The following is a 128,322-nucleotide window of genomic DNA, read 5'->3' on the forward strand; positions in this document are numbered from 1 at the left end:
GCCCCAGAGCCTTTGCACAAGCTGTGCCCTCTGCCTTGGATACCCTTCCTCCAAGTGGTGCATTGCTTACTCCTTCCATTGCCCAACATTTTCTCTGTCTATCTGATCTGAAATCATTCAGCCACCAGTACTTCCTTCCTCGGGCTTCCCTTTTCCCTCCACAATAATTGTACCCATTTAGATGTAATTTATTCCTAATATGCTGTATATTTACTGATAAATCACATGGCTTTTTCCAGGCACTAGGCTCTGTGCTAAGTTTTTGACATGTACAAACTCATTCAATCCACACAACAACCCCCTAGGGTGGTTACAAATAAACAAACAAGATACTTTTAGACTGTGACAAATGCTATGAAGGAAACACAGCTAGATGAGGGGAGGGAAGGCTTTAGGAGGCCAATTCAAGGAAGGCTGATAACAGAGTGACCTTTGAGCTGAGATAAAACTGGGTCAGCAAGTGCAAAGGCCCTGAGGCAGAAAGCATCCTGAACTGTAGCAGGGAGAGTGCCCTACTGAGTCACTGCAGTACAGTCTACCAATTCTGAATTTAATTTTTAATTTATTTTCTTCATTTTAAAACAAAGACAGGATCAGTGACGATGATCCTTGCTGAGCCAAGGGTGGAAAACTCAGTAATACTGATTTATTTAAAATGTTGAGGCCCTGGCCGGTTGGCTCAGCGGTAGAGCGTCGGCCTAGCGTGCGGAGGACCCGGGTTCGATTCCCGGCCAGGGCACACAGGAGAAGCGCCCATTTGCTTCTCCACCCCTCCGCCGCGCTTTCCTCTCTGTCTCTCTCTTCCCCTCCCGCAGCTAAGGTTCCATTGGAGCAAAGATGGCCCGGGCGCTGGGGATGGCTCCTTGGCCTCTGCCCCAGGCGCTAGAGTGGCTCTGGTCACAACATGGCGACGCCCAGGATGGGCAGAGCATCGCCCCCTGGTGGGCAGAGCCTCGCCCCTGGTGGGCGTGCCGGGTGGATCCCGGTCGGGCGCATGCAGGAGTCTGTCTGACTGTCTCTCCCTGTTTCCAGCTTCAGAAAAATGCAAAAAAAGAATAATAATAAATTTAAAAAAATTTAAAAAAATAAAATGTTGACATTTTACTCCTCATGAATTTTTTAGGTATTAACTTTTAAAAAATATTGTGTTAAAATATTCTTTATCTTGATGATAAAGTTTTTTGGTGCCCTCTTAAACTTTGCTCCCTGGGTGAACTCACCCTCATCCCTGCCCATTCCTCATAGCCACTGTTAAAAGGTGAGTACTGTTTTATACATATATTACAGAAAGGCAAACTGAGAACCAAGTCACTTTTGCAAGGTCACACAGTGAGACTGTCAGGACTGGAGCCCAGCCAGCCCAACTCCAGAGCCCACACACTTTACACAATCCCACGCTGTCTTTCCTACACTTTAGGCAGCCAAGCCTTGGTTTCCTTATTTGCCAAGTGAACTAAAGAGTGAATAGGATGAAGCCTTTGGCAGGGATTTGGTGAACTGATAGGTGAGGCTTAGAATAGCGCCCGGGACATCCTTAGTGCTCAATAAATGATCACTATCATGACTGTTATAGGCCACCTACCCACCCCCAGACAGGAGCAGGGTGTCAGGGTTAGGTAAGGAGCAGAGCCACCCCTCATCCCTGGTTTTCAGCTTGCAGCCCCAGGCTAGGCTGGTAGAGCTGGGCTGGGGATGGCTCTGTCTCCATGGAGACCCAATCAGGATGCTGATGCCCTGTGAGCCTCTGATGTGCTGGATAGTTGTAAAAAGAATAAAAATTAAAACCCACCAGCTCTACTGTGAGTCAAAGGTTAATTTTCTCAGACTCTTACTTAACATCCAAAATAAATTGGGGGGAAGGGCAAAGAGGATCCCAGTCTAGCTCCAGTGTGATCTCCAGGAATGAAAATCCAGCATTCTACCTCCTGAATGATACTCATCTCTGGAGTTTATTTTCTAGCTTCAACTCAGCAGAAAACTTTCAGGGTTGTGTGCCTGAAAGTATTTGGAGCCCAGAAGGCCGATTTTCTGACTTCTTATTAGGCAGAGGAACCCTGATCATATGGGCATCATTGCAGGAAACTCATAGTTTGGGCTGCTGTTACTGAAAAAGCAGTGAGGGTGGGAGCAGAGCCTGTGGTGAGAGCCAAGGGCTGGGAGGCTCTGAAAGTCATTGGTTCTCTGAACCCATTTCCTCGTTAACCTGCCCCAGAGCCTTTGCACTTGTCTAGTGTTCATCTCCCAGGATAGGCTTTCTCAAAACACTTAAACTTGAATAAACTTATCTTAAAGCAAAACTGTGGACATTTGGGAGTCATATTGTTCTTTGTGGGGGCCCCCTGGGTGAACTTAACACTTGGGGGTGTTAAGAAGCATCCCTGGCTCCACCCACTTGGGGATAGAAGCTCCCCCAGTCGGTCGTGACAACCTCAGATATCCACAGACATGTCCCAGTGTTCTTTTTTTTCTTTTTTTTTTCTTTTTTCTGAAGCTGGAAACAGGGAGAGACAGTCAGACAGACTCCCGCATGCGCCCGACCGGGATCCACCCGGCACGCCCACCAGGGGCGACGCTCTGCCCACCAGGGGGCGATGCTCTGCCCCTCCGGGGCGTCGCTCTGCCGAGACCAGAGCCACTCTAGCGCCTGAGGCAGAGGCCACAGAGCCATCCCCAGCGCCCGGGCCATCTTTGCTTCAATGGAACCTTAGCTGCGGGAGGGGAAGAGAGAGACAGAGAGGAAAGCGCGGCGGAGGGGTGGAGAAGCAAATGGGCGCTTCTCCTGTGTGCCCTGGCCGGGAATCGAACCCGGGTCCTCCGCACGCTAGGCCGACGCTCTACCGCTGAACCAACCGGCCAGGGCTCCAGTGTTCTTGTGGGGAAGAACCTTTCCAGGTGAGAACTGCTGATGTGGAGAGGTAAGGCACTTCCCTCAGCAGACGGGTTGCGGTGAGTCGGTTGCCGTGGGTCCTCACCGCAGTGCTCAGATGTGCATGTATCCTCCTTGGCATTCTGCTAAGAGTGCAGAGCCTGATCTGGCAGGTCCAAAGTGGGGCCGGGGACTACATTTTCTAACAAGTCTTCAGGTGACAGGCAGCAAATATCTGGGGAGATGTCTACCATGTTCTCATTCTGACTGTCCACAGCATGATCCTTATTTCATAGGTTGTGGGTGTGAAAAGGGCTAAGCCCTGCGGGAAGAAACAAGAAATAACTTCTGGTCTTTCTGGGTCCCCCTAACCTCTGCATCCCTCTGCCAACATCCTAGCTTTCTGCTTGGTGGGATAGGTGGCAGAGTCAGCAGGGGGGGTCAGGATCATCAGTGGGACAGGGTCAGCAGGTGGGGCCCAGTGTGGAGCTGCCCTGTGTTGGGGCTTCTGCTCTTTGGTGACCTCTGCATAGCCAGCCTGAGTGTCTTCCTGAGTGATGGTCAGCCTCACTGTGACCCCTCAACCCTGGTGCCCTTTGGCCCTGCCCTCTCTGTGCATCCAAGTTCCTTGTTGCCCAGGCTGCCCACAGCTCTTTTAGCACATTCCCAGGTGTTGAAATACTCCCACCCTACCAAGGTCTAGAGACTCAAGATGTGACCCTTGGGAAAACTATCCCACAGTTCCCACCTGCCCCAGATGTCTTGTGCCTTCACACATCTACAGACACAAAGCAGACAGAGATCTTTCGTTGCCAAACCATCAACTCCACCACTTTCCCTCCACTGGGCAGGAACTGCCCATTCATCCTCCTGCCAGAAGCCAAATTTTTACCAGGATCCTCAAGGTCCTTGGCCCTACCCTTTGGCTTTAAGAATGGGAAGGGACTCCTCATTGGGCCAACTCTTTATTGCTTCCTCTTGCAACAACGCCACTCCCTGGATAGGGTGGGGTTGTGTGGGGTCAGTTGGCCATCCTTAAGCCAGACTGGGGGGACGGGGGAGGAAGAGAGGGAGGGAGAAGGAAAGGGTCCAAGCCCCCCTGGTCAAGGCACATATGAGAAAGCAATAAATGAACAACTAAAGGTGCCATAACAAAGAATTTATGCTTCTCATCTCTCTCCCTTCCTGTCTGTTTGTCCCTATCTGTTTCTCTATCTCTATCTCTGTCACACAAACTAAACAAACAAACAAACAAAACTGCATGGGTTCATGTATTGTAGGACTCCATTTATGTGAAATGTGCAGAACAGGCACATCTACGGACACGAAGTGGGTCAGTGGTTGTTGGGGGTTGGAGGAGTGACTGACTACTGATGGGAATGAGGCTTCTTTTTGAAGTAATGGAATTTTCTGGAACTAGATAGAGGTGATGGTTGTGCAACTCTATGAATGTACTAAAAACCACTGAGTGATATACCTAAAAGGGTTAATTTTATGGCATGTGAATATATCCCAATAAAGCTGGGTTTTTTTAAAAGCAAGAACTGTTTGAATGTCAGCTATGTCTCCTTTTTGCCACAAGACCTCAATACAAGATAGTTCACCTGTCTGAATGTCCCTTTCATCCTCTGTAAGTTGGAAATAAAAGCAGACGTATAATTCCAACATGGGACAGAATGAGGAAAATCCCTGCATGGCAACCACCAGTGTGATCACAGTTTTGCAGGAATCACCAGTGGCTCTGAAAACTACAGGGTGACGTTTAAGGAATGACAGGGTATTTGCAACACCTGAAAGTATCTTCCTCCCAAGTTGCTTATTGGGAGAAGATAGTGACTCCAGTGGAGAAAGCCAGCAGACAAGGTTGCAAGACATGAAGATGGAAAACTATTCCAGGGTAATGATGGCTAGAAAGACAAGACCTCAGGATGCAGCATGTAATCTAGAATATTTTCTGTGTGCTGTTGGGGACAAGGGTCAACATGTGAGCAAGTCTGTAATGTGTTAACACTGTTGTATCGGTGTCAATTTTCTGATCTGGATAATTGTTTTGTAAGGAGAGAGAAGAACACTTTGGATTTTAGGAAATAGACTTTGGCACATTTGGAAGTGAAGGGCTGAAGAAACAGACAGAGAGACACAAAGGGAGAGGAGACAGAGACAAACAGAAGAGAGAGAAAAGGGCCCTGGCCGGTTGGCTCAGAGGTAGAGTGTCAGCCTGGCGTGCAGGAGTCCCAGGTTCGATTCCCGGCCAGGGCACACAGGAAAAGCGCCCATCTGCTTCTCCACCACTCCCCCTCTCCTTCCTCTCTGTCTCTCTCTTCCCCTCCCGCAGTGGAGGCTCCATTGGAGCAAAGATGGCCCGGGCGCTGGGGATGGCTCTGTGGCCTCTGCCTCAGGCACTAGAATGGCTCTGGGTGCAACAGAGCACACCCCAGAGGGGCAGAACATCGCCCCCTGGTGGGCATGGCTGGTGGATCCCAGTCGGGCGCATGCGGGAGTCTGTCTGACTGCCTCCCCGTTTCCAGCTTCGGAAAAATAAATAAATAAATAAATAAAGAAGAGAGAGAAAAGAACAAAACAAAGGTGGTAAAATGGTAATATTTGTAGGTTACATGAAAGGCTTAGGAAGTTTTTGTACTATTTCTGTAAATCTGGAATTATGTCAAAACAAAACGTTAGAACACGGAAATAAAATGAAGTTTGTGGAGTGTTGGGCAACATACCCAATTTCTCTGCTTTTAAAGCCATCAGGTAAGCTGGCCTGTGGCCCAGTTGCCCTGCTGCCCTGCTACGGGCTGGCATCTGTCTCGGATCCAGCTGCAAGCATCACCATCACTTTCCTCTTCCCTGAGCCTGGAACTCTCTGGTTCCTGGCAGGTGTCAGGCATGGATTAAGGATGCCCTTGCAATTTGGGCCAGTAGTGGAGAATCGTGTGCAGCCCCACAGAACCACATTTCTTTTAGGCCCCTGTTCAATTTGCTCTGGACCTTTTGTAGGTCAGGAGGATGGTTAAAAATCATTAGTAACTCAGAACTGAAACTAAACCCTGGCTGGTTTGTTCAGTGGTAGAACGTCAGCACAGCGTGTGGATGCCCTGGGTTCAATTCCCAGTCAGGGCACACAGGAGAAGTGGCCATCTGCTTCTCCCCCCTCCCCCTCCCCTTCTCTCTCTCTCTCTCTCTCTCTCTCTCTCTCTCTCTCTTCCTCTCTCCCAGCTATGGCTCAATTTGTTCAAGCACATTGGCCCTGGGAGCTGAGAATAGCTCCATAGAGCCTCTGCCTCAGGCACTAAGAATAGCTGGGTTGCAATCATGGCCCTATATGGGCAGAACATTGGCCCCAGACAGATGTAGCCAGGTGGATCCCATCAGGGTGCATGCAGGAGTCTGTCTCTCTCCTCTCCTATTTGAAACAAACAAACAAATAAAAACAGAACAAACAAACAAAGAACTGAAACAAATGTCAAAAGAAGCCAAGAATATTTGTTCATTGCAAAATGGATTTATTTTGCTGTCTGGTAGTGGCCAAAAGCTTATCCACTATGAAAGAGAAGGAAAACCAGAGGAGAATTTTACTGTAAAGAGCTAAACAGTAAGCATTTTGCCCCCCACCCTCGTCTCTGCTACAAGTATTAAGCTCTGCCCTTGCAGTGTGAAAGTGGACATAGAAGATACACAACCAAGTAGGCATGGGCATGTGCCAATAAAACTTTATTTACAACAGGCAGAGGGCCAGACTAGGCCATGTGTGGCAGTTTGCTGACCTCTGGTTAAACACACTCCTTCCTGGTGTGCTAAGAGGTACCTATAAAGTTTATAGTGGTGGAAAGTTGGGTACAAGCAGTATGTCCATCAGCAGGGTACCGGGTGGATAACTCAAGGTACCTTCTGAGGGCAGAATACTATACAGCAGTGAGAAGGAGTGTGTATGTGTAAGTGCAACATATGAAAACAAGAGTTGGGATCCCCCAGAGGACATGCTGTGTGGACTGGGGTGGTGGAGCCCACACTGCCAGGTAGAAGTCTGGCATGCTGCACACATGCCAGAGGGTCTCCTCCTCTCAGGTTGGCTCTCTTCCTAGCCATAAAAATGTATTGGAAGACTCAATATTGCTGTGCTAATCAAGATTCTCCTAGGAAACAGAACCAATAGGGTGTGTATTTATAGAGAGCAGTTGTGGGGACTGGAAAGTCTGAAATCCACAGGGCAAGCCCCCAGACTGGAAATTCCAGGACGAGTCAATGTTGTAGTCAGAATGCAATCTGAGGCAGAAGTCCTTCCTCCTGGTGGAACCTCAGTCTTTTCTCTTCAACTGATTGAATGAGACCCACCCATGTTACCAAGAGTGATGTTTATTCAAAGTCAACTGTTTTAAATTTAATCACATATAAAAATGCCTTCATAGCAATATCCAGACTGATGTTTGACCAAACTACTGGGTACCGCAGCTTAGTCAAGTTGACACAGAAAATTAATCATTACAATTGGTAACTTGCCAGTTCTTTTCAAACTGACTTACAGAGTCACTGTAATCCCAATTAAAATCCAAGGCTTTAAAATAAAACAATTGACAGGCTGATTCCAAAATTCATATGGAAGTATGCAGAAACTAGAATAATCAAAACAACTTTGAAAAAGATTAAAGTTGAAGGATTCACACTACCTGATTTCAAGACTTAAAAGGAAGCCCTGGCTGGTTGGCTCAACAGTAGAGCATCAGCCTGGAATGTGGAAGTCCCGGGTTTGATTCCCAGTCAGGGCACATAGGAGAGACGATCATCTGCTTCTCCACCTCTCTTTCCCCCTCTTTCTCTCTTTTCCCCTCCTGTAGGCATGGCTCAAATGGCTCGAGCAAAGTGGCCTGCAACATATATTTTTAAATACCACAAAATGGATCATAGGTCTAAATGTATATCTAAAACTATATCCCTTTTAGAAGAATACAGAAAGTTTTTGTAACCCTGGGTTAGGAAAACAGTTCTTAGGTATGATGCTGGAAGCATAATTCATATAAGAACAAATTGATACATTATACTTGATAAAAATTAAGAACATTTGCTCTTTAAAAGATATGTAACTGAATGAAAGATAAGCCACAGATTGGGAGAAAATATTTACATAGATATAGCTGGAAAGGGGCTTGTGTCCATCATATATAAAGAACTCTCAAAACTCAATAAAAGGAAACCCACAAAAAAATAGGCAAAAGCTTTCAGCAGGCATGTCACGAAAGATGTGAATGACAAATACAAACATGAAAACATTAGTCAATAGGAAGATGCAAAGTAAAGCTACAATGAGATATCACTACACACCTGTAAGAATGACTAAAATTTTTTTTTTTTTTACAGAGACAGAGAGAGGGATAGACAGACAGGAACAGAGAGATCGGGAGCATCAATCATTAGTTTTTTGTTGCGCATTGCAACACCTTAATTGTTCATTGATTGCTTTCTCATATGTGCCTTGACCATGGGCCTTCAGCAGACTGAGTAACCCCTTGCTGGAGCCAGCGACCTTGGGCTCAAGCTGGTGAGCTTTTGCTCAAACCAGATGAGCCTGTGCTCAAGCTGGTGACCTCAGGGTCTCGAACCTGGGACTTCCGCATCCCAGTCCGACGCTCTATCCACTGCGCCACCGCCTGGTCAGGCAGAATGACTAAAATTTAAAATACCGACCACACCAAGCATTGGCAAGGATGTACAGAAACTGGTGGTGGGAACATAAAATGATTCAATCATCTTCAAAAAAAAAAAAGTTAGACACCATGATGTGACCCAACCATTCCACTCCTAGGTATTTACCCAAGAGAAATGAAAGCATGTGTCCATACATTTACTTGTATATGAATGTTTATAGCAGCTGATTGATAATAGCCAAAACTTGGAAATAAGCTAAATGTCTCTCAACAGGTGAATTGATAACAAATTGTAGTACAGTTAAATCCTTACTTAATGTTGTAAGTTCTGTGACTTTAAGAGTAACGAAACCAGTTTACCAGAGGCTGATTGATATAAACAAGGGTTAAGTCCCTATGTCATCTCAATGTCACAAGAAAATGTTGAACAAAATGACATCACTCGAGTATCTGCCATATGTCCACACACTAGAATACTACTCAGAATAAAAAGGAATGAACTACTGATACATGCAACAACATGAATAAATCTCAGAATAATTACACTGAGTGAAAGGAGCCAGAGAGAAAGGACAGATACAAGCATGATCCCATTTATATAAAAATCTAGGAAATGCCAACTGATGTGTAGTGACCACAGCCCAGTGGTTGCCTAGGAAGGGATAGAGGGACCATGACAGGAAAATCTGAGTGTGAGAAATCTGTTCATCACTTTGATTGTATCCGATTAGAGGTCAATAAAGCTGTTTTAGAGGTTTAAAAAAGAGACAATGCAAGATAAGGACAGTATGATGTTTCATATATAAAATGTTTAAGCCATTAAAAAAATGCTGAGTATTATCTGTGTATTCATAAATATGTATGTAAAAATTGTTTTAAAGAATGAAAAGGACATGACAGTGGATTATGCCTTTGGGGAGAAGGGGAAAAGGCTATGATAGTTATGGGCTTGTGTTTTATTGCCTTAAAACAAAGACTCTCCCTAGAAGAGGTCAAAGTCACCGGTTAAGACCCCTTTAGTGTCCTGGTGGAGGCTGCAGTACCCTCCTTGGAAAATGCCTTTGCTCAAACTGTTTGCTGCCAACCAGCGTTGATGGATGGGGGACCTAAGGTGATGTTCATGGGCACCAAGAGAGCCCAAGGAATGATCCCTCACGTGTTTGGCACAGGCAGCCTGATCTCATTTCACCTTCATGACTGTCCTTGGGAAGCTAGTGACCTCTCCAAATGCAAGTCAAGCCCCATCCTCCTCTTCCTGAGCCACCCCCTCTGATGGTTCTCCATCACACTGAGAATAAAATGCAAACACCTCATCAAGGCCTCTTTTTTTTTTTTTTTTAATTATTTTTTTTACAAAGACAGAGAGTCAGAGAGAGGGATAGATGGGGACAGACAGACAGGAACAGAGAGAGATGAGAAGCATCAATCATCAGTCTTTTGTTGCGACACCTTAGCTGTTCATTGATTGCTTTCCCATATGTGCCTTGACCGTGGGCCTTCAGCAGACCGAGTAACCTCTTGCTGGAGCCGGTGACCTTGGACTGAAGCTGGTGAGCTTTGCTCAATCCAGATGAGCCCACGCTCAAGCTGGCGACCTCAGGGTCTCGAACCTGGGTCCTCTGCATCCCAGTCCAATGCTCTATCCACTGTGCCACCGCCTGGTCAGGCTCAAGGCCTCTTTAAGTAGCCTGCCACCTTCTCCTCTCTGCTCCAGCCACATGGGCTCCCCCTCACTATTCCTCCAACACACCAGGCACCATCCTGCCCCAAGGCCTTTGCATGGGCTATGCCCTATGCCTGGACCACTGACTCAGATTTCCACAGCTTAATCCTTTTTGTCATTACTATTTCACTCAAAACCCCACTCCCAAAGGGAGCCATCACTGCCCACAACCCCTACCCCCAGCTATTTTTGTTACCTGTCTTCCCGGGTAAACTGCAGGCCCCAGGACTGCTGGGGCAGGGTCTCTTGACATGTGGTGGTGGTGGTGGGGCTAATATTGGTCGACTTCACAGTTGAATAAGACTAATCTGGACTGACCAGGCGGTGGCGCAGTGGATAGAGCGTCGGACTGGGATGTGGATGGACCCAGGTTCGAGACCCTGAGGTCGCCAGCTTGAGCACGGGCTCATCTGGTGTGAGCAAAAAGCTCGCCAGGTTGGACCCAAGGTCGCTGACTCGAGCAAGGGGTTACTCGGTCTGCTGAAGGCCCGTGGTCAAGGCACATATGAGAAAGCAATCAATGAACAACTAAGATGTTGCAACAAAAAACTGATGATTGATGCTTCTCATCTCTTTCCGTCCCTGTCTATCCCTCTCTCTGACTCTCGCTCTGTCTCTGAAATAAGAAATAAAAAAAAAAAAAAAAAGACTAATCTGTAGTGACATGATCAGTGATCACCTGGGCACAAGGAGGGCATAGAAAGAGGCTACAAAGGGGAGCGAGGAAATGTTCACCACCTTGCTGTGGGGACAGCTTCCAAGTGCATCCGTGACACCAACACCCTACATGTGCACCTCACTGCATTCCCATTATGTCTGCAAAGAGCTGCTTAAAAAATACTTAATTTATATGGGAATCCTGTTTCCAAAATGAGATTGCATGTACTTATGTACATCCACATACACTGGGGAGCAGGACGAGAGCACACAAGCACATCAAAGGCAGCCATCTCTGCCAGCTGGGCTCCTGGTGGCTTTTGTTTTCTTGGTTACAAGCAGTGGAACTTTTTGTGTAAAAAAAAGAAAAAGGAAACATTAGCCCATGTTATCGTGAGGAGGTGACGGGCAGGCCTTCCGTGAAACGCAGGGTTTTACCCTGGTCCATGCTGAGGGCAAAGCCACTTTCCAGCCTTAGTGCTGGCCGGGCAGGGCACACAGCACGATCCTCCTCCATGCCCAAAGCAACCACAGCCCGTAAGCCCAGAATGAGCTGCACCATGCATCCCAGAGGCTGTGCCCAACCAGAGTCTCCAGAACCTTGGCTAGGGTGTGACTGGTGGGAGGGACCTCCACACAGCCTGTTGTCCCCAACCCCACACTGGGTTGCATGGTGTCCCCTCAAATCTGTCCTCTGGGAACCTCAGAATAAAACTTTATTTGGGGAGAGGGTCTTTGCAGATATTAGTTGAGATGAGGCAGTGCTGGGAGTAGGGTGAGCCCTGAATCCAATGACCAGTATCCTTATTAGAGACACACACAGAGGACTCCAAAGGAAGGTGAAGGCAGATGGGAGCCATGTGTCCACAAACCAAGGAACCCCAGAAGCTGGGAGAGCATGGAACACACCCCCTCCACAGCCTCAGAAGCAATCAGTTCTGCCCACACCCCCAGAAGCCCCCAAACAGGACACTCAAGGCTGATTGTTCAATATGGCTTTATTTTTTGATCGTCCAGCTGCATCCTGCAACCAGCCTGAGCTCTGAACAGTCAGTGGTCCTGACCATCCGCTCTGGGGAGGGAGGACACTGGCTGGGCAACCCCAGATGGTGCAACCATTGCTGTCACATGCGGGGAAGGATGAGCACCCCCCCGCCCCGCCCTGTGGTATTAGCCCCCAGAGGTTGCTGGCCATTCGGTGAATGGTCTCTGGAGAGAGTTGATCCACCAGAAAGGGTGGAGAAGGGGGAACAAGGCCCCCATGCTGACCTCTCCCTAGGCCTGGCTTGGCCAACATCTGGAGCCTGGAAGACTAGAAGTCAGAACAGATGTGCCCAGGAGGGAACCATAATGGAAGGCTGGAGGTGGAGGCAGAGACAAAGCCCACAGGGGAGCCCAGTCTCTCCTGCTGGTGGGCTTTGGGGAGGGGCAGCAACAGCCTGGGTGGGGGGAGGGAGGGCCAGTCCTCCTGCCCCTTTAAGCTGCTTCGACCTCCCTGGAGTGCCTGAATCCCCTCCTGCCCTGACCCTCCCCTTAGCACTTACACTTGGTTGATTATATTGCTCATGAATAGGTACACCTGCACCTCCCTGAGGCCCACCCAGTACTGGACGTGTTTTTCCCACCCGAGAAGCTCAAGCCCCATTAGGCACCTGGTTTGTGGAGTGAGGGCTCAGTCAAGGCTCCCAGGGAGCCCACACCTTCCCCCCTCTAGATCCCACAGTTGCATCTTCAACAAACATTCTCCCTTGACCCCTCACCTCTAAAAGGGTCAGTGCTCGCCCAGGACACATCCTCCTCTTCACAGATGAGAAAACAGGCCCAGGGAGATGGGCTAAGAAGTGTGTTCGCAGCGGGGCCAGGGGGTCTCCAGCCCAGGGCCTCTCCTCTGGGGACTCCTCTAGGACTGCCTCTGGTCTTGGGCCCTCCACAGGCACCCAGCTCCCCCTTGAGAGTTAGGAGTTGGGAGTCCAGGAGCCGACAGAGAAAACAGCCTAGGGGAGATGCTGGCGCTCCCCAGGGTGCAGCAAGAGGGAGCAGAGGCTAGAGAGGCTCCAGTGAGGGGGAACAATGCAGGGGCTAGACAGAGGTAGCAGAATGGGGGTGACTGCCAGGTCTTCAGGATACCCACTGTCCAACAGGGGTTCAGGGGAGACACGTCCCTCAGCCCTAGCCTGGGGAAGAGCTACAACCTAGGGACCCAGGGCTGGTGCTCTCTTCAGACAAACAGGAAGAGAGTATCTGAGTCACTGAGGGGGCTGGAGACAGTGTGAAGGACAGATGCAGAGCCAGTGCCAGCCATGGTCAGTGTCACAAGCAGAAGTGACCCCAAGGCTGTGCCGGGTAAGTTTCCTTTCGTTGCACGGCATAGCGCCCTGTGGACTACACTGCTGTCTCCAGGGCCAGGGGCTCAGCCATGGCTTACTCCCAAGTCAGTGGCCTGGCCCCAGAACTCCACCAAATGTTCCTCCAAGGGAGTTTAAAGGACAAAAAAGAGAAAGAATCCCCCAAACCCTCAAGAGCAACACAGTAAAGCTCTGTAATTAGGGGTTTCGGTGAGCCCTTGCAGGCCGAAGACGGTGAGGGTGGCAGGCGGGGCCTGTGGTGCTGGCTGGGCCACGTCACTGTGTCTTGGCCTTCAGGAGTAGTCTCTGAACTGTTCTGTACAGGAGGTCGAAGTGCTGGGGGCAGTGGGAGGGCACGAGGAAGGTCATGAGTGAGGCCAGGGATAAACCCCATCAAGGAAGGCCCAGGGACCTATGTAGCCACCCGTTTCTAGGCAGGACAGGGGCAAGAACTTGCCTGGCCGGGCCAACCCTGTGTGCTCACCTGGACTGCTGTGTAGGCCATGCCTAGGTAGGCGCCAATGCCAACTGCCAGGAGCAGGTCGAAAATAGCTGGTTTGACCCTGGAGGGCGGGGAGCCAGGGGTCAGGGGAGGGTGTAGGACTTGCCATTCCCTGGCTGTCCTGTGGACCAGTCCCCTGGATGGCAACCCAGGGGAACTCGGGCTCCTGGTCCAGAGCAGCTCACCTGTAAGCATTCATCACCTGCTTCAGCTGGTCGTAGAAGACAAACTCGGGGTCCCTGGGAGAGAGTGTGTTCTCAGTGGATTCACCTCGACAGCTGGGCCAGGTCCAGTGGCCCCCAGACACCAGACCACCCAGAGGTCCCACCAGCCCAGGATCAAGGCAGGGAGCACCCCATGTGTGTGTCTCCTTGAGGCTGCCATTGCCCTTTATTCTAAAGTACTATCTTTACTATTTCTTTTTTGGAGTTAAAATATACTCTTGAAAAACGAAATATGATGCCTGATCTGTGGTGGTGCAATACATAAAGCGTCGACCTGGAATGCTGAGGTCGCTCGTTCAAAACCCTGGGCTTGCCTGGTCAAGGCACACATGAGAAGCAACTACAAAGAGTTGATGCTTCTCACTCCTCCCCCAACCCCACCCCACGTTTCTCTCTCTCTTTCCTCTCTCTAAGATCAATAAAAAAGAAAAATCTTAAAAAAAAAAAAATGATGACTATAGAAACTTTCCTGGTCTAGAAAGCATTTCTACAGAGGGTGGGTGACCAGGGCTTGGGATTCAAAGGCCCTGGCTCCATGGCTGTGGATCCACTTTGAGCCTCACTTTCTCCTGTCTAAGCGCTCTGTCTCCCAGGAGTACCATGAGTCGGGAGGAAAGTGGAGGCCAGCAAGGTAATGAACAGTCTGGGGAACATCTCCTGCCCATGGACACACACCGAGAGTGGCCCGTCAGCCCAACTGAGGAGTTGGGAGTCCTAAGCAGATAAAAGACAAAACCTAAGGGGCCTGCAGTAGGGAGGAGCACCCCAGAGGCTGACAGGGACCTGGGTACAAGCCACCTGATGCACAGAGCACGACAGGACCAGAGGGTTGATGGAGGTATAGGGGTGCCAGATAAAACAAAGGACATCAGTTCTCTGTGGATTCAGATAAATGAGGAATAGGCTTTTAGTATATCCCAAACATTACATGGGATATACTTATACTAACAACTTGTTTATCTGAAGCTCAAATTTAAATGGCACCCTGTACTTCATATTTATTGTTTTATTTTTCATCCAATATTTTATTTGCTCAATCTGGCACGAGGGGAGGTGTAGAAGATTCTAGAAAAGCATGCTCACTGGGCAGCTCCACTTCTCCCGAGCCTGTGACAGGGTGGGGGCTGTCTGCGCCTCACCGTTTGTCAGCCTTGATGTGGTGCTGCTTCACCTCCTTCAGGTAGCGGCTCAGGTAGTGCTCCAGTGTGTTGAGGAACGTGCCATCTTTGTCCACCAACTGGGCAGCCCGGGGCTGGTTGGTGAGCCAGTCCATCACCGAGTCCAGCTGTTCCTGCTGGATCTGCTGTGAGGGACGTGGTCATGGTCATGGGACCCCTGTCTACCACTAGCCCCAGGACTGCTGCCCACCTGGCCCAATGGTTACCATCTGCTCTGTGAAGACAGGCATGTCTGGGGGGGTCCCCTGCAAAGAGAGGAAGGGACAGGCCCTCAGTCCAGACCCTCCTGGTACTCTGGGATGGAGGGCTTGAGGCCACGGTGGGGAGTGGGGGGGAGGGCGGGGATGTCTCACCTTCTCGGTCAGGTTGTAGATGACTCGAGTCAGGGCCTCTGCAATGAGCCTCGTGTTGCGGGTCAGGGTTTTAGAATCAACCCGGGACCTTCAAGGGCAAATTTGAAAAATATCTATATATATTTGGAATCCGCACCATTTATAATCACCAAAAGCAAGAACAATCACATATCTAATGAAAATAAAAATAAGAAAAGTCGCAGCCTCCTTGGGCAGGGCGGGCACCTCTCCATACCTAAGATTCCAATTTTTTTTTTTTAAGAAAGAGGAACGAAGAGAGTGAGACAGACTCCCCACAAGCGCCCCAACTGGGATCCACCTGGCAGCCCCCGTCTGGGGCTAATGCTCGAATCAACTGAGCTACCTTCAGAGCCTGAGGCCAGTGTTTGAACCAATCGAGTCACTGGCTGTGAGAGGGGAAAAGATAAAGAAGGGGAGAGGGAGGGGAAGAGAAGCAGATGGTCACTTCTCATGTGTGCCCTGACCGGGGACTAAACCCAGGACTTCCGCACGCCAGGCCAATGCTCTATCCACTGACTAAACTGGCAGGGTCCAGATTCCACTTTAAAATGAAGGGCTCTGGCTGGGGAGCTCCAATGATAAGAGCATAGTCCCAACATGCTGAGGTTGCGGATTTGGTCCCCAGTCAGGGCACAGACAAGAATCAACCAATGATGGCATGAATGAGTAGATTAGAACATCAAATCAATGTTTCTTTCTCCGTCTCTCTCCCTTTCTTTCTAAGAATCAATACATTTTTTTAAAAAAACACCTTTTTTTTCTTTCTTTCCAGTGAGAGAGAGAGAGAGGAAGAGAGGTGAAAAGAATCAACTCATAGTTGTGGCAATTTAGCTGTTCACTGCTTCTCGTATGTGCCTTGACCCGGAATGGGGCTCCAGCTGAGCCAGAAGTCCCTTGCTCAAGCCCATGACCTTGGGCTCAAGCCAGTGACCTTGAGATCGCATCAATGATCCCATGCTCAAGTTGGATGAGCCTGTGCTCCAGCCACTGACCTCAGGGTTTTGAACCTGGGACTTCAGTGTCCCAGGTCAATGCTCTATCCACTGGGCCACTGGTCAGGCAAAAAACTATTTTTAAAAAAAGGGGGACTCTGCCCTCCTAGAAAGGCTACCCAGCATCCTCAGAGCTATTTGCAGGTGTAGAGAAGCAGGCCTGGCTCCTTGTGTCTGCCTGAAATGACTAGACCCCTCTGAGCCTCAGTTTCCTCAACTGGAACATGGGATAGAGGTGATCAGGGCAACTGCCTCAATTGGTTGTTGAGGGTAGAGTCAATGTTAACACCCAGTAGTAGGGTAAAATGGCCCCCCAAATTCACACCCACCCAAACATGGGAACATAGCCTGATTTGGAAGTAGAATCTATGCAGATGTGGTTAGGATAAAGTCACACTAAAGTAGGGTGGCCCTACATTCAATACCTGGTATCCTTATAGGAGAGAAATCTGTGACAACAGAGACAGACTGGGGTGATGCAGACACAAGCCAAGGGACACCAAGGATTGGCAACACGGACCCGAAAAGAAGAGCTTTGGAGGCAAAATGTCACTGATCCAAGGGGGTGAGATGCTGGGACCTTCCTCAGAGGGGTCAGAGAAGGGGAAGGGGAGGAGGTCTGGCACATCCTCTGGGCTCTGTTCCTCTTTCCCTCCAACTCTTCTTTGCGCTCAGCTTTTTCTGCCTGTGAACGCCCTTCTCCTGACTCATGTCTCTTGGTTTCAGTGCCACGTCTTCCAAGAAGCCCTTCAGCGCCAGCACCAGCTGATTCTCCCGCTGGGCCTGTTCTCTCTCTCTGGGTCTTGCTTGTCATCAGTCTACAGGACCACCTTCTCATCCCTTCAGCTGACATATGTCCAGGAGCTAGGCTGTTGCTAATGAGACAGCACAGGCAGACTGTCCCAGGCTCAGGGTCTGGCAGCCACCACCACCACCATAAAGTCCTAGCCCCAATAAGGGCTGTCATGCCAGCAAGGGGAACTAAGGGGATGTGAGAGATGAAATCCAGAGGTACTGTGTCACACAGACAGAAAGTGAGAAGGGGGTGCATGAGGAGGGCTCCCAAGGAGGTATGGGGGCCCAGAGAGACAGGGCACAGCTCTCAAGGCCACAGCACAGCCATGCATAGGCCTAGGGGCAGAAGCCACAGGGTGAACTCCGGTGCTTAGGGTCCAAAGGTCACGCACAGGAGGTGGGGGTGGAGGAAGGTCACACGCTTTGTCCTCTCCCTCCCCAGCACCCCCTTGCTGAGTTAGCACCCTCCTATTTCTTGAGCTGCCACACCAGTGCCAGTCCCTCCCCTAGCACCCACATGGTGTTTATTCCCTCCAGGTACCCAGATCTACCGCCAGCACCCCACTCTGGAAGAAACACTTCTGTCTGTAGGATCCCGCTGGCAGAGAGAGAGCTGAGTCAAGGGGGAGGCCTTGGGGCCGCACTCACCGCACGTCCATAATGCTGCTGCGCTGGCCATCACGGTGGCTCTCCAGGTGGGACAGCGTGAAGGCAGGCAGCCTGCGGATGGCAAAGCGCTCGTGCTCCCAGGCCAGGATGTCCTCCGCCAGGTTGATCTTCTTGTGCACCATCGAGAAGCGCACCTCTGGGAACTGGTGAGCGGCCACCTGTGTGGGGTGACGCAATCAGGGAGTCCACTCACACCCCACCAATTCTGTGAAGGGACCCCTCATACCAATCTCATTGCACAAATGTTTACACAGGGCCCTGAGAGCTGAGAGGACCCCATGGCCCTCCCTCAGCCTCCCGCCCTCAGAAACGAAGAGAAACCCACCTGCCTCCCAGAAACCCCCTGAGGCTCACACAAGGCCCCAGTGTTTGCAGAATGTGCGGTTGACGCCTGGGCAATGGTGAACACTAGCTAATGAGGGATACAGGGCAGATATCCCAGCCTGGTCTCCGAGTCCCTTGTGACAGGCTGCCACCCTTCTCGGAGCTTCATAAGGCTTGTCTGTGAAATGGGCATGTGCCTGGCACTGGGTCAAGCTAGTAGCTGGTACCTGGAAGGCTCCCTTGCCCCTGGGGCACCTACCATCTCCAACTCCCGCAGGAAGGCATGCTGCAGTGTCCCTTCCCTGGGTGGCTTGGACACATGTAAGTGGAGGCTGTCCCCCCGGCCCAAGGTGTCCAGGCAGAGGACGAAAGCCACATTGTCCTGGAGCAGGCTGGAATCTGTGGGAGCAGTAGGAGATGACCAAGGGTGGGAAACCAGGGACCCCTGATCCCATGTCTTGAGCCAGCTGGGGGTCACTAACCTGTGTGGTCTAGATTGTCTTCTAACCAGCGCTTGGTCCCCTGATAGTTAAACTTGCCCCCTCCAGAGGCAAAGAACAAGAGATTATACCTGATGGGGAGAGTGGAGGTGTCAGTTTTGACAGGTGAGTGTCCACAAAGAGGAGGTAGTCTCCCCCAAGTACAAAATCCTCACCAGCCCTTAGGGTAGGGTCTCCCCATTGCCCACTGCTAACAGGACCGGGTCGTCCCTGTGTGGGGGCCGTCCTTGGCACTGTGGTGAAATAAACCACATCCCTGGATCTCACCCACTTGATGTCAGGAGCATGCCCAGTTGTGACCACCACAGAGGTCTCCAGACATGGTCCAGTGTCCCCTAGTGCAGTCACCCCTAGGTGAGAACTGAGTTCCAGAGGCTTCACCAAGCTCTCAAAACCAGGAATCAACCTGGTTTCAAACAACCAGGAAACAGCCCCAGAAAGATCAACAACAGTGAAAGGAATTCAGTGCTGCTTTTTCCTGAAGCGGGACTGAAACTGGGGCTCTCACACAGGACGACAGTGGGCCCCCCTTGTCTTCTACCTCACCCGTCCTACCAGGGCCCAGCAGTCCTTACAGGATAGAAGACACAGACAGAGGACCATGTGAGGACGGAGGCAGAGATTGCAGTTACACAGCCACAGGCAAGGTCTTCTGAGGGCTATCTGTAACTCCTAGAAGGAGTTACATACAGGAGAAGGACCCTGCCCCAGAGCCATAGTGAGGAACATGGCCCTATGACACTGATCTTGGCCTTCTGGCCTCCAAAACTAGGAATATAAATGTCTGTTTCAGCTACCCTGCATGTGGCGCTTGGTGACAACAGGTCTAGGAGACTGATACTCTCACTGAGCCCCTTTCTGACCCAGGGCAGCATGGTGTGTGAACAAACCAAGGATGACCCGGCCCAGTGCCCACAGTGTCGACAAGGAAACTAGTTTAAGTGACTATTTTTTAAGTGTTTCTATTACTTACAGCTGAAAGCATCCCCAACGCTTGCCAGGACTAACAGCAGCCGGGCCTTCTGGGCAGGATTCCAGGGGGTAAATGTGGGAGGGGCCTGGCCCATGATAGCCCTCAATACACAGACACTGTTATTCCTGGGGTTGGAACTGCATCTGGACCACAAGGCTCACATGTAATCAGTGTGACCCTGTCAGCCTGTGGCCCCCCTGGCCCTCGGCCCCTTCTGCCTGGCCATCACTTACGCGGCGTGAGTGCGCTTGTAGGTGTACAGCCTGGAGAAGAGGCGAGCAAGCTCCAGCAGCACAGAGATGCCACTCCCGTTGGAGTTCGCGCCATGTGACAGCCACTGTGGGTAGAGAAGACAGGTCCAGGAGTCACCCCCCAACCACAGGCCACACACAACACCTCGTTACTGCCCTCTCACAGCATCTGGGCCTACTCTGCCCGCCTCCAATCTTGTCCTCAGTCCACACTTAGAGCACACCTGGGATAGCTGTCCTCCTCTGCTTAGAATCCTAGTCTGACAGCACCTTGATGTCCACAGGGATGAGCCTCTGGACAGGGATGAGCCAAAGGCTCTTCTGAGTTTCCTTGCTCTGAGCTGTGCCGGGCAGGTAGCTCTGCCACCAAGGCAGCCTTCACCCAGCACCAGTTTTACACCTGGACCCTCCCATCCTTCACTGTTGGCGGAGTCAGCACGGGTTCCCTTCAGCCTTCCGAGCCTTCAAGGCTGCCCCCCCAACCCATCTGGGTTCTACACCGAGAACAGTGCTCCCAATGGGGCAATGATGATTTCTAGGGAAAGAAAAAATCTTGGATTCCATAATTGCTTGGGACCCTCCCAAGGTCACAATCCATACACCGACATACAGTGTATTGATAGCATGAAAATTCATGGGGAAGGGGCAACGTGACACTCAGTAAGAGAAGCCAGACACCAAAGGCCACAATGTGTGATTTCATTTATGTGACATATCCAGATTGCTAATGAAAATGGGGCTTCTTTTGGGGATGATGGGAACGTTCTGGAATTAGATAGTGTTGATGGTTATACAATTGTGTGACCATATTAAAAACCACTTAGCCTGACAGGTGGTGGCACAGTGAATAAAATCTCAATCTGGAATGCTGAGGTTGCTGGGCCCCAAGGTCACTGGCTCTGACCACAGGTGTTTCGGCACAGGGTCACTAGCTTGAGCAATGGACCTGCCACACAATCCCAAAGCTTCCCAGCATGAGTTCAAAGGTCAGTGGCATGAAAAGCCCAGGGTTGCTGGCTTGAGCAAGGGGACACTGGCTTGGCCCTGGTGAAGGCACATATGAGAAATAATCAATGTACAACTAGTGAAAGCAACTATAAGTTGATGCTTCTCACTCTCTTGCCCCCTTCCTATCTCTCACTCTCTCAAAAATAAAAAAATTAGCCTGACCAGGTAGTAGCGCAGTGGACAGGGAATCAGCCTGGGACGCTAAGGACCCAGGTTTGAAACCCTGAGGTTGCCAGCTTGAGCATGGGATCACAGACATGACCCCATGGTCACTGATTGAGCCCAAGGTCACTGGTTTGAGCCTAAAGTTGCTGGCTCGAGCAATGGGTCACAAGCTCAGCTAGAGCCCCCTGGTCAAGGCACATATGAGAAGCAATCAATGAACAACTAAGTTGTCACAATGATGAGCTGATGTTTCTCATCTCTTTCCCTTTCTGTCTGCTATCTCTTTCTCACCTAAAAAAATTTTTTAATTAAAAAAATTAAAACCACTAAATTTTATGCTTTACAAGGGTGAATTTTTACATTATGGGAATTACATCTGTTCAAAGACAGTGAGAAATTAGAACAAAAATGTCTAAAAAGGAATAATGAACAAGTTGAGAAGCGTTGTTCTCAGCTGACTGTTCAGTGCCTGTCCCTGGCCCCAGCTGGTCTAGGTGCTCTCAAAGATAGCGCTGGCTTTCCAGGCAGTGTGGCCTCTGGAACAGCCGTTGGTTTGTGGCATAGCCAGGAGCTCACACCAGGCTGCAGGGCCACCACAATCAGCACCTGTTTGGTTCAGCTGGTTGTCCTTTCAAAGTAAGGCTTTCTTGACAAAGGAAGCAGGTTCACACTCTGGCATAAGCCCGAGCTTGCTGTGCTGGAGGCTGGGAGGGCACGGCCCCAGGGATACCTGCAACCTGGGGCAGGCTAAGTGCACCTCAGACTTCTGTCCTCGGAGGGGCCAGCCTGCAAGGCGGGCCCTCAGTGGTTTCTGCAACTGGACTCTGGGGGCTCATGCCACCCTCACTGACAGGGGGTTCCCTGGCCCCAAATTGCTATTCCCCTGGAGTCTAGGATCTCAGATGTGCCAGGAAGAAGGCCTGCATGATGAGCCCCTAGTGAGAACTCTGGGCACTGGGTCTCTAAGTCCCCTGGGAATGGGACCTCACATAATTGTTAGATCTCATTTTGGGAGAATTAAGTGAGTCCTGTGGGCTCCACCAACAGAGGACTCTGGTCCCCACCCTGATATGCCCTATGCACCTTTTTCCTCAGCGTATCCTGCTCTGTTCTGTCTCTGCACAAACCACAGCCATGAGGACAATCATCTGCTGAGTCCTGAGACCCTTCTGTTGAATCATCAACCAAGGGTCTTGGAGACCCCCACATCCTGGCTCTCTCCCTGGCCTGGCACCCTATCTGTAATGGGAGCCTGGCCAGGAGACCTGCCCTGGCTTAGCCTCTGTCCCAGCTTCACAATGACACCCACCCTGCACGGTCCTCATGGGGAGCTGAGGTGATAGCTAAAGGGCCCTCGGAATGGGTGCTGCTCTTCTGAGCGCAGCTGCTGTCCACAGACAGCTGCTTCTGCCCGAGTGGGCCGAGCAGTGTGGGAGGAGAGGCCCACCTCCCCTCCTCCAAGGCAAGCAGATACGTACAGGGGCCACTCCAAAGGCATCATAGTGAGCCACAATGACGATGGTGGGAAGGTCCTCTCCACCCAGCCCCGTCAGCCGCCCCTGTGGAGAGACAGTCTTTGAAGGGAAAGCCGGCTGGGGTCCTGACCCCACCCAGGCTGCCCCCATCCGGCAGGAGTGGGGTGGAGGGAATATTTTTAGCTTTGCTGGCTCTATGGTCTGTCATGACTAGTCAGTCGTGGGTGATATGTGAATAAATGGGCGTGGCCAGGTGCCAATAAAATTTTATTTATAGTAATAGGCTGAGGGCTGGACTTGGCTGAGGGCCGCAGTTTGCTGATCACAGCTCTAGCTATAGGAATCTGCTCGCTCTTCTTACAGTGAGCTCACCCTCCAAAGGCTGAACTCCAAGCCACTGATCTGGAGGGCACAGACTCTGCCGACAAGGAGAAACGGTGTCATCGGGAATGGAGCCTTAAGAGCTCTGTGCTCCGTGAGGTCCAGGTCCCAGCACTGGGTGGGGACAGTGGGAGGGAGGCCGAGCACCCCCACTTCCTCCCTGCCTCCTGTTTACTAAGTGAATAACAAAGATGGCAGCGGACTCACGGCAGCAGTTATTTCCAGAACCAAAAGTCATGGCAGCCAGACAGGCAGGTTGGAACAGTGGTCCCCATGGTAAGAAGGGTCTACCAGATGCTCAGTGGCTCTATGTGCTGTGACTCCCTTGGGAAACCAGACCAACTGCAGGTGAACCTAACCTCTGAAAGTCTGATAACAAGGACTCTGGCCAGTGTAGGTTTTCCTGCCCAAATCACTATCATCTCTTATGCAATTAAAAAAACCAGACATTCATTTGATTATTGTATCCATTGCTCAGAGGCCACAGTGACCTCCCCTCACCCTGAATCAGCCTGTCCAACCCTGTGGGTGCCCTGACTCCTCCACCCAGAATCCCAGTCCTCTCCTCACTGCCACTTTGCTCAGCTCCAAGCCTCTCAGCCCAGACATCCTTGAGTGCCCCTCTGAAAATGGAGGAGAAATTCAAGGGAGGGAAGATACCACATTCACTGCTGCCTCCTGCATACAAATTTTACTCAAAAATTACTCATAGAAAAGCATGGGATTCTCAGTTGGCTTTGTGTGTTTAACAGCCCTGAGGGCAGACTCACTTAGTCCTGGAGGAATAACGGTGGCTGACAATGTGGCTGTACCCAACTTCTACCAGACTCCACACAGTGACATGGGGGGGGGCGGGCTAAGCAGACTCGCACCATCTGGGTTAAGCCCCTGGGGATCTGGGCCCAGAGATGCCCCGTGAACCCCATGTCTCAGTTTTGGAGCAGCCTCCCGTGGTCTCCTCTTCAAATGGGCTGTGGTCTAGCGCCCCAGTTCCAGCCACCTGTGATCATCCACCAAGGCCCACAAGGGGTCATTGCCAAGGTTCCGACGAATCCACAAGCAACAGAATAGCAGCCATCCCCTCCAGCAGCTCACTTGTGACCACCGACAACTACTACTGGTGCCACCTGGATTCTACTTCCAGCAATAGTTCCTGTAGAGGGGCGAGTACCCTGGGGAAGCCATCCCCCACGACCCTGGTCTCTCCAAGGTGAACCCAGGTCACTGGTGGGCGAGCTTCTTTTTCGGGAAGTCTACTCTCCTGTTCATGACCACAGTATCCGAGTCCCCAGAGCACTCGGAATCTCCCCAGGTCTCCAGCAGCACGATCACCTGTGACCTGGCTCAGGAAGCCACAAGGAAGCAGCCTGACAGTCAGCATGGCAAAGCCAGCAGTGAGCCCCATCCCGAGTGGCCACCACCAGCCACCAGACTTCCAGAGGCACTAGACTCATTTGAGCCCCTTCCCTCACCCCTCCTGCTCTACCACCTTCCCCCGCCTTACCCCACCCCACTGACTAGGCAGACTGCAGCCAGTAGAAGGAGTTGGGGTTTTTTCTATCAAAACAGCAAAATACTAAAAAGGAAGTTGAGAGAGCCCCGTTCTTTCCTCTATGTGAGCCTTTCTGACACCCCATAACCGTATGCTTTGTACTAAGTGGAAAATAACAAGCAGTCAGAAAAAATAATAAAAAGCAGCAGTAGCAGCCCCATTAATACTGAGGGCAGTGTCTGGCCCAAGAAGAGGGCTGAGAAGACTAGCATGCTCAGGTACAAGTGAGTACTATGGCCTACTGGGCACTGGGCACAAGGGTAGGCTCTGAGAACGTGACAATGGTCTCAGCACAGCAACAGGGCTGGCACTCACCTCCACACTCGTGATGAGCCAGTCACTCACAGCCTTGCTCTGGACCCCACTGGTGACCATCTGGAAGCCATTGGCAGTGGCAGTGTGGAGCAGAACTAGGGACAGAGCAGGGAGGGATCAGCTGAGGGTTCCCCAACCAGTGCTGCCAGCATCCTCATCCCAACACCCTGGACCCTAATGCAGAACTGACCATACGAACTAGAATGCAAGGTGATGACCGGACATGGGAAAGAGCCTGGGTGTCCAAGATAAGAGCTGGTGAGCCTGACCAGTGGTGGTGCAGTGGATAAAGCATTGACCTGGGATGCTGAGGTCCCAGATTTGAAACCCCAAAGCCGCCAGTTGAGCATGGGATCAACATGATCCCATAGTCGCTGGCTTGAAGCACAAGGTCGCTGGTTTAAGCAAGGGGTCACTGGCTTGGCTAGAGCCCCCTACCCCCAATCAAGGCATGTATGAGAAGCAATCAATGAATAACTTAACTGCTGATGCAACTATGAGTTGATGCTTCTCATCTCTCTCCCTTCTTCTCTCTCTTGCAAAAAAAAAAAAAAAAGATGGTGAAACAGTCACCCTGACTCCAGGCAAGCAGGAGGGTTCTCACTCTGCAGGAGCCTTAGGCATCCATTCCAAAGTTACAGAGGTTCGTGCACTCTGACCCAGCCTCCCAAGGACCAGCTCAGCATCCACAAGACAGTCACTTTAGAGGTGACCCAGAAACAGGAGTCTCCCATTGGGTGGCCCACGATCCACTAACCCAGCCCCAAAGGCCAAAACAGCCTGAGTTCCCAACAGTTTGTAACCTGCTTGTGACCAGACATGAGGCAGTGCTCACCCACCTTGCTCAGTGTGAACAAATGAACCACTGTGGACACTACTTTTTCACTTCAGGTTAAAAACACCCATGAGTATGCCAAGTCTTAAGTCTGCTTCTGTTCTTTACACTTTTCTTTTTTTTATTTCTAGTGAGAGGGGAGGCAGAGAGACAGACTACCACATACACCCCAACCAGGATCCACCGGCAAGCCCACTAGGGGGCAATGTTCTGTCCATCTGGGGCATTGCTCCGTGGCTCAGCAACTGAGGTCTTCTAAGCACCTGAGGCAGAGGCCATGGAGCTATCCTCAGCACCCAGGGCCAACTCACTCTAATCGAGCCATGGTAGCAGGAGAGGAGAAAGTGAGAGAAAGGTGACGGGGGGGGGGGGGGGGGGGGGAGAAGCAGGAAGCAGGTGGGCGCTTCTCCTGTGTGCCCCGACTGGGAATTGAACCTGGGACATCCACACACTAACGTTCTACCACTGAGTCAACCGGCCAGGGCCTCTTTACACATTTAAAAATATAATTTTAATGAGTATGTAAGATATTATCACTGGAGGAAACTGGGAGAAAAGTGCCACCAGGAACTGTAATATTTCTTCTTTTAAGTCTTAACATATCCCAAAACAAATGTTATTTCTAAGAAAGCAGTTGTAACCAATATTTGATGGTATATTCTGGTTTTTTTTCTACTTAACAATATAAAATAAGTATTTTCCCATTATGCTAAAATTCTATCTTGATGTCATTTTTTAGTGGCTGCATAATATTCCACTAAATAACTGATTCCTCCTCTCTTTTGCTCTAACTGGAAATTCAGGTCTTACAGAAAATTCACTCTTCTGCTGCCACAATGCAGATGGACATTGTTAAGACTTTAACCTAGACCAGGGGTTGACAGATTTTTTCTAAAAAGAGCTAGATGCAATATTTTCTGCTAGGTTCTGCCAGTCATTCAGCTGTACTGCTGTAGCGGGAAAGCCACCACAGACAATACATAAATGATTGGACACAGCCGAGTGACAATAAAACGTGACTTACACGAACAGGCAGTTGGGGCTGTAGTTTACCAACCCCAGATCTAGCTACATATTTAGCTAACCATCTGGCCAGGAGGATTGAACCTTTTGTCCATAGCTTAAACACATATTGCTAAACTGTTTTCCCAAGGAACTGCGCTAAGTCTCCCAGCGTGGACAAGCCCACCTGCCTTGTCCACTCCTGTCAGCTCTGAATACTTTCTTGTTACACTTGCCATCTCAATAGGTGGGAACAGAGCGCCAGGGGGGTCCCTTTCAGCAGCAGTTTTCTTAGTTTATTGCCTCACCCCCAACAGTAACCCACGCATGCTCCCAGTTCACCAAGCATTCCCAATCCATGCAGTAGGAGGAAGGTTTTCTTCTCTCCCTGATCATGCTGCAGCCCCACCCTGATGCATTCAGCACGTAGAACAGATAGATTAGACCAAATAGATGCCACGTTTTTCATAAACATACAGAAGACAGAAAACACCTCTCTCCAACCTCCAAATTAGTGACTCTCAAACTTCTGTTTGTAAAAATCAGCGGTGGGGTGAGGGGTGGTGATAAAATGCAGAGTTCTGGCTCGTAGCCCTGAGACTGACGTGGCAGGTCTGGTCACCTGCACTGTTAAATATGTGTGATGTGTGAAGGGTCTCAGAAGTGGCAAAGCGTGACCCCGGCCGTCAACCGGGAAGGCTCCCCATGAACCAGCTCTGCTCCTACAGCTCCCAACACACCTTCGGCGGCAGAGGCAGAGCCCTGGGAGGCGGATGCGGCCTGAGTCTGCTCGTAGATGGAGAGCAGGGCCTCATCTTCCACAGCAAAGTACACGGGAACAATGGTCTCCATGGCCAGCATCTCAGGCTCAATCTCCATGAATTGCTGGGGAAAAGACACACATTTAGGTGACTTGTGGCCTGGTGGGGGACCAATGTCTGTCCCAGGAGAGCAGGCAGGCCATGTCCTAAAAGAATGCCTCCTCCTCTGAGGCTAGAATTGCTCTAGAGAAGAGGAAGGGGCAGGAGGATGACGGGGGAGTGTGACAAAGAGGAATGGGTGAGGTGTGGTGATGCCCTGGGGCCCCTAGCAGGAAGTAGGCTGAGCAAACAGGCATTGGAGCCAGCCAGACTGGGGTTAGGTCTAGTGTTACTGTGGGCCAGTTCTGCCCTCACTGACCCTCACATCCTCAGCTGTAAGTGGGAAATGGGTGCTGGCTCCCCAAGCTGATGGTAGGGACCCACAGGGACAGTGGGCATGAACTGCCTGCTCAGCACTCAGCTGGCTGTCAGGAAGCATGGGCACCCCCACTGCCCCACCCCCCTTCTCATCTGCACAAGCATCTTTACTACTAAATCTTGGGGGATCCTATCAGACCCTGTTCATTCAAAGCTGATCTCTGCATTGCTGACATAGGGGCTAGATCAGCTAGATCACTTTCTGTGGGGCTGTCCTGGGCACTGTGGGGTGCTAAGCAGCATCCCAAACTCCACCCACTTAATGTCAAGAGCACCCCCAGTTGTGATGACCACAGATGTCCCCAGACACCACCCAGTGTCCCTGAAGAGTCACTTTGGGGTACAGGGGCCAATGATGAAGGGGAACAGGCACCATTCACTTTCTTAAGTGCAAAGACTCCAGGAAGTGAAATGACTCGCCATGGAGCTGAATCCAAACCCAGTGTTCCTTTTTCCACAGAAGCTTGAATGCTGGCCTGTACAAAAGGTGGAGGGCTGCGGGCTTACCCGGATGACGTCCTGGGGCACAGCGGCCATGGCCCGTGGCAGGATGATGACCACAGCACCAGCTGACTGCCGCAGAGCCTTCTGGTACTGCTCATAGGAGAAGTCTAGCAGCCGCATAAGCACACAGCGGCGGCTAAGCACATCAGCATCAATGGTGCGCGCCTCCGTGTTGAGCACTGCATTTCGTGTGCCTGTAGGAGGGAGATGAGAAGGGACACTTCCTCAGTAGGGTCCAAGACCTTTGCCCACAGAACACAGGTTCAGAAATCTCTAGAGCCCCACCAGCCCTTCTGCTCACACCCCCAACATGTGTCCACCATGGCCAGCATCCCATTGACCACGAATGCAGAGCCCACCTGAACCCTGGAAAGTTGCGAGGTCTTTTGAGAACCAAATGAAAGCTGAGACCCTCCCCCTACACAAATCCACAGGCCCGCATTCCAAAGCTCCCAGAACGCTGGGACAAACCCAAATCCCAGGCCCTGAGCCCAGTGGCCTTGTCCTGCCCTCTGGCATCCTCCATGCCAGGGCTTTAATGTTGCCTTCATCACTTCCTTGGGGCCTCAGTACCACCTAGAATGTCTATGGCTACTTATCCCTCTAATTAAACTGGGGCTTTGCTGTCAGAAACCTCGTTCACTGCAGGGTAAAACTAGTACTGACAGCCGCTCCTGGCCCACCCAGTTCTTGATGAACACCTGCCAGAGCATATGAACTAACCCTAACTTGCCCCAGGGACCCTCAGAAAGCTCCACACTGCAGTGGCCATTAGGGTTGGGTCATTCTCTATCTTGGGCACTGTGGGGGGGCTGAGTAGCATCCCTGGTCCCCACTTTCTCAATGCCAGGAGTACCCCCAATTGTGACAACCACAGATGTCCATAGACATCACCAAGTATCCCCTGATGGCAGAGTCACCCCAGGTAGAAACTTATTGCTGCTCTATACCCAAGTGCCATCCTCCATCCTCTCCTAAGAACATGAGAAAGACCCAGAGATGGAGGGATGGACAGAGGGAGGGAAAGAGAGGTTGAGTCCCAGCCTGAAGCCCAGCCCCTCACAAACTTCCTCCAGGCAACTGAGTCCCCCCACCCCACCCCCACCTGACCAAAGTGGTGGGTCAGGACCAGGATGTCACAGAGCTTTTCTAAGGCCCAGCAGGGTCTCCTGGGGTATACAGCACGCAACCACCGCCACCTGTGAGTTCTTCTTGAGAAAGGCATCCCAAAGGAGCCCTGTGATGTTATACACAGGACTGTGAAGTGGGCAATAATGTCTACGTGTCTCCCACAGGTACATGGAACACAGTGATGGGCCCTTGGAGGCCAAATGTTTCAATGGACTGATGGGTAAGGGGGCTCAGGCAGCAGCCCCCCCCCCCTCAGGGCCACTTGCCATACTGCTGGCAAGCTTCCAGAAATTCTGATTCTTGTGTCAAATCACCCCAACTGCAAAGGCAAGCCAGAAGTCCAGCACATTTCACCTGCTGCAGGCTGACACAGGCTGAAGCAAGCAAGCAAACCCTAACCACATGAGGGCTGGATGGAGTCCTCAGGAACTCCAATTTGAGAGCCAGGCAGTGAGCACAGAGAACACAGAGGAGAGAGATCTGGCTTCCCCATGGGAGCCAGTCCTTAAGCCATCCTAGTGGTGGAAGCTCAGGAAGGTGCCACACATGTACTCATAGACGCAGACCTATGGTAGGCTCCACCAAGCCTCAGGCTCAGGGCCAGGGCCTAGGTCCCTGCCTCTGCTTTCCAGGAACGAGCTCTCCGGGGAAGTGAGCAGACAGCAGAAGGCCTGCTTCCAATGGAGTGCCCTGAGGAGATGGTGGGAAGAGGAGGCCTGCAGGACACAGAAGGGAAAGCGTCCCTGGTGGAAATAGGGTCATCTCTGGGCTGGGTACACCCTGCCTTCACCCCCAATTCTCCAGGAAACCTTTCTTTGCCTTAGGCAGGGGGAAAGGAGCAAAGACCTTCAGAATGTCCTTGAAGGTCTTGGAATGCTGGAAGGCCCTTCCTCCATGTCCCACCTGTTCCAGGCCCTCAGCTTCCCAAGGGCCCACAGCCTCCCAGGGGTGGCTCAAATGTCACCTCAGAGGTGGGGATGTGGAGGGCAGCCTGTGTAGCCTACTGTGTTCATCTTCTCACTGGGCCTGGTGCTCCTGCAGGGCAGGAGTCCGGACCCTGATTTCCAGGAAGAAGCCAAGCCAGAGAAGGAAGGAGGGGGATAAGACCAAAGCCAGGGACTGGGCTCCAGACTCTGGGAGCCCCATGTGAAGTTGGCACAGCCTCTCACACCCCTACTCTAGACCAGCAGAGGTCATGCTTGATGGATGGCACTGGACACCTGGACAGAAGTCACCGGTTCCCACAATGGGCCCAGATCTGAGCAGAGCTTGCACACTTTTCTATTGAGGGCCAAAGAATCAGTCTTCTTGCCTGACTGGGCACCACTGGCTCTGTCATGACTACTCAGCTCTGCTGTCAGACACGTCAACCAGTAGGTGTTGTTGTGCGCCCGCCCATAAAACTTTACTTACAACAATGGCTGAAGGGCCAATCCCAGATGAAGAAGCCCTGACAAGTGTGCCCAGCTTGGACGCTAAACCACCCCCCACCACTTTCTAGGACCTTGTTTAGCCTAGGATGTTGACTGAGATGAGCATGAATGAGCTGCCAACCACAGTGCACAAGTACGCGGTGGCAAGCACTGTTAATGCAGCAGTTACCTCAGGAAGGCCAGAGTCCACCTGGTAGTGGGGTGAGACCACACCTATGGCCGTGTACCTGGCATCTCCCTGGCACCATTCACAGTGCAGCATGAAGAACACACGCCTTTCCTTCCTGGGCAGCTGCCCAGCCCCGTTTCTCAACAGGAGAGAACAGGAAGTTGGGAAACGAGAGACCCAGAGCTGGGATTGCACCAGAGGTGGGGAGCCTGGAGTGTGCGCTCTAGGAGAGGGTGTGAAAGACACTGAGGAGACTACAATCGGCAGTGACCTAGCAGACCGGCTCTCAGAGGCACTGCCAGCAGGGTGAGACCTGGGACTTCTGGCCACACCGGGTCTTTCTAATGCTAGAGAACAAATAACCTCAGACCTCTGCGGGACCTCCCCTCCAACAACCAACTCCCCTACACAGCACCAACTATCCATCCCGCAAGCTTCTCTCCAGGCAGCAATAGTCCACCTGACATCTGCACCAGGGACATCACTTGGTGTGACCAGCATTGGGGTGTGGACATGCAAGCCCCGCTCACGGGGCCTCGTCTAGTTCCTCAAGCCAGGCCTCTGTCTCCTTGCTCTGCAGACAAGAAATAGTTGGCTAAGAAGGTGGAAGCCCCACTAGGCTCCCTCCAATCACCTCTGGAACCTACAGTCTATAAATGTTCCATGTAGGGCAGGCAGTGTCTGGGTTTCTCACTAGGAGCAACAAAGACAGGGGGCCAGAAAGGACAGCATTTAAGGGGAGACGCCAAGTCAGAAAAAAGAATGGAAAGGAATCCCAGGATCAGAAGCAAAGGTTGCAGAGAAGGAAAAGAAAGGAAAAGGAAAAGGAAAAGAAAGTTGAGGGAAAGAAGAGGCCAGGGAGAGAAGGTTCCCAAGGATCTGCAATGGAGAGAGATGGAGAGTATGGCTCTGCACTCAGAAAGACGGTGGCACCTGTGTGCTCCACAAATTCAGCCAGCATTTCCTAAGTGGGTTTGGAGGGAAGACAGGAGGCCACATTAGGTGCTAGCAGGACAGTTTTGAGGGGGTTAAAGGGGACCCAGGGCACCCAGGCTGCTAGATTACAGCTGTCCACAGGGCCAGAGAGAGAATCTGGGTGTGTTGGGAGGGGAAGAACAGGAGGCTCTTAGGAAGGATCCTGAATGTGAGTCCGTGAGTTGGGACAGAATGACAGAGGTGAGGGGATGGAACTGAGACTCAGGATGTAGAGAAACTGGTTATATAGAGTTTTGATATCTAGGCCTTCTGGACTATAGATTCCTCTAGGAAACCAACAAAAACTCTAGACCAGCATGGCAGCCACCGTCACATGTGACTATCTGATTTTATTACAATTGAATAATGCTACAAGTTCCCCCCTTCTGTTGCATGAGTCACATCTCAAGCACCTAGTGTCCACCTATGGCTGGTGGCTCCCGTATCAGCAAAAGTACAGACCCTATCAATAGTCACAGCATGTTCCACTGCACAGTGGTCAAGACCCTTCCTCCAGGAAAATGTCAACACACAGAAATGTGCCCACACATTAGGGTTCTGGCTTCCCACGTCAATCCCTCCAGAGCCTGAGGGTTCAGAATCACCACTGTACCCCAAGTTTCTCCCCTCAGTACTGGAGCTGGACTGTTTTCTGTGTGGGGCTGACCTAGGCTCTGTGAGGTGATGAGTAGTATCCCTGGCTACCACCCACTCAAAGCCAGAGCACCCCCAGAATGATAATCCCAAAGTCATCATCCAACGACCCCTAGGTTGACAACCACTGCTCTGAACAGAAACAACATTAACTTTGTGCAGAGAAAAGAGCTGAGAGGAAGAAGTCTGGACACGTGCCGAGCCTAAGGCTCTCCAAAGGACTGGCGCGGGGGGGGGGGGGGGGTGTCCACTGGTCTCAGGTTGGGCACGAGGTGGTCTAAAAGGACAAGAAAGAAAGTCTAAGAGAACTGAGGCAGAGCCATCAGAGATGAGGGGACAAGGAGAACTGGAGATGGAGGATCCTTTATGAGGAAATTAGGCTTTGACTTGAGGGGACTTAAGGTACCAGGCTAGAAGAGAAACCAGAGGCCAGAAGGTTCTGGAACAGATACAGCTATATAGCTGGGAGAACACAAGGGAATTTAGGATGACTGAGGCACTGAAGTCAGAACCATCACAGGCAGGTAGAAGCACGAGTGGGGAGCAAGGAGCTGCGCCAGATCCAGGCCCAGGGGTCAAAAGAAATAGAGAAATCCTGAGGAGGGGGAGCAAAGTGGGGTTCCAGGAAGCTGGGGGTAAGGAAGGTGAGCTGAGGCGGGAAAGCACCAAAGGAGAGGACAAGGCATGGAGTCCAAGGGAACCTCAGGAATCTAAAGATGGGGGGGGGTTATGCTGGGGAGTGGAGATGCGGAAAAGTCTGCCCAGGGAATTCTGAGGGATCTGCCTCATAAGCTGGGATCAGGGAGAGCTGAGAACCTGAAGAGAGATGGGTCCAATGTAGGGCCAGGCTTTTGTTTGTGATGTGGGCTTGGGAACCCAAGAGGAGCAGACTGTGGCCACTACCCAGTGGCTGTGGAGAGTGGGGCTTCAGTGGGACACCAAGTTGGGCAGCTGGCCTGGCAGACCCTCATCAGGGAGGCTCACCTCCAGTCAACCAGGCCAGGCCAGAGGCTGAAGCTCTGGGCACAAAGCATGACCAAGTGAGGACGGGCACCAGGGTGTTGTCCCGGGGAAAAGGACCTGGGCAATGAGACTCTGGCCCAGCTGGGAATTGGAGAGGGAACCCAGGGGCCCAGGAGCAGGGGGAGAGTGGCCTGAGAGTTGGAGCGACAGGTTCTGGGGCATGTAGTCCTTGTTAGGGACAGGGGGATGTGGGAATGAGTGCGGGAGTTCCTGGGGCACTGGGCGGAGAGCGGTGGGCCTAGAAGAGGTCCAGACACCAGGGATCTAACTTGCCTGGGACTGGGTAAGGATCTGGCGGCTGGACTCCAGGTAGATAGGCTGAAGTGGCAGGTTTCAGGGTCACTACTAGGGTAAGGGGAGCAGAGCCCAGGCTAAGGGAAGGAGGCATCTCGGCTCGGGGAGGCAGGGCCCGGGGGAGGCTGGGAGTAGGCCGACTGGGCCAGGGGTCGAGTTGGGGGGGGGGGGGGTGAGAGGCGTGGGGGGGGGGCGCAAATGCAGAGGGAAGCGGGGACCCGGGGAAAGCCCAGAAGGGAGGCCACGCACCATAGGGCTGCCCCTGCAGGTCGTATTGCTGCATGCGGTAGACAGTGAACTCGTGAGCCGCATCGGCGGCGGGCAGCGGCGGCGCCACCAGCAGCAACACGGCGGGCAGGAAGACGATAAAGCCGAGCGGCAGGCACGATGCCTTCAGCATGTTCTCCAGCACCTCGCCCGCTTCCTCCAGCATCCTGGCCGGCAGGGGAGCCGCGCAGGGCGGCAGCAGGAACGGGACGGCGGCGGCGGCGACAGCTCCCGCAAACTCACCTCAGCATGGGTAGCCGCTGGGGTCCTGCGGACGCTGCGCCGGACAGCCTGCTCCTGCCCCGGGGTCCTACGGGCACTGCTGCGGACCGCCCATAGACCGCACTGCCTCCTGGGAAATGTAGTTCTCGCGCCGCACGCGGAACCATCTGGGAGTTGTAGGCCCATTCGTTTATTCCCCACTGCAACCCGTAATGGGCTGTTTGGCTTAAGCTGCTAGAGTTTCACTTAAACGCCAAGTTAGAAAGTATGGAGACTTAAAATATAACTATTTGCAGTGTAACTTACTAAAACCCTATATTGTTAAGGAGGAGGGGGAAGCGACTGCGGATATAGGACTTTACCTTGCAACCGGGCAAAAAGTTGGGAATGAAGGGAGGAGCCCGCTTGGTGCGCTTGTTTTCCCGGGAATTGTAGTCCTATTAAGCAAACACAGGGCATAATGGGAGCTGTAGTCTTCCTGATAGAAAACTGAGAAAGTCGTTTAAAACTTACGAGGAATGTAGATATTAAACTCCTTAAGGGCAGAGACTTTGGTCTGCCTTGTGAATTGTTGTATCCCCGGGACCTAATACAAAGCTTGACACACAGTGGATGGGACATACAATTTTGAGATGAATGAATGAAGAAATCATTATAGAGGGTTCCTAAAGGTAATGACGCAATAGATTATGGGACTTGTAGTCTGGAGCCTGGAGTTCGTTCAGGCGTTGGTGGCATATATATAGTACTTATTTATGCTTATTCATTTTGGGGTCATATCCATAGTAAAAAAAAATATTCGTTATTCATCAGAAATTAAAATTTAACTGGGTATCCCAAATTTTTATTTCCTAATCTGGCCACCCTAAGAACCCCCTGTCTCAGGGCCAGGAATCTTGAGAAGCATGAGTAACTCACACCCCCTTGTACAGATAGGAAGACTGAGGTCACAAGGTGAATGTACAACAGCCCTGGGCCACAATGAGTTGATATCCCAGGCTCCAATATGGTGGCATCTGTGCTGATTAACAGCACTGGTTTCAAGTCCCAGCTCTTCCACTTCCCAACAGTGTAACCTTGGTCAAGTCACTTCACCTCTCTGACCTTCAGTTTCCTCAGCTGCCAATCAATTAATAAAACACTCTCCTGTTCCCCAGAGGTATGTAAGAATCAATCAGATAATCCACAAGAGCCTGACCAGGCGGTGGCACAGTGGATAGAGCATCAGACTGGGATGCTGAGGACCCAGGTTCGAGATCCCGAGGTCGCCAGCTTGAGCGCAGGCTCATCTGGTTTGAGCAAAAGCTCACCAGCTTGGACCCAAGGTCGCTGGTTCAAGCAAGGGGTTACTCGGTCTGCTGAAGGCCTGTGGTCAGGGCACATAGGAGAAAGCAATCGATGAACAACTAAGGTGTTGCAATGTGCAATGAAAAACTAATGATTGATGCTTCTCATCTCTCTGTTCCTGTCTGTCTGTCCCTGTCTATCCCTCACTCTGACTCTCTTTCTCTGTCTCTGTAAAAAAAAAATTTTTTTTTAATCCACAAGAGCCTGACCAGGTGGTAGCGCAGTGGATAGAACATTGGACTGGGACGTGTAGGACCCAGGTTTGAAACCCTGAGGTCACTGGCTTGAGCACAGGCTCATCTGGCTTGAACACGGGCTCACCAGCTTGAGCAGGGGGTCGCTGGCTTGAGTGTGGGATCATAGACGTGATCCCATGGTTGCTAGCTTGAGCCCAAACGTCACTGGCTTGAGCCTAAGGTTGCTGGCTTGAGCAAGGGGTTACTGGCTGTGCTGTAGCCCCCAGGTCAAAGCACATATGAGAAAGCAATCAGTGAACATCTAAGGTGCCACAACGAAGAATTGATGCTTTTCATCTTCCCTTACTGTCTGTATGTCCCTATCTGTCCCTTTCTCTGACTCTCTTTCTGTCTCTGTAAAAAATTTAAAAAAAAAAAAAAGATAATCCACACAAACTGACTCAGAAAGAGGAAGGCACATATTAAGTTCTCATAGTGTTGGTATTATGAGAATGCACCCACTTGCGCAGCCCCAGGACTGTTGCATCTGCTCTGCTTGCAGGAAACTCTCCCCCACTTTTATGGTTAGCTCCTTACTAAAATGCTGTTGAGCATTTCTTAGCTCCATGTTTATCACCCCCACCAGAGTGAGACCTTTATGAGGGCAGAAACAAGATTGTTACTTGCTGGAACCTCAGTGCCCAGAATAGAGCCTAACAAACAGTGTTAAGTGAATGAATGAGTGAGTGAATGGACGAATGAGTAGTGAAAGCTCCAACACACCAGCCCACCCTTCCTAGCCATTCTTCTTCTTCCCCTGCCTCCAGTCATTCCCCAGGCCTCTTCAGGGAGGTCCTAGGCCCAAGGAGTCAGGAGTGCCCTGGCAGGGAGGAAAAGAGACAAGAAGTCATTCTAGCCCACATGCCCTTCTTCACCAAACATTTATTACTTGCTTCTTCCATTCACCCCCCATTCTCCCAGGCCAGGCTGTGAACACACAAGATACATATACACACTCACCCAGAGATAAGCCAAGACAGGGACCTGAACATGGCTCAGACAATGAGACTTGGACCCTAGAGTTGCCCATGCTGCCTACTCTCCTGAGCCTTGGATTTTCTGTCTAAAATGTGGAGGGTCAACTAATCCTGCTCTGTGGAAATGAAACCATGGGCATCCCAAAGAATGAAATGGAACATTTTTTCTGAGTTTTGCAAGGAGGAAAGGAATTGTTATTTATTCAATCATTCATTCATCCATTCATTCATTCAAGAAGCAGTAACATGCAGGGATCAAGAAGGCACCTGCCTGGGTTTGAATCTCAGCTCTGCTGCTTCCCAGCAGTATGACCTTGAATAAGTTACCCAGCCTCTCTGGGCCTCAGTTTCTCCATCTGTAAAATCAAGCTAATGGAGAAGTTTTGTGAGGATTAGATAAGTTAATACAAAGATGATTACAGAACACCAGGCACCAAGTGACTTATAAGGCATTGTTGTTATTATTATTCATTTTAAAGCATACACATAATAGTTTGAGGGCCTTTTTATGGCTTGTGCTGTCAACATCCCAGGAGGGCAATGGCTATCGGTATCCTTATTTGACAGATGAAGAAGCTGAGGCTCATGGTGTTCGGCAGAGCTGGGGAATGGTAATGGGTTATAGATACCTGAGACATCTAACAGGCAGAAGACAAGGATTCTTGGAGACAATTCTGCCACTGTCAGGGAGGAGGGTGAGGTAGGGAAGGAGGAGGGGAAAAGATTCCTGAGAGTCAGCAGAAGGTATGCTTCTGAGTCCAGTGCTTCCAAAGCTCTGGGTCCCTGAGTACCTTTCATATGCTGGACCCTGTTCCAGGTGCTGGGGACACAGTGGTGACCCAGTCACTACCACAATCTCCATCAACACAGAACTCGCAGTTGAGGGGAGGAGATGGATCTATGACCAGATGATCGAAGCTATAAAGGCACTCACAAGCAGCTGTGGGAATTGAGAAGAAGCCAAGGTGGGAGGGAGAAATCAGGGTAGACTTCCTGGGGGAGATGATGCTAAAGCTGAAACCCAAAGGGTGGGCAAGGTAGACGGTGCAACTAAGCCAGCTCAACGTAGGCTTAGAATGCAGGCTGAGAGCTTTGATGGCGGCCCAAGCTCCAGTCATCCCAAAGTCTACCAAGTCCCCACCCTGCCTACTCTCATCCCAGATAAACACATCCAGAACAGGCGTCAGGAAAATATAAGAATTATTCAGCTTATTGTGCACCCAAATACATTCCAGGAACTCTTTCCAGCCATGTCCAATAGAACTTCTCATGATGATGAAAACATTCTGCTTCTACAGTGTCCAAAACAGTTGCCATGAGCCACATCTCTATTGAGTAATGTAAATGTAGTAGCTTGACTGCTCTGGGTTGAATTTATATGTTGGATTCCTAACGCCCAGGATCTTCTAATGTGGCTTTATTTCAAAAATAAGATCATCGTAAATATAATCAACTAATGTGAGATCATACACAAGTAGGCTGGTCCTAATCCAATATTATTAGTATCCTTATAAAAAAAAAGATGGGAGGAATGGGAAAATTAGGACACAGACACACACACACACACACACACACACACACACACACACACACTGGGAGAATGCCTTGTGAACATGAAGGCAGAGATGAGGGTGATGTGTCTATGGACACCAAAGATTGCTAGCAAACAGCACAATCTAGGAACAGATTCTTTCTTCTTCATGGCCTCAGAAAGAAACAACCCTGCTGGCATATTAAATTTTTCCATTGATTTGAGAAAGAGAGAGAGAGAGAGAGGAAGGGAGGAGGAGACACAGAGAGAGAAGCATCAACTCATTGTTCCACTTAGTTGTTCCATTTAGTTATGCACTCATTGGTTGCTTCTTGTATGTGCCCTGACTCACAACCACAGTGCTCCAGGATGATGCTTTATCCATTGAGTCACCTGGCCAGGGCCCTGGCTGACATCTTGATCTCAGACTTTCAGCCTCCAGAACTGGGAGAGAATAAATACATGTCTGCTGTTTAAGCCCTCTCATCTATGGTACTTTGATAGAGCAGCTCCAGCCAACCAATAACCCAAGAAACTGAATTTTTAATTTTCATTTCATTTTAGTTCATGATAAATAGCCACATGTGGCTAATGGCTGCTATACTGAACAGTTCAATAAATGGTTTCAAGTCACCACATACACACCCTCATTGTGCAGAGGGAAAACAGAATTAGGGGGCTGTCCCAAGAACTTGGCAAGACAGAGACAGGAAGTACCATAGGCATTGCTTGGTCCTGGGAGGTCGGAGAAAGAGAACATTCTACCACCCAAAGGTGGCCACGTATTGAGGGTGTGCACCTGTGCTCTCCAATATGGCTGCCACAAGTCCCATGGGTTATTTTTTTTCTTTTTTAAACTATTTTGCCAGATACTGTGTTAGGCAATTTACATGGTTATCTAATTTATTTATTAATAACATTTTTTTTTGTGACAGAGACAGAGAGAGTCTGAGAGAGGGACAGATAGGGACAGACAGACAGGAAGGGAGAGAGATGAGAAGCATCAATTCTTTGTTGTGGCACTTTAGTTGTTAATTGATTGCTTTCTCATATGTGCCTTGACCCGGGGGCGAAAGCAGAGTGAGTAACCCCTTGCTTGAGCCAGTGACCTTGGGCTCAAACTGGTGATCCTTGCTCAAACCAGATGAGCCCGCGCTCAAACTGGCGACCTCGGGGTCTTGAACCTGGGTCTTCTGTGTCCCAGTCTAACGCTCTATCCACTGCGCCACCGCCTGGTCAGGCCCACGGGCTATTTAAATTTATTGAGTGCTCAATAGCCACATGGGACTCCTGTACTGGTAGGCACTGGCGTAGAACCTTTAACCATTGCCAGACGTTTTATGGGACACATGAATGCCACTCACTGTGGCAAGCACTGAGCATGTAACTACAATTTTATTCTGTGGGTTCTGTGTGTTATCAGCCCATTTTACAGATGGAGAAGGGCTATGTATGCTGTTAGTACTAAAGATAACTCTAGAGAGTAGGCAAGTTTCTTGAGGCCAGGAGAACCAGACAGCTGCCCCTCTGCTGGACCCCAGACTCGAGCCCGGAGGTGGAGGAAGGAGGCTGCTAGGGGACCAAGATGAGAGTTGGGGCAGGAAAGGGGAAGTGAGCAAGTAGGGGCGATGTCAACTGTCCCTGCTCCCCACCCTGATAGCCTCATAATGCTCAAATACTTTCAGCAGAGTGGCCCGGTCACACACAGGTATGCATGTGCACGTGCACGCGCGCACACACACACACACACATACACACCTCAGACAAAAGGCCTGTCACACACAGAAATGTCTATGCACATGCAGAGGCACATCATGTGCTCACCGGCACAACTCATTCTGCCCCCACCCCACCCCCCTCTCTCTCTTCCTCACACACACACACACAGACATCCACACACCACCTGCCCTCACAACCACTCCCCCGATCAAGCACACAGGCCCAAAGACCTTCCCTGGTCACAGACATGCCTCCTTTAGAATCCCAGGAGACGCACAGCCCCTGTGCCATCATCCCTATGCAAAACTGTAAATAAGAGGGAGGCTGAGACATCTCATACCATCATTGAGCTTCCATGTTGCCAGGGCATCAAGCCTACAGCCTGCTCCTCGTTGCCTGGGAGCTCCACTGAAGCCCAGAGAGGAGCCGGGACTTCCCCAGAATCACACAGACAGGAACTGGGGCATACATAGTAACTCCATTTATCCCCATTCCAAGGTACTCTCTGTTCCAATGAGCGAACCCCTCCTTCTCTGAGGAGACCATGAAGCATCCACGTGGCATCAGCAGACCTGGGAGCTGCAGGGAGGACCACAGCACCTTGAGACACCTGGTGGCTAATTGCCCGGTTCCATACTCTCCGTCTGGGCCTGACTGCTGCCTCCCTGCATGTTCCCAGGCCCCTGGCCCACCCTTCCTGGGCCTCCTCCGGGCCGAAAGGAGGGTTTGCATGGGCAGGTACCCAGCAGTTGACACACAGTGGCTCAAACACTTCTCACGCTGGAGATGCTAGTCAAGGGCTCCCGCATCCGAAAGCTGAACGACCGAGATCCCCGAAAGCTGTCCCTGGGCCTCAGAGAGCTGTCAGTGGTGGAGACTCCTGAGTGGGCCTCTGCGGCCCGTGCCAGGCAGTCTCCAGGCCCTCGCAGGCCCAGCTTGAGACATCCGCAGCAGAGGAAGCCCAGCACAGCCCGGCACACTTCCCGGCTGCGGAAGGAGTAGATGAGCGGGTTGAGAGCTGAGTTCAGCACGGCCAGTGCCAGGATCCAGTCCATACCCCTCAGGTACTCCTGCGCCCAGATGTTGGAGCCAAAGATGTCAGCCAGCAGCAGACCGAAGAGTGGACCCCAGCAGACCACGAAAGCCACCAGGATCATGAGCACGGTATTGAGCAGTCGGCGGGCCTTGCGGCGGAATGGGGGGCGCGAGGCCATCTGCCCGTTGGCCCGCACCACCCGGAAGATGGCCCCATAGAGCACTGTGATGGTGGCCAGGATAAGGGCAAAGATGACCACGCAGAAGAGGATGTAGGCTTTGGAGTAGAGCGGGAGCAGGCTGGAACATCTCTGGAAAGAGCACATGCAGTTCCAGCCCAGCAGGGGCAGCAGGCCCAATAGGGCAGCCAGCAGCCAGCACAGCCCAATAAAGCCCAGGACGCGGCCCTTCTTCGTGTCCCCACTCTCAGCCACGGGCCGCACCATGGTAGCAAAGCGCTCAGCAGCAGTAAAAAGCAGGCTGAAGGTGGATGCAGCCAGGGCCATGAAGAGTATGCCCTCCCGCAAGAACCAGGAGGCTGGTGCCAGGGAGAAGGTGCGGGCCCCGGACAGCAGGACGTTGACCAGGTAGGCCAAGCCAGTGAGCAGGTCACTCAGTGTGATGTTGACCAGGCAGTAGTAGACCCAACGCCGGGACCGCATGCGAGTCACGATGGCCACCAGCACCAGAAAGTTCTCCAGCACCACCAGGCAGCTCACAGCCACGAAGAGCCCCTGCAGGACCCCGAGGCCCCTGTCCTCAGGCTCGGCCCGCCCCACCAGCCGGCCTGAGTGGTTGTAGTGCAGAATAATGAGCCGGCTGCTCCCACTGTCCACCAGCTGCTGACAGGCATCAGGGGCCTCCACTGAGGACCCTGTGGTATTCATGGCAGTCCCCCAGGGCAGACTGAGGACCAGGCTGGCTGGGCCCAGGCAGGGTGGAGCCGCTGCCTTGCTTGGTCTTGGTTTCCTGTTATTTGAAATTTCCTGTTATGTTTGAGGTACCCCTGGGTAGGGGTGAGGCCCAGGCGGGGAGGGGCATCCCAACGGTCCGCTCCCACCCGGGGCCCCAGGAGGGCGCTGCAGAGGCCTCTGCTGTGAGACACCCTCCACCTCTGTCTCTTTCTATTCCTCGAAAGTCCAGGGGGTGGGGGCCCCAAAGGGAGGGAAAATGTGTCCCTCCAAAAACACTTGCCACCCCTCTTGGCTAGGTGACTCCCTCCAGAACCCAGCTATTCCATCCCTGTCTTCCCAACTACTCCAACTGTGCCATCTTCCCTCTGCAAAACACCACAAGAGGAACAGGTGTGCCCATGAGAGGCAGAGTGGGCAGGAGATAGGGGAGGGCAGCCAAGCAACTGCGGCCTCTGACCAGCGCTCCTCCCTTTGTTCACTACGCAGTTGTGGGAGCAGGACCGTTATAAGGAAGCTCAGATTAAGGCGCTGCTTGAGGAGGTGGTAGCATCTTGTCACTGGAGGTGACCAAGCAAACACGGATCTGAAGGGGCGGTTTGGGAGGAGGGGCCATGCAGGCAGCTGTGCAGGCGGCTGGGGTTTGAGGCTGGGGGCTGGGGGTGGGGGTGGAAACGCAGTCAAGTCTTTCCCAGGTGCTACCCTGTGCAGCGAGACAGTTGGTTCTCCGTGCTGGGCTCACAAGGGCCCACCTGACCCGGGCACATTAACAGAGAGACACATTGCATGTTCTGAGGCTACACCTGTATCCTGGATTGAGTTCTGGTTCCAGGCTAAATGTGGACCTTATACAGAGCTCTAATCCCAGGCTGAGCCCAGATCCCGGGCTGAGACTGTGATCATAAACTGATCATGACCCTGACACATGGCCCTGGAGGAGACCTAGCCCTGGACTGAGCCCTTATCCCAAGCTGAGTCCCAGCTCTAGTTGAGCCCTAACCTCAACTAAACCCCAACCCCAGCTGACGTCCTGACCCCTGGCCCGGAGAGCAAATTCAGGACTAAAGGACAACGCTAGTGGGGAGCAGTGTGACTGATGAGGCAGAGCTGTCCAACAGTGATCTCTCCCGTGAACCACTTGCTGACTGGGAGAAAGGCCATACACGCATCATATTTTACTTAATCTCACAATTACCTCTGTGCTTCTGAAAAACAAGCCCCCTTTAGAATCTTCCCTGAAGACATAGCTCTAACAATATACAAGTTCACACACAAAAGGTCATTATTGTTGTTTGTAAATGAAAAATATTAGCACCTTCAATGTCTGCACACAGGAGAGAGGCTGATAAATTATGCTGCCTCTAGAGTGGAGTGATTTCCAGGTCATGTTAAGGGGGGGAAAAAGTACAAAAGAGCTTAGGTCATATAGTAACTTTGGTGGAGTAAAGAAAGGGGATAAAATATGCACATATCTGCTTGTTTTTGCAAAACAAACACAGGAAAGATAAACCAGAAACCAAAAGGAGGTTACCTACAGAGGCAGGGGTAGTGGTGTGGTGTGGTGTGGTGGTGGTGGTGGTGGTGGTGGTGGTGGGTGGGATTGAAATTTAAAATAAGGCCTGACCTGTGGTGGCGCAGTGGGTAAAGTGTCGACCTGAGATGCTGAGACTTTGGGTTTGAAACCCCAGGCTTACCCAGTCAAAGCACATATTAGAAACAACTACTATAAGTTTATGCTTCCTTTTCCTCCCCCCTTCTCTCTCTTTCCCCTCTCTAAAATCAATAAATAAAAATCTTAAAAAAAAAATTGAAAAGAAGGATTGACATCCTCTGAATGTCCCTCTTTGCATAGTTTTTTTTTTAACTCTCTCTTTTTTTTTTTACAGAGACACAGAGAGAGTCAGATAGATAGGGACAGACAGGAACAGAGAGAGATGAGAAGCATCAATTTTTCATTGTGACACCTTAGTTGTTCATTGATTGCTTTCTCATATGTGCCTTAACCATGAGCCTTCAGCAGACCAACCCCTTTCAAGCCAGCGACCTCGGGTCCAAGCTGGTGAGCTTTTTGCTCAAAGCAGATGAGCCCTTGCTCAAACTGGCAACCTCGGGGTCTCAAACCTGGGTCCTCGGCATCCCAGTTTGATGCTCTATCCACTGCGCCAGTGCCTGGTCAGGCTCTTTGCATAGTTTTGAACTTAGTTAATGCTTCCTATAGTCAAAGATTAATAAAATTAAATCAACAAGGATGGAGAAAAAGAGCTTTCAGATGAAATAGAAAAGAAATTAATGTAATTGCATTTCAAATGAAAATATAACCACACAAAAATAGAAAAGAACCAGCCCATGTGACTTTGGATACAGTACTTACTCTAAAGACAAGAGGAACTGCAATGAGATTTTGCACTTTGTTGAGGAGATTTGTTTGCAGGAGTGGCATGGGGAGAGTAATTCTGAAACTATCATGTGCATTTTGAGACTGAGCATAGTAGCAAATGTATTGATATTAAGAGTCAGATTTTCACTGTAAATATGGAATAGGAGAATGCAGAGCAAATCCCATAGGAACAGAATAGGAGTGAAAGTGTCAGTGTGGACTTGTGATTTAAACAAAATTCTGGGCCCTGGTTAGTTGGTAGAGCGTCAGCCCGGCATGTGGATGTCCTGGGTTTGATTCCCAGTCAGGGCATTCAAAAGAAGCAACTATCTGCTTCTCCACCCCTCCCCCCTCCCCCTTCTGTCTCTCTCCCTCCCTCCCCCACCTCCCATAGCCATGGCTCAATTGGTTCAAACAAGTTGGCCTCCACCGCTGAGGATGGTTCGGTGGCCTCCACCTCAGGTACTAAAAATAAAAATGGGCCCTGGCCGGTTGGCTCAGCGGTAGAGCGTCGGACTGGCATGTGGGGGACCCGGGTTCGATTCCCGGCCAGGGCACATAGGAGAAGCGCCCATTTGCTTCTCCACCCCTCCTTCCTCTCTGTCTCTCTCTTCCCCTCCCGCAGCCAAGGCTCCATTGGAGCAAAGATGGCCCGGGCGCTGGGGATGGCTCCTCGGTCTCTGCCCCAGGTGCTAGAGTGGCTCTGGTCACAGCAGAGTGACACCCCGGAGGGGCAGAGCATCGACCCCTAGTGGGCAGAGCATCGCCCCTGGTGGGCGTGCCGGGTGGATCCCGGTCGGGCGCATGCGGGAGTCTGTTTGACTGTCTCTCCCCGTTTCCAGCTTCAGAAAAATACAAAAAAAAAAAAAAAAAAGGCTCGGTTGCTGAGCAACTGAGCAAGGGCCCCAGATATGCAGATCATCGCCCCCTAGTGGGCTTGTGGGTGGAACCCTCTGGGTGCATGCAGGAGTCTATGTCTCTCTGCCTCTCCTCTCACTAAAAATAAAAAATTAAAATAAAATAAACAAAAATCTGGCTGTCAGGTAGCTCAAGTGGTTGGAACATTGTCCCAGTGCACCAGAGTTGTGTGTTTGATCCTCAGTCAGGATATGACGAAAAGAACAACGAAAAGAAATATAAACAAAAACCTGTTTCCTGATCCTATCCACTGAAACTTCCCAATAGCAATGAGAGCATCAAACACGCAGATCTTGGCTTCTGAATATCATCCCCTTCAAAAAAAAAAAAAAAAAGAGTGAAGCAGGGAGAGTGCAAGATGAGCCTGGAACATGTAGGTGTGTCAGAAAGTGAGAAAGTGCTGCAAGGCGGACGGCGACCTGTCACAGAGATGCCGGAGCCTGAGGGGCTGCTGCTGGCCAAATTGAAACTGTGTGAGCACCAGCAATGAATGACCTTAAAATCAGAGAGAGAGGAAGTAGATGGTGGGGGACAGGGGGTGGGAAGTTAGTGTTTAATGGGGACAGTTTCAGTTTTACAAGATGAAAAGTTATGAAGATGGATGGTTGCACAACAACCTGAATGTGCTTAATGCTCCTGAAATGTACACTTACAATGGTTAAAATGATCGATGTTATATTGTGTGTATTTTACCACAATCAAAAAAATTAGAAAAAAAGAATCCTTCCAAATGATCCAGCAATTCCACTCATAGGCATCCACCCAATAACAATTAGAAAAATCAGGCCCTGGCCGGTTGGCTCAGTGGTAGAGCGTCGGCCAGGCGTGCAGGAGTCCCAGGTTTGATTCCCGGCCAGGGCACACAGGAAAAGCGCCCGTCTGCTTCTCCACCCCTCCCCCTCTCCTTCCTCTCTGTCTCTCTCTTCCCCTCCCGCAGCCGAGGCTCCATTGGAGCAAAGTTCACCCAGGTGCTGAGGATGGCTCCATGGCCTCTGCCTCAGGTGCTAGAATGGCCCTGGTTGCAATAGAGCAATGTCCCAGGTGGGCAGAGCATCACCCCCTGGTGGGCATGCTGGATGGATCCCAGTCGGGCGCATGTAGGAGTCTGTCTGACTGCCTCCCCGTTTTCAACTTCAGAAAAATACAAAAAAAGAAAACCAATTAGAAAAATCACTCTTTATAACCACCATAGTATTAATTGATCCAGGCAAGAATCAACAATAAACGCTGAAATTATTCGATGGAATTTTGTTGGGGAGCAAGATACTTACATAGTCTCAAAGTAGCTTTCTACAGAGTACATATTAATTACAAGAGAAAAATACCTTACTCTGGAAGCCTGGTGAATGTCACCTTAACCAAGAGACCCAAGTTAACATCACCGAAATTATATACAATAAATAAATATGGCTGGCCTCCTGATAGGACACACTGAGGAGGACACATCACTTCTGTGATATTCCCACCAAAGTATACAACCTGCATCAGATCATGTGGATGCATTAGACAAATCCACACTGAGGACATCCCACAGAATAACTGGCACATACTCTTTGAAAGAGTCAAGGTCATGAAAGGTTATGGAAAACAAAGGCTGTCTTGGATGAAAGGAGACCCAAGACACATGAAACTAAATGCAGTGAGTGGTCCCTGATTGGATACTAGAATGGGGGAAAAGTTGTAGGTAAAGACAATATTGAGGCCCTGGCCAGTTGGCTCAGTGGTAGAGCATCAGCCTGGCGTGTAAAAGTCCCAGGTTCAATTCCGAGTCAGGGCACACAGAGGAAGTGAACATCTGCTTCTCTACCCTTCTCCCTCCCTCCTCTCTCTCTATCTCTTCTTCTCTCACAGCCATAGCTCGAATGAGCAAGTTGACCCCAGGCACTGAGGATGGTTCCATGGCTTCACCTCTGGCACTAGAATAGCTCAGTTGCTGAGCAATGGAGCAGCGGCCCCAGATGGGCAGAACATTAGCCCCAGACGGGGGTTGTCAGGTGGATCTCAGTTGGGGCATATGCAGGAGTCTCTCTCTCCACCTCCCTGTGTCTCACTTGATTTAAAAAAACAAACAAACAAACAATATTGAGCCCTGGCCTGTTAGCTCATTTGGTTACAGCATCATCCAAAAGCAGAGGCTGCTCTTTCAATTCCCAGTCAAGGCACATACAAGAACAGTTGGATGTTCCTGTCTCTCTCTTTCTCCCTTCCTTTCTCACTAAAATCAATTTTAAAAAATAATAACCTGACCAGGCAGTGGCGCAATGGACAGAGTGTTAGACTGGGATGCAGAGGATCCAGGTTTGAAACCGCAAGGTCACAAGTTTAAGCACAGGCTCATCCAGCTTGAGTGCGGGCTCACCAGCTTGAGCATGGGGTCACTGGCTTGAGCATGGGACCATAGACATGACCCCATGGTTGCTGGCTAGAGCCCAAAGGTTGCTGGCTTGAGCAAGGAGTCACTCACTCTGCTGTAGCCCCCACCACCACCCATCAAGGCATATATGAGAAAGCAATCAATGAACAACTAAGGTGCCACAACAAAGACTTGATGCTTCTAATCTCTCTCCCTTCCTGTCTGTCCCTATTTGTCCCTCTCTCTGTCTCTGTTGCAAAAAGAAAAAAAAAAGACAATATTGAGGAAATTCTCATATGGGCTGTACATTAGATAATATTATTGTATCAATGCTAGATTCCCTGAATTTGACTATCACCTGTTTATATAACAGTAGATTTTTTTTTCATAAGAAATAGATGGAGCCTGACCAGGTGGTGGCGCAGTGGATAGAGCGTCGGACTGGGATGCGGAAGGACCCAGGTTCAAGACCCCGAGGTCGCCAGCTTGAGCACGGGCTCATCTGGCTTGAGCAAAGAGCTCACCAGCTTGGATCCAAGGTAGCTGGCTCCAGCAGGGGGTTACTCGGTCTGCTGAAGGCCCACGGTCAAGGCACATGTGAGAAAGCAATCAATGAACAACTAAGGTGTCGCAACGCACAACGAGAAACTGATAATTGATGCTTCTCATCTCTCTCCATTCCTGTCTGTCTGTCCCTGTCTATCTCTGCCTCTGTAAAAAAAAAAAAAAAAAAAAAAAATAGATGGAAAAAAAAAGAAATAATGTTCTGGAGCAATGGTAAACAATATCTCCAGCTTACTCTGAAAAGTTTTAGAAAATTAAGAAAAAGAATTTGTCTATCGAAACACATAGGAAAAGCTGCCAGATATAACATATAAATGAATGTGTGTGGCCGTGTACCAATAAAACTTTATTTACAAAAGCAGGCATAGAGCAGATGGTTTGCTGAACCCTAACCTAGATAAATGGTAGATGGGAGTTCATTGCAATAGTTTTGCAACTTCTGTAGGTTTGAAGTATTTTCAAAATAAAAAGATGAGTGAAGAAAATATGGATTGGCCCTGGCCAGTTGGTTCAGTGGTAGAGTGTTGGCCGAGAATGTGAATGTCCTGGGTTCGATTCCCAGTCAGGGCACACAAAAGAAGCGTCCACCAGCTTTCTGCTACTCCACCCCTTCTCCTCTCACCTCTCTCTCTCTCTCATTATCTCTCCTCTCCTGCTGCTATGGCTTGATTGGAGTGAGTTGGCCCCAGGCACTGAGGATGGCTCCATGGCTTCTTCCTCAGGCATTAAGAAGAGCTCAGTTGCTGAACAACTAAGCAATGACCCAGATGGGCAGAGCATCACCCCCTAGTGGGCTTGTGGGTGGATCCTGGTCAGGGTGCATGGAGGAGTCTGTCTTTCTGCCTCCCCTCCTCTCACTGAATAAAAATGAATGAATGAATAAAAATATGGATTTTCTAACTTCGTGGTCAGGGTGTGATCTCTAAATATGTCCAATTAAAAGGAATCAGGGCTCCTTGGAGAGAAATGGCCCAATGCAGGGCTGGGGCTGGGAAAGTATCAGACAAGCCAAAAGCATCTCACTGTACCAGAACTGTGAACTCTTAAGACCATCGAAGTCATATCAATGGGAATTAGGAGCCCACTCAAAGAGGCCACAAGCCAAGGAACACCTGAAACTATCAGAAGCCGAAAGAGCCCTCAGAGGGAGTGTGGCCTTGCTGATGCCTTGATCTCAAACTCTTGGCCTTCAGAATTGAGAGACTACATTTCTGTTGTTTTAAGCTACCCAGGCTGTGGTCCTTTGTTACAGCAATCCGAGGAAAAATCCCTGACCAGCACTCCTCAAACTGTCAAGGTCATCAAAAACAGGAGAAGTCAGAGAAACCATCACAGCCAAGAGGAGCTTAAGAAAATGTGATAACTATATGTCATGTGGCATCTGAAGGGGTACTGGAACCAAAAAAAAAAAAAAACATTGGGGAAAAACTGAGGAAATATGAATAGAGTATAAATTTCAGTTACTAGTGTGTCAACATCGGTTCGCTAATTATAAAAAAAAATGTACTGTATTAATGTAAGATGTTAATAATAGGGGAAATTTGGTACAGTTTTATAGGCAACACTCTGTACTACCCTCACAATTTTTCTGTAAATCTATTCTAAAACAAATTTTTTAAGTTAAAAAACAAAGTGCTAAATGAATAGATTCTTGGCTCTATGACCTCCCAGGCATGTGACCTTTCTCTCCAGAGAAAGGTGTTGGACTCCTACTCCTGGCTCATTGTACACAGACCATGCCGGAAAGCCTTGGGTACTGTGCCCAGCATAGGTGGGTGAAGAAGTAGAACTTTTTTCCTTCCTTTACCATGTTTCTACCCCACCTAGGACAAGAAACCTGAGAAGAAACTGTGGGGGGATAAACAGGACACCCCTAAGAAATCACAGTTCTCCAGAATATTATTGCTTTAATATCAATTTGCAAGGGGCCTGCAGGTGAGGGAATAAATACAGTAGGTTTTATGCAGTGCACCCGGCTCCCAGCCTGAGAAGGAAGGACCTTAGTTTCCGTCGTCTGAAAACAGGTACAGGACACATTTTGAGCCACGAGGCTCTTACAGGGACAGTTTTCCAGGGTTCTCTTCCCCCCATCCCCAGACAAGATTTGGTGAGCCAGACCTCAGGCTGGGAGATACCGCCTTCTTTCCACTAGGGGGCGCTAGAGTCCGGTTCCTGGACCTGAAGGACCAGTGCCCCATGCCTGGGGGTGTGCATTGCCCCCAGGGGGTTCCAGATTCCTGCCCAGGAGGGAACACACCTGTAGGTGAGGATCCTGAGAGAGCCCCAATTACCCAACTCCTCCATCCCCTGCTCTCTTCACCTTTTCTTCCACCCTGGCACCCCCAATGGCCATTGTGCTCCCTTTCCGAGAAGGTAAAGTGAGTCTAGAGAGGGGATCCCAAGGGCTGTTCTGACGAGGGGCAGAGGAGAGGCAGCGACTGGTCTTCCATCCCCAACTCACTTGTGGCCCTCTTGCCACCTGGGCTTGGAATGACAAGGCGGATATCTGGGCTCTCTGAGCGCAGGCCCGCCCGCGGGTCCTGCCTGACACACGCGGTCCAAGCCCGGGGGAGGTGGGGCCTGGGTCACAGCAGGTTGATCTCGTCGAGGTAGCGAGCCAGGACTGAGTCCCGCACGTCCTTGAAGACTTTGCGGATGTTCTGCGTGTCCGTGGCGCACGTGTAGTGGCTGAAGAGGTGCCGGGAGCGCGAGTCCTTCCTGCCGCCTTCAGCGCTGTCCACGCAGCCGACGTACATGCTGGTGTACATGTCCAGGATGAACTTCTTGGCCGCCTCCGTGTCCTGCTTCGGGCCTAGGGGGCAGGGGTGAGGGCAGTCAGGGCACAAGGCTCCTGAGGCAGGCGGGGACCTCTTTCTCCTGGGACCAAAGAGGAACTCTGGAGACCCTCTTCCCCATATGGCCAACTTAGGGCTACAGGGACCCCAGTGACCACCCACTACCGTTCCAGCAGGTGGACACCAGCTTTTGACTCCTGCCCAACCATTGGGAGCATGAGGCTGGATGGGTCACATGATCTGGGATGGACCAGTGAGCCTCAGTTCTGGGACTCTGGTCAGAGTTTATGTTGAAGGGATACCCTCTCTCTTGGCTGGGTTTGGAGAAGGGATGAGAACTGGAGCTGCAGAGACAGAAGTTAGTGCAGATAGGGAAATCAAGACCAGCAGAAGGGGAGGGATGGCCACTCTGGTGAGGCACATGGGCAGCTGTGTTGAAAGCACAACTGAGTTAAGGCCCAATGCCTGATTCGCTACTTACTCATTTGGTTACATGTTAGTCTATGTAACCTCTGTGAGCCCTCAGTTTCCTCATTTGTAAACTCGGGGTCTGAAGAGTCCAGGCTTCCCAGAGTTGTGAGGATACAATACAATCATGTCCAGAGCTCCATGCTTAGTGATCAGAAGGCTTCATAAGTGTATGCTATCATCATCTTTCAGAAAGGCAGATTAACATAGTGGGTAAGACCTGCCAGCTCTGAATCTGGGTTGGAATCCTGCCTCTGTCACCCAATGGCTGTATGACTTCTGGTAGTGACTATACCTCTCTGTGCCTCAGTTTTCCTCTCTAGAGTGGTGAGAAGAATGAGTCCTACTACACAGGGTTTTTTAATGAGGATTAAACAAATCAATACCTAAGAGTGCTTCCATCAGTGTTAGAGGTAACTGTAGTGGTTATTGGTTTATTACTGTCATGAGTAGACATTTAGTATACAGGAGGGAAGGGCCAAGAGTGAGAATTTAGTATATGGGGTGCTCCAGCCTCTTTGGCTGGGTGAAAAGGATGAGTTGTGGGGGTTGGACCCTAGATTCAATGACTCGTGTCCTTATAAAAAGAGGAGAGACAGAGAGAAAGCTATGTGATAATGCAGAAAGAGATAAGAGTGATGCATCTGTAAATAAAGGAATGCTGAGGATTGCAGGCAACCACCAGACACCAGGGAGACGCCTGGAATTGACCTCCCTCAGAGTCTCCCGAAGGAACTGACCCTGCTCTGTCACTAACTGGCTAACACCTTGGTTTCAGACTTCTAGCCCCCTGGACTGTGAAGGAATAAATGTCTGTTGTTTTCAGCCCTCCAGTCTGTGGCCATTTGTCACAGCAGCCCAAGGAAACAAAGATGGCTTGTCTCCAAGATGGCTACCATTGCTTCCTTCCCTCTCTGTAGGCACATGCCCTTTGGCCATCATGAGGTAGACTCTGTTTGCCTCCATTTGAGTATGGGCTGGCCTCAGAGTGATTTTCTTGACCAATAGAATGAGGCAGATGTAACCATCTGGGACTTCTGAGTCTAGGTTATGAGCAGAGGCTTCCACATGGGCTGAAGTCTGACCATCCTGAGACAGCGATGTTGTGAGCTAGCCCTGGATTAGGAGACACCAGATTGGGGGGGGGGGGGCGGTTGGGGGAGATAAAGAGAAGGAGAGATAAAGAGGGAGAGGGAGGGAAGGAGAGAGGGAGAGAAAGAGAGAAAGAGAGAGAGTAAACGGAGGAGGAGGAGGAGGAGGAGGAGGAGGAGGAAGGGAGAGGAGGAGCATACAGTCACCATACACATGCAAAAAGCTATCTTGGAAATAAATGCATTTCAACCCCAGCCACCCCAGCTGATGCCACTTGGATCACAGGTGAACTTACCCACTTCAACCTTTCCAAATTCCTAACCCCCACAGTTGTGAGCAAAGTGAAATGCTGGTTTAAGCCCCTAACTTTGGGGGGGAGGCATTTGTTACTCAGTCAGCATACTTCTAGCAGCTCCCTTTATCCTCTCAGTGGCACTCTGGTGAAAGTGCTAACTAATACTTCCCTTCCCTGCACTCACCACACCCTAGGTCCCCTCTAGAAAATACACTACATGGTGCCCAACACTTACTATACTTTGCCCTAGTTGGCCTGGGCCCTGTACGCCTCGGGTGGCACCATAGGCTTATTGCCAAACCTGCTGTATTCCTCCTGGTTAATATGCACTTAATGAGACACTACACAAATCTATTAGTTACAAGCGCAGCAGAAAATAGGGTTGTTCCATCTATGAAAACTGAGCTGTGTGCTTTGGAAAGACTTATTCAGAGGTAATTCACAGATTTAAAAATAAAATTGCTATTCAATTAAGTATAGATGAGGCAACTACAAAAGTTAGAAAAAGAAAAGTTTCAAAAATCTAAGCAGATTCTGGAAATAGCGGTCAAGGTCTTTCAGATATGCTTTATAACAATGTACTCTAGCCAGCAGACCCACCCTCACAAGATCTATAATACATGTCTTAAGAGAATCCTTCACTTTAAGCAATTACATCAAGTATGAAGGCATCTGTTATTTTAGCACCATTCTCCAGATGGGAAATCTGAGAACAGAAAGAGGTTGGGCAGTGGAAATCTGGGGCTGGGACTCGGGTTTGTCCCATGGTATTTGAAAATCCATGACTCCAGGCTGGAGTAGGGCCTGGATGAGCTTCTTCTCTCTTGAGAGCTGCTATTAGGAGGTAGTGTATAGAAAGTTCTAGAACACTCACCCTTGAAACTGGGGAAGTAGGTAGCCAGGTGGGAGGTGGGGATCTTCTCCTCCAGTATGTCGGTTTTGTTGAGGAAAAGGATGACAGATGTGCTTTTGAACCAGGGCAACTCCAGGATAGTGCCAAACAGGGCCAGACTCTCCTTCATTCGGTTCTGGGGTGGGGAACACAGGCAGGCAGTTCATTGTTCAAGTCCGCCAGCTTCTCCCAAGCAGGAGCCCTGCCCCCATGTGGAGATGGGTGTGAGGGGGTGTGGCCAGCTGCCTCTGTGTGCCCAGCATGGTTTTGTGCTTCAACTGGTTTGACTAGTGTCCCCTCAAATTCATGTCCACCTGGACTTCAGAATGTAACCTCATTTGGAAATAAGGTCTTGAAATATGTAATTCGTTAAAAAGAGGTCATATTGGCACTGGGTGGCCCTAAGTCCAATGACTGGTGTCCTTACAAAAAGGGGAAATTAGGACACAGATATGCAAATGAGGAGGATGCTATGTGCCGATGGAAGCAGACATGGTCTGGTGCACCCACAAGCCAAGGGATGCCAAGGATTACCAGAGTCACCAGGAGATGGGAGAGCACAGAACAGATTCTTCCTTATGGCCTTGAAAGGAACCCTGCAGCACTTTGATCTTAGACTTCAGCCTCCAGAACCAAGAGAGAATACTTTTCTGTGTCTCAGCCCTCCAGTTTGTGGTCATTTTTACAGCCACCCAAGCAAACTAGGCCATTTCACGTTGCTGGATTCGAGCACAAGCCATGTCAGAATGACCTCAAACTCGTTCTGTCTGATTCAGTCTGAAAGTAAAAAATTATAGCATCTCCCTCTCATATGTCCAAACTGTCTATGTGATACTTTACCCACTAGAAGTGCACATGTCAGAGATAACAGTGTGCCTGACCTTCATGCTGGGTGTTAATTAGGAGAAGAGTTCACAAAAGAAGTTTGATTCTACAGTATTTCTGAATAAAAATGTGACAGTATTTCCAGGACAGTTTGGGAGGCCAAGTCTCAGGATGTGAGTGTTCGTGTGTGTGTGTGTGTGTGTGTGAACACACATGCCACATATGAGTGTAGCTGGCAACACAACGCTTGTGGATCTGAGTCTTGGGACTCAATGGTCTGATCACAAAAGAGTGGAAGGTGAGGCTCAAAGCCACACCAGACACTGGGGCTTCCTGCCTAGCTCTAGGTTCCTGGACCAATGAGAGAAGAACAGGGAAGATAGCGCTCCTGCATCCACAGTGGACCCCTCACCTCTTGGTTGTTCTCCTCCAGGCACTGGTCATATTCACTCAGCGAGGCCAGGTAGATGAGGGCGATCACATTTTCAAAGCAGTGGATCCACTTCTTACGTTCTGACCTCTGGCCCCCAACATCGACGATCCTACCAGAATTGCCCTCTTTCAGAGCTCAGGCTTAATCAGGACCTGAACCGTGGCATCCTAGACCCCAGTCACATCTGAGACATGCCAAGATCAAGATGACCAGAAAGCAAGAATAGGGGCCAGCCACTAGGTCCATGCCTCTTGTGTGTTACTGCATTTCACCCCAACAACATCACTATTATGCCCATTATACAGATAAAGAAACTGAGGTGCGGCCCTGGCCGGTTGGCTCAGTGGTAGAGCGTCGGCCTGGCGTGTGGAAGTCCCAGGTTTGATTCCCGGCCAGGGCACACAGGAGAAGCGCCCATTTGCTTCCTCACCCCTCCCCCTCTCCTTCCTCTCTGTCTCTCTCTTTCCCTCCCGCAGCCGAGGCTCCATTGGAGCAAAGATGGCCCGGGCACTGGGGATGGCTCCTTGGCCTCTGCCCCAGGCACTAGAGTGGCTCTGGTCGGCAGAGCGACGCCCCAGAGGGGCAGAGCATCGCCCTCTGGTGAGCATGCCTGTGGATCCCGGTCGGGCGCATGCGGGAGTCTGTCTGACTGCCTCCCCGTTTCCAACTTCAGAAAAATACAAAAAAAAAAAAAAAAAAAAAGATTTATTCTGCCAAACTTAGCGAAAATCCGACATAAAGTACTTGGTAGGTAATTATTATTATATGCTTTAACTTGCTGTAACTCTGCTTTATAAATTTTATAAAGTAAAGTTACTTCCCTACTTTATAAATCACAATTACTGTGGAACCGGTGGGCAGTTAGAAAATTTTTACTACTAACAGAGATACAAAAGTGGGCAGTAGATATAAAAAGTTGACTACCCCTGCTTTAGTGTGTGGTCCAAGGCCAGGGCTGGGCCTCCGCCCCAACACACCACAACAGAAGCCTGAGCCCTCTTGCCTTCCTGTGCTGTCTTCTAAGAAATGTGGGTCACCGATAACAAGCCCTGCGTCATTTCCCCGGGGACACAGCCGTTACTCAGACAGGCAACAGGAAATGCCAGAAACCTCAGAGCAAGAAGGGACTTGCCCCCTATACAGGAGGGAAGAGAGGCTAGTAGTGCCTGTGGCTCCTGATCCCAGAGACCAACTGGTCTCATGCATCAGACTCCTTCAAACCCTCACATCCAGAATGGGATGTGGGCTCAGCGGTTGAGAACGGGGCTTTGGAGACTGAGACAAAGCTGGGGTACCTACTCACCAGTCTCAGGTTCCTCTGCACCCTCACTCCACTGATTAACCTCCCTCCCTAGCCTAACACCATACTCAAATCTCCCACCTAAAAATTTATCCCCTCCCCAGCCAAGCCTTCCCTGTGAATGTCCCTAACCTCTACCTTCACTCCTAAACTTTTACCCATCCATCCACCCATCTATATATCTATCCACCCACATACCCATCCATTCACTGATCTATTTATCTACCCACCTACCCACCTATCCATCCATCCACCTACCCATGCATGCAGCCATCCATCCATCCACACATTCATTCTCCCATCTTTCCAGCCATTCTCTCACATTTACCAGCTTCCACCCAGACCTTGATCTGATCATCCTCATGAAGCAGGCAGCTCAAACTCAACCCCTCACCTTGTGGGACCCTCCATCTAATAGAGGAGAGCCATGGCAAACAGCCAAATTATAAACCTTCCTAGAAAGGACTATTGCAGAGGCCAGAATAGCATGTTTGGGATGGAGAAGGGTTGGCCAGGAAAATGAGAGGCTCAACAGGGTGGGTTGAGTACAGCCCCTGTCTCTAAGCTTCACCCTGCACACCGTCAGACCCCAGACACGGAGCTACTGAGCTTGTTAAGGTCACTGATGGCCTTCTAAGTGCCAATTCCAGAAGTTGCTTTCTCCCACTGTATTCTTCCTAACCATTCCGTGGCTTTTGACATTGGCCATCACCCTACCTGGCTGCCGCCTGGCTGCATTGGCCACCCGCAATTCTGTCTTCCAGCTCAGGCCTGTTTGTGTCCAGCCACCTCCCAAGATGCCTAGATGCTTCATACTCAATGTGCCCCAAGACTTCATGGTCTTATCTAACACCTCCCATTCTGCTGCCACCATGGTGATGCCATATTTTACCCTGTCACCTTGATGGGAAAACTGGGAGTCAGTGTCAATTCCCTACTCTAAGTTCCATACTCACCTAGTCCTTCCCATTCTGCATCAGAAACATTTCTTGTACCATCCCCTCATTTCCACCACCATGGCCACTGCCCTGGCTCTTACCAACCCTTCCTGCCTGGACCGTGGCTCTTGCCTCCTCCTGACTCTCCAGATCTCTAGTCTCACCCCCTTATTGACCACTAGAGGGACCACCCTCTGAGCTTCCCAATCCCCAAATCCATCCCTCTGGCATAACTCTGACTGCACATTCTCTGTCTTTTCCTGCACAAAGCCCCTCAAGGATTGGCACTAGTAAACTCTCATCCTTCAATGCCCTAATACCAATGGCACCTCCTCCAGGAAGACCTCCCTTCCCTGAGTTCTGGTGCCTCACTCTGGGCTTTTCCAGGTTCAAGTCCTGACGGCATGGGAAATGAAGGTGTCTATGTCCATCTCTACTTCCTTCAGCCTGGAAGGTCCTTGACAGCTGGGCCTAGGAAACTCCTACTCATCCCTCAAGGCCCCACCTGCTTTGCCCCTCCTCCAGGAAACTCTCTCCACCATGCAGGCAGTGCGCTCACCGCAAGTTGGTTTTCTGCACAGAGAAGCAATACTCGTTGATGCCAGTGGTGGGCATACGGCTGCGAAGCACGTCCTGGGCCGTCGGGACATAGCCTTCCTCAGTGATGCGCTCCAGGTGTGACAGGTAGCTGAGGAACAAGAAGCCCTGAACTCTGCCCTGCAGCCTCCCTTGGCTTCTCAGATCTACCACCCAGGGCCCAGTGAGGACCCTGCTGGGCGAGAGGGCCCTCTGGGAGGGGCCCAGTAGCACCACCATGAGGCTGTGGGAGCATTGGGAGGAGCAGCTTCACCCTTAGAACAGGGTGACCCCAAGGACAAGTGAGCTCAAGAAGAGCAACACTGCAGAGGGGTGTCACTTTGAGGGACTGTCACTCAGAGTGGCAATACCCCCATAATTGTGATGGTTTGGGAGCAAGTCAACCTAAGCATGGCCCAGTATAACATCGTGCTCAGGATAACATCACCATGTGGTGAGCAGCATCACCCTAGAAATAATGTCACCTGAGGCAGTATCACCCCAGGAGCTGTGTCACCCCCAAATCAGGGTCACTCCAGGGACAATGTCACCCCAGGGGCAGTGTTACCCCAGGAACATCCTCACTGCAAGAACAACGTCACTCCAAAACAACCTCACCCCAGGAACAATGTCACCCCAAGGACAACGCAACCCTAGGGCATGACCATCCCACAGCCAGTTCATGCCCAACAGCATGTCCCCAGCGGCACGTCCCCAGGGTGGGAGTTGGCCACCTGAGATCTCCTCTGTCCAGGTGCAATCCTAGGACTGGGTCTCAACTGGCTGCATCTCAGCCTGTAGCATCTCGGCCCCCAGCCCTGCCCCCTGCACCCACCACCGCGACCCCAGACTCACTACACTGCCGAGTCGAGCAGGTGGAACTCGCGCCGTCGCTCATAGCAGGACCGGATGCCGGCGTCCCTCCACAGACACTGAATGGCCACTGCATAGTGTTTCTCAAAAGCGGTCACTTTGTAGGGGTCCTGGCTCATGACTAGGCTGGCGTGGTGCTAGTGGGATAGACGAGGCAGGTCAGAGTGGCCTCCAGACATCCCAGCAAGCCTCTGTCCCCTCCTTTCTCGGCCGCCACTGCAGTTCCAAGCACGCCCCTGCACATTCTTACCTCCTCTGTCTCTTCTGATGTGTTCCTTCCTTTATTCATGCATTTACCCATGGAGGGTGCACAGCGGGAAAGTGCCCGCCCCAATACCAGGGGCAGCAGAGAAACGCATTCTGAAGGACAATGGAGGATACAGACCATGGCCTGTGTGCACTGATGGCCTCCTAAGTGCAGGGCAGGCACCCTTCCTGTTCTTTACCAGCACTGGTCCCTTGACTCATAGGAGACAAGTCCTTACAGGTGCCCCCACTTTACAGATGAGGCTACTGAAGCATAAGAAGTAACTTGCCTAAGTCTCACACTGAGATAGGGCACGTGACAGACTCACAGGTGTGTAATGGGTAGGCCTGTGTGTTTGTGAATAACCCTTGTGTAGGATCAATTAAACAGTTTGCAGACTTTATGGCTTGAATTTTGTCCACCACCCCTGTTCTCTACAAATTTATATGTTTAAGTCTTAAGCCCAAGGACCTTCGGATGTGACCATATTTGGGGATGGGGAACTTTACAGAGGTGATTAAGTTAAAATGAGGCCATTAGGTTGGGCCCTGATCTAATATATGACTGGTGTCCTTTTATGAAAAGAAGAGGATGACCATGTGAGGACACAGGGAGAAGACAGACATCTGCAACCCAAGGAGAGAAGACTTAAGAGACATCAGGCCTGCTGACACCTGTATTTCAGACTTCCAGCCTCGAGAATTGTGAAAAAATACATTTCTGTTGTATAAGCTCCCCAGACAGTGGCACTTTGTTATGGCAGCCTGAGCAAGCTAATACACAGCCTGAAAATATATTGACTCCAAAGTTTTCAAAAACATAAAATGAATAATCATTTTAAAAGCAATAATTAAGAGAAACATCCTTCTAAAAATTCAAGTAATATTATATTCAGCAAAGGCCCTGAATGTGCTTTACTGTGCTTTGAATGAAGTGAATATGGGTCCTTTGCTCTTAAAAGACAGGAAACTGGAAATGAGGCAATGATGTTCCCTCACACCATTTCTCTTTTTTTCTTTTTTTTTTTTTTTATTCAATGAGGAGGGGAGGCAGAGAGATAGACTCTCTCATGCGCCCAGACTGGGATCCACCTTGCAAGCCCACTAGGGGGCACTGATTTGTCCATCTGGGGTGTTGCTCCATTGCCCAGCAATCGAGCTCTTTTTAGTGCCTGAGGTGGAGGCTTTGGAGCCATCCTCAGTGCCCAGGGCCAATTCACTCCAATTGAGCCATAGCTGCAGGAGGGGAAGAGAGAGAGAGGGAAGCAAGAGGTAGAGGGATGGAGAAGCAGATGGGCACTTCTCCTATGTGCCCTGACCGGGAATTGAACCTGGGACATCCACATGCCATGCTGATACTCTATTCCTGAGTCAACCAGCCAGGGCCCCTCATACCATTTCCAATTAACACTGTTCTGAGGTCCCAGCCAGGGAAAAGAAATGAAGGGTTGAGTTTGGAAATGAATAAATTATACTGTGATTATTCACAGATGACATGACTATATGTAGAAAATCCAAAATAGTCTATAGATAAACTATGAGAATAAACAAGTGAACTTAACAAGGTCCCTGAATGCAAGAAATCAATAAACAAAAATCAAAGGTGCATCTACATACTAACTACTAACTAGTGGAAATTTTAAAATTTTCAAATCCCACTTACAGTAGCATCAAAAGAGAGCAAATACTTAGGAATAAGTCTAACAATAGATGTGAAACTAACAAAGAATATACAAAGAATTTGCTACAAATCAGTAAAGAAAAAACTAAGGAACTATACTTCTTTAGGAAAAAAAATGGGCAAAAGATTTGAACAGCTACTTCACAAAAAAGAATATTTAAATGTCCATAAAACATATGAAAAGGTACACAAGGCCATTATTAGTGATTATTAATCTGAGCAATGAGAACCAAAACCACAGTGAAATGTCACCAAGTATCCACCAGAATGGCTCAGATAAAGTGACAGACAACATCAAGTGTTGACTAGGTGAAGGAGCAACCAGAACTCTGCATGTACTACTGGTGGGAGTGTGAATTGCTACAATTACTTGGAAAACAGTTTGATGTCTCTTACAAGTCCCTTCTAGTAGATAACTGACAGAAATATGCAGATGACTCAAATGTCAACAACATTAGAATGGACAAGTAAATAAACCATGGCATACTCTTATGGTGGAAATAAACACAATTATACCCCCCAAAGATTGCTGAATCACACACATACTGTACTGCACAAGAAGTCAGACACAAAAGATCATTCCAGAAAATTAGAGAATTTTAAAAATAGGCAACTAGCCCGGCCAGGTTGCTCAGTAGATAGAGCATCGTCCCGGAGCTCTGAGGTTGCAGGTTTGATCCCTGGTCAGGGCATATACAAGAAGCAACCAACGAGTGCACAACTAAATGGAACGGCTAAGTGGAACAAGGAGTTGATGCTTCTCTCTCTCTCCCTCTTTCTCCTTCTCTCTCTCTCTCCCAAATCGATCAAGGAATTTAAAAAAAGGCAACCCATGTATGGCAATGGAAATGGGATAGCGGTTATCCTTAGGGGGAGTCTCTGTTTCATCTACAAAATGGAATAATAGCTTAAAGAGGTTATTATAAGGATTTTAAAAATCCTATCACCCATGCTGAGCCCATACTACATTTCAGACACTATTTTAAGAGTTTCAGGCCCTGGCCAGTTGGCTCAGCGGTAGAGCGTCGGCCTGGCGTGCGGGGGACCAGGGTTCGATTCCTGGCCAGGGCACATAGGAGAAGCGCCCATTTGCTTCTCCACCACCACCCCCCCTCCTTCCTCTCTGTCTCTCTCTTCCCCTCCCGCAGCCAAGGCTCCACTGGAGCAAAGATGGCCCGGGCGCTGGGGATGGCTCCTTGGCCTCTGCCCCAGGCGCTAGAGTGGCTCTGGTCGCGGCAGAGCGACGCCCCGGAGGGGCAGAGCATCACCCCCTGGTGGGCAGAGCGTCGCCCCTGGTGGGCGTGCCGGGTGGATCCCGGTCAGGCGCATGCGGGAGTCTGTCTGTCTCTCCCCGTTTCCAGCTTCAGAAAAATACAAAAAAAAAAAAAAAGAGTTTCAGGCACTTTTAATTCATCACATCCTTACATCAGCCCTGTGAGGAGGAACCACCAATCCCCAATCACTCTTCCAAAGTTTTTGGACCATCTCAGATTCACAAATAGGATGCTTTCAGATTTTAGAAAGGTACTGTGACCTTACATCTGTTAGGACAGACATTGTAAACAAACAAACAAAAAACAGCAAGTGTTGGTTAGGATGTGGAGAAACTGGAACCCTGTGCACTGTTGGTTGGAATGCAAAATAGTGCAGCCGCTATGGAAAACAGTATGGAGGTTCCTCAAAAAATTAAAAAGAATCACCATAGCCTGACCTAGAGTGGCACAGTGGATAAAGCATCGACCTGGAACACTGAGGTCGCCAGTTCGAAACCCTGCACTTGTCTGGTCAAGGCACATATGGGAGTTGATACTTCCTGCTCCTTCCTCCTTCTCTCTGTCTGTCTGTCTCTCTCTCTCTCTCTCTCTCACTCTCTCTCCTATCTAAAATGAATAAATAAAAAAATAAATAAAAAACTTTAAAAAAAATTATCATCATATGATCCAGCAATCCCACTTCTGGGAATTTATCAAAAAAAAAATCAAAACCATATCTCAAAAATGATATGAGCACTCCCATGTTCATTGTAGTGCTATTCTCAATAGCCAACACTATTCTCAAAAAACCCGAATGTCCATCGACAGATAACTAGATAAAGAAAATGCACCTATCCATACAGTAGAACAGTATTCAGCCTTTAAATAGAAGAAAGCCTCTTGGTCCTAGCCAGTTGGCTCAGTGGTAGAGCATCAGCCTGGCATAACGATGTCCCAGGTTTGATTCTGGGTCAGGGCACACAGGAGAAGTGCATATCTGCTTCTTCACCCCTCCCCCTGTTGCTTCTCTCTCTCTCTTTTCCTCCCACAGCCATGGCTCAATTGGAGCAAGTTGGCCCCAGATACTGAGGATGGCTCCATGGCCTCTGCCTCAGGCACTAAGAAGAGCTCAGTTGCTGAGCAACAGAGCAATGCCCCAGATGGGCAGAGCATCCTCTTTAGTGGGCTTACTGGGTGGATCCTAGTCAGGGTACATGAGAGAGTCTGTCTGCCTCCCCTCCTCTCAAATAAGAAGAAATAAAAAAGAAAAGAAAAAGAATGAATTCTTGTAATGTATATGATTGTCAAGCACTATGCTGTATACCTAAAACTTTCTGAATGTTAACTGTAATTGAAAAATAAAATATAAATAAAAAGGAAATTCTACAATAGGTGACAATGAGGATTAATCTTGAGGACATCACGTGAAGTGAGATAAGCCAGTCACAGAAAGACAAATACTGCATGACCTCACCTACATGAGGGACCCAGAACAGGCAGACTGAAGGGAACAGAGCAGAATGGGCTGTGGAAGGGGACACGCGGAGTGGCTATTTCATGGGCGGGAGTTTCGGTTAGGTAAGATGGATAGATCTGGAGCTCTGCTGCACATGTTCTCTCCAGTTAATACAGCACTGTGCACTTAAAATTTGAGAGGGTAGATCTCATGATAAGTGCTCTTACCACAATAAAATACTTTTTAAAAAATTAAAAGGTGTAAAGCATGAACTGCAAGCATACTCTCTTGCAATAATCAGTCCATTGTATTAGTACAGGTATTTCCACCAGGGAACAGGCTGCTGACTGAGGAACCCCACACCCAACATCATGGGGTCCAAAGGGGAGCCCTAGGGTGCACGGGGACAAGTTACGGGGGAGCATGCTGCCTGGAATGCACATCAGGACCCCAAGAAACCCCTGGAGAGGCTGTTCTTTTTTTGTTTGTTTGGTTGGTTTTTTGGGGTTTTTTTTAAATTCTAATTTATTGTGTTTACATAGATTCTAGTGTCCCCCCGAATGCATCCCCCTCCCCCATGTTCCCATCACCATCCCCCTTCCCCTCCTCCCCACAATGCCCTCCCCCTTTCCCTCCAGGATTTGCTTTTCTGCTCTCTATAACGTTATGTTATGTGTGTATAATTTCACCAATCTCTTTCCCTTTTCTGATCCCTTCCTATCATCCTCTTTCCCTCTGTCTGCTTTCCTTCTGGATCCTTTGATCCCGCCTCTGTCTCTATTCTGCTCCTCAGTTCATATTGTTCGTCGGATTCCTCAGATGAGTGAGGTCATATGATATTTTTCTTTCTCTGCCTGGCTTATTTCACTTAACATAATAGTTTCCAGGTCCATCCATGTTGTCACAAAAGGTAAGATTTCCTTCTTTTTCATGGCCCCATAGTATTCCATTGTGTATATGTACCACAGCTTTTTAATCCACTCGTCCACTGATGGGCACTTGGGCTGTTTCCAGATCTTGGCTATTGTAAACAATGCTGCCATAAACATGTGGGTGCATTTCTTCTTTTGAATCATTGATGTGGTGTTCTTGGGATATATTCCTAAAAGTGGGATGGCTGGATCAAAAGGCAGTTCCATTTTTAATTTTTTGAGGAATCTCCAAGAGGCTGTTCTTTTTTATTTTTTAAATTTATTTATTTATTTATTCAGTTTAGAGAAGAGAGACAGAGAGAAGAGGGGCAAGAAGCAGGAAGCATCAATTACCACACATGCCTTGACCAGGCAAGCCCAGGGTTTTGAACCGGTGACCTCAGCATTCCAGGTCGACACTTGACCCACTGCACCACCACAGGTCAGGCTCCAAGAAGCTGTTCTTAATAAGAACCTGAGGTCCTAAGGGATCCACCCCACAGTGTGGCATTCACATGACAGCCCCAGGATGCTCACCTTGCTCTCTGGCCTACTGAACGGAATCTGCAGCTGGTCCATGGCCTCGATCATGGCCCGCATGGACGCGAAGATATTCTGGTAGACAAGTGGCCGGAAGCCCCTGCGGTCCTCCTCAGAGTAGCCAGTCCCATGGATAATGCGCATCTGCTTGATGAACGTGCTCTTCCCACTCTCACCTGGGCCTGCGGGGACATGCCATGGCTCAGCCTCAGATCCGACCTCCTGGGTTCAAGGCCCCCTGGGCCAAGGCTGCACTGTGGGACCTTGGCAGTGTCTTCACTGCCCTTTGCCTCAGTCTCCTTACCTATAAACCATGGCTTGAGATATGCCCTGCCTGTTCAATGTCGAGGCGAAATAGTTCATTGTGAGGGGCTCCTAGGAGGGGTTTGCCAAATCTAGCTGCTACCTGCTTTTGCACAGCCATGGATTTTTATAGTCTGTGTGTTTTTTCATTTCTGATACTTTTCATGGTTCTGGTTTTTACATTTTAAATGGTTGAAAAGAATCAAAAGAAAGTTGTTTCATATCACGTGAAAATTATATGAATTCAGGTTTCGATGTCTATCATTAAAATTTTACTGGTACCTGACCACACCCATTTGTCTGTGGCTATTTTCTCCCAACAATGGCAGAGTTGAGTAGTCAGACAGAAACTCTCTGACCCACAAAGCTGAAAATATACATATTTTCTAGCAGTCTCTATGCAGAAAAAGTTTGTGGATTATGTCTTAAAGCATGCTTAGATGTAGTAAGAGCTACATTAGTGTTCACTATTATTAGTAATATCAGTGTTTATTATAATTATAATTAATATCATTTGCTATGTTAATCTCAGTTAGAGAAACTTTTATGAAGTAAATAAAATGGAACAAAGAGTGGTTAGGTGACTACTAGCGCTGAATGTTAAGGAAGTCTCTCAAAGGAGGTGACTTGTGGGGTTGAGAGCTGAAGGTTGGGGAGGATGCTTTGTACCAAGATTTGGAGGAAGGACATACCATGCAGAGGGCATGGCCTGTGCAAAAGTCCTGGAGCAGAACTGTGCCTGGCATGTTAGAAGAACCCTGAGGAGGCCTGTGAGGCTGGAGGTGGAAAGAGGGAGGAGGTGCTGGTAGGGAGGGGAGGGGCAGGTTGTGCAGGGCCTTGTGGGAGGACTCGGGCTTTCACCCCAAGGAGGTGGGAGCTCTGGAGGGCTATGAACAGAAGGACAGAACCCAACTCAGGTACTCACATGCACCCTCGTGCGGCTACTGCAGGGGAGGACCATCTGTTGGGGTACCAGGGCAGAGGCGCTGTACTGGTCAAGGTAGGAGATGATGGGGGGGACCCAAGAGCTGGCAAGAAGGGGACATATTTGTGAGATATTTGAGAGACAGAATCAACAGGGCCTTGCTAGGGAAACAAAGTGCAGTCAGGGGCCCTTGCAGGGCCAGCTGCAGAATCAACAGGGCTGAGTGCAAGAGGAAACCACAGGGCCCTCTGGGAGAGGGTGCTGGGTCAGACTGCTCAGGGTGTGTGCACACAAAGCCAGCCCTGGGTTTGTGATATCAATTCTGGAATCTTCAAGGGCCCAGGATCAGAAGCTCAAAGCTCAGCTTCCTGCTGTCTGAGCTCCAGAGCCTCCCTCCCTCTTTTTGCTTCTGTTTTCTGTCTGTAAAATGGGTGTGATAGCCAGACAGGAGGTACAAGGCTTGTAGTAGCGTTCTCCAACATTTGGTCACCCTGCCTGACTCCTGAGGCACACAGGTGTGGGGCTTTTTTAGTGACAGGAGTGAGTATCACTGCAGGAGGAACTGGGAAAGCAGCAAAAAGGGAAGGGGTGGCCTGGTTGGAGCCCAGAAAAAGGAAATGGGAACAGAGGAAAGGGAGCAGGGAGGAGCGTGGAGTGTGAGAGGCAAAGAGAGGAGGGCGCTACCTTGCATCACCCCTCAGAGAATCCTGTCCCCTGCCCACTCCCAGCACATCTGAGGGTAAGTAGAGCAGATCTGAAGTGGCACCAAGTCCACTGGAATTGAGGTCTAAGAAGGAGATGCTTTTGGCCCTGGCCAGTTGGCTCAGTGGTAGAGCGTTGACCTGGTGTGCAAGTCCTGGGTTTGATTCCCAGCCAGGGCACACAGGAGAAGTGCCCATTTGCTTCTCTACCCCTCCCTCTCTCCTTCTTCTCTGTCTCTCTCTTCTCCTCCCACAGCCAAGACTCCATTGGAGCAAATTTGGCCCGGGCGCTGAGGATGGCTCCATGGCTTCTGCCTCAGGTGCTAGAATGGCTCTGGTTGCAACAGAGCAATGCCTCAGATGGGCAGAGCATCACCCCCTGGTGGGCATGCCGGGTGGATCCCGGCCAGGCACATGCGGGAGTCTGTCTGACTGCCTCCCCGTTTCTAACTTCAGAAACAAAAAAGAAAGAAAGAAAGAAAGAAAGAAAGAAAGAAAGAAAGAAAGAAAGAAAGAAAGAAAGAAAGAAAGAAAGAGATGCTTTTGTGTTGCAGTAAAGGACATTAGTGGGGAAACTGGGAAGGCGAGAAGGTGTGAGGCAGGTATGCTGTGCTGAAAGCATCATGTGTGCTCATTGCCAGCTTTTGGTCGTGGTCCTGGGGGTCCTGCTTTGTAGTGAGACTCAAACCCACTCAAGTATTTTTTTTTTTTTGTATTTTTCTGAAGCTGGAAACAGGGAGGCAGTCAGACAGACTCCCGCATGTGCCCGACCAGGATCCACCCGGCACGCCCACCAGGGCGCGATGCTCTGCCCATCCGGGGCATCGCTCCTTTGCGACCAGAGCCACTCTAGCACCTGAGGCAGAGGCCACAGAGCCATCCTCAGCGCCCGGGCCAACTTTGCTCCAATGGAGCCCTGGCTGCGGGAGGGGAAGAGACAGACAGAGAGGAAGGAGAGAGGGAGGGATGGAGAAGCAGATGGGCGCCTCTCCTGTGTGCCCTGGCTGGGAATCAAACCCGGGACTTCCACATGCCAGGCTGATGCTCTATCACTGAGCCAACCGGCCAGGGCCCCACTCAAGTATTTAGAGATAAAAAAGCCATCTGGTGGTTCTGGCTGGTTGGCTCAGCAGTAGAGCATCAGCCCAGTGTGTGGAAGTCCTGGGTTCGATTCCTGGCCAGGGTACACAGAAGAAGCGACCATCTGTTTTTCCACACCTTCCCCTTCTCTCATTCTCTCTTCTCTTCCCACAGCGATGGCTCAGTTTGAGCAAGTTGGCTCTGGGCAGTGAGGATGGCTCCGTGGCCTCACCTCAGGCACTAAAATTGCTAGTTGCCAAGCAACAGAGCAGCTGCCCCAGATGGGCAGAGCATTGCCCTTAAGGGGCTTGCCAGGTGGATCCTGGTCAGGGGTATGTGGGAGTCTGTCTCTGCCTCCCTGCCTCTCACTTAATAATGATAATTTTTTAAAAAGGCATCCAATCTGCAACAAAATGGTTCAGAAAAAATGAATATGTATGTATTCAATATATAAATGTATAGTAAATAAATTATAGCTATAATCATGCATAAATTATAAGTAGGTACACAAATACTTACATGTAGCATATACAAGTGTGTACACATTTGGGGGTAGAAGAATAAAAGAAATGTGGTAAAATGTTAATCATTGCAGAAGAATCCAAGCACAATTTTTCTGTAAGTCTGAACACATTTCAAAATAAGTTAAGAGGCCCTGACCAATTGGCTCAGCAGAGTGTTGGCCCGGTGTGTGGATGTCCTGGGTTCGATTCTCTGTCAGGGCACACAGGAGAAGTGACCATCTGCTTCTCCCACCTCCCCCTTTCTCCCCCTCTACCCTCCCACAGCCATGGCTCCATTGGTTTCAGTGCATCAGCCCCAGGTGCTGAGGATAGCTCCAAGAAGCCTCCACCTCAGGTGCTAAAAATAGCTTGGTTGCAAGAATGGCCCGGATGGGTAGATAATCGGCCCCAGACAGGGATTGCCAGGTGGATCCTGGTTGGAGTGCATGTGGGAATCTGTCTCTCTATCTTCCCTCCTCTCACTTGGAAAAGAAGGAAAAAAAAGAAAGACAAAAGACAACTCTAAATGCAATGTGAAGTGCTGGATTGGATACTGGAACCAAAAAAAGGGCCTTCATGGAAAAGACAGTCAAATCATCCAATCCACTGTCTGGAATTTAGTCAACAGTGATGTGACAGGAAGCATCCCATGACAATGATGCTGCATGGTCCTATGAGACATGAACGTGAGGGTAAGCTGTTTAGCAGTAGGGTAACTCTGTGTACTATCTTTACAACTTTTCTGTACATCTAAAATTGTTCCCAAATAAACCCTGGCCGGATGGCTCAGTTAATTAGAGCGTCGTCCCAATACACCGAGGTTGCAAGTTTGATCCCCATTTAGGGCACATACAAGACTCAACCAGTGAGTGTATAGATAAGTGGAACAACAAATTGATGTTTTTCTCTCTCCCTTCCACTCTATCATCAATAAAAAAGTTTTAATAAAATAAAATTATTTCCAAATGAAAAGTTTTCTTAAAAAAAAAACAACAACAAAGACCGTGACCAGGTGGCTCAGTGGATAAAGAAAGCATTGTCCTAGTGTACCAAGGTCACAGGTTCAATCCCCAGTCAGGGCACATAGGAGAAGCAATCAGTAAGTAAACAACTAAATGGAACAATTAAGTGGAATGAGTTGATGCATCTCTCTCCCTTTCCTTTTTCTCTATCTCTATCTCTCCCTTCCTCTCCATCTCTCTCTCTCTCTTTCTCAAATAAATGGGGGGGAAAAACCCTACAAGTCTCCCAGGTCCATAATCTAAAGCTTTCCAAATTGGGGTCATATGTGTCTCAGATTCAGGAATTTCTTAGATTTCAGGAAGAGAACATGCCAAGCTCACTAAATATTCCGGAAGTGAAACATCTGAATGTCAGAGTCAGCAATATAAACCCACAGCCTTGCTTCCCACTTAGAAACCTGGGGAGACATCCCATCTTCAAAAGTTTGGCAATTAGGGGATGGCAGAAGTGGCTGAGACCACGTGCCCTTGAGAGTTGACAGCATGAAGCACCAGCTCACCTGATCCTCACGCAAGAGAAGGATGACCTTTGGCCCCACTTTTCAGGTAGGAAAATTGAGTTCCAGATCTGTTGAGGGGACTGCCTTGGGTCATGCAGCTGGTGAGTGGCCAAGCTGAGACTCAGACCCAGTTCTGTCTGAGTCCAGAGCTCATGGGCTTTTTAATTACCATATTGAAAGTTTCCCAGGTGCTGCCTAAATAATAATGATGATAATAATAATAACAATGGCATCATCATCATCACAGCAACCATAATTTAACTCTTGGCATCTTCCAGGATGGAGGCCAAGGTGCTCTGTGCATGTCTTTAGTCAATCCACGTAAAATTCCTGCTGTTTTCCCATGTACAGAGGAGACATGGGCTCAGAGAGGTGAAGTGCCTTTCCCAGGGTAACACAGCTAGTGGAGAAGCAGAAGATTAAAGTCAAGACCTTATGAGTCCTTCACCCACAGAATGGGACATGGTGAGTCTGGTAAGTCAGACATCATCAAAATATCAGTTAACATGACAATTCTACAGATGCTCAGAAGCTGAATTACACCACTGGGTGCTGCTGGAGACAGTACTGAGACCTATGTGGTAGGGGACTGTATACTTTAACCCCTCTCTCGGTTGCATTCCTACTCTCAGACCTCAGGTCTCAACCAAAAGTATAGAGAACAGAAGTCTCAGGAGGCAACAGTTAACTATGTTGCGATGCACTGATTTTTTTTCTCTTCTCTTCTGTTTTATTAAAGAAAAAAAAATTCTGGTCTCCACCCACACTATGAATTTGGTGACTCATGAATGAGTCACAACCTGAATTCTGAATAACTCAATGGGTGAAAACCTGTATTTGCAACCCATGCATGTCCTGAAGCCACTAAGGGACCTAGGACCTCTCCAGCCCATGGCTCCTGGTCTGCATCAAAAACCCCCCAACATGCGGCTGGGGGCTGGGGGCTGGGGGACAGCTGCATCCATCTAGGGAGGCCTCACAGCCCAGACAGGAAGTGATACTTCTGCTTGGATGGATGAGGAAGCGGAACCCAGCAGACACCCAGAGGAGTTGGGCCAAACCCCGGGCATCACAAGACAGCATGTGGCTCCTGCCATTGGGATGGCAGCCTCAGTCCCTGACCGCCCTTGGAGACAGGGTTCCTGGGGTATAGGAGCCAGTCTGGGCAGCAGGGGGTGAGGGCAGGTGGCTTAGCTTTTATACTCAGCTCCGGCTCAGGCTGGCCCCGACCCAGACCAATGCTGCCACCTCCCTGGGCCTAAGTTTCCCCATCTGTCATTGGGATTCTGTGGCTTTTCTCTCCTGAGGCATGTTCACAGGGTAGTCAAACACACAGACTTGGCAGTAGAACTCTAGGTTCTGATCCTGGCTGTGTGAACTTGGGCAAGTCACTTCACCTCTCTAGGCCTTTGTTTCTCTAGGGTTATAGACAGAGTTGGTGTCATTCTGACATTTCCCCCTCCCCAACATGGTGATCATTTCCTGTCAGGGACAGGTACCGCCACCCAACCCTCCAGCCCCTTGGCATTCATCCTCAAAAGGCTCAGCAAATCTCCAAGAAAACAAAACTTTTGGATTTAATTCCTGTTTTCAAGAAGGGAGAAAGGTGTGGAGGAAGATGTGTTCTCAGAACAGGGATGGGGGTGGTCGAAACCAGTCCACAGGGCTGTCCACAGGATGACCATCAGTACTTGGGTACACAGACAACCTTCTCTCCCTACTCCTTTCCCTATACCAGCAGAAGGGGCTAGCTGTGCAGTGGTCAGAGTGGTGTGGGGCAAGGGACCTTCTCAGCTCCAGAAAGAGAAATCACCCCTGAATCAGGATTGATTGATTCATTCACTCACTGAGGCATCTACCATATGTCAGATTCATTGTCCTTCTCGGCTAGATGCTGGGGGCACAGGAGTGTCTCCACCCTTGTCTTGTTAGCTGTATAACTATAGAGGCAGACAATAAACAAGTAAACACCTAAGAGTGTCAGCGAGTGAGTGCTATGAAGAAAAGTCAAGCAGAGGATAGAGAAAGATGGGGTTGTCTGTGTAGCAAAGGAATTCAGAAAAAACTTCTCTGAGGAGGTAATAGTTGAGCTTAGACCTGCCTTGAGTGAGTGTGCCATTCATGCAAAGGCTTGGGAGACAATGAGAGCTCTTGGCAGGGAGAATAGGAAGTGCAAAGGCCCTGAGGTTCAGATAAATGAACTTAAATGTGCAAGGAATGCAAGCAATGAATTACTAACATTGATAAACCCTGAGTCTGATGAATGAAGAAAAAAATCTGAAGATAAAGAATTAAAGAGGGGATATCACTACAGACCCTGCACATACAAAAAAGATGTCAAAGGAATGTTATAAACAATGTTATGCCCATAAATGTAACTTTTTTGAAGAAATGGACAAATTCTTCAAAAGGTATCAATAACCAAAGCTCACTTAAGAATAAATAGATAGCTTAAATAGCCCTATTTATTAAAAAATAATAGAGGGGAGGAGGAGGGAAGTGAAGAGGGACAAATATACCATGATAGAAAATGATTTGACTTTGGGTGACAGGCACACAATGCAATCAACAGTTCAAATGCTACAGAGATGTTCACCTGAAACCTATATACTCTTATTGATCAGTGTCACCCCATTAAATTTAACTTTAAAAAAATTAAATAATGTTAATATATTACATATTATTATTAATATATAATAACCTATTTGTTAAAGAAATAAAATAGCGATAACTATTAAATTCTTTTTAATATTATTTATCAATTGGTTTTAGAGAGAGAGGAAGGGAGAGAGAGAGAGAAACATTGATTTGATGTTCCACTTATTTATGCATTCTTTTGGTTGATTCTGTATGTGCCCTGACCGGGGATCAAACCTGCAATTTGGTGTATCAGGATGATGCTCTAACCAACTGAGCTACTTGGCCAGGACAAAACAATTAAATTCTTATTAAAAACTTTCCAGGCTCACTGATGATTTTACCACATGTTTAAGGAAAACATGAAAATATTCAATGAAGAGCAGAGAAGCCAGGTGGCTGCAGCTGAAATACATTGCTCACAAAAATTAGGGGATCAGGAAACATGCAGATTCTAGTACTTTCAGCCTTTTGTATAGTGCATTTTCACCAATGAAATAAAAGTTGGTTTTGCATCTCATTTGCATAATTGAACAACTTTCTTTGACTTGTCGTTTGCTTTTCTGATGTTCTTGTTTAATTTAAAAAACCAAATGCTTCTTTCTTTTTATTACTTCATATCCATTTTGAAATATCCCCTAATTTTTGTGAGCAGTATATTATGGCCAGTAGACAAAGCTGGGGTCTGAGAGGTCAAGGGTGGCCAGAATTTGAATTTTATGTGATGCTAGCTCTTCTTGGAAAAATAAACGGGGGGGGGATTTTTTTTACCTAGTTCAGCAAGAGGGAGCAATGTTAGAAGTTAGAAGGCCCCTCTATTAAGGTGCAATTCCTGGGGGTTTAGGGTTCCCACTTTCTTTCTTCTCTCCACACCTTGGGGCTTCACACTGAGCAAGGGAAGAAACAGGTGACTATATAGACAACCAGCCTCTCTGACCTGAGCCAGGCAGATGTGACTTCAGGATACCTGAGACCTTTCCCAGCCCCCAACCCGTGGCTTGGGGAGCCCTGGAAGGCCCTTGAAGCCTGGCATTCCTGGGGCCATACACAGGGCAAAGTGGTTGGAGGAGTGGACACATGTGAACGACAAGACTTGAGGTTTCAGAGGTCACAATCTGCTGCCCTTCAAGTCACCCCTACTTTATCTGGTTTAATTTTTCTCTTTGATCTTCTAGCTGCCAGAAATTATTTTATCTGCTTATTAGTTTATAGGCTTAATGTCTATCTCCTTCACCAGAAGATAAGGTCCATGGAAGTAGGGACAATTTTCATCTCCTTTGCCACTGTGTCCCAGGAGTTATTCAATATACCTTGAATGTATGAATGAATGAATCAATCAATGAATCAATCAATCAATCAGAACCAGTTAACAATGCTCTGCCCACAAAACTCATACTAATAAACCTCCAGAACCTGGGTCAAGCCCTCCTGCTGGCTGATGTGGCAGGGAGAGAGGAACTGGAGGGCCATCTGGAGATGAAAGGAGAGGCCAGGGCTCACTGGCTTGGGCTGGCGGCAGACCTGAGCTTATGGTTCCCTTCCCATGACACAGAGCCGGTAGGGCGGGGTGGGCTGCCAAGCTGGAGCCAGCCCAGCCAGGCTGCTCTGCCAGGCTACCTCTGTTCTTGTAGATGCTCTGCAAGGTGGCTGGGCCCATGTTTGGACTAAAGAGGACCTCTTTGTGCCTCAGTCTTCTCATCCGGCAAGTGAGTTCCCAGGTTCTCCCACCCATGGGGGCAAGGACCCTCTCCTCCAGCCTTCTTTCCTCTGCCTACCTGCCAGGTCCTTGACTCACCCAGAAGCAGCAGCTTCAGCTCCCCTCGGTCCCGCTTCTTCTGTTCCAGGAGGATCTTGTTGATCTCCTGGTCAATTCGGGCAGCCGTCTTCTCATCCTCTGTCAGGCACCAGGGGCAGCAGTGCCAGGTCAGCGACCGGGCCATGATGCGGGGCCTCAGAAGGCACAAGGCAGCATGGTCCCAGCCCCCTGGGAGGGCACCCCCACCTGGCCAGCTCCGGGCAGCCAAGTGCTAGGAGATTGCCCTCTTCTCTTCTCGGGGGTCCCCTCCCTGCCCCGGAACCCTCTACTTCCTGGCCTCAGGCACCCAGGCAGCCCAGCTCTGAGAGGCCTGAGTGCCAGACACAGGGCAGTGAGGGAGGAGAGGGAGGAGCAGAAGAAGGGGTGCAGAAGCTCAGGGCACCCCGCCCATCTTCAGACCTGCCTGGCCCGGCCTAACAGGTTAACTGTGGCAGAAAGGAGGATAGGTAAGTGCCCCTGGGGAGGGCGGGGCAGCTTGAGGAAGGGCCCTATGCAGTCTGGGTCTCGAAGCTGGCTGGGCCTTCTTCCTCATTCTGGAGAAGGAGTGGACGCCATCCTCCCTGGGCCCCTGACCCCGCCCCAGACTGTCCCCAGGCCCATCCCCCAGCAAACCTGCTCTGAGCCAATTAGGAGCCATCCTGAGTACCAACAATGAAGGAAGGGCGGCACCTACTGTTTGAACTGTTTGCCTGTGTCATCTTGTTTCACAAGCACTTCACCCCAGAGTTACTGCTATCTCCCCCATGTACAGATGAGTAAACTGAGGCACAGACTATGATGGGACCAGACAGGGCCCAGAGCTGGCTCTCACCCATGGGTCCCCGGGTCTAAACACTAACCAGGCAGCTTTGGGGAGAGCCATTTATTCTTCTGGCAAACACTGAGCACCTACTGTGTGCCAGGCATTCTAGGCGCTACAGGAAACGAAATTACAAAACCCCTGAGCCTTTTGCCTAGCATTCTAGTTAGAGAAACAAGTAAGGAAAGTCATTAAAAATATATATATATATTTGAGCCTGTTGGATAGCAATGCATTCTGAGCAAAAAAATTAAGGGGGTCTGGAGAAGAGATGGTGGGCTCGAGCTCCGGCTTTACAGGGGGCGTCAAGGAAGGTCACACTGACCAGATGGCCTCGGGAACCAGGAGGAGACACTGAATGGGCAGCCTAAGCAAGGGAGGACCTTGTGAGTTGACCAGCGGGTCAAGGCCTCCTGCCCTTGGGATATACAAAATAGGACAAGGACGCAGGGGTAAACATATGTCTGCTTCCTGACTCGCACAGCAAAGGGAGGATTACAATTTATCTTCTGTCCAGAAGATCTTGACTGTTTCTGGGCGCAGAATCCTCTTTGAGAGGTTCTTGAAAGTTCTGGAACACCGCTCCACTAAAGATACATAATTCAAGGGCCTCTGGAGCCCTCACAGATGGTATTAGCAAGGCTCAGAAAGGATGAGGAGTGCCCGAGGTCACATAGTAGCAACTGTCACCCTCCCCTAAGCCCCAGTCATCACAAAGGTGAAGTTTTCTTTGCCGTTGAATTATAATGAATGGCAGATGGGAAATTTGATAAGGCCCCCACCACCCACCTCAGTCAGGTCACTGGGGCAGGCAGGAACTATCATTCCAATCCAGCTGCTCACCCCCAGCCCAATGGCCCTGAGAGGTCAAGGTGACTTCCCTGCCAGGCAGGTGAAAGAAAGCAGAGATCAGTCTGAGCTGCACAGCGCCCAGGAGGATAGCACGGAACAGGAACAGAAATAACCAGCTCTGCAAAACCAGGAGACCAGGCTGAGTCAGAGGCCAGAGAGCGGACAGAAATGCAGAGAGGCCCAAGAACATGAAGGCCACCCTCTCTGGGCATCTCCCAAAGAGGCACCAGTCCCAGCACATCACAACAGGATCAGATGTGAGGCCCTGGTCTAACACCTTCCGTGGTCCTTACTGGTCTCAGAGAAACGACCCGTCCTGACCTGTGGTGTCACAGTGCATAAAGCATCGACCTAGAATGCTGAGATCATCGGTTTGAAACCCTGAGCTCACTCACTTGGTCAAGGCACATATGTCAAGCAACTACTACGAGCTGATGCTTCCCACTCCTCCTCACCGTTCTCTCTCTCTCTCTCTCCTCTTGCTAAAATGAAGAAGAAAGAGAAAGAGAAGAAGTTAGACCCCTGCTAGGGCTGAGCCTCTGTGAATTTCTCCAGTTTCAAAACAAATCTTCCTTCCAGTTCCCTGAAAAGGGGAGCTGGTTCCTCTCCACATACAGTACCAGGTGCCAGTGGGGACATTTGTCACACATTATTAGTTCATTAGAGAGTAGCAGGGTGAGCTTGCGTGCATGTTTGAAACACACACACACACACACACACACACACACAATGCATGAAACATGAGTATATAACCTAATCAGTTCTTGTGAATCCAATAGCCATGTGAGCCCCAGCCAGGACAAGACCAAGGGCATCAAATGCATGAGGGTTCCCAGATACCCTTTCCAACAGAAACTGTCTCCTTCCACCCGGCTCACAACTGCTCTGACTACTAGTGTTTTTATATTTGGGGGTTACTTTTCTGGAGTAAGACTCTTTTTTATTTTTTATTTTATTTTATTTTATTTGTATTTTTCCACAGTGAGAAGGGGTGGGCGGCAGACTGATAAGACTCCCGCATGTACCCAACCAGGATCCACCCGGCATGCCCATCAGGGAGCAATGCTTAGCCCCTCTGAGGCGTTGCTCCTCTGCAACCAGAGCCATTCTAGCGCCTGAGGCAGAGGCCATAGAGCCATCCTCAGCGTCCAGGCCAACTTTGCTCCCATGGAGCCTTGGCTGCAGGAGGGGAAGAGAGAGACAGAGAGGAAGGAGAGGAAGAAGGGTGGAGAAGCAGGTGGGCGCTTCTCTTGTGTGCCCTGGCCAGGAATCGAACCTGGGACTTCCACACGCTGGGCTGATGCTTTACCTCTGAGCCAACCTGCCAGGGCTTTATTTTGTTTTTTATTTTTTAATTTTAATTTTTTTATTTATTTATTTTTTGGCAGAGACAGAAAGAGTGACAGATAGGGACAGACAGACAGGAAGGGAGAGAGATGAGAAACATCAATTCTTCGTTGCGGTTCCTTAGTCGTTCATTGATTGCTTTCTCATATGTGCCTTGACCACCAGGGCTACAGCAGACCTAGTGACCCCTTGCTCAAGCCAGCGACCTTGGGCTTGAGCTGGAGCCTTGCTCCAGATGAGTCCGCACTCAAGCTGGAGAGCTTGGGATATCGAACCTGGGTCCTTCCGCATCCCAGTTTGACGCTCTATTCACTGCGCCACCGCCTGGTCAGGCTATTTTTTAACTCTACATGGTGTTGTCTTTGCTTTCTTTGGTGTTTGGTTCTGTGAGTTTTAACACATGTACAGAGTCATGTAAATTATCAGCAAAAGAGTGGACAGAATATAGTCCCTCCCTCTGAAAAAACTCCCTTCTTTGTAGTGTTAGACCCTCACTCACCCCACCCCTAGCCCTGGAGCTCATTGATCTGCTCTTTGTTGCTATGATTTTTTAACTCTTTTTGAGAATGTCATGCAAATGGAATCATACATGATGTGGCCTTTAAGACTGGCTTCTTTCACTTAGCATTTGGAACTTGTCTATGCAGCTGGGTGCATGAGGTGCCTATCCCTGCTGAATAGTTTTTTGTTGTGTGTGTGCATCACCATTCAACCACAAAAGGACGTCTGGGTTGTCTCCAGAAGCTATTGTGACTAGTGCTGTTGTAAACACACATGTTCAAGTCTTGTACAAACAACCATTTCTCTTGGTTAAATTCCTACAAATGGGATTGTTGGGTCCTTGGATAACTGTATGTTTAACTTGGTAAGAAACTGCTGAACAGCTTCTCAAATTGGCTCCATCATTTTGCATCCCACCAGTGATGTTTGAGAGTTCTGGCCTGCTGCATCCTCACCAGCACTTGGTGTTGTCCATATTTTCTACTTTAGCCAGTGGTGTCTTATTGTGGATTTAGTCAGCATCTCCCAATTAATGATGTTCACATGCTATCCATATTTTCTTTAGTGAAGTGTCTACTTCACCACTTAACTTTTACCATTTCTTTTGTACATTGTTTCCCCATTATTGTATTGTGAGAATTCTTTATACAGTATATTCTGAATACAAGTCCTTTAACTGGGTATGTTGTTTGAAAATATTCTCTCTCGGCCTATAACTTGGCTTTTCATCCTCTCAACTGTGTCTTTTGTGAAACAAAAGATTTTTAATTAAAAAAAAATTTTGTTTCCATTGCTCTGGCCTGATAGCTTGGTCAGTTAGAGCATTGTCCCAAAGTGCAGATGTTGCTTGTTCGATCCCTGGTCAGGGCACATACAGGAACAGATCGATGTTCCTATTTTTTAGCTTCCTCTCTTGCTAAAATCAATGAAAAAAATTTTTTCCATTGATTTGAAAGGAAAAGAAAGAGGAGAGGAGAAGAGAGAGAGGAAGAGAGAGGGAAAGAGGGACAGACAGGGATAGACAGATAGGAAGGGAGAGAGATGAGAAGCATCATCTCATAGTTGTGGCACCTTAGTTGTTCATTGACTGCTTTCTCATACTTCTTTGACTGGGGGGGGGTTCCAGCCAAGCCAGTGACCCCTTGCTCAAGCCAACGACCTTGGGCTCAAGCCAGCGACCATGAGATCACGTCTATGATCCCACGCTCAAGCCAGTGACCCAGCGTTCATGTTGGTGAGCCCACACTCAAGCCGGCAACCTCAGGGCTTTGAACCTGGGTCCTCAGCACCCCAGGCCAACGCTCTAGCCACTGTACTACTGCCTTGTCAGATGTTCCTATATACTTTTTTTTTTCTTAAGTGAGAAGTGAGGAGGTAGAGAGACAGATTCCCTCATGTGCCCTTACTAGGATCCACCCAGCAAGCCCACTACTGAGTGATGCTCTGCCCATCTGGAGCCTCTGTTCTGTTACTGGGCAACCAACCTATTTTAGCACCTGAGGTGAGGCCATGGAGCCATCCGCAGTGCGCAGGCCAACTTGCTCCATGGCTGCAGAAGGGGAAGAGAGGGATATGAAGTGGGGAGAAGCAAATGGTTGCTTCTCCTGTGTACCCTGACCGAGAATCAAACCCAGGATATCCACATACCAGGCTAACATTCTACCACTGAACCAACTGGCCAGGGCAGATGTTCTATATTCTTGCTAATATTCTGTCTGCTCATCCCATTGAGTGCTGTGGGGAGTGCTGAAGAATAATTGTAGATTTGTCTATTTCTCTTTTCAGTTTTACTATATTTTGCTTCATACATTTTGTGGATACACATTTAGGTCTCGGTGAATTGATTCTCTTGTTTTGTTTTGTGTTTTGTATTTTTCTGAAGTGAGAAGCAGGGAGGCAAAGAGACAGACTCCTGTGTGCACCAACCAGGATCCACCTGGCAAGCCCACTAGGAGGCAATGTTCCACCCATCTGGAGTGTTGCTCTGTTGCAACGATAGCCTTTCTAGCGCCTGAGGCGGAGGCCATGGAGCCATCCTCAGTGTCCGGGCCAACATTGCTCCAGTGGAGCCTTGGCTGCTGGAGGGGAAGAGAGAGGTAGAGAGAAAGGAGAGGGGAAAGGGTGGAGAAGCGGATGGGCGTTTCTGTATGCCCTGGCTGGGAATCGAACCCAGGACTTCCACACGCTGGGCCGACCCTCTACTCTGAGCTGAGTCAACCGGCCAGGGCCTAATTGATTCTCTTATTTACTGTCCCTCTTTACTTTTTTGCTTTTCTTTATAAATTTGCAACCAAACTAAGTAAACCTAAACATAGTATTTAATTTCTGCCATTTAAAAATTTTTTATTTATTTATTTATTTTTACAGGGACAAAGAAAGAGTCAGAGAGAGGGATAGATAGGGACAGACAGACAGGAATGGAGACAGATGAGAAGCATCAATCATCACTTTTTTGTTGTGACACCTTAGTTGTTCATTGATTGCTTTCTCATATGTGCCTTGATCACAGACCTTCAGCAGACTGAGTAACCCCTTGCTCGAGCCAGCAACCTTGGGTCCAAGCTGGCGAGCTTTTTGCTCAAGCCAGATGATCCCATGCTCAAGCTGGCAACCTCAGGGTCTCGAACCTGAGTCCTTCTGCATCCCAGTCTGACGCTCTATCCACTGCACAACCACCTGGTCAGGCGTAATTTCTATCATTTTTAAACTTGATATAAATGGAACTGCGCAAGATGAATTCTGGTGTGTTTGGTTTCTGCCTATCACTTATTGCAATTGTACAATAAATCCACACTGGTGTACATGGTTGTAGTTCATTTATTCTCATTGCGTTATCACTATTTTCTAAAATTAGATATAATTCACATATTTATCTATTCACCCATTCTTTTTTCTTATTAGTACTTTTGTTTATTTTTTAATTACATATAATTGACATATATTAGTTTTAGGTGTACAACACAATGGTTCAATATTTGTATACACTGTGAAATGATCACCACAGACCACACAGTTACAATCTTTTTTCTTGTGATGAACTTTCTTGCAACCTTCAAAAGTTACAGTATTATTACCTCCTGTCACCGTGCTGTACTAGTTGTCCACTCGGCTGTTGAGGGGCACTTGGTTAAACATCAGTTTAAGGCAGAAATGAGCAGGACAGCTATGAACTTTTGGTCCATGCTTTTTGGTGACCATATGTGACCTTCTGTGGATGAATAGTCAATTGTGAAACTGCTGGGTTATAAGGTATTTCCCAGATATTAGCTATCTTTTGCCAAAATGCATACGCTAATTTACAACCCAATTAGCTCTGGGGAGTTCTTATAAAACTAGATTTTTTCCAACCCAAAGACTCTCTTTTATTCAGAAGAGATGCACTCTTTGCAGCTTCTCTGTTATTAAATATGTCCCTTCTGTTTAATGAAGAATAGGATATTTACATTTTTTTTCAAAGTACCTCCCACTCTTCAGCTGATGGGATTGTTTTCCACTGACGGCCATAGCTGTGTCTCTCCCTGGACCCTGCCCTTGGCCACTCCAGGGGTGGCCCAAGGCTGGAGTACAAAGGCCCGCCCTCTTCCTCTTATTAATTGATGAATTATTTATTTGGATGAGGCAAAAAAGTCTCCATCCAGTAATTCCACCTCTGTGTATATATCCAAATGAATAGAAAGCAGGGACTCAGACAAGTATTTGATTGTATACCATGCTCACAGCAGCATGATCCACAGTAGCCAAAAGACGGAAGAGACTAAGTGTCCATCACTGGCCAGCAGGGCCAGATTCCTAAATATAAGTCCCTGGCTCAAAAGATTTTTTGTCTTGAAATTCTCCTAATTTGAAATAAGGACCTGTGTTTTCTTTTTGCCCAGACCCCACCTGGCTGGACAGGTCACAGCTAATGCTAATACCCAGGAAGCTCTGGCATCCCATTAGGGCAAGGGGCTGATTTCTCCCTGCCTCAGTTTCTGATATGAAACTGAAGTGATGACAGGACCTCCCTCCACCCTTGCAGATGTCTGGTAGAGCAAGCAGGTGGGTGGGACACATGTCCAGCCCTAGCTAGACATAAAGGGTATGAAGTCTAGCTGACATCCTGGTGCACAGGCAGTCTCAGCCAGTTTCCCTTCCCAAATCGATTGCTCAAATCCAGCTTTTTCCTACTGAGGCTTCACTAACTTCAGCCCCCATCATTTCCCACCTGGAACAGATGAGTATCCTTCAACCTCTTTCCAAGTTCCCATCCTCGCCCCCCACACTGTTCTCCCCACTTCAACCACCAGAGGGCACCTGTGAACACCGAAGCCAGGTCCTGTCCTGTTCTGTGCACAGCCCTCCAGCCCACCTATCTCCCTCAGACTAAAACCCTAAGTCCTCTCCATGACTCACAAGGTCCTGCACGACCTGCCCCATCTCCTCCCTGCCCTCACTACCTCCCTCTCTCCCCTTTGCTCACTCTGTGCCAGCCGCATGGATATTTTTTCAACATGCTAGACACAGTCCTGCTCCCCGGCTTCTGCATGGGCTATTTCCTCTGCCTGGAAAAGCTCTTCCTTCAGGTCACACAGCATGGGTTCCTTCCCTTCATGTCTTCCAGGATCCTACTAGTATGCCACCTTCTCAGAAAGGTCTTTCCTGAAAAGCCTGACTAGCCACTATTGCTCATCCCACTTCCCTGCTCTTTTTCTTCAGAGTAAGTCATGGAGACAAGGACTGTTCCCCCCCCCCCAGGCCTGCTGTATCTGTAGGCCTAGGACAATGTCCGGCACACAGGGGGACTTCAAGGCACATCCCGCTGGTGAACGAGTAAATAAAACTGGAGGATGGGGAGAAGTTGGGATCCTTGTACACGGCTGTGGGGATGGGAAATGGGGCAGCTGCTGTGAAAACAGGAGAGCAGTCCCTCAAAAAGTTAAACATAAGGGTTTCCATATGACCCAGAAACTTCCCTTGAGTATTTATCCAATAGAATTGAAAGCAGGAACTCAGAGGTGTGCACGCCCATGTTCACAGCAGCATTATCCACATCGGCCAAAAGGTGGAAACCACCCAAGTTTCTATGGACTATGGATGGACAGTGTGGTCCATCCAGACAAGGGGCTACTGTTTAGCCTTAAAAAGGAAGGACAGCCTGACCTGTGTGGTGCAGTGGATGGTGTCGACCTGGAACACAGAGGTTGTCAGTTTGAAACCCCAGGCTGGCCCAGTCAAGGCACGTACGAGACTATGAGTTCATGCTTCCTGCTCCTGCCCCCTTTCTCTTTCTCTCTCAAAGCAATAAATAAAATCTATTTTAAAAAATGACATGCTGTCACCTGCTACAACATGGATGAATCTTGAGGACATTATGCTGAATAAGTCAGACAGAGGACAGTGTAATTTCAATCACACGAGGTCCCTGGAGGAATCAGATTTATAGAAAGTAGATGGTGGGTGCCAGGAGACTAGTATTTAATGGGACAGTTTCAGTTTGGGAAAATGAGGAAGTTCTGGAGATGGATGGTGTGGATGGTAACACCACAATTTGAATATACTTAATGCCACTGAATTGTGCACTTACAAATGGTTAAGATGGTCAATTTTATGCTGTATTTACTTAATATTCTTAGAAAAGAAAAAAATAACAAGACTGCAGAGAGCCTGCTGTCCAACATCTTCAGTTTACAGAAAGGTGAGGCTTTGTCTTCTCAACATCTGACTTTGAGTGGCATGCTGGTCCCTGCCCCAAAAAGGAGATGCTTCTCTTGCAGGATGCTCCAGGCCTCAAGACAAATGAACCTGAAGTCAAGGGTCAGATAGGACCTCAGAGCAGAAACTCAGGGACCCTGGTCCCAGCCCAGGGCAGACCTCCCCAAGGAACCTATGGCCATGATTCCTGTGAGCTCAGACCCCAGCCTGAAAGTGCCAGGATCCAGGCTAGCCACGGGGAGACCAGGCAACACCCTGGGGGCTTTCTGGGCCCCTCTGCTATCCTCACCCATCCCTGTAGTCAGCAAGAGGAAATAAGGCAGAGGGGCCACAGCGTTTAGGAACGAGGTTTATTCCAATTTAAAACAATTCATTTCAGAAGAAAGATATGAAAAGTCAGTTTCCATCAGGTATCTCTGGATTAAGGGGTCAGGGCCCCGACACACTGAACAGAGCCTGCCATCCCACTTGCCTGGGCGGGACAGCCTCTGTCACAAGTTGGTATCAAGCTAGTCGTGCCCAACCCCCAGCACGCGCAACAATACATGCATTTCAAATGACAAAAGGTTTAAAAACAGCATTTTTATATAATATTCTTTTTTAAATAGGTTAAGGTTTAAATCGTCTGAAATCAGAACTGTGTAATATACAAGTATAACGAAGTGTTCACCCCACCAGCCAGGACAGTCCCCACACCACCGCTAGGGGTCATTGGCACTAGGACGTCTCTCAGGGCATGGGGTGCAGGGGGTGGGGTGTACTGCAGGGGGATGGCACAGTGGGAGGAGCTGGGAGGTTGGCACATAAGAAAAAGCATTAGGAGTTCATCAGGATAAAAATCAAAGACACTGACCAACCTCGCATGGGACCAGAGAGACCTCCCGCTCCCGCTGGCACAGAACTAGTTTCAGATCCCCCCAGGACACTGGTGGCCCTGCCCTCAGCTCCTGGGGTGGGGCCAGGCCCGTGGGGTTCCAGAAACCTGGAGCAGGGGTGGTTTGGCATTCCAGCCAGCCCTGGGTGGTGGGATGCTTGGCACACTGCCCCCTCTAAAAGTTCATTCTTCGGGTGCCCCCTCAAATTCAGGCCACCCCTCCAGTCCAATCCAGTTCCCTTTTTGAAATCTGGACCCTTGAGAGGTGCTAGGACATCAAAATGCCTACCCTGCAAGGCCCCGAGTCCTCGCATGGGCTCATGACCAGCAGCACCACCTGCTCCCCCCACCCGCCAAGGGCAGGAATGAGGAATTAATGTTCAAACCTCTCAAATAGACACATGGCACAAAAAGGACCCATTTGGGAAAACTGGCCGAGAAGGTGGGGCTCCCCAGCTTGTTCTGCCCCCAGATGGAGCTGATCACCAGGAATGTAGCCACCCCCAACCTCTGCCTATCTTCTGCTCCCCATTACCCTGAGGCCCTCCATTGTCCTGCTGGTGGATGGGAGAGGCGGAAGTGGGGGTCAGCCACCCCAGACTGGCTGTCTAGGTGCTCATTTTTGTGTTTCTTTTGTATTTGTCAATGGCCTCCAAAAGAAGCTGCCACACAGACTACTCTAGAGTCCAGGTGTAGTGTGGGCAGGGCCAGAACATGGTTGGCGGTCCATTCCCCTTACATTTGTGCAAAACAAAATAAACACTGTAGTGTTCAGTCTACATCAGATGAAAGCCACCTCCCTTCCCCCAAAAGACCAACCCCCTGCTTGTGACCTCCCTCAAGTCCCTCTGGGAGAGGGAACCAGGCCAGGCAGCCCATGACTCTGGCTCGGTGTGTGGCCATGGCCTGGAGGCTGCCCAGGGTTGAGGTGCCAGCTGCTGGCTCCCACGCAACCCTCGACAGCTCTGGGCACAGTGCCCCCCCGTTGCCTGCTTGCTTCCCAGTGGCTCAGGGAATAGGGGTCAGCAAGTACATGCAATGGAGGCCACCACACCTAGGAACCATTGCAGGACCTTCCCTCAATCTCTCTGCCTAGTGGGGACAGACCTGAGAATATTCTGAAAAAGTCCCCAGCCCACTGTCATCACTGTTTCCAAACTGGTTACAAAATGGAATAAAAGCAAAAGTGACTCCCATCCAAGTGAGCCCTCCCCGGCTCCCAGGCCGTGTGAACTCCCGCCAGCGCCCTCCAGCCTGGGTGGTGAGCACGGGACCCTCGGATGCACATGGACTGGGTGGGGGAGAGGTCCGAGCAGGCCAGCCAGGTGGCCCTGAAGACAGCCCAGAGCACTCCAGAGACCCCAGGGCTCTCAGAGGATGCTGGGGACCGGACAACCACCCAGCTGAGAGACAGGGTCTGGAGATCCTTCACTGCAGAGGAACTCATATACTTTTTTTCCTTTTAAAAAAAAAAAAAAAGGAAAGAAAGAGAAAGAAAATGGTTAGGCACTTCCCAGGGTGGGCAACAGGGGGAGCCACCCACCCCCACTTCTTGGAGTCCAGTGAGCAAAAACACAGCGAAGTTGTGAGGATGGCAATAACTTAAAAAAAAGGAAGAAAGAACAGTCACAGTCTCCACATCTCCACGTCAAGAGACCAGGGCCGGCTGGGCAGCTGTGTCCCGCAGTGGCCTGAAGGTGCAGCTCGGAGGGGAGAGGGGACAGCCGAGGGAGCCTGGAGGCACTGGGGGCAGGGCTCTTGTTTCTCATCTCCACTTGTCTCACTTTTCCTTTTTTTTTTTCTTTTTCCATTTTTTTTTTTTCTAGAAAAAGGCGAGCCACAGTCAAGGCCAGAAAAAGGCAGCCGGTGCTGCTGACAAAAGGTGAGAAGGTGCACGAAGAATATAGAAAGAAAGATGTACATCCCCTGATAACTGTGAAATAAAAACCATTTGTTAAAAATATGAAAAAAAAATCAGCTCCTCCGTGGGCAGAGCCACTGTCATATCATCACACAGAAGGGTCTGTCCCGTGGGCTCTCTGCTGGGTCACACTAGGTTGTACTCCTTCAGGTTGAGCTGCAGGATGGTGTCCTTGACAGCTGCGAAGACAAAGCGGATATTCTCCGTGTCGGTGGCGCAAGTGAAGTGTGAGTAGATGATTTTGTCGCTGTCAGGGTTCAGGTCCACAAACATCTTCAGGATGAACTCCCGAGCAGCCTGCGCGTCCCGCTGCGGCCCTGGGGGAGGGGAGGTGGGTGCGTCAGGACTGCTGAGACCCATGCAAGGGACAAGGACTAGGGTGCCAGCCAAGCGGGGCAGCTTACACAACAGGTTCCCGGACTGAGATGTGCCTGCAAAGAGGCAGCTTTCTGTGTGTGGGCATGCATGGGGTCTGCACTGCCCCTAGCCCATCTAGACCCCCTCAGCCCTTGGCCCTGCCAGCCGGGACCACTACTGCTGCACACACCAAATGCTCCCCTTACCTCCAAACTGGGGCCTACCTTCCTTCCCAGCCTCACTTTACCCATTCCATTCACACTGTACCACAAATACCTACATCCAAACATGGGCGTGCATCTACACACATACACACATGCCCAACCCTACATGCACAAGCCCTGTGCACACCCACACACTCGATCAGCTGCCTCTCCAGCCACTACCCAACAGGGCAGTGCCGGCTATCCATGGAATTGTCGGCACTCCTGCCAGAGGCTCCTGCCTGCACTGTGTCCTTCCCCATCCATGGTCGGCACTCACCCTCAAGTCGGTCCCCATTAGCTCCTCACTGTTCCCTCTCAGTAAAGCTTTTGCTCTCCCCCCACCAGGAGTCTCTGTTTGCCCCACCCAGTATCACCCCCTCCTAAGGGACTCCGAGGGCTGAGCTCAGAGCCCAGCACCCTAACCCCTGCCAGGCCTCACTCAGGTCTTTAGAGCAGGAGCCAACAACTCAGATTACAAGGCCCCTCTCATGACTAGTAGAGACGAGCCTGTCACCGCCAACTCACAGGCTGGGCACTGTTTCACAAGCAGCAGTCCCCACAAAGATCTCCCATCTATAATCCCTGCTCTCCTAACAAGCCTGGCCGGCATGAGCACCCAGCACAGGTGCCACCACCTGCCTAAGAGGGAGGGAGGGACCAAGCAGCCCTGGGGTGCACAGCTATAGCTCATGCATGACAGAGTGGGGGTGCCACAAGGTGGGTAGGATGGTCCACACATAAGCTATCTGCCTTCCATTAGGAGCTCAGCTGATCCAGGGAGGGGTCAGTCACTTTTTTTTTTTTTGTAACAGAGACAGAGAGAGGGACAGATAGACAGGAAAGATGAGAGATGAAAAGCATCTATTCTTAGTTGTGGCACCCGAGTTGTTTATTGACTGCTTTCTCGTATGTGCTTTGACCGGGGGTTGGGGGGGAGCTACAGCAGAGGAATGATCCCTTGCTCAAGCCAGTGACCTTGGGCTCAAGCTGGTGAGCCTGTGCTCAAGCTGGATGAGCCCGTACTCAGGAGCCCAGCAACCTCAGTGTTTCAAACCTGGGTCCTGCATGTCCCAGTCCAATGTTCTGTCCACTGCACCACTGCCTGGTCAGGCCTGAGTCACCCTTTATTCCCAGCATCATGCTCCTCTTTATGGTGGGGCCACGGAGTCCACATAAACTCCTCACTCAGCATGGGCAATTAGGGACAGGCCACTGAATTGGGGATTAGGAGCCAAGCATTCTAACATGTCCCTCCCACTGTCTTGTACTGACTGCAGGGTCCCCTTCCTGCAGACAATGCTACCTGTGGAGACACAAGGCATTTCTGGCCATCAAACACTTGGGAGGATCCTGGAGGAAGCAATGAGACTAGAGCACTGGGGCCCCACTAACCATGCACAAGCCCCAGGTAACCAGCCCTGGCTGTCAGGTGAGGACACCACAGCTCAGAGAAGAGAAGAGATGCACTGGAGACACTCATCTTGCTTTCCTAACAGACCCAGTAAGGCTCGTGGGCTCCAGAATGTCTCCCAGTTGTGCAGGAGCCACACACCATGCAGGGAGCATGAGGCACAGGGGCGATGACCCTCCCAGAGCTCACCATCAAACTCAGGGAAGTAGTCCACTAGGTGGGAGTATAGGATCTTGTCCTCCAGCAGGTCCTTCTTGTTGAGGAAGAGGATGACCGATGAATTCTGGAACCAGGGGTAGGTGATGATGGTCCGGAACAGGGCTTTGCTCTCCTCCATGCGGTTCTGCAGAGGGAAAAAGCTCCAGGATCAACAAGGCCCTGGGGTGCACCCTTGGCTGGAGCCCTCACAAAGGCGGGGGCGGTAGATGGGGACGGGGAAACCCTCACCTCTGCCCAGAGTTTCCCTCCACCTGGGGGGCTGAGAGCTGGGAGGGGTGCCTCACCTCGTTGTCCGACTCCACCAGGACTTGGTCATATTCACTAAGGGCCACGAGGAACATGATGGACGTCACATTCTCAAAACAGTGGATCCACTTCCTTCGCTCAGACCTCTGTCCTCCCACATCTACCATCCTGCAGGGGACGGGAGTGCCACAGGGTCAGGGCTGGACTATACAGACAGCACTACTTCCCCCAGCAAGCCACTCCCCACTAGCATGGCTGTATCTGCTAAAGCCTTAAGGGACGCCAATATCTGCAAGAGCCAAGGGGGCTCCTAATACTCATTAGAGACCCAAACGTCTCCCAATTCCTATCAGAGATACAAGAGCCCCCAATATCCATTAGAGCCACAAGGGCCCCTCAATACCTATTGGATCCCCAATAGCCCCCTAATGCCCATTAGAGCCCAATACATGTTAGAGCCATGAGGATTGCCAGATCTGTGGGAGCCAGGAGAGCACTGCATAGGCCTCACATCTGGCCTCTAAGAGTTACTGATTCCTGCCCTAACGAAAGCCCTTGGTGTAAACAGCCCAGTGACAGGCACATGTAGTAGGTGTGGGGTGTGAACCCAGTAGGACCTACAATAGGCCCACCCTCAGACCCCAGGCTCTGTGTCTGGAAACCCCTCCACTCATCGGTTATCATGCAGCATTGTCTGTAAAACACCAGTCTCAGCCTCCCCACTGGAAGACCCAGATAGACTGAGGGGCGTTCAGCTGATAGACATGTGTCAGCCACTGCAAGGGAACAAAAGAGGACAGTTGCAGAGAGCGAAGCTGCATGTCCTGTTACTGGGTGAACATAGTGGGCTGTGAAGTTCACCATGTAGTGTAAGAAGCAGGTAAGAAACAATAGGCCCAGAAACAAAAGGGTGGTGGGGACTGGGGATGGTATTTGAGACAGGGTGAGTTACAGGGGCTTCCTTCTACTGCCTGTGAACTCCCTAGGTTTTCAATAATGAGGAAAGACACTCTACTTTTAAAAAGGATGACAGGCTGTAAGGTAGAGCAGCCCTCAAGACCCCCAACCTGAACAGTGGGTCCCCACACACACACACACACACACTGCTGTGTGGACAGCAGGACTCAGACAGAAATGGCTCCAGGGCAGGGCTGAGATACAGGCTGTGTCCCCACAGCTAGCAGAGGCAAATCCACCTGGCAGGGCTTTCACAGAGGAGACTCCAGCAAGCACAGGTGGACAGCAGACATGCCAGGGTGACTGTGAAGAAACAGGAGGGTGGTGACAGGCCAAGAGCCCTGTGCTTGGATGCCAGGCACACACTGGCAGCTGCAGCCAGTCTGGGGAACACCATCAGGGACAACGGTGTTTGGGCCACAGCCTTTCTGAACCATGAGCCTCTCCAGTACAGTTGGGCTAAAACTTGGGTCCCCAGGGATCAGGTCTCTACACGAGGTCCCCGCTTTGGGACCAGGCTCATCTCACACATCAGGGCAATCAGGCCATCATTCATTGATGTCTGAGATCCGACTGGGGCCAGGCCATGAGCTTAGTACCAGGGTCTCTGGTCTGCATTCTGTAATCAAACAAGAGCATAGCTGGACAGGGCACAGCTGGACAAGGGGCAAAACTGAATGGAGGGGGCAGCTGCACAAGAGGCTGTCAGGATCCCCCAGTTGCCCACACCACCCCTGTTCTGGCAGGAGCTGCAGCTCACCCACTACCCCTACAAGTCAGCATCCTCCCTCACCCACAGCCCCATCGCAAAGGCCCCACCAGAAGACCATCTCCCCCAGGCTGTGTCTGGCCAGCCCCCAACAGTCACTGGGTCCTGGCTCACTCACTCTGAAACTTGAGGACAGTAACTTATTCATAAATCTCATCTCTCGTCCTGGATCAGATTCTCCCCGAGGGCAAAGACCAGGATCCAATGCATCTTTGCTGTCCCCACAGTGGAGGCTCCAGGTCTGGGAAGGAGCAGCCCTCACAGCAGCCTATAGAGCCCCAGGCCTCCCAGAATGCCACCACTCTCAGGAAGTCGGGACATAGGCACCTGAAGATGATGTTCTCCAGGTCGAAAGGATACTCGATGATGCCGGTGGTGGGCACACGGACCCGCAGCACGTCCTGTTGGGTGGGCAGGTAGCCCGAGGTGGCAATGCGGTCTACATCAGTCAGGTAGCTGCAACAGAGAAGGGACAGAGCTGCTCAGGCCAGGCTGTGAGGGAAGTCCCCCAAGCAGCTGGGAGGGGCTTACAGAGGCCTCACCTGCAGGAGCTGAAGCAGCCAGGAATACTTGGGACAAGATAGGACAAGGCCTCCCCACCCCTGACTTGGACAGAAAGGAGCAGGTCATTTGCTGGATCTCAAAGGACAGAAATGCTAACCAGGGAAAGACTCAGGAGGAACTCTCCAATAGAGCTGCCCCAGAATGGCCACTCTAGAAGGAGCAAGGGGACCAGCACCAGGGTTTCCAAGAGAAGCTGAATGCTGGAGGGGTGACTTTTCAGAAATAAACTTACTATTTTAGGATCATTTTAGATCCACAGGAAAGTTGTAGAAAAACAACAAACCTCCAGCAAACACCCAGTTTCCCCACTATAAACTTCTTCCATTAGTCAGTGCATCTGTCATAACTAACCAGCCAATATTCATTGTCATTAACTGAGTCCACCCATGTTCCAGGTTGTCTCAGTTTCCCCTAATGTCCTTTCTCTTTCCTAGGACCCCAACCAGGACCCATGTGACCCTTAGCCCATTCTCCGGCCGTGGCCTACTCACTATTTGGCAGAGTCAGAGAGCTGATACTCCCGCCTCCGGTCATAGCACTCCTGGATGCCGGGGTCATTCCACAGGGTCTTGATGGCATTGACGTACCGATGCTCAAATGTTGTTACCTTTTCCACATCCACTTCCCGGATCAGGAGCGCATTGGCCTGAGAGGGCAGGACAGGAAATGCCATGGGCTTGTTAGGGGCCTGGACACATGGGGCACACTCCTCATCTCGGGATATGCCAGACAATCAGCACCCAGTCAACCAGAGTTGGACCCATCAACTCCAGTTTCATGTGAACACGAGAAGGAAAGAAGCAAGGATGATGGGCTGCAACTGTCCCTCAGTGCCAGACCCCAAAGCAAACCCAGATTGAGGGACCTTGAAGCAGGGACTGCCTGGCCACCCTGTCTCCTTTTGTTGGAAGGGGCTTTGGCAGGTGGGGGAGGCATGTGCCAATGAAGCTGTATTTACAGGAACAAGCAACAGTTTGCCCCTATCTGTCCAGACGTTGATGGCTATTTATGATCCAAGTGTGACCTGGACTCTGAACTGGGCCTCAGCTGAGGCTAGAAGAGATTCTACAAACCAAGACCCAGCAGGCAGGCCAGGACACATGTGGTCCCACAGCCAGGATGGCGGGGCTGGTAGGAGTCCCTGACAACCTGTGAATTGGGGTAAAAGTAAGAACACATCCATCACAGACATATCAAAAATTTGGTTACCTGACCTTCTTAAGCCTAAAAGTAAGTGGATTAATTTAAGCCACATTTGGACAGATGTGGACTCCATGCCAGTTTACCCAGGGTAAACTTCTGGATATGTGAGAAGCCCCTGAAAACAAATCTATGAAAGCAAAGCCAAGGGAGGTCACCAGTGAGAGCCATGGTGTGCAGCTGGTGGAGCCACCACTGAGGAGAGCAGCCGGTCAGTAGATACACACTCAGGAGAAATGAGAGAAGGTGTGCAAATAAAAATCTGCTCATGAATATCATAGCACCAAAATTCACAAAGGCCAAAAAGTGGGGACAGCCTGACTGGTGGTGGTGCAGTGCATACAGCATTAACCTGGGACACTAAGGACCCAGGTTCAAAACCCTGAGGTCTCCAGCTTAAGTGCGGGATCATCAAAATGATCCCGGGGTCAGTGGCTTGAGCCCAAAGGTCACTGGCTTGAGTAAGGGGTTACTGGCTCGGCTTGAGCCCCTCAGTCAAGGCACATATGAGAAGCAATCAGTGAATAACTAAGGTGATGCAACTCATCTCTCTCCCTTCCTGCCCCTCTCTCTTTCTCTAAAGGAAAAAAAAAACCTATAAAAAATAAATAAAATTAAAAAGTGGGGACAACCAAATGCCCATTGATGGGTAAATGCGGTCCAATCCACACACTAGAATATTACTCAGCCATGAAAAGGATGAAGCACTGACACTCGCTACAACATGTATGAACCTTGTTAACACATGTTCATTGAGAGAAGCCAGACACAAAGGCCACATAGTGTGTGATTCCATTTATGTGACATGTCCAGAACAGGCACATCCACAGAGTTAGGAGTAGGTTCATGGTTGCCAGAGGCTGGGTAGTGAGATGGGAAGTGACTGCTAATGAGGACAGGGTATCTTTTCGGGGGGATGGAAATGTTCTGGAATTAAATAAAGGTAATGGTGCCTGGCTCTCTGAATATGCTAAAAATGAGTTGATGCCTGACCTGTGGAGGCACGGTGGATAAAGCACTGACCTGGAGTACTGAGGTCATTGTTCAAAACCCTGGGCTTGCTGGGTCAAGGCACATATGAGAAGCAATTGATGCTTCCCACTTCTCCCTCACCTTTCTCTCTATCCTTTCTCTAAAAGCAATAAATAAAATTTTAAAAAAACGAAAACAAATTGCATACTTTAAATGTACAGTACGTGAAGTCCATCTCAACAGAGCTGTTACTAAAGAAAGCAAGACAAAAATGCTATCCCCAGGGGGTCACCAAAACAGCTACATCACATGGTGCGTGATGCACTTGGTAGGACAAGAGGCCCTCTGAGGAGCCAGGAAACAATTCACATAGCCCATCCCAGGGCAGCGTACCTGCCAGCTGGCTTCCCAGTCCAAAGAACGGGTGTGCTAACAGCTACCTGCTAGGAGAACCTGGGGCTCCACCAGGATGCATCAGCTGAGCAGTGGCCCCCACCACACCCTGCAGCCCATGTGCTGCCCAGTGGCACCTCCCACAGCCTATGGCCTCACCTTGTTCTGCTCATACTTGTACAGGATCTTCAGAGTCTCCATGGCCCGAATCATGGCCTGCATGGCAGTGAAGATGTTCTGGTAGACCAGCTTGGTGAAGCCCCGCTTGTCCTCCTCCGAGTAGCCAGCCCCGTGGATGATGCGCATCTGCTTGATGAACGTGCTCTTCCCGCTCTCACCCGTGCCTGCCATGTGCAACACAGCCCAGTGAGACAGCACAGGACCAAGACCAAGACCCACACGCTAAAAGTCTGTACGTTCACAACGATCCCATCGTGTGTCCCCCCAGCCCGGCACACCAAGAACTGAGCCTCTGAGACACATACTTCTGGCCCCAGGTGGCTCGTCAGCCCTCAGAGGGTACAGGGGACACACCTGACCAACAGGTGACCACTCCTTGATGCACATCCCTAAGATTTACCTTGGTCATCCTCCCAGCTGCACTCATCCTACATGAGAGGAAACTGAGGCTCAGAAAAAGGACAATGTCTGCAGGGTGTTTAGCACCCAGGCACACAACAGGCAAGTCGGTCCCCCAGGTGCCCTGTCCAATCACAGTGACCGGCAGTGAGTGATCACCAGACGGTATGCGTCAGGGCAGCATCCGAATTTAACATGGTTGCAGAGGAGGCCATGGAGGCCATGGAAGTTCCATGTCTCTTCACTAGGTGCCGCCACCTCCTTTCCTAGTGGGTTTGTGGCAGGTGGGTATTTGGTCTCTTATACATTTTGTGGCTGAGGTGATTGTCTGACGTAGAATGGGTACAGGATGGTGTGAGGGTAATTATGACTTGATGACAGAGCCAAAGTCATTTATTTATTCCAGAAAGTTTCTAAGGTGGTTGATAAAAGTACCAGGGAGAGGCAACTACAGCCAAGGTCCCTGCTTTGTGATGTGTTTCATTTATGACTTGGGTCTCACCCAGTGAGCTCAGGCACCTGTGGTCAGTTACTTGGATGCTGGTTGAGGGCCTCCTGGCTGCAGGGCAGTGTGGTCACTGTGTGACCCATAGGATCTGTCGCTTCTCCAGGAGCTCCTGGTCAGGCTGACCTAGGGCCCTCTCCCTTGGAGTTCACTCAGCCCTTTCCCAAGCCCCACCTTGGACCCCATTCTAACCTGACAGTATCTGTCCACCTCCTACCACTCCTCTTCCATGAGCACCCCCAGAACAGTCCTCTTTTGGGCAGAAGTTTGGTATCTGCATCCAAAGCCACAACAGTGACGGCCAAATCAAGTCACAGGGTATAGGATCATCACCCCAAGGTCCCCAGAAACTCCATTTTTATTTTTTAAAAAATTTATTTATTCATTTTAGAGAGGGAGGGGGGAAAGAGAGGAGGGAGAGAGGAGGGAGAGAGAAGGGAGAGAGAAGGGGGGAGGAGCAGGAAGGATTAACTCCCATATGTGCCTTGACCAGGCAAGTGGGGTTTTGAACCGGTGACCTCAGCATTCGAGGTTGACGCTTTATCCACTGCGCCACCACAGGCCAGGCCAGAAACTCCTTTTTCATTAACCCCAAATATGTAACTCAAGCCAACACCAAGCCATTTCAGAGTGCTACCCTGCTCTACCCCGTGTGACCACAGCACTGTGTCTCATGTACACCCCAAGGGCTGGGTGTCACCCCTCTGCCCTCCTACCACCACATCCGCTCTCTTATCTCTGTTCCATCGCGTTCATCAGCGTGTCACCAAGCCCCTTTGTGTCTCATTTCTTCTCAGTAAGTATGAGGGGATACGGCCACCTTACCGGGCTCTTCCAGGTTGAGCCTTCTGACCCCATGCTTCTACCTCAGAGAAGGGCACACTGAGGCTCTGCTGCCTACGAGGATCAAAAAGTCAGGAAAACCATCTGAAAGGGGGCTCCTAAGCCAGCTGTGTCTTCACTCCAGCCTCAGATGAGGCCCCAGTCTCAGTACATGCCATTCAACCAGGAGTCCTCCATGCCTCCAATCCCTCCAGCTCCACCCCAGCACCAACGCAACTCTGGGTCCCTCTCCTGCTTCAGCCTCTTACCGCCCTGGTCACCCCACTTTGGTGTACCCCCAACACACACAGGGACAGCAACTGCAGTGGTTTCAGCGTGTCCACAAATCTCCGAGGAGCTAAGGTGAGGAAGCCATCCTGGAAGGGACTTCTCTAGCCCTGGTCAGATGAGGCAGCCCCACCAATGGCTTGACTGCAGCTTCATGAGAGACTCTTAGCCAGACCACTCAGATTCCTGACCCTCAGAATCTTCAGAGATAATAAATGTTTGTGGTTTTCAACTACTAAGTTTTGGGGTGATTTTATTACATAGCAAAAGAGAACTTCTAAATTCTAAGAATGCACCTTCTCAGATCCCTACTTTAGTAACACAGGTCCCCTCTCAAGGACTAAACCCCTATAGCCCCTTCTGCGGACTCTAAATATCCCAAAACTGTCTGAATCCACATTTCTAGGCTCATCTTCAGCACTCTCTGGAATCTGCCTTGCATTTGCCCACCTCCTTGCATTTGCAAGAGCTGTGCCTCTGTCCATGGTGCCATCTGCTCACCTGTGCCCCAGGCAGGCAGCTCCCCCCTCAATTACCACCACTGTAGTGGGGAGTCTCTGCAGGGTCTATCACCAGCCTCTGTGACCAGGAGCTCCTGGAGAAGCGACAGATCCTATGGGTCACACAGTGACCACACTGCCCTGCAGCCAGGAGGCCCTCAACCAGCATCCAAGTAACTGACCACAGGTGCCTGAGCTCACTGGGTGAGACCCAAGTCATAAATGAAACACATCACAAAGCAGGGACCTTGGCTGTAGTTGCCTCTCCCTGGTACTTTTATCAACCACCTTAGAAACTTTCTGGAATAAATAAATGACTTTGGCTCTGTCATCAAGTCATAATTACCCTCACACCATCCTGTACCCATTCTACGTCAGACAATCACCTCAGCCACAAAATGTATAAGAGACCAAATACCCACCTGCCACAAACCCACTTGAGTTCCAGGGGCAGGAAGGGGTGGAGAGGGGTCCATGTAGGTGATGCCATATCTCCCCAGAGGGATCTATGCTGTCCCTCCCTCACCACACACTGCAAGGAGGGGAGGGGTGGTATGCTAGGAATGTGATTTCTAATGCATTTTCTTTGACCAGGGTCCCCCCTCAGCACTGCTGACAAGTCATTCTCTTTGGGGGGCATCCTGGGCATTGTAGGGTGTTAAGCAGCATCCTTGGCTCCCACCCACTCAATGCCAGGAGCACCCAAGTCGTGACAACCACAAATGTCCCCAGATACCATCCAGTGTCCTGTGGGAACAGAATCAGCCCCATTTTTGACAAAATGCTATTATACAAAGGTAACTTCCCTGCTGGTCTATCTGGAAGGGTCTATCACAGGAAACAAACAAGTCCAAGAATCAAAGCCAAACACCCAGATGCAGCCACAAAGGTCAATCTGAAGCTGAGCTAGGTGGAGCCCATGATCAGTCCACAAGGTCCCTCAGACTGCCAATGCCTCAAATACAGAAGGAAAAGCAGCCTTGGCTTTCACGTGAGGATGCTGGGAGGATAAGTCAAGAGTCTGAAAACCAGCCCTGGTCAGTGGTGCAATGGACAGAACATCATCCCAGAGTGTGGAGGTCACCAGTTCGATCCCAGGATCGCTGACTTGATCCTGGGGTGCTGGCTCGATCCCGAGGACAACAGCTTGACTCTGAGGTCGCTGGTTCAAGCCCCGGACAGGGCACATATGAGAAGCAATCAATGAGTGCATAACTAAGTGAAACAATGAGCTAATGCTTCTCTCTCTATCCTCCCTCTCTCCATCTCAATAACAACAAAAGAATCTGAAAACCAGATCACTGCCCAGACGAGACAGGAACTGGCCTCACTGGCTTTTTTAAAATGGAGGTAAAAATGACAATGAGAACCCCCACCTCTGGAGCTCTTGAGAGACAGTGGCAGTGGAGGCACACTGCAGGTGGAGGGGTGTCACACCCCCATGCAAGCACACACGCCTACAGCCCACATCAATCAGCATGCAATGCTGCTCGGGCCCCAGGAGAGAATGGGAAGTGCAGGGGGCCAGTGGTCCCCAACCCCTGGGCCACGAACAGGTACTGGTCCGTGGGCCATTTGGTACCGGTCCGCAGAGAAAGAATAAATAACTTACATTATTTCCATTTTATTTATATTTAAGTCTGAACGATGTTTTATTTTTAAAAAATGACCAGATTCCCTCTGTTACATCAGTCTAAGACTCACTCTTGACGGTTGTCTCGGTCACGTGATACATTTATCCGTCCCACCCTAAAGGCTGGTCCGTGAAAATATTTTCTGACATTAAACCGGTCCGTGGCCCAAAAAAGGTTGGGGACCACTGGGGGGGCATGTCTGTGGAGAGGCTCTGAATGCCACTTTACAATTGGCAAATGGTGGCCAGACCCTGGAGACATCAGGGGTCCTGGATGAGGCATGGCTGACGTCAGGTAGGTCCCTCCAAACCCTGTTATCATCCAGACCCAGTCTGCAAGTCCCCTCATACTGCAAAAACAGCAGTCATGAATGACCTCCAGGCAAAAGGCACAAAAAGAGCTCAAGTATAGCCCTGGCCGGTTGGCTCAGTGGTAGAGCGTCAGCCTGGCGTGCAGAAGTCCCGGGTTCGATTCCCGGCCAGGGCACTCAGGAGAGGCGCCCGTCTGCTTCTCCACCCCTCCCCCTCTCCTTCCTCTCTGTCTCTCTCTTCCCCTCTCGCAGCCGAGGCTCCATTGGAGCAAAGATGGCCCGGGCGCTGGGGATGGCTCCTTGGCCTCTGCCCCAGGCGCTAGAGTGGCTCTGGTCGTGGCAGAGCGACGCCCCGGAGGGGCAGAGCATCGCCCCCTGGTGGGCGTGCCGGGTGGATCCCGGTCGGGCGCATGCGGGAGTCTGTCTGACTGTCTCTCCCGGTTTCTAGCTTCAGAAAAATAAAAAAATAAAAAAAAAAAAAAGAGCTCAAGTATGTGAGGTGGTAGAAGTGTTAACTCAAAATGATGTGACATTTTGCCATTCATACCTGCATCAAACCATGTACACCTTAAACATGTTACATGTCAACTGTTTCTCGATAAAGCTGGGGGAAAAAGAAAAAGGGATACCCCAAGGGCAATGTGGCTTGAAATGTGGCCTTCAGTGACCTTGGCCAGGTTGGCCATCACTTTTCAAGGAAGGACAGAAAATGGAGTACGTGGAGGTGGCAGCTGTAAAGAGGGAAGTCCACTAAAGAGAGTACTACATGTCATATGTCACCTGTGTTCAGAAACTGTAAGGAGACATCAGCACCAGCTCTGAGCATGAGCCTCCAAGCCAGGAGTAGTAGCATGGGAAGCAGGCGCCAGCAGGGCACTCAGCCCTGGAACGTGGGTCAGGCCCAGCTGGCCTGAGAGGTGCTTAGCCACCACTATGCCCAGAGGGGAGGGAGGGGTAGGCTCTGGGCCACAGAATGTTGGGAAAGTAACCTGTTTCAGATGCTCTGGCTGCAACCTTTGTTTTGAGTGCCCTGTATCCTGGCCAACTCAGCCACTGCCACATCCTGTCAGCACATGTCACCTGTGAAAGAATCTCTGGCCCCAGGATCCCCCACACACTTTACCCAATGTCTACCTGCCAAGAGAAGTCTCTGGGTGTGAAGCCCACCTAGACCTCATGGTCGCTCACCCAGTCTACTGCAGACTCCCCAGGTCCTGGCCAGCTCCACTCTCCTGGCCTTCAATCATCCTGCCCAGCCCTCAGTCATGTTCCTTCTAGGAGATCTTGTCACACACACCCTTCCAGTTTAAAAACCTTCAACAGCTGCCCGCCTTGGAAAAAAGCAAGCCTCCTCCTCAGGCAAAACTGTGCAAGACACCCATCATCAGGACTCATTCTGTCTACATGGACTGGTCCACAGTACCCACTGCACCCCCAACCATGCAGAGAGTGGCTGCTCTGAACCCACACTAGCGTTCCAGGCAGCTTTATTCATAATGGCCCAAGAGTGGCATTGACCTGACATCCTTCACCAGGCGGGTGGTCACAAACAGTGGTCTACCATACCATGGACTCTACTCAGCATTGAAAAGGAAACCCTGACCCTGGCCAGTTAGTTCAGTCGATTAAGAGCATCATCCCGAAATGACAAGGTTGCAGGTTTGATCCCAGTCAGGGCACACATGGGAAGCAACCAATGAATGCACGATTGAGTGGAACAACAAATGAATGCTTCCCTTTCCCCTCCCCTCTCTCTCCCTTCTCCTGTCTCTAAAAACCAATTAAAAAATAATATTTAAGCCCTGGTTGGATAGCTCAGTTGACTGGAGTGTCGTCCAGAAGCACAGAGGTTGCTGGTTCGATCCCCAGTCAAGGCACATACTGTTTCTGTCTCTGTCTTTCAAAAAAAGAAGAGGAGGAGGAGGAGGAGGAGGAGGAGGAGGAGGAGGAAAAGAAGGAGGAAGAAGAGAAGAAAAGGAAGCCTCATGGACAGACCCAATGACTGATGGGCTCCACAGAATTATGCCAAGTGGGAAAAAACTCAACCCCAGGAGGCTATGTCTTCTGATTCTATTAATGGAACATTTCTGAGATGACACAACTAAAGGATGGATGGGTGGTTTTCAGGAATGGGGGTGGGGTGGTAGAAAAAACTAACATAAGGCCCTGGCCAGTAGCTCAATGGATAGAGCGTTGGGGCGGCATATGCACATCCCAGGTTTGATTCTTGGTCAGGGTAAGCAACCGGAGAAGCAGTCAGGAGAAGCAACCATCTGCTTCTCTCCCCCTCCCTTTTTCCCTTCTCTCCCACTTCTCCTGCTGCAACCAATGGCTCCGATTGGTTTGAGCGTGGCCTCAGGCACTGAGGATAGCTTGGTACTCAAGCATTGGTCCCAGATGGGGTTGCCAAGTGGATCCCAGTTGGGACACATGCAAGAGTCTGCCTCACTATCTCCCCTCAAGGAAAGAAGGAAGGATGGAGGAAGGGAAGGAGGGCAGGAGGGAGGGAGGGAGGGAGGAAAAGGTAACACGAGGGTCTCTGTGGTGGTGGTGGATTCAGGCACTTGCACAGGTGATGACACTGTGGGGAAGTAATGCACGTGAACAATCTCCCCATAAGGAAGCCAAGCAGCTCCAGGTCCTCGCTGCAGTGGTTTTCAACTGCCAGTCCAATTTCACATCGGCCCACAAAAGAGTTAGCCACCCTAATATTGTATTAAAGTTATGGACTCAACAGTTGAAAACCACTGGGTTAGACTTCAATTTCATGTCTGTGGGTCCTCTTTACCCCACCTTCCCACGGTTTCTCGGTAACACAACAAGCCCAGTGTTTTGAAAGGACATCTGTGGGTGCGCCTGCAGTTGTGTACCAGAGTTCCCACCCCTGTTAAATACAAACTGCCCCCGAGGGCCTTTCCCCTCCAATCATACTGAGCTCCTGGCACAGAAACCCAAATTCATGGTTTCTAAGAAATGCCCAGCACCCCGACACCCCAGCTGTTCTTTCCAGAGGCCATCCCTGCTGCTTACTCTGTATCTGTGAGTTCTACAGGTCCCCATTTACAGTGTTCTGGGGACTAGCTCCCTAAGAGCGAGGGTCTGCCTGTGGCCTCCTGCCCCCAGCCTGTAGCATAGACCTGCAGGACGCCCCCTAGGCACACTCAGTCCTTCCACCTCCAGGCGCACAGAGTGCTGCCTCAGCTGAGACTAACTGAAGAGGAAAGGAAAAAAAGCACCTCTGTGAGGGGAGGAGGCTGCCAACCCGCCTTCACTAATTGGTGGACATCTAGGGTGGCATATTGGATTGATCGAAGTGAGTCTGAGCCCCAACACCTGGCAAACACCCCCAAATGTGGGAGAGACAAGGGGTTCAACTCCCCTGCTGGCTACAGCCTACACAGCAAGAAGAAGAGTACTTACTTGATATCATTGACTCAGGTACACAGGCAAATATACCCACAGCCCCAGGGGCAAGCAACCACAATCTGGCAGCAGAACCTGAGTGCTGGGAGTCAGAAGCTGGGGTTCAGGGCTGCCACTTGGCTGTCCACCACTCTGGGACATGGGTAGTGAAGCCAGGAACCCCCAGAGCCACAGGGAGGCCCAGGCAATAGCACTGCTGGGGACCTGGGCTCCTGGAAGCTGCCTAGAAATGCAACATGGACCTCGAGCTGTGTCAACAAGTCCAAGATCAAAGGGTGCCGACTGTATGCAGGGAAACACAGAAAACTGTAAAGTCCTCTTGCAGCTGAAGATTGCTATTACACGCTCCTGCACCCCTACTCACATGTTCGTTCATTCATTCATTTGCAATTACCATTCCACCTCCCACTGGACAGGTAAAGGAACTGAGGCACAGAGAGGTTAAGCAGCTTTGCTGAGCTGATAACTATGGGACCTCAAAAGACTCGGGTCTTCTGCATGTGCACCCTGATGTTCATCACAGCATTATTCATGGTAGCCAAGACATGGAAACAACCAAAGTGTCCCTCAGTAGAGAACTGAATAAAGAAAATGTGGTACACATAAACAATGGAATACTACTCAACCATAACAAATGATAAAATACTGCCATTTGCAACAACATGGATGGACCTTGAGAATAACACACTAAGAGAAATAAGTAAATCAGAAAAAGCTAAGAACTGTATGATTTCACACATAGGTGGCATATAAAAGTGAAGTGGTACCTGGCCTACGGTGGCACAGTGGATAGAGCGTCAACCTGGAACACTGAGGTCGCTGGTTTGAAACGCTGCCCTTGCCCAGTCAAGGCACATACAACAAGCAATCAATGAACAACTAAGTGAAGCAAATATGAGTTGATACTTCTCGTCCCCCCCCTCCTCTTTCTTAAAAAAAAAAATCAATAAAGTCTTAAAAAACAATGAAGTGGTTACCAGGGAGTGGGGGTAGAGAGGGATGGGAGTAGTAAAGGGCCAAATATACAGTGACAGAAAGTGTTTTGACTTTGGCTTATAAGCGCACAACACAATGAATAGTCCACATGCTATGGAGATATCTACCTGAAACCCATGTGTTTCTATGGACCAATGTCATCCCATTAATTTTAATTTCTAAAATTAAGAAAATAATAATTCAGGTCTTCTAGCCTTGCCGGATGGCTTGGTTGGTTAGAGCATAAACCCGAGGTGCAGAGGTTGTCAGTTCAATCCCCAGTCATGGCACATACAGGAACAAATCGATGTTCCTGTCTCTCTCCACCACCACCCCTTCCTCTCGCTCACTTAAAAAAAAAAAAAATCAAGTCTTCTCGTTTCACAACCACAGCGTGTCCCCCATCCCAGGACTTCCATCTTTCCTGTTCTACCACTGCTGCCACAGGGAAGTGAGAAAACGTAAGCACACTGGGGGAAGTGCTCTGTGGCCAGCCACAGGGCCACCAGAGAGAGAACACACCAGTGGGCACCTGTACTGATAAAAGACAGGAAGTAGGACAGAAAGCGTGAACCCCTGGACTCATCACATCTTATCTCTATACCAAGGCAAACATGGTGGGGCTGACTTCCCCGGCCCAGGGGGCCTCCAATGTGAGACACCCTTTGGTCAGGACACGCTGCCTGCTGTAACTGAGGTCACTGTGGAGTAGCCCAAGGGTGGCACTGGTCCTCCCCACCATTTCGGTTGGTGTCTTCTGAGCCCCCACTTTATCCCCACATACTGGGTTTTATTGCAGCCCTTTCTGAAGCTCCTGAAAGTTGGGACACCTGTCCCTCATTCCCACTGTCTAGCCCAAATGTGGGTGCATGGGCAGGGCTCAGGGCCAGGGGGAACAGGGACGGGATGGAACCAACCCACCCAGTCTAGAGTTCACTGACATCCCCATTGATTAGATGAGAGGAACAATGGGGTAGAGATGGACAACCTGCCTCCCGTTCATCCTCCTACCCCCTAGGGTCTCCCTGAGGAGTCTGACCTATCAACATTTTTTTAAATTTATTGATTGATTTTAAAGAGACAGAGAAAGGGAGGGTGGGAGGGAAACATTCATTTGTTGTTCCACTTAGTTGTACATTCATTGGTCACTTCCTATGTGTGCCCTGACCAGGGATCGAACCCACAGATTTGGTATTCTGAGACGACGCGCTAACTGGCTGAGCTAACTGGCAAGGGCAACCTGTCAACTCTTATCCCTTCTAACTCTGCACCCCAATCAAGGCCCATGAGCAAACAGACATGACAACAGGAAAGGCAGCTTCCATCAGTCTCAGCTGGAGCCGCTCCTTCGAAGGTGCTTCCAGGGCACCGCCTTGTGCAGCACCATCCAGGTGCTGGGGATCAGAAAAGGTACTGAGATGGCTGAATCCCTGATAGCCAAGCGCCAGGAACCCTGCTCTAAGACAGGAAAGCCCTGCTCAGTGGCAGGGAGACCAGCTGACCAGTGTGGACACCGCAAATAAAAATAACATCAATGAGCCCTGGCCGATTGGCTCAGCGGTAGAGCGTCGGCCTGGCGTGCGGGGGACCCAGGTTCGATTCCCGGCCAGGGCACATAGGAGAAGCGCCCATTTGCTTCTCCACACACCCCCCCTCCTTCCTCTCTGTCTCTCTCTTCCCCTCCCGCAGCCAAGGCTCCATTGGAGCAAAGATGGCCCGGGCGCTGGGGATGGCTCCTTGGCCTCTGCCCCAGGCGCTAGAGTGGCTCTGGTCGCTGCAGAGCGATGCCCCGGAGGGGCAGAACATCATCCCCTGGTGGGCATGCCGGGTAGATCCCGGTCGGGCGCATGCGGGAGTCTGTCTGACTGTCTCTCCCCGTTTCCAGCTTCAGAAAAATACAAAAAAAAAAACAAACAAAAAAAAAAAAAAAATAACATCAATGACATTCCCTAGCTTAATAGCCATCACCCCACTTTATCCTTGCAATAATCCTACATTTTTGCCATTTCACAGAAGAGAAAACTGAGACTCGGGTCACACAGGGCCAGAAACCCCACTCCAGCACTTTCCCAGCATGGTCCTAGTACAGACCACCTCCCAAAGTTATTCCCACAGCTTTTTTTTTTATCTCTTTTTTTTAGAGAGAGAGAAACAGGAAGAGATAGAGACAGAAAGACAGAAACATTTAACATTGATTTGTTGTTTCATTTATTCATACATCAATGGTCAATTTTGTATGTGCCGTGACCAGGGACCAAACCTGCAATCTCAGCATGTGGGGACAATGCTCTAACAACTGAGCAACCCGGACAGGGCCCCAAGCTTTTAAAGGGAACTTATACAAAGTATCAAGTGGAAACAATAGTGACAACAGGACAAAGCTGTTTCTGTTTGCTGAGCACCTACTGTGTGCAATTTCATCCTATCACAGTGCTGCAGGGGCACCATTCCCATCCAACAGATGAGGAAACCAAGCCTGGGAAATATGACTGAGTTACTATGGTCTCACACCAAAGCAAGCACTACCCTGCTTTCCTGGCCTGGCTGGCATGGGGGGGGGGGTTGGGGGGATGAATGAGCCCAGCCTACTCAAGGGGGCCCTCAGTCAGACAGCTGTGACCTTTGACCTGGAGTTCCTGTGTGTCCACAGGCAGGTAGCACTGTGGCTTCCTGAACAGGGAGCCTCGTGTCAAGGAAAGTTTGGGCATCAGAGGGTACCAGATGACTCCCATTCCACTCCCCCGGGGGCACTGAATTCAATTACAAATCAGTCACTCAGAACATGTTTCTGAGACCTTCAGGGCTCTGCGCTATACGGCCTTGGGGTAGTGAGGACCTGGATATGGAGGGCAATGAAGGGAATGAGGAGGAGTCACACACTAGCATGGTGATGTACCCATGACCGGCCCAGTACCCTAAGGCCGAGAGGCACAGGGAGTCCACCAGGCTAGGGGCACAGAAATTATTAACACCCTCTGTCATGAGCCAACCATCTGAGGTCTAGGGTCCTAGTTCTGTGAGTAGCCTGAGTTCCACCAAAAAATAATCCTGCACCTGGGCACCCCCAAAGCCTATGAAGATGCCCTGAATCACACCCACTGCACACACACCTGGGGGCAGGCCATCAAGACTAACTATCCCCACTGAATGGGTAGCAGCTGCGAGCTGGAAAAGGAGCACCCTTTTGGTACCAGAGATGGGACCACTCCTCCCCACTGCTGTCCAGGTCTGTCCAGCCCACGTGGCTCAGAGTCCCATACCAGATGCACCCATCCCAGGGCCTTAACAGAGACAAGCACACCCCTCTGCCAGGTGTCCTCATCTGAGCTCTGTCTGGTTTCCTGCACACCACTCCGAACGCCAGGGCCACATGCAGCCACGACTGCAGCGTGCTATGGAGCTGCACCTGGGGGGGGGGGGTTCTGCCACAGGAAGCAGAGAGTGAAACCCGTGGTTACACGCCTAGGCCGAGCACTTCCTCTGTCTCACCGCAGCGACCAGCACAGCCCGGCGCACACACAGCCGCATCCGGAAGCACGGGCGTCTGTGAAAATGGATGGAGTTCAGTGCCAATCTGGCCCCAGAGCCTGGTGACACACCTGGTAAGGCCATGCTCCAAGTGCCCGCAACATCAACTGTCCCTTGCAGGGAGTCATTCCAGGGCAGTCTGGACTCCTGAGGCACTTCCAGGGACTGCACCAGGGAAGATAGACCCTTTTAGCCAAATACATTTAATTTTAATTTAAAGTACATTAAGACTCCCAGGGTGAGTTGAGGTCCTTCCACAGCCCCAGGGGAATCAAGGGGCGAACAAGAGGACACCCAATGGTGCTTCCCGCTCTCTCGGTCTGCGAGGACATGTCAGGCCTCTCTGCCAGCAGCCAGTGGCCACACTCCACTCTGTACCTCAAAGCACTGGGAGGTGCGCCCTTCCCGCCGGACCTACCACACCCCACACCAGATTCCGAGCCTTTTCACCGCCCTGTGGGGCCCAAAGCTGGCCGACAGGAAGCCTGCGGAACTGACCGCCCTGCTTTATTTAGAAATCCGTGGAGCCACTAGGCTCAGCCTGGCCAGGACTCTGGGCCTCTGAGCCTCCAGTACGGGGCTTTCACAGAAGGCCTCAAGTTTCAAATGGGAAACCTGCCTGAAGGAACAGATAAGGGAACCCCAAATGACAGAAACACCAAGGCAATGGACTATGCTAGAAGCCAGTGGACCTACCTGGGACCCCTGCCCCAGAGCTCTAAGCCTCAGGGTTCTGGTCCACAGGACGGGAGAATTGGGACTTGCAGCGTAGATATACTCGCCAACCTGCTCCCAACCACAGACAGACAGGACGAACATCAAGGACACAGCCTGGAACACCAAAGCAATGGCACCAAAGACCTGTATCCATATATTCACATGTACACTGCATGCCGAGTGTACAGCCTCACATACACACATAGCTTTGGATCGTATAAACAAAAATATGCCATTTGAGCACTCATGAACTATCTGACAAAAGAATTTACTCTGATAATACACCAGCTCTGAGATATGCATTTTATATTGTGTACTACTATGAAGCAAGGGCTCTCAAACAGCAGTGGTCCCACCTCCAGGACACACTAGGCCATGTCTGGGGATAGCTATGCTTGTCAGACTGGGGGTACTCCTGGCATCAAGTGGGTGGGGCCAGATGCTGCTCAACTCCCCACAGTGCTTAGGATGGCCCCCCTCACAGAGACTGACCTGGCCCCAATGTCCCCAGTGCTGAGGGAGAGACCTTGATGTATGGAAAAGAGATGTCTCTTTGAGAAGTTAAAAGTCAATTTTAAAAAGGAGCCGTGAGTCCTGGTCTGTAGTGGTACAGTGGATAGAGCAACAATCTGGAACACTGAGGTCACTGGTTCAAAACCTTGGGCTTGCCGGGTCAAACTACATACACACACAACAAGCAATCAATGAACAACTAAAGTAAAGCAGCTATGAATTGATACTTCTCATTCCCCTCCAACCCCCACGCACCCTCCTCTCTCTGTAAAATCAATAAATAAAATCTTAAAAAAAAAAAAAAAAAAAAAAAAAGGAGCCATGAGGTCCTAGCCAGTTAACCCAGAGTGTTGTCCTGAAATACAAAAGTTGAAGATTTGATTCCCAACCAGGACACATGTAGGAAGCAACCAATGAATATATAACTAAGTGGAACAACAAATGAATGTCCCCCACTCCCTCCCTTCCTCTCTCTGTCTAAAATCAATCAATTTAAAAAATAAAAAAATTCGCCCTAGCCCAATGGCTCAGTTGGTTGGAGCATCATCCCGTAGCATAGAGGTTGCTGGTTCGGTCCCAGTCAGGGCACATACAGGAGCAAATTGATGTTCCTGCCTCTCTCTTTCTCTCTCACTAAAATTAATCAATTAAAAAAAACACACACACATTTTAAAAATAAATAAATAAAATTTAAAAAGTTTTTAAAAAGGAGCCTTGGAGGTAAACAAGAACAGAGGACATGAGGTTCCCCAAGTCTGAGGGCCAGAATCCAGCTCCAGGAGTTCCAAAGGTCGGTCACTCTCACCACCAGAATGAAACATTAAAACTCCCGCCGGGCTGAGAGACCCCACAGGTCATGTGCATACAGGTCCAGGGAGACAGTGGACCAACACAGTAAAGTGGGCAAGGGCTTCTCCAGTGACTGAATTTGCTCCACCTGGTTCCAGACCCAGGTGCCAGGGTAACAACCACCAGAGCCTCACAGAAACAAGAGATGCCACAGAGATGTGAAAGCTGGCACCCCACTCTGAGCTACTAAGGGGTGGAAGGCCCTCAGCCCGGACTGCAGCTGGGAGGCTCAGTCTGCCCCTCCATTTTCTCCGTGCAAAATGGGGATAGTCCCCAACTAGTGGCTGGCTTGCTGAGAATTAGGGGGTGGGGGTAAAATGGGTCCTATAAGATTGGTCAGCAGGCACAGGGGACTCAGTAAGGATGCCCTCCCGGCATCCTCACACCCCACCCGGTCCTCTGGTCATCAAAGTAAGGATGTCCTCAATCTAGGAAAACAGGCTACCTTGTGGTAACTGTTCCCAGGGTTCCCCACACGTCTCGAGCCCAAAGCTTGCCAGGATCACTGAGCAAGGAGCACCTCAGGATCAGCCCCCAACCCTGCACATCCCCTGGACCCCCGCCTGGCACTGATGACTATCCTCCTCATGGCAGAATACTTCACCTTGGACCTGTGAGCTCACATCACCCTCACTATCTTTTCTGCCCCCCATTCCTAGGACCTTAAGAGACAGGTACCCTATCCCCCATCGTGCAGGCTGGAAGTGACAGGCTGGGTGCCCCTCCAGGGTCGCACAGGAAGGGAGAGGTGGGACTGCAGACACAGGTGCCCCTGTAGCTGACTCTCTAGATCCAGCAGGGCTCCTGCGGGGAACCTCCAGGCCCAGAGAGAATGCAGAGGCACACCAAGGCTGCAGGAGCACAGGCTGCTGACTTGTGGCCTTGACCCCCACATCAATCTGAATCCTGGACATGCTCAGGACAGGCTGCGGAGTGCCTGAAGGCTCACACAGCCCCCAATCAATGCCAGCTGATAATAATATTAAGACATCTCTAATTTCTAACCCCTCCTCTCATAATAAACTTCTGACTACTTCAAAAGCCACCTACCACAATGTCCTCCCAAGTGTCGCTCAACAAATACCACTACAAGTTTCCTCCAGACTTTAAGGTTACTCTCTGCCTGTGTTTTCTGTAAAGATGGCCCATTTTATAGTCTTTAAATAAACTGGTATACTTGGGGGGGGAGGGAAGGGAAGTTATTTCATCAAAGGGAGGACCCTGCAGGCAGAAGAAATTCATTCCAACCAAGATCCACTACTTCTCAAGGGCCACCAACGCCATTATTCACCATCGGGAGCTCCACACCACTTCTAAACCCTTCCCTCTCCTCCTGCCCCAGGCCCATCAAAGCTACCTCTGCACAGCTTACAAGCATTTCCAACTTTCCCCGAAGTCCAGAAATGAAAATGAAGCAGGGCTCATAAAGGGCAGGGCCCTGGTTTCTGTTTTGTAAATGACCTTCTTGCCTTTGATGGCAGAGGTAAGTCCTTCAACAGCCCTTATTTGGGATAACAACACTTTGCTGACAGCTGGGCCAACTCACTCCCTGCAACAGGTGTGCTCTGGAGAAATAGGGCCTAGAACAGGAATCCTCCCCAGAGGAAGAGCAGGACCCAGGAGAACCAGCTCCCACCAAAACAAAAGGAAAAGACTCGGGAAATGTTGATGAGTTGGCCAATTCTGAAAACCTGCAAAGGCTCCTTCAGGGCTCCATTGCCCCCAGCCTCCAGCCAAAACAGAAACACCCAGAAGAGAAGAAAGGCTGTTTTTTCCCCCATGGTGTGTACCCCTATGTGAACTCCTTTCGGGAGGGAAACCGTTTTCACGCAGAGATGGAGAGCGGCACCCAACGGATTGAGGGAATGGGGGGTGGGTGGGGGACAGGCCCTGAGTGCAGGGAACAGGGCTCCACCTGGTGGGAAGAGTGGAGACGGGATCCTGGGAGATGAGGGGCGCCTCTGTGGATTACAGCCCAAAGGTCTGGGCCTGAACAGAGTTGCTGGGGGCGGCGATGGAGGTCACTCAGTGGGGTAGAAACAGAGGGCCAGCCCTATGCAGGGGAGAAGCTCATTTCGTGAGAAGGGACAGAGGGCAGACCCTCCACCTAAACAACAGAGGTAGGGCTGACCCAGCAGGAATCAGGGACCTCTAGTAGATAGCACAGGCTGACCCTGAGGCTCCAGGATACGGACGTAAACAGCAAAGGCTGGGGCTGACCCCTAGGGTTTCAAAAATTCAACATGGAAAGCAGAGATAGAGGTTAGCTCTGAAGAAACCTGGAACCTCATGTGGACAGCACAGGCAGGGGCTGACCCCACAGTGGACAGGATAGATAGGGACAGACTCCGAAAACCGGGATCTCCGCCATGCACAACACAGGCAGAGGTTGACCCCAAAGCCAAGGATCCGGCTGTGGACAACTCGGGTACTGACTCCGAGGCCCAAGCTTCAACCGTGGGCTGTACCGGCAGGGGCTAAGCTCAAGGCCCCAAACCCCCCGCATGGACGGCACTGGCAGGGGCCGACGCCGAGGTCCCAGGCTCCCGCGGTGGACAGCACCGGCGGCGTCAGCCTCGTCCGACAGAACGCGACGGTCTGCTGCGGACCCCGCAGGCCCGGCCCCACTCACCGAGCAGCAGCAGCTTGAGCTCGCGGCGGGCGTCGCGCTTATCCCGCCGCAGCTGCTTCTCAATCTCGGCGTTGATCCGCTTGGACTCCTTCACCTCATCGCTGAGGCAACACGCCATCATGGACTCCAGAGTCATCGTCCCGGCCCGGGCCGCCCGCCGGCCGCCCCCGCCGCCGCCGCCCCCCCGGCCCGGCCCGGCCTTCGCCTGGAACCGCCCTGGCCGCGCCCGCCTGGCCCTCGGCGCTGGACCCCGGGCCGGCCGGTCCGCTCCGCTGCCTGCGAACGCCGGTCCCGCTCGGCCGCGCACTCCAGCCCGGAGGCCCTGCCCCCGCGCCGCCGCCGCTACTGCCGCCGCCAACTGCAGCTGCCGCGACCGAGCAACAGCGCCGCACAACCTAGCCCCCGCGGAGAGCCGACTGGCGGGAGGCACGGCCAATGGAAGGGGTTACGGCCCGCGCGCCAGCAGCGGGCTCAGGGATACAGGCCGGGGTGGGCCTGTGGGGCGGGGCGAGGCGGGCGCGCCCTCGAGTTTGGTTGCGCCAACATGGGAAGGGGGACGCTTAGCCGGAGCCAGGCGGGGCCGCCCGGGATTATGGGAATGTGGCGGACTCCGCTGGCGGGTTCGGTTGCCCTCGGCTCAACTCGGCCTGGTTCGGCCCCGCTCTGTTGGAGAGCTGGAGGGACGGAGTCCGCCAATGCTATTACGCAGGCCATAGGGGTCCTAGCCTTCACGGTCTCTCGTGAAGCGCCCTGGCATTGCCTAACCGAGAAGAACCTTCCACTCATCAAGAGGCATTAATGGAACGCCTCTTGTATACTGGGCCTGGGGGTGGGGGTTGGAGGCCATTAATGCATTGCCTGTTACCTACCAGGCACACACCAGGCATTAATTTAGCACTTTCCATATACCAGGTATGGGCCAGATATGTCCAACCAGGAATGAACCAAGCATTAATGTAATGCCTGCTATATACCAGAAAGAGCAAAAGCATTACAGACCACTGTAAACCAGACATTAGTGCAGTGCCTGCTATATTACAGGCAGCAAAAAAAACTTAATGAAGTGCCTACTGTATACCAAACGTCGCTTTAAACCCCTTAAACCAACACTACTACCCCGTTGATATTCTTGGGAAGCCCCTTCATTTGCATATGGAGCTCAGCTGGTTCCACCCTGCACTAGCAGACTTGGGTAGCAGCAACAGTCCTAAAATATTTACTATTTGGCCTCTCACAGAACGAGACCTAGAAGAAGGCCCAAACACACAGGAGATGTTCAATCAATGCCTTATGAATGATAGAAAAAATAAGTCTGAAGTGTCCCTAGTACTGGAAACCCATTTTACAGATGAGAAAGCCAAGGTGCCATTATGCTGAGTTCCCTGGCTACAGTACCTCTCTACCAGCTCTGACCTGGCTGGACCCACCCATCTCCTCTCATCTCCTCTCCCCACCTGGCTCTGCCTGGATCCCATCACACTCCTTCCCAGCTGCACCTTGACACACTGTACTCTCCTGTCTTGAGATAAGAGGTGAGAGGAGGGTCAAAGTCTCCATTTATTAGTTGATTGGGAGGGTGGGAAGATTAGCTCCCTGAAACTCTTATCTTGGGGGGCTTCCATCCCCACCTCAGCCCGGTTCCTCCCACAAATAGATGAGAGCTGCACTTGAACAAGGAATCTACAACAGGGAAACAAGAGAAATGTCCATGGGTGGGGGTCAAGCAGGTCTTCCTAATACTACCCTATCCCTGTTGGATCTGCCCCCCAGCCCTTTCATGGCCTAAAAGATCCTTTTTATTTATCTCTTTACTCCTTTATCCCAACCCCCATAATATAATGTAGTATCTGTGTCTGTCTTGATCTTGATCACTGCTATATTTAGAGCCCCACTGGGTACACAATAGGTGCCCAATAAATATTGAAGGAAAGAATGAATGAGTTGTTTATTGTTTGCAAACATGGTTTGCTACCCATATCCACCATCAGACTGTGAGCTCTAGGTGGGCAGTCACCACATGTGCCTTGGTCACCATGAGGCCCACCATATCCAGTATAGAACCTTGGGACCTTCCCCTCCTCCAATAACATTTCTGTGTGCCAGGTGCTATACTGGATAGTGATGAGTGGACTCAGTCACCCAAGTGTGTGAGTTCCATGTGTCCAGGGAACTTTGTCTATCTTGTTCTCTGTGGAATCCCCTGGGCTTGAATCAGCACCTGGCATACAATAGGTGCTTGATAAAAGTTTATGAAATCAATGAAGGAACCAGCTCTCCTGGGTGCTTATTCTCTTTCTCTGGAGTAAAAAATAATAATAATTGTGCTTTATTCCCTTCTTCCCTTCTCTACTCCTGCTCTTTGCTGTGGTCAGCCTTCACCTCACACAGGACTTAAAGCTCAGGATTGAATCTTGTTTTGACTGCTGATTCTGGTGTGAATAGTAGTCTGTGACTTAACTTCCCTGAGACTGTTTTCCCATCTGTAAAGTAGACATAATATAGTCTTTGTTTTTGGTTTTCTTCTTTTTCTTCTTCTTCTTTTTATTTGTTTGCAGAGAGCTGTTGTAAATAGCCCAGGGGTCAGTTCTTGTGAAGTATACAGTAGAAGCTTAATGTTTGCTTAAATATGTATTTAAATACTAGGGGACAGTATTAGATGATCTCTAGGATGGCTCACAGTGAGGTCCTCTGCCTGGCATTCATGGCCTTATGTAATTTGCCTCCTGTATAGAATATATGTTGAATTTAGTGTTATACTTCTAACAATTAGGATATGGCAGTTATGACTTTAGAGATTCAGTTATGAAATATCTTTAGTGGCCCTGGCCAGTTAGCTCAGTCGGTTAAGAGCATTGTCCCAAAATGATAAGGTGGCAGGTTTGATCCCCAGTTAGGGAAATAAAAATAAATACATACATACATACATATATACCTTCATATATACTTAAGCCTTTAAAAGGACACTGAAACAGGGACTATATTTAAGGGCAGGGAAACATCAGATGGGAGAAGAGTTGGTGGGTTCACTTATTTCCCTAAGTACTTATTTATTTATTAAATGTCATTTGTAACACCCCCTCTCAGCAGCAGCTCTGCACTAGGCATTGGGGAAAGGAAGTGAGGGGAGCAGCAGGGGTGTCTTGTCATTCTCAACCATTCACTAAGTGCCTACTATGAGCCAGGAGCTGAGTGGGCACAGGGAAGTTCCCTAGTGAGTAATACAGGGAAACTGAGGCCCACAGAGAGACGGTGAACTGGCCCCAGGGCCCAGTTGCTAAATGCTGACTCTGCCTTCCCCACCCAAAGGCCCAGAGAGACAAAGTTCACCCACCTGCCACACCTTGATTTCTGGAAAGCCTTACCTCCTAGCTCCCTGGATCTCCTTGCCTTCTCCCAAGGACACTGGCCTCCATGCCTTGAGGAGTTTGATTTTATGAGAGGGTCCAGGAGCCAGGGAACAATGCCATTTTCTGGCACAGAGCTGAGAGCAAAGGTGAGTGGGGTCTAGGCCTGGAGGCAGGCAGGGCAGAGGGGCACCTGGGTCAAAGTGCCAGCCCTGGAGTCAGGTGGCAGATTGCACAGCACTCAAGTTCAGGCCTCATGGCTGAAAACGGAAAGCTCAGGGCCTTCCCCTGTAAAGAAAAAAAGGTGATACCTAGTGGACACAGTATCAGGAAAACTGGAAAGGGAGCTCATACCCTGATCCTGCTTTGCCCTCAGCCCTGTCCCCAACCTGCACTCAGAGAGAATATTCATCTGTTTCCTTTTATTTTTAGTATCTCAAAGAAGTTATGATCCAAGAAGACTGAGAGGGTCTGGGTCTGTCTGGGTCATGGTTGTGTTCTCAGCATCCAGCCCTGGGCTTGAACTAGAGTAGGCACTCATGAAGGTTTGTCACACAGCTTCATAAATATCAGCTATTACTCTTTCCAAAAAACACATGCAGATGGCCAAGAAGCACTGAGGAATAAATGAATTAAAAGCACAGTAAGCTCTGGCCGGATAGCTCAGTTGATTAGAGCATCGTTCTGATCGCAGAGGTTGCCAGTTCGTCTCTCTCTCTCTCCCTGCCTCTCTAAGAAAAAAATGCAGTGAGATATGGTTAAACCAGAATGACTAACATGAAAAAGTCTGATCATACTAAGTGTTGATAAAAATGGGGCAACTGGAATCCTTATCCCTAGCTGTATGAATGGAAAATGGTGCAACCACGTTGGAAAATGGTGTGTCAGATTTTCAAAAGATTAAACACCTACCTGCCATTAGATATAGCCATTTCATTCCTAAGCATTTATCCAAAAAAATGAAAATGTTTGTCCACACAAGATTTGCACAGATACTCAGGGCAGTCTCATTTTGAACAGCTAGTAAACTATCTGGTTCTCATCCTACACACACTTGCCCTCCGCCCACTATGTGACTTTCAGGAAGTGGCTGTCCCCTCTCTTAGCCCCTGTTTCTTCATCCATTAAAATGGAGGTGATGATAAAAATTTCCATGTACCAATAAGCACATGAAAATATGTTCTGAACATAGTAGACACCCAGTAAATGTTGGTTTGTGTGAATAAACAAGATGACCAACATTATTAGTCATCAGGAAAATACAAATCAGAACCACAGTGAGATACCACTAAATATTCACTAGAATGGCTAGAATAAAAAAGACAGACTAGTCTGACCTGTGGTGGCGCAGTGGATGAAGCGTTGACCTGGAAATGCTGAGGTCGCTGGTTCGAAACCCTGGGCTTGCCTGATCAAGGCACATATGGGAGTTGATGCTTCCAACTCCTCCCCCCTTCTCTCTCTCTGTCTCTCTCTCCCTCTCTGTCTTCCTCTCTCTCTCTCCTCTCTAAAAATGAATAAACAAAATAAAAATAAAATTTAATAAAAAAAATTAAAAATTAAAAAAAAAAGACAGACTATAACAAGCAAGGACATGAAGAAACACGGGTATTCAAACAAAAAGCTTGCACATGAATGTTCCCAGCAACATTATTCATAACAGCCAAAAAGTGGGAACAACCCAAGTGTCTATTGATGGATTAATAAAATAAATACAATGTGTGCATCCTCAATGAACTCAGAATTCACTGGAATATTAGACAGCCATGAAAAGTAGGAAAACACTGACACATATTCACTGTGGATGAACCTTGAACATGTGATGCTCAGTGAGAGAAGCCAGATACAAAATTCTATACAATGTGTGATTCCATTTATGCAAAATGTCCAGAACAGGTAAATCCACAAAGACAGAAAGTGCGTTAGTGGTTTCCAGGGACTTGGGGAGGGGATAGTATTTTGCTGCTAACAAGGGCAGGGTTTCTTTTTAGGGTTGATGGAATATGCTGGAATGCATATACCTCAAAAAATAAGCAAATGATTAAAAAAAATCCCATATAGCTTGGCCTATAAAAAGCACTCAATAAATGTTCAGGATTATCATTATAATGAGCTGAATGGATATAATAGAGCCAGCTTTTTATTCAACAAACACTTATTGAGCACCTCTGTGTGTCCGGCATGGTTCTAGGCACTGGGGACACAGCAATGAGAAATTAGTAAAAAATTCCTGCATTCATGGAGCTAACATTCTAAATGGGGGCAGACAGATAACAAATAAATATAAATAATTAAAATATACAGGGTATTAGATATACTCGATAAGCTAAAGAGAAGAAAATAGCAGAGTAGGAGGTTTGGAAAGGGGGTGGAATTTTAGAAATAGGGATTAGGAAGGGACTCCATTAGAAAGTGAGTGAGGCCCTGGCCGGTTGGCTCAGCAGTAGAGCGTTGGCCTGGCATGCGGGGGACCCGGGTTCGATTCCCAGCCAGGGCACATAGGAGAAGCGCCCATTTGCTTCTCCACCCCACCCCCCTCCTTCCTCTCTGTCTCTCTCTTCCCCTCCCGCAGCCAAGGCTCCACTGGAGCAAAGATGGCCCGGGAGCTGGGGATGGCTCTTTGGCCTCTGCCCCAGGCGCTAGAGTGGCTCTGGTCGTGGCAAAGCGACGCCCCAGAGGGGCAGAGCATCGCCCCCTGGTGGGCAGAGCGTCGCCCCTGGTGGGCGTGCTGGGTGGATCCCCGTCCGGCGCATGCAGGAGTCTGTCTAACTGTCTCTCCCCGTTTCCAGCTTCAGAAAAATACAAAAAAAAAAAAAAAGAAAGTGAGTGAGGCATCTATATATCTACAAGAAGAACAATCCAGAGCACATAGCTCATGCAAAGGTACTGGGGCAGGACAGGGTCTGGTATATTGAAGGGACATGTGTAAGGCTGGAGCAGACTGAATGAAGGGAAGAGAGAGAGGAGGTGAAGGCAGGAGTGGACAAGGGTGGGGACAAGTGCTGCAGACCAGCGCAGCTCCTAATAACGGTGTGGAATTAAAGAAACATACTCATCAAGAAAAAATGGGATCAGGAGGACTCTTCAAATGCTGATGACAATATCCGAGTGCCCCATAGACCCAGTGTGCTTTATTATACAGCCATATGCAAATCAAGGAAGTCCTTGATAAAAAGTTACACATCCAAGGCATAAACAAGATGCATTTGTGAAATCTACCAACATCTGAAAACAAACAAAGAGTCAGAGGAAGGGCATGTAAATTGCTTCCAGCAACTTAAGGAAGCAAGTGAAGTGGGTGCAAATACTCAGCATCATAGCCAATAAGAAGGTGGAGAGGGAAGAACTTAGCCTTTTGCTAAGCCTCGAATCTACAATGGCTTTCTGTCATTTATGGTCCACAACATATCCCCTTTACTTTTTTATTTTTAATTTGTGTGCTGAGATTTGCACTCATCTGATTTCCTAGTTTCCCAGATTCTAATTTGGAGGCAGACTAAAAAAATACAGAACAAACACAAAATTAGTATAACCAATGCTAAACAGATACCCAAACAAACATTCTAATACATTACAGTGATTAAAGCCTTTAAGCAAATTCTTAGCCAATATAACAAGAATCTATAAAAAAGTAATGTCCTTAACATGTTCACTAAGTCCAAGTTGGCACCAACACCATTCCAAATCTCTGCAAATGCAACCCAACCCCAGTTCAGTCCATCAAAAGCTGTCACAGGAGCAGGAGTCCAGGAAACACATCCAGGAAAAGTCCACATGGCACTGGAATTGCTGTCACACTTCCACACTGCAGCTAGCATCAAAGTACCAATGACCGCTGCTCCCAGCTGGCAATGACCCAGGTAGACTGGAAAAGCCATCCGCAGCACGCATAAAGACGGAGCTTCTGTTTTCTTTAAACTGGAAAGATGAACCCAGGGGTCCTATACTGGAGCTTTACAGCCATGGGGTGGTGAGGAGAACCTTGGGATACACTAAGCTGGGTGGCAGAGGTAAATTTATAAGTTGGCAAAAAAGGGGAAAAAAGGAGCTCTAAATTAGGAGTAGGTCCCAGCCTAAAATATGAATGGGGCATTGAGACAGGAGGAATAAAGGAAACACTATATATTAAACAAAGCAGCAGAAAATAGGATTATCAACACCCACAACAGAGATCTTCGAAGGAGGAGTAAAAACCCGAATATTCAGGCAAGACATAGTAAGTGGCCCTTGTGTAAATGAGATCAGTTTACCTGCTACTTGGAAGAAATACCCTAGGCTTGTCCATGGTGACGTAGATGGGGCCGACGGCCCTGGGCACCTTTAGCCTTCAGTGGCAAATCCCAGCACGCTGGGCAAGGTTAGGTCACAGATAGCTGGAGCAGGGCTGGAAGAGACTGAACCCTCCCTTAGAGTAGCGAGGGGAAGCCTACCTTCCAGTGTCCCTTTTTCCTCACAGCAAAGGCATGTAAGCCTGGCAGGCTTTGGCTCAATGACCTTCCTATTCACTATTGAAGCAGGACCCAGATGGAGTCCTATGAGACCCCTTTGGGGCACCGGAGCCTATAAGGGCATATCCCAAGAGCTGATATTTCACCTGATCTCTATTGGCTTTTTCTGCCTCTTGGTACCTTAAAAGCCATGCTCAGAAGATCTCGCTGAGGGGTTTGAGGATCCCCATCCGCCTATATAAACCTTTTCTGTATATCTGGAGCTATTTGGAAAAAGACACAACAGTGTTATTAGCTGGATCACATAAAAGAGGGTAGAAGTTTGCAGGAGAAAAGGATTTGGCGTCTCCTGTTCATCAGCATTCAACAGAAAAATTTTAAAGATAAGGTAGATTTGCAGGAGTTCCAAGATATGACTCCCCCTTTTATATTTTTTAAATTGACCTTAAATATTTGCTGGGTACACTTTAATAATACCTTGATTTTAAAGATTTTAAGAAATACCCGTAATTTGAAAGGTTTGACAAAATACAGTAAATGCTTTTGCTACATATACAGGAGCATTGTCAGTTTTAATCACATCAAGACGTCCAATAATAGAAAATGCATACAGACAATGAGCTATAACATGCTTAGCAGCCTCTCCTGTTCTGACAGAGGTTACTATAAATCCAGAATAAATATCCACTGTAACGTGGACAAAGGACTGTTTGCCAAATGAAGGTGTATGAGTAAACATCCATTTGCCAAAGTTGTCCTGGTAGGAGTCCTTGAGGGTTAACTCCAAATGAAGGGACAGATTTTAGTATAGGACACCTCGGACAGGATTTACCAATCTGCCGTGCTGCTTTCCGAGAAAGTTGAAACTGTTTACGCAGGGCTGCAGCGTTCTGGTGATGAATAGTATGAGACTGAATTGCTCGATCTGTCATGGTTGCTCCAATGATTTTCTTTTGGGTAGCTTGATCAACAAGGGCATTCCCTTGTGCTAAAGCTCCAGGGAGCATGGAGTGAGCTCGAATATGTCCTATAAAACATGGAGCTCTATGTTGACGTACAAGTCTTTTGAAGAAGGAGAAACTGCTGAAATAGTTCATCAGCAGTTGTCCCTAAGACAGCAGTCTCTATAGTGGAAACAACCATAAGTAAGTATCTCCTGTCTGTATACAGATTAAAGAAGGAACATGGCAAATGCTGAAAAGCCATGATAATGGCATATAATTCTACTCTTTGAGCTGATTTTAAGGTGACTGTTTCAGTATAAAGTTGTCCATTGATTGATTATTAAGCCTGCTATTCCTGAGCTGGACCCAGTAGTAAAGACTGTAGGTGCTTCAGGAATGGGCTCATTAACAATTGTTTTAGGAAATACAAATGTAGTAATTAATGAAAATTGAACTATTTTATCAACTGGGGTAGTGAGATTCAATTTTGCCTGTAAAATTTGCAAAAGCAATTTGCCATTTAGTGAAAGTTTCCCAGAGCCATTGTTGTTGATCCTTTGAAAAAAGAAACAACAATAATTTGAGGCTCAAAACCTATAAGCTGTAAGAGTCGCCTACACCCCTTGATAATCAAGGAGGCGACAAGATCAAAATACGGAGATAAAACTTTTTTAGGAGTAATAGCTAAATAAATCCATTCAATAGGACCTGAAGCTTGCCTGAAGCTTGCCACAATAGTCCCGTTGGAGTGTAACTCGAGGGGCAAATTAGTAAGGCAATTGATTCTTCAGGATTTATGCATTTTATTTTATTTTATATTTTGTATTTTTCTGAAGCTGGAAACGGGGAGGCAGTTGGACAGACTCCCGCATGTGCCCGACCGGGATTCACCCAGCATGCCCACCAGGGGGCGATGCTCCGCCCATCTGGGGCGTTGCTCTGTTGCATCCAGAGCCATTCTAGCACCTGAGGCAGAGGCCATAGAGCCATCCCCAGCTCCCAGGCCAACCCTGCTCCAATGGAGCCTTGGCTGCGGGAAGGGAAGAGAGAGACAGAGAGGAAGGAGAGGGGGAGGGGTGGAGAAGCAGATGGGCACTTCTCCTGTGTGCCCTGGCCGGGAATCGAACCCAGGACTCCTGCACACCAGGCCAATGCTCTACCACTGAGCAAACCGGCCAGGGCCCAGGATTTATGCATTTTAGTTGTGCTTGTTGCAAGGCTTTTTCTACAAGCTTTAAAGCTTGTTGTCCTGCAGCTGTAAGTAGCTGAGGAGAAGCTGGTTCAGCAAAGCCTTTAAGAATATCAAAAAGTGGCTTCAGGCCCTGGCCGGTTGGCTCAGAGGTAGAGCATCGGCCTAGCGTGCAGAGGACCCGGGTTCGATTCCCGGCCAGGGCACACAGGAGAAGCGCCCATTTGCTTCTCCACCCCTCCGCCGCGCCTTCCTCTCTGTCTCTCTCTTCCCTTCCTGCAGCCAAGGCTCCATTGGAGCAGAGATGGCCCGGGCGCTGGGGATGGCTCCTTGGCCTCTGCCTTAGGCGCTAGAGTGGCTCTGGTCGCAACATGGCGACGCCCAGGATGGGCAGAGCATCGCCCCCTGGTGGGCAGAGCGTAGCCCCTGGTGGGCGTGCCAGGTGGATCCCGGTCGGGCACATGCGGGAGTCTGTCTGACTGTCTCTCCCTGTTTCCAGCTTCAGAGGAAAGAAAAAAAAAAAAATGGCTTCAGTTCCCCAGTAGTTAATTTCAAAGAAGGTCTAAGCCAATTAATGTCTCCTAATAATTTCTGAAAATTGTTTAAAGTTTGCAAATGATCTGTATGTCTAATTTCTGTGGACAAATTTGTTGTCCCTCAATAATTTGTCCTAAATAAGAAAAAGGTAAAGATTGCTATACTTTTTCAAGAGCTATATAAAGTCTTGATTCTTTCAAAGAGTATTCTAGTTGTTGCAAAATTGTCAACACAGTGTCTTTATCTGGATAAGCAATAAGAATATCATCCATATAGTGCATTATGTATGCCTTAGGGTGCTGCCTTCATACTGGAGAGATAGCTTGAGCAACATATTTTTGGCACAAGGTAGGACTGTTAGCCACACCTTGAGGCAAAACTCTCCACTGGTATCGCTCCATTGGAGCCTGGAAATTAAGTGAAGGAACACTGAATGCAAAATGCTTGCAATCCTGAGGGCTTAAAGGAATAATAAAAAAGCAATCCTTCAAGTCAATAATTATAAGGTGAAAATTCCATGGAAAGGCAGTAGAAGAAGGGAGTCCTAGCTGGAGAGGACCCATAATTTCCAGTCTTATTTATTGCTCTCAAATCTTGTAATAGCCTCCAGTTTCCCGATTTCTTTTTAATGACAAATATAGGCATATTCCACAGGTTCAGTGTGCCCAAGATGTAACTGTTCCTGCACCAATTGAGCAGCCGCCTCAAGTTTCTCCTGAAAAAGGGGCCATTGGTCTACCCATTCAGGATTATCTGATTTCCAAGTAACTGGGTCTGCACAATGCATTATGGGGGTAGCAGGAACTACCAAAGCCCCTATGTTAAATTTTGATATCCTAATCCACGCCTTCTGGTATTGGGTGCCACTTTTATGGGGGTGAGAATTTCCCTGCTGTTTTTTCCCTAGTCCCTTAGTGGGCAAAAATTCCTGATCAAGCATTTGAGTGCTGACTAAATTATTAGGACTGACAAGTAATGCTCCCATATTTTTCAAAACATCTCTACCCCACAAATTAACTGGCAATCCAGGGAGCACATAAGGCTGAAAAAATCCAGAATGACCTTCTTTATCTTCCCATTGTAAAAAACTAGAGCTTTGTTGAGGGGAATTACTCTACCCTATACCTTGTAATTCTGTGGCTGCTGCATAAGTGGGCCAGGAAGGAGGGCAATGTGGCTTAGAAATAACAGATACATCAGCTCCAGTATCTAAAAGTCCTTTAAATTTATGCCCTTGTATTGTTAGTTCCATTTCAGGGCGTTCCTGACCTATTTTTTGAATCCAATAGGCAGCATCAGTGGAGCCAAATCACCAATTTCCTTGGGGCTCCTTTTGCAGGATGTGGCCTGAGAAGCAGAATTAGCATCCTTATACTATTCTTCTAACTGCCTGAATTAGCTGTGAGACAAATTCTTGAAATGATTTATTAGGACCCTGCTTAATTTTCCTTAATTCCTTTGTTTTGCCTGAGTATAACCTTACACATAAACAAGACAATTTACGTACAAAAAACACAAGTATAACATATAACTTTGATTAATCCTAATACTTAAATTGCTATTTGGCTCCTAACTCTCAACACACTTCACAATGCACTAACCAAATCAGTAAGTCTTAAGGATATACATTCTATTCTATTTAAATTTAAATGAGTGCTCCTTATAAATTCTAAAAACATTTTATTTTTTCTAAATATTAGAGCCAGCATTTTCAATTTTTGCATGCAAAAAGAAAACTTAATTCAGGCCTTAAAAACACACATTTTAGACAACATTAAACGAAAACTAAACAGAAACAAGAATTAGATGAACCAGAGAAACTAGAGAGAAACCCGGGATTTCAGAGCACATCCAGATTAGAAAGATGCCTGCCTGATATTAGTCAGAGCATTTTCAGACAGAGTAACTGAAGGATGTGACTAAACAAAATCTCCCCGAGAAAATTTGCTCTCGGCAGCTGCTGGGATATTTTCTATAGTCAGATCCAACACAGGTCCCCTGCCTCAATTTCCAGGCAAAGAATAAGAAAGAAACAAAATGATAGTTCAGAAGATTGTAGTTAAAACATTAAAGAAAATCAGACCATAACAGGAAAAGCTGTAATTTTCCTAATACCTGAGTCTCCTAGCCATTCTCAAGAAAGTCCAACTTCCACAGCAAATAATCACCCCCGGAGGGACAAGTACAAGCAATTGCCTTCCAGTCATTTGGGAGAAGAGCCTTTGCACTAATAGTATTAATAAAACCAAGTGAAAAAGGGGCAGTAGGCCCATACTGAACACAAACAAGTTTAAGCTCTTTCAGAGTTCTAAAAGGTACAGGTTCATGTTCTCGCACTAGTCTCCTTGTATCATCCTGTCTTTCTACAATAGGAAAATGGGTAAAGCTATTTATTGTTTCCCCTACATTTCAAGCCTGGTCTATAGATTGTTGGAGAGAGGATTTCCCAGGTTTTGAGCTATAGACTCCGCAATCAGCCCGATAAGGGAACGGAGAAGCAGACGGTTGAATGCAGGAAGGAGCCGAGGGCAGTGGAGGCCCCGCGGCTAAGGTAGCCATAGCCGCGGATTTTTTATCCCCCTTGTCATTCTCAGACTCCAAGGTATCCTCGTATTCACATCCCTCTGTTTTCAGCTCACCCTGATACTCTTCAGACAACAATTTGTCTTCATATGAAAACATCTCTACAAAAAAGGTCCCTTATTTTTTACCCTATAATCTTTTACTCCCGACTACACTTTCCCCAAAAACTTTCTTTACTCACTGTGCGCACTTCACTTTGGGGAATTCCGTCACCTTCCTTCAGTTTTAGTTTCCTCGTACTCATACTCAAGTCTTCTGTTCGGGCGGGTGCCACTTGCTGCGGACCAGCACGGCTCCAAATAACGGTGCGGAATTAAGGAAACATACTCATCAAGAAAAAATGGGGCCCTGGCCGGTTGGCTCAGCGGTAGAGCATCGGCCTGGCGTGCGGGGGACCCGGGTTCGATTCCCAGCCAGGGCACATAGGAGAAGCGCCCATTTGCTTCTCCACCCCCACCCCCTCCTTCCTCTCTGTCTCTCTCTTCCCCTCCCGCAGCCAAGGCTCCATTGGAGCAGAGATGGCCCGGGCGCTGAGGATGGCTCCTTGGCCTCTGCCCCAGGCACTAGAGTGGCTCTGGTCGCAGCAAAGCGACGCCCCGGAGGGGCAGAGCATCGCCCCCTGGTGGGCAGAGCGTCGCCCCTGGTGGGCGTGCTGGGTGGATCCCGGTCGGGCGTATGCGGGAGTCTGTCTGACTGTCTCTCCCCGTTTCCAGCTTCGGAAAAAGTACAAAAGAAAAAAAGATAAAATGGGATTGGGATTGGGAGGACTCTTCAAATGCTGATGGCAGTATCCGAGTGTCCCATAGACCCAGTTTGCTTTATTATATAGCCATATGCAAATCAAGGAAGTCCTTGATAAAAAGTTACACATCCAAGGCATAAACAAGATGCATTAGTTAAATCTACCAACATCTGAAAACAAACATAGAGTCAGAGGAAGGGCATGTAAATTGCTTCCAGCAACTTAAGGAAGCAAGTGAAGTGGGTGCAAATATTCAGTATCATAGCCAATATGGAGGTGGAGGGGGGAGAACAGCCTTTTGCTAAGCCTCGAATCTACAGTGGTTTTCTGTGATTTATGGTCCACAATAGGCAAGTGGTACAGGGCCTTGAAGGGAGCAGGGAGGCCTGGGACTTTTACCCCGAGGGAGATAGGAGCCCTGTAGGGCAGTGGACAGAGCAAGGACCTGTGAATCAGGTGCTCGCTGGCACCCTCTGATGGCCACCTCTGGAAGGACATGCTGTTTTGATGGGGCGAGGGTGGGAGCTGGATGGGGACTGTGCTGCCCCCCCCCAAGGCGGAGGGGACTGTACTGGTCCAGACAGTGCTGGACGAAGGTGGAGGGAGTGTGAATGGTGAGAAGTGGGCTGTCAGTAATAGTCCCGACTATGGGGCTAATTTCTGGGTTCAAATCCCAACTCCATGACGTTGAGCTATAAATTTGAGGCAGTAATTCAATGTGTCTTCATTTCATCTTTTGTAAAACAGAGCGATTGTGTAACAGTTTCCTCTCTCAGAGGGTTTAACTTATGCAAAATGCTGAAAACAAGGCATAGTACACAGTAAACAGTCCATGAGTGTTGTTTTTTGTTATAAAAAAAATGATTATTATCATTTATTATTCCAGTGAGGCAGCTGTCAGTGGTGATTCTCACCTGAGCATGATTATGCCCTACCAAAAGACAGTAATGTTGGTGACATTTCTGGTTGTCAATACTGGGGGTACTCCTGGAATTGCGTGGGTGGGGGCCAGGGATGCTGCTTAAACATCCCACAGTGCTCAGAATGTCCCCCCACAGAGAGGAACCCGGCCCCGATATTCAAATGCATTGGAGAGCCCCTGGACTAGACTGTCTGGGGCGCTGCGCATTGTCTGGCACAGTGCCTGGAGACTATGGTGGGTGCTTCCCAAGGACGTGCAAACAGAGAGGTGCGGTATCCTTTCCGCAGCTTGTGCCCAAATCTCTTAATCTTGGGATATGCTTCCCTCATGTGGACGGTCGTGGACTGCGCCCCTGGACCAGGGTAATCGCGCTGCCTGCACTGCATGACCTAGGGGAAGAGTCTCCACGCTGCGCTGCCCACCAGCACCTTCTACCAAGCTGCCACTATTCTAGCTTGGGGCTGTTGACATGACAGTGGCTTGTGGCCGCTGAGCCCTTGAATGTGTGTGCCAGGGCAACTAAGGAACTCTTTTTTTTTTCATTTCAATTAATTTACATTTAAATGCAAATAGCTATGCATGCCCCTCAGTGACCAGGCTGGACAGCCCAGTTTGCAGAGAAAGCAGCCACTCATCTTTGGGCAGCAGGGTTCCTCGTGTGTGTGTGTGTGTGTGTGTGTGTGTGTGTGTGTGTGTGTGTGTGTGTTGGTGGGCCTACTTGTTTTTATGACTGTTTTTTAAAATCCCCAGTCAGGGTATGTACAAGAAGAGTTGGATGCTCCTCTCTCTCTCTCTCTCTCTCCCTTCTTCTCACACTAAAATCAATTTTAAAAAATTAATACATATCAAGTGCTTACTGACTTCAGACCCTGTTCTAAGCTCTTTACTCCCATCCACTCAAGTCTTTTGACTCAAACATTTCACACAAGTAGGTATCAACATTATGCCCATTTTATAGAAGAAGAAACTGAGGGTCAGAGAGGACAGCTGCCCAAGTATTCTTTCTCTGTACTAAACCCCAGCTAAGGAACCATCATGCCTAATTTTTTTCCACCTTCACAACTTTCTGGAACTGTTAGGGCTCCTGTTTTGCAGATGAAGAAACTGAGGCCCGGACAGAGAATGCACCTTGGTCATTGTAACTCAGCAAGTAGAATGCCAGAGTAAGAATTTTTTTTTTAGAGAGAGAGAGAGACAGGAACATTGAGATGCTCCTGTATGTGACCTGACCAGGGAATTGAACCGGCAGCCTCCGTGCTCCAGGACTACGCTCCCACCAACCAAGCTATCTGGCCAGGGCTTTTTTTTTTTTTTAATTTTTAGAGAGAGAGAAAGGGAGAGAGAGGGGAGGGAGAATGGAAGCATTTATTCCACTCAGTTGTGCATTCATTGGTTGCTTCCCATGTGTGCCCTGACCAGGGAGCAAACCTTCAACTTCATTGTTTCAGGACAATGCCCTTAACCGACTGAGCTAACCAGCCAAGGCCCAGAGTAAGAATTTGAACCCACATTTCTCTATTACTCATGAACCTAAACTGCCTCCCTGGAGTGGTTTGCAGGGGTTCTGGGGAAGGCTGGGAAAATACATTCAGGATTGAGAACTAGTCAGACATGAGTCTGAATCTCATGTCTGTTAATTCCTGGCTCCTGGCTGTGTGATCTTAGGGGAGTATCTTGCCCTCCCTGGGCCCTTGGGTCTCCTTGGCTATATCAACTTCTTCCTGGGGCTATTCTGGGGATTAAATTACATAATTCTTTGTCCTAGTCTATTCAGGCTGCTCAGATCCATCTAAGTGCCATAGACTGGGTGGCTTAAACAACTTAAATTTATTTTCTCACAGTTCTAGAGACTGGAAGTCTAAGACCAAGGTGCCAGCAGGGTCAGTGCCTGGTGAGGGCCCTCTTCCTGGCCTGCGGATGCTTGGCTTCTTGCTGTGCCCTCAAATAGTGGAGAGAGAGCACTGGTCTCTTTTTTTATAAGGGCACTAATCCCACCTAGCACAGGCCCAGGGACAAACGGACACATGTACAGAACCACACAGTGCCCCAGCTGCAAAGCTGCTGTAGGCACTTGGCCCTTAGGTGTCTCAGGAGAAGCAGGGGACCCTCTGGAGGATAGGCCAGGTGGGCAGCCACGCCTTCCTGTTTCCTATAGTCCCCAAATGTCCCCAGATGCCCCCAGAGACACATCTACTGAAGATGGCCTCCTAATCACCATGCCTAATTATTGCACAGCACCAGGGAAATGCTGGGAACACCTTTTAAAGGTCTTTAAACCCCACAATAGCAGCTCCTGGCCCTGCCAATGCCAGGTTCCTAAGGGCACAGCCGGAAACTCCCAGGAGAAGAAACACCAAAACAAAGCACATTTA

General features: G+C 49.6%; 4 protein-coding genes and 1 pseudogene across 11 annotated transcripts; 1 reads left to right on the plus strand and 4 right to left on the minus strand.

Moving 5' to 3' along the window:
* Positions 1 to 11,868: 11,868 nt before the first annotated feature.
* NCLN (nicalin) lies at positions 11,869 to 34,788 on the minus strand. Of its 4 annotated transcripts, none has more exons than XM_066276649.1 (15): positions 34,680 to 34,788; positions 28,494 to 28,684; positions 27,489 to 27,633; positions 24,912 to 25,006; positions 22,667 to 22,747; positions 19,998 to 20,101; positions 18,774 to 18,862; positions 18,551 to 18,690; positions 17,947 to 18,125; positions 15,491 to 15,578; positions 15,344 to 15,382; positions 15,099 to 15,262; positions 13,921 to 13,974; positions 13,718 to 13,796; positions 11,869 to 13,569 (listed from the first exon to the last, which is right to left on the minus strand). In XM_066276649.1, exons 2-15 carry the CDS (start codon positions 28,608 to 28,610, stop codon positions 13,510 to 13,512), a joined length of 1,434 nt encoding a protein of 477 aa, XP_066132746.1. In that variant the 5' UTR covers positions 28,611 to 28,684; positions 34,680 to 34,788; the 3' UTR covers positions 11,869 to 13,509. The 4 variants fall into 4 exon arrangements, with proteins under 4 accessions (XP_066132746.1, XP_066132732.1, XP_066132724.1 ...); XM_066276635.1 differs by having other exon boundaries at positions 15,099 to 15,259; positions 34,419 to 34,739; XM_066276627.1 differs by having other exon boundaries at positions 34,419 to 34,738.
* LOC136321030 (pancreatic progenitor cell differentiation and proliferation factor-like) lies at positions 23,293 to 24,492 on the plus strand (annotated as a pseudogene).
* A 203-nt stretch (positions 34,789 to 34,991) lies between the features above and the next one.
* S1PR4 (sphingosine-1-phosphate receptor 4) lies at positions 34,992 to 42,454 on the minus strand. Its single transcript, XM_066253377.1, has 2 exons — positions 40,809 to 42,454; positions 34,992 to 35,095 (listed from the first exon to the last, which is right to left on the minus strand). The coding sequence occupies exon 1, from the start codon at positions 42,388 to 42,390 to the stop codon at positions 41,233 to 41,235; it is 1,158 nt and encodes a 385-aa protein (XP_066109474.1). The 5' UTR covers positions 42,391 to 42,454; the 3' UTR covers positions 34,992 to 35,095; positions 40,809 to 41,232.
* A 6,349-nt stretch (positions 42,455 to 48,803) lies between these two features.
* Positions 48,804 to 75,190, minus strand: GNA15 (G protein subunit alpha 15). Of its 5 annotated transcripts, XM_066276669.1 has the most exons (9): positions 74,667 to 74,774; positions 73,643 to 73,758; positions 66,429 to 66,531; positions 65,198 to 65,382; positions 59,096 to 59,250; positions 58,224 to 58,352; positions 55,406 to 55,535; positions 54,151 to 54,304; positions 48,804 to 51,438 (listed from the first exon to the last, which is right to left on the minus strand). In XM_066276669.1, exons 4-9 carry the CDS (start codon positions 65,342 to 65,344, stop codon positions 51,212 to 51,214), a joined length of 942 nt encoding a protein of 313 aa, XP_066132766.1. In that variant the 5' UTR covers positions 65,345 to 65,382; positions 66,429 to 66,531; positions 73,643 to 73,758; positions 74,667 to 74,774; the 3' UTR covers positions 48,804 to 51,211. The 5 variants fall into 5 exon arrangements, with proteins under 5 accessions (XP_066132766.1, XP_066132763.1, XP_066132772.1 ...); XM_066276666.1 differs by lacking the exon at positions 73,643 to 73,758 and having other exon boundaries at positions 74,667 to 74,803; XM_066276675.1 differs by lacking the exon at positions 73,643 to 73,758 and having other exon boundaries at positions 74,647 to 74,782.
* Positions 75,191 to 84,213: 9,023 nt separating this feature from the next.
* Positions 84,214 to 111,708, minus strand: GNA11 (G protein subunit alpha 11). The gene is made up of 7 exons (XM_066276681.1): positions 111,242 to 111,708; positions 94,126 to 94,310; positions 91,893 to 92,047; positions 91,165 to 91,293; positions 89,150 to 89,279; positions 88,836 to 88,989; positions 84,214 to 86,989 (listed from the first exon to the last, which is right to left on the minus strand). Exons 1-7 carry the CDS (start codon positions 111,375 to 111,377, stop codon positions 86,799 to 86,801), a joined length of 1,080 nt encoding a protein of 359 aa, XP_066132778.1. The 5' UTR covers positions 111,378 to 111,708; the 3' UTR covers positions 84,214 to 86,798.
* Positions 111,709 to 128,322: the final 16,614 nt, after the last annotated feature.

The sequence above is a fragment of the Saccopteryx bilineata genome, chromosome 1, assembly GCF_036850765.1.
Source record: "Saccopteryx bilineata isolate mSacBil1 chromosome 1, mSacBil1_pri_phased_curated, whole genome shotgun sequence".
NCBI lineage: Eukaryota > Metazoa > Chordata > Mammalia > Chiroptera > Emballonuridae > Saccopteryx > Saccopteryx bilineata.

Excerpts from the sequence above, each read along its gene's own strand:
- NCLN (XM_066276627.1), bottom strand. The coding sequence starts at position 34,602 with ATGCTGGAGGAAGCGGGCGAGGTGCTGGAGAACATGCTGAAGGCATCG. Across the intron at positions 25,007-27,488 it reads CTCTGCCTCTGCCGCCGAAG|TTCTGCTCCACACTGCCACT; the intron begins GTGTGTTGGGAG and ends CTCTGTCCCTAG. Across the intron at positions 13,975-15,098 it reads CACATCAAGGCTGACAAACG|GGACCCCGAGTTTGTCTTCT; the intron begins GTGAGGCGCAGA and ends ACTCTCTCCCAG.
- S1PR4 (XM_066253377.1), bottom strand. The coding sequence starts at position 42,390 with ATGAATACCACAGGGTCCTCAGTGGAGGCCCCTGATGCCTGTCAGCAG.
- GNA15 (XM_066276660.1), bottom strand. The coding sequence starts at position 74,811 with ATGGCCCGGTCGCTGACCTGGCACTGCTGCCCCTGGTGCCTGACAGAG. Across the intron at positions 65,383-74,666 it reads GCTGAAGCTGCTGCTTCTGG|GCCCAGGTGAGAGTGGGAAG; the intron begins GTGAGTCAAGGA and ends ATGTCCCCGCAG. Across the intron at positions 51,439-54,150 it reads CTACTTCCCCAGTTTCAAGG|GCCCGAAGCAGGACACGGAG; the intron begins GTGAGTGTTCTA and ends CCTGCCCCCTAG.
- GNA11 (XM_066276681.1), bottom strand. The coding sequence starts at position 111,377 with ATGACTCTGGAGTCCATGATGGCGTGTTGCCTCAGCGATGAGGTGAAG. Across the intron at positions 94,311-111,241 it reads GCTCAAGCTGCTGCTGCTCG|GCACGGGTGAGAGCGGGAAG; the intron begins GTGAGTGGGGCC and ends TGCACATGGCAG. Across the intron at positions 91,294-91,892 it reads CTCTCTGACTCTGCCAAATA|CTACCTGACTGATGTAGACC; the intron begins GTGAGTAGGCCA and ends TCTCTGTTGCAG.